Source organism: Labeo rohita, chromosome 13 (genome assembly GCF_022985175.1).
Source record: "Labeo rohita strain BAU-BD-2019 chromosome 13, IGBB_LRoh.1.0, whole genome shotgun sequence".
Lineage (NCBI taxonomy): Eukaryota > Metazoa > Chordata > Actinopteri > Cypriniformes > Cyprinidae > Labeo > Labeo rohita.
In genome coordinates, this window is record NC_066881.1 from 19173039 (window position 1) to 19317217 (window position 144179).

Below are 144179 nucleotides of genomic sequence, written 5' to 3' on the forward strand. Positions count from 1 at the left end.
CAGTTACAATAACTAATGTATTCTAGTGTATTTTATTAGTATATTATTTTTAATATATATATTTTATTTAATGTATTTTAATTTATTCTAGTGGTAAAAATCATACTCCAGTTTTTAGTATCATATTATCCTTCATAAATCATTCTAATATGCTGATTTGGTGGTCAACAAACTGTGATACTTTTTCAGTATTCAGGTTTTTATTTAAAACAGATTTTTCTAAGAATGTAAGCATTTTTTACTGCGAATTGTGGTAAGTTTAATGCATCCTTTCTGAATAAAAGTATACATTTATTTAAATAAATAAAATTAAACAGTAAATTTTTTTTTATGTTTTTTTAAAGAAGTCTCTTCTGCTTACCAAGCATGCATTCATGTGATCCAAAGTACAGCAAAAACTATAACATTTTGAAATATTTTTACTATATAAAATAACTGCTTTCTATGTTAATATATTTTTAAAATGTAATTTATTCCTGTGATTTCAAAGCTGAATTTTTAGCATCATTACTCTAGTCTCATTATCCTTCAGAAATCATTCTAATATTCTGATTTGCTGCTCAGAAAACACTTATTATTATGTTGAAAACAGATGAGTAGAATTTTTTCTGGTTTCTTTAATGAATAGAAAGTTCAGAAGAACAGCATTTATCTGAAACATTATATATGTCTTTATCATCACTTTTGATAAATTTAAAGCATCCTTGCTAAATAAAAGTATCAATTTCTATTAATTCTTTCTCAAAAAAAAAAAAAAAGTACTGGCTCCAAGCTTTTGAACAGTGTAGTGTATAATGTTACAAAAGCTTTTTATTTCAGATAAATGCTGATCTTTGGATATTTGTGTTTATCAAAAAATCCTGAAAAAATGTACTCAACTGTTATTAAATATTGATAATAATAATAATAATAATAAAAAATAATAATAAATGTTTCTTGAACAGCAAATCAGCATCTTAGAATTCTTTCTGAAAGATCATGTGACAGAAGATTAGAGTAATGCTGCTGAAAATTCAGCTTTGAACACAGGAATAAATTACATTGTAAAATATATTCAAATAGAAAGCAGTTATTTTAAATAGTAAACATATATCACAATATTACTGCTTTTGCTGTATTTTGGATCAAATAAATGCAGGCTTGGTGAGCAAAATACTGTATGAGATTAAAAGAAATGAATACTGTTTTAATTAGTTTGTTTGATTGCTTGTGATTTTGGGGTAAAATATGACCAGAACATTTTCACAACATCCTTTTTGACATCATGTACTCTTGCACTCTCCGTCTACCTTTGACCTCCTGTTCCCTATCCATCACGTCTCTCCTTTCATTCCCTCACCATGACTCTCCTTGTTCACCCCGTCTTTTATTTCAGGGTTACAGTAATAATTTTCCCATTACTTTCAGGGTGGCTCAGCACTCCACATGACTTTGGCACCCATCTTAGTACACTGCAGTGACGCAAACGTTCACCTTCCCAAGCCAAGGCGAACTCTATTTCTGGCTCTACGGTCCAATCAGAATCGCAGAGTGTCTGTGCAGGAGATGATGTCATAAAGTTATTGACAGCAGGGATGAATGAGTTCCGTTGACTCCCCACCAGCTTTCAGCATCTTTGTGTTCTGTTGGCCTAAAGCCCAGTCCTGTCCTCAGCCTCTCACTGGCCCAGCTGGGTGCCCTGTGCTGCGGGCACAGGATGGGAGACACAAGGCCACAGGTGCTCCAGGCCTCATCAATGCCATTCCAGTGGGCCTTCCGAATATAGTGCAGAGCGCTCATGCCTACACACACACACACTCTCCCCTGTGGTGTAGCCTTATTCAGAAAGTGCTCAGCTGTTTGCGTAGTTCACGTGACTAGCTTGTGTGGAAGTGAATCATGTAGTTCAGATTTCAACTTGAGCCTCTCTAATGTGCTTTGTTAAATCGGATCTGTGGTCATTGTTTAGGGTTCAGGAATAAGATTGTGTCCAGCCGCTGTTTTATCACATTCTGTTAGCCTTTTAATCCTAAACCTCTCAGTCCTTTAAGGTTCAGGGTTTTCTCATCCCTCCAATCTGCTGACAGGAAGTATGAAGATGTTCACTTGTTCGATGCTAAATGCCTGTGAGCATGACCATCTATATTCTGTGGAGAGCCGTGATGAGAGTCGTAACATCTCTCAGTTCTGTTATTATCATTCCTGGGTAATTACAGTGACTTGTGCTTGCTGATTGCTTCTGTCAAGCAGTTAATCTGAAAATGAGGAGGTAATGAGAGTCTGGGCTAATATGCCGCATATCTCTATCTGTCTGTCCAGAGGGAGACACAAAAAATAGAAGATAAATTACAGTTTGGATACAGATAGCAGAAAACATTAGGATAGCAGAATGCGAAGAGAGATTCATGAGCAAATAAATATAGAAAATACGTTTTTGAACACTCCCTGTTGTCGTTTGAACAAATAGAGAGGTCTGCACATCATTAGTTTAGTAGTTTTTAAGTTAGACTGAGTGAGATGCTTTAACAACATTGTTTTAATGTATCTGAAACCTTGTTTAGTCAGGTTGATTCAGTCAAGTTTAGTAGTAAAACTTACATATAACCAGAGTTAAAGGAGTCAAATCCCTGTGATACTGTGTTCCCTCATTTAGCGTAAAAGTGTGGACAAAAATTTCTGAAAATTTTCATTGTTTGTTGTCATAAGTGTTGTGATGTAGGAAGCACAGCTCACATAGAAGTAATTTTCAAACTAAGAAGCTTTCTATTGGTCAACACAGGAAATTCACATGACCAACTCGAAACCAATGAGAAATTTGCATTAGGAAATCTTAAATTAAATTCATGATTGTGTGAATTCCTTGGATTTCGACTGCAAACATGTCTATCTGATCTCATGATGAAAACGTACCTGTGGGAACTTTTTCACAAGATGCAAAATACGTACCAATAAGCACATATCACTGCAGTTTCCAACAGAAATGAACACTAGAGGTGGTAAAACAGCAAGCACTTGTAATCATTTTTGTACACAGATATGACTACAGCTCCATATGTTTCGCTTTCCATACGTGCTAAGCTTGCTCGGTAGCTCAGCCGGCACAGAAGTGGACTTAGGATGCGGAATCCTTGGGTACGAATCCTGTGAAAAACATGATTCACAATGAAATAGCAAAAAGATGAGAGATTGAAAAATAGTCTGAATTTGTACGGCATAGTCGTGTTTGTTCATATTATTGGGTAGGTTTAGGTGTAGTGCAGATGGTACGTTATTTTAAAACGTTACGGCCACTCAGTGGACATTTCAGGTCAGTACTGCGGTGACACATATGTCACGAAATGTAATATGTTCTAATCAGCTTCTCATTTGACATCTCAAAATTTCACATTTTTCAAAATGTGAAATTCTTATGTGTAATACAAATGTGTAGGAAGAGTTATGCACTGAAAGTGGAAGTGAAGCAGTCAGTCAAGTTTACATTATTTAGTAAAGTGATTTCCACTTTAATAAAAAATGCAGTTGTCCTCAAAATTATTCATACCCTTGGTAAATATGATCAGAGAAGGCTGTGAAAATAAGTTTATTTTTCTGCCAGAGATCCTGGATATCTTGTTCAGATAGATGGCATCATGGATTCTAACAAATACTAACAGATAAAAAATTAAAAACTGACTGTCCCTGCTAGAAATTTTATAATGGGCCATGGTTGGATCCTCCAACAGGACGATGATCCACAAACAAACATAAAAATCAAAACAAAAATGGGTCACTGAGAACAAAACCAAGCTTCTGCCATGGCCAACCCAATTCCCTGACCTGAACCCTATAGAAAATGAGTGGGGTGAACTGAAGTGGAGGCGCACCAACATAGACCTTGAAATCTTAAAGGAACACTTCACTTTTTTTGAAAATAGGCTCATTGCCCAACTCCCCTAGAGTTAAACAGTTGAGTTTTACTGTTTTTGAATCTGGGTCTGGCGGTAACACTTTTAGCATAGCTTAGCATAGATAATTGAATCTGATTAGACTGATAGCATCTCACTCAAAAATGACCATATATAATGACGATATTTTTCCTATTTAAAACTTGAATCTTCTGTAGTTACATCATGTACTAAGACTGACAGAAAATGAAAAGTTGTGATTTTCTGGAGTCAAGGTTTCCACTTGATTAAAATGTGTTCCGTGCCCTCTGTTCCTGTTCTTGTGTTTGAGTGGCTTAAAACACTTTAACATCCATGTTTTCAAAAAGTAAAGAAATGCTTATGTTACTTATCTGGCCAATGGAGCAAACCAACCGGTGATGTCAAATGCTGTGGTATGGTATGGTTGCTTGCTCCAAAAGTGATATCATAACATAGTTTTTTCTCTAAAGGGGTCATCGGATGCAGAATTCACTTTTACATGTTATTTGAACATAAATGTGTGTTGGCAGTATGTGTACACATCCACCTTATAATGATTAATGTTTTTTTGTAGTCCCTATTTCGAATCAAGCCATTCTCAGCTTCTTGGCTGTGACATCACACATACCAAGGCCACACCCACGATTGTCGATTGACATGACATTTTACCTTAGACCCACCCTGAGTGAGATGTGAACAGTCCACCATTGTTTCAGTGTCGGAGCAAGAGTAGACAAGAATGTCTCCTAAGCGACTGAGGTGTTCTGTTGTATGTAACAACGAACATAGCAGTCGGCATTTACTCCAGACATCTGAGAAGCTGAAGACGCAATGGATTATGTTTGTTTTTGAAGGGAATGCACCTCCCAATCTACCTAAATGTGTCTATCTTTGTGCAAATCATTCATGATCCAGCTTCACCTAAAAAAGAAGTGAGTATAAGGTTCTCTTATGAATTTTGGCAAAGCGCCTTTCCTAATAATGTGCTAGTTAGCAAGTTCCGCATCTAAATGCGGCTAAAGTAAACAGTATGGCTCGTCACCCCACGGAAGAGAGGGGCGGGGTGAGCAGAGCTCATTAGCATTTACAGGGGTATGCAACAGGTTGCTGTGAACAGAGCTGATTCTGACAAGGTAAAAGGATGTTGTTTTACACTACCATTGAGAAACTTTAACCAAAGCATGTTTCATTAAGACCCTAAAGAATCATATCAGCTTATGGAAAATGGGCATCTGATGACCCCTTTAAAATTGTTACATTAATCGTGTTTATGTTTTTTAATTAAAGTGGAAATCAGTTTAGTAAATAATGTAAACTTGACTGACTGCTTCACTTCCACTTTAATGCTTGCTTAAATCCCTAACTAATAACAATAGTGATGCTTGCCTGAGCAAGCACCGCTAATGATGTAGGCATATTGCTTTTGAGTTTTAAGGATGCTATTAAAGGAAATTTGATTTAAGAACATGGAAAACAGATGTGACGTTCCATATCCAGGGGTTTTGTGAAGCTGAGGGATATTAAAAGGTGTTGAGACAGGAAATCTACGACCGTCCCTGTGAAATCTCTGAAAATCTCACCTCCCAAATCATGCTGTGTCTATCCCATTCAAAAATCTGTCTCACACATTTGTATAAAGGATTATGACTTGACTCCCATGATGTGCTGCATCTTCAGTGTTTGGCCAGTTGAACGAGAGCCAGCATGATGAATAATATTTGAGTCATTTTGAAGTAGTCATGACTTTTCACGTGTATAAGCTTTTAAATCTCTTTTGTGTCTGCTGTGGCTTAGCACCACTATGGAATAAGTCTATTAAACATCCTGAAGAAAGAACCACCCTATTATCATTTCCTAATTTTATGAATGAGCTTAGGAATTAAACACATTTCCATTTCTGTGTGTTCCATTTCCATCTCTGTGTGACTTACTCATATTAAAAGGTGTGGTGAGAAGCACTTCGCTGTAGTATGCCATTGTGCACCAGGATTATGTTTTGGATTTATGAATTACTACTTTTTAAAATGACTCAGTGAATTCTAATCCCTTATAGTAGGTCAGAATCGGAATCTTTCTGCAGAATTCAATAGATTACAATATTTAAAAAATTGAAATCGATTATGATTGTGTATGATTGTGTTCGATTATGAGTGGAGACAGTGAGGTAAACATTTAAGGTTCTGTTTCAGGATGTTAAACGTGGACGGTTGTCTTTGATATTCGAATAGAATTGACGGTTCACATGTGTCACCATGGAGACAAGTCTTTGAGGAGCCATGACTGTCCCCCTGTTTGAGTCCCTCTCCTTTTCACACTCACTGTGTCTGTACCCATAATGCCTAGTGACAGTCAGCACCTGACGCACACACATACATGCAGATACTGTACATACCTATGCATATATCATTATATAGCATTTTTATTCTCGAGAGCATTAAATTGGATGAATATTTATGGTGCAAGAGGTCACTGATATTTGCATTTTTAATATAAAATTTCTGAATTTCACACATTTTTTGAATTCTGCAGAGTTGTGGCATCGTTAAATAACAGCCAAAACTATTTTCTTTTGCCTCATTCTGCAAGAAATCCCTCTGGCAGAGCTCACTTTTAGCCATAAGCAGAATGCAAGCACAGAATTGCTGCATTTCTCCAGCTCAGCATTTCATAACTATTTATTTGTCTTTGAACAGCACTGCATTTTTAAGTCTTCATTTTCCATCAGCTCATTCTACTGTAGGTCTGAGGGGGGCCACCATGAAACATTATTGTATTGATTGGAATAAATATGAAGATGCAGTTTTTAATATAAATATATGTGTGTGTGTTAGAGAGAGAGAGAGAGAAAGAGAGAAGAGAGCGAGGCAGAAGAGTATTTATAGGGCCTCTGGTTCTTCTTGGTCTGATGTTTGTGTTGATGGATTGGGTGTTTTTTGGTCAGGTAGGCATTTGGGCCGTTCTCAGCAGGATCCCAATGTGTGCTGCATTGCAGTGAAAAGCAAAGAGCAGACATTAGGACTCAGTGTTTGTGTGTGAGAGAGAGTGTGTCGTGCTCCCTTGACAATAATACATCTTAATCAGGGCACACAGTGCTGCTCTTTGCCCCTTACCTTCTGGCTGATATACTTCCCTACTTACCATAGCAGAGTAGGGCACACATATTTCTTTTTATAGTATTTACTGTAGTTAAACATGCACAGTGGCATACAGTTAAAGACAAAAGACAAAGAAAAACAGTGTTGATAATAGATTTGAGTAATGCTTTTTAGCAAACATCCAGTATTTTCTTAAGAAGAGAGTATTTAAAATACTAATACACTTATCAGATATTTCTTGATACTTGGTGTTAAAGTGATCATTGGATGCCCAAAGTTGATATGATTCTTTATCGTCCTAATGAGAAGCCTATAACATACTTTGGTTAAAATTTCTCAGTGGTAGTGTAAAAACACCCTTTTTACCTTGTCAAAATCAGCCCTTTTTAGAGCGAGCCATTCTGTTTCATGTTTCTTTATATGCTAATGAGCTCTGCTCACCCCGCCCCTCTCTTCTGTGGGGTGACAAGCTGTACTGTTTACTTTAGCTGCACTTAGCTGCGAAACTTGCTAATTTGCACATTATTAAGATAGGCGACTTGCAAAGACGCATGTAAAAAACACTTTTACTAATTTCTGCTGTAGGTGAAGCTGGATCACAAATGATTCGCACGAACATAGACACATTTATGTAGATCTCCGGGCGCATTTCGTTCAAAAACGAAAGTAACGTTAATCCTCTGCATCTTCAGCGGCTCAGATGACGGGAGTAAATGATGACTGCTATGTTCCAACAACAACACACCTCAATCGCTCAGTCTGAGACATTCTTGTCTTCCCGTGCAATGGAGTCAACACAATGGTGGTCGGACTGCTCTCAGCTTACTCAGGTCATTTAGGGCAGATCTAAGGTAAGACGGCAGTCTCAGTCAACTATCGTGGGAGCAGCCTTGCTCTGTGTGACGTCACACCGACAAGAAGCTGAGAATGTCCTGATTTTAAAAAGGGGATATTACTTATAAAGATTAAAAAAATACTATGGGTGGATTTTTATCATTATAGAGTGGTTGTGTACACACACTGCCAACACATATTTGACACAACACATTTCAAACAACATGTAAAAGTGAGTTTTGCATCCGATGACCCCTTTAAATGGACCATTCACTTAGAAATGAAGATTCTCTTATCTTTCACTCATTCTCATGATATTCTAAACCTGTATGACTGCCTTTCTTCTGATACAAAAGAAGATATTCTTAAAAAATAGCTGGTTTTGTCCATACAATGAAAGTTACTGAGGACAAACAGGGTCAGTAAGATTTTTCTCTTTAGAAATTAATACTGTTATTCAGCAAGAATGCATTAATTTGTGTAAAGAATAAAGTAAACTATGCATGAAAATTAAGATATTAAGAAATTAAGATATTTTTGATGAAATCCGAGAGCTTTCTGACCCTGCATAGACAGCAACACAACTACCATGTTCAAGGCCCAGAAAGGTAGTAAGGACATCATAAAAATAGTCCAAGTGACATCAGTGGTTCAACTATAATTTTATGAAGCTACGAGAACCTTGTCCTTATTACCATTCTCGGTGGGATTTCAAAAATATCTTAATTTGTGTTCTGAAAATGACCAAAGGTGAAAATGTCCTACAGGTTTGGAACGACATGAGTTGAGTAATTAATGACAGAATTTCATTTTTGGGTGAACTATCTCTTTAAAGGGGTCATCGGATGCAAAGTTCACGTTTTCATGCTGTTTGAACATTAATGTGTGTTGGCAGTGTATGTACAAATCTACCCTATAATGATAAATATCCATGCAGTGGTTTTTTATTAGTCTGTAAAAATAATATCCCCTTTTTCAAATCTGTCGGTGTGTGGCGTCACACCGACAGAGGCCGTTCCCACGATAGTTGATTGACATGAGCGTCTTACCTCAGATCAGCTGTCACAGTCCAACCTCCATTGTTTCGATGCCGGAGCAGGGATGTAAGTTAGACAAGAATATCTCCGACTGAGCGATTGCAGTGTTGTGTTTCTGGATGTAATAAAGAACATAGTGGTCGTCATTTACTCCTGACATCTGAGCTGCTGAAGATGCAGTGGATTACGTTTGTTTGTAAAGGGAATGCGCCTCCCAATCTACATAAATGCATCTATGTTCGCGCAAATCATTCATGATCCAGCTTCACCTACAGCAGAAGTGAGTATAAGGGTTTTTTAAATGAATCTCTGCAATCACCTTTCCTAATAATGTGCTAGTTAGCAAGTTCAGCAGCTAAAGTAAACATGCTCGTCACTCCACAGAGAGAAGAGAGGGGTGGGGTGAGCAGAGCTCATTAACATTTAAAGCAGCCTCGACCAGAACAGGATGATTTTTGCAGAGCTGATTTTGGCAAGGTAAAAAGGGTTGTGTTTTACACTACCATTGAGAATTTTTAACATTTAACTTTTAATTTTTAACTTTTCATTAAGACCCTAATGGGTCATATCAACTTATGGAAAATGGGCATCCGATGACCCCTTTAAGTTACATTTCAAAATCAACATCAAGAATTCAGTTTCTGGTTTCCAGACATTAAACACTTAATTTGAACAAATCAGTCAAAATAAGAAAACCAATGAAAAGTGTTTTACATAAAGAAGACTTTATTGTTTTTACATACATCTCTTAGTATAATATTTATAGATTCCATAATACCAGTACGTCAAAAATAATAATTATAGTTATCATATATAAAAAACTAAGCCTTAAACTACTCTTTACTTTTTAAAAACATAAAGGTTTTTATATATTAATATTTGTTCTGTTTCATAATCTGTCAACAAAAATAAAAAAATCACAGGTTAATGAGCTTATCAAGTAACTTTTGCTGTTTTTAATACTGACGGTATACAGAAGGATTGATGGTTTGCGAGATGTGCGTTACGTTCAGTCAGGGAACAAATATAAACTATGAAGACCTCTCAAGTGAAACGCAACAGTACCTGGAACAAATAAGTACTGAAAGCCAGAATAGATTCAGTTAAATACCTGGTACGAAGAGAGGCATGATGGTCAATGTAGTCCAGTGGGATGACAAGTCTCTGAGTTTTACCTCTCAGTTAAGGTCCAAAAACAGTGAACACTGAGGGCAAGCACATCTAGACTCTAACAGAGCCATAGAGCCACCTCTTCCTTTTGAATCCACAGACAGACGGAGAAAAAAATCCCATTTTAGTGGTGAACCATAAAATGGGTTTGGCAATTTCACAAAGCATTGAAATGGTCAAGATATCTGAGCTTTGTGATTGGGCCGCTTGATTTCAGCAGCAGTGAGGGCAGAAACACCAGACGCAAGAGGACTCGACACAATGGAAGCCTAAAGCGTCTGGCTACACAAGTCTCGGGTGCAGCAGCAGCTTTCTATGTGCTTCTTTTACATCACAACACTGCATCTACGAACAGATCAGTAATGGGATATTGAGAGACAGGAGGGGTGTTTTAGGACGCCTCCCACTTTGACTTTCAGCTTTAGCGACTATAGATAGTTAAGTGTTTAACTACCGTACTTTACACATGGCCATATAGTCAACATAGTAAATTAACTGTTTTCACACAGGTCCTAATGAAAGCCAGGCAGTGATTGATACGACTTCGTCATTATCATTCAGATTTAAGATAAAATTTGATACTCGTGAGCCACTGACATTCAGTATTGCTCAACAGCTTAAGAAATGCCCTTGTTCTTAGAGGCAAAAGGTTTGGTAATAGGTATCTGCCTGTGTGTGCAAAATGTTGTCACACTGCAAAAAAAATAAATAATAATAATAATAATAAATACATAAAATTATATATATACACTACCAGTCAATTTTTTTTTAAGAGGCATCTCTTCTGCTCACCAAGCCTGTAGTTATTTGATCCAAAGTACAGCAAGAACAGTACAATTTAAAAATATTTGTACTATTTAACATAACTTTTTTATTTGAATATATTATAAAATGTAATTTACTCCTTTGATTTCAAAGCTGATTTTTTTTTGCATTATTACTCCAGTCACATGATCCTTCAGAAATCATTCTAATATTCTGATTTGCTGCTCAAAAAAACATTTATCATTATTATGTTAAAAAAAAAACAGCTGAGTAGAATTTTTCAGGTTTCTTTGATGAATAAAAATTTCAGAAGAACAGCATTTATCTGAAATAGAAATATTTTGTAACATTATAAATGCATGTTATTTCGGATAAATGTTGATCTTTGGATTTCTCTATTCATCAAAGAATCCTGAAAAAAATGTACTCAACTGATTTAAAAATTGATGATAATAATAATAATAACAATAAATGTTTCTTCAACAGCATATCAACCTATTAGAATGATTTCTAAAGGATCATATGACACTGACTGGACTAATGATGCTGAAAATTTAGCTTATAAATTTCAGCAATAAATTTCATTTTAAAATATATTCAAAAGGAACGCAGTTATTTTAAATAGTAAAAAAAAATCAAAATATTACTGCTTTTGCTGTATACTGCTTCAAATAAATGCAAGCTTGGTGAGCGGAAGAGACTTCTTTAAAAAAAAAAAATTGTACTGTTCAAAAACTTTTGACTGGTCGTGTATATATATATAAATTTATTTTTATTTTTATTTTTATTTTTTGCAGTGTGAACTGATTGTGTGGTTTGTGGCGACTGTAAACAAAAACCTTTCAGTCCCATTTCAAACTTTTTTGTTTCGTCTGCTTCCGTTCAAAGGAGGTAGGTCTATTTTGTTGGCAAAAGAGAGATGATTAAATCTCCCATTTGAAAAAATCCTTTTGGCAATCGTGTTATTTCCAGCTGTTTAAATCCTAAACGATCCCTCCTCCAGGCCTCGGTTGTTTTGCAGGGCTGTAAGTTGTATTGGGAGACCAGCAGAAACCAGCGTGGTTAGGGAGGGGGACGAGAGACACTGGCTGCTGCAAAAACATTTTTGTCCTTCACTCAGGTTTTTCATCCTCATCTTCCATTTCTGTCAGTGCAAGATAAATGAAAGCAACAGGGATCCTCTTTCATAGCCAGGGCTCCACCACTGGATCCAGTCAAGGCAATGGTCAGGAGGTATCAAAACTGAGGGGTGAAAAAAGCATTTGATTAGGACTGAATATAAAATGTATGTAGATATTTGTACTGAAACTGTAGATTTAAGTCTAGTTTATGCATGCATAAACATGCACAAACACATATATAACCGTATGAAATATTGGCATGCTATAACATGCATACTGTACAGACGTGTGAGCCTTACCTGTCCCAAAGCTTGACACTTCTACAGGAGCTGGTGCAACAGCCAGCCGATATCAGAGCTGCAGAAGAAAAGAATATATTTTAGATGGTTAATTTAATATTGATGGTACTATTAGCTAAATAACAGCTCCTCTAAAAACAATATATAAATATAGTGCTTTCCCAGCTACACTGAGTTCCTCTGAAAAGTAGTGGGCTGACTCACTGACTCAGAGATTATGGTAATTATTCACTTGTTTATAGAGCAGCTGATTAACCCAAAGAACTGTTTCACACTGCCTTTTTTGTGAAAAAGGAGTGAGACAACCAGTAATTTATAGTTATAACTTCTGTTTGGCAAATGGACAGCACCAAGACATTTATTGTAAAAGGGAAAATACAATGCTTCAATGTGGCAAATGAGGTTAGCAGCACTGTCACAGCTCTGCACAGTAAACCTGAATGAGTAATAGTGATCATTCTTTTGAATCTTTTTGATGAATCGTTTGAACCATTTCACAAAAACTAGTTTTAACGTTTCATTAAAGGGATAGTTCACCCAAAAATGTAAATTCTGTCATTAATTACTCACCCTGATGTAGAATACTTTTTGTGCATAAAGATAATAATAATGATTTTATTCAACTATTTCTTCTCTTCCGTGTCAGTTGACGTGACGAGTACCCCGGAGCATTACTTACATTGCTATCTATGGAGGGTCAGAAAGCTCTCAGATTTCTTAATCTTAATTTGTGTTAATTTGCAGATGAACGAAGGTCTTACGGGTTTGGAACAACATGAGGGTGAGTAATTAATGACAGGATTCTCATTTTTGGGTGAAGTATACCTTTTAATAAATCAGACTAAAACTGAATCAATCTGGGATGTTATTTAAAGCTTTGTTTTAGAAATAAAATGTGTGGGAAGTTCATATAGTCCAGATTTGCATCAAGTTTTATAGTGTGAGGGTCATTCCACAAAGTCTTTTCCGCAAAAAAAATAAAATACATATAATCAATATTTTTTAAATATCCATGAAATGAAGACAGATAAAATGACAAGAAATTGTATTGTGCCATCTCAGGCTATATAATTTATTATGACTATTTTTCCTCCTCATTTTTCCTCCTTTCCTCCTGTTACCGACAGAAGCGTTACTAGATACTATAGTTTAATTAGAACTCATTTGCCACTGAATGATATAGGCATTAGCTCAAGGTGACCCTTAAAATGTTTGAATTTTACACAATCTTTAAAAACAGGGTCAAACCTAATCAATGTCATCCCTGTTACTCACATGTCAAAACCTGTTACTCTAAAAAGTAACAGGTTGACAGTAACAGGTCTGACAATTTCAGACAAATTTGCTAAATGCTAGCTAATAGTCAAGTTCACAAAAGTACATGACAAGAAATTGTATTGTGCCCTCTCAGGCTATGTATTTTATTATTTTTGTCAACGCTGTTACCGACACAAACGTTACTAGATACTATAGTTTAATTAGAACTAACATGCTACTAACTGATATAGGCATTAGCTCAATAATATACTGAAGGTAACCTTTAAAATGTTTGAATTTTACACAGACAATCTTTAAAAACAGGATCAAACCTAATCAATGTCATCCTTGTTACCCATGTCAAAACCTGTTACTCTTAAAAGTAAGTTGACAGTAACAGGTTTGACGATATTAAACAAATTTGCTAATTGCTAGCTAATATTCAAGTTCATAAAGGCACACATTATACACTTTGAAAGGATTTTACTTGTAGATATTGATTGTATTAAATGTAAGAAATACTTGTCTAAATTTACATTTTAAAAATGGTAACAGGATTGACACTGCACGATGGCCCATCCCTCAGTCAAGCCTCATAAATCAACAAAAATAGAACATAATAGAGCAGTGAGAGAAAGATGCTTGTGTTTTAAGTGTTGGAATCCTGGTTGAGAGATGATGTAACCTCCTAGAAGTGATGTCACTTGAATGTACATTATTTTACAAGGGTTTTTTGATGAGGGTAACAGGGCTGACATGAAATCATAATTTATATTTTATAAAAAAAAAAAAAAAAATATATATATATATATATATATATATATAGATATAGGTACAGCCAAAAACCTTAACTTTACCAGCATAAATGCTATATAAATTAAAAATATTCTTTAATTGATTTTTGATGCAATATTGATTAAAGCATACATACTATTATGTGTTTAAATTACAGATTTATTTGTTGTTATATTAAATCTATGTTTGATTATTTCTTAGGAACACAAAAAGGCACCAATTTCGTAGAGTCTATCTCTGTCCTGTCTTTGCGTAAATTCCATTATGTGTAGTGTAATTTTAGTGTTTTTATTCACTATTGTAGTATTTATGAATATTTTAAATAATCTTTTAGTTTTGCATTTTCAGTTTTTAATTTAATTGTAAAATGTACTGATTTTGTTATGTACTTTTGTCATTTTCTATTCATTTTTGTTTGATGTTTTTAGCTTTTTTATTTCGTTTTTGCTTTTAGAACTTTAGATTTTCATATAATAGTAGTATTTTATTTTACTTCAGTTTAATTTCAAACATTATAAATAGTTTTCGTTATCAGTAACAAAACTGGTTAGATGTCAAATAAATGAACACTTAAAAAGGAAGTGAATGTGCTAAAACAATGAGGTTAATCATAAATTACTATTGCTATTGACATTTAATTATTGAATGCTTTGACAGCCCCAGTTTCCTTGAATCATTTGACAGAGGCTGTTTATTTGTTCCCTAAGATATTGATTTAATATTGATGCTAAGGTTTCAGAGGCTGGTATCTAACCAAAGCCCAGGTTTGATATTGATCCACTCCTTGCTGCAAGTCACTTTGAATAAAAGTATTAGCTGGATGCATAGCTGTATACATACAGCCACATTAATTGTGAAAGTTTTAGATATGTGTGCGTTTGATTGCCATATTTTTGAAGAATAAATAAGGATGTAAAGTGATAGGCTTGGCAAGATAACATGTATGTTTTTGTCTTGCTAACACTGCTGTTTACAAGCGTATATGCACACACCAAGAGAGAGGATATAAATAAAGGGCGGAGAGAAAGAGAAGCGGCGTGAGAGAGAGAAAAGCCTGCTCTAATCCATGTTACGTACAGTGTGATTGCACCAGCAGGAGGTATGACCCTGAGTGTCTGCTGATGAAAAGTACCTTCTGTCTAAGTCAAGTGTCACTTCTGCAGTGACTTGGTAGTGAAAGAACTCTCTCTGTCCCTCATGTGCTCATTCACACACACACACACACATATATAAAGCTTTAAAGGAGAAGTTCACTTCCAGAACCAAAATTTACAGATAATTTACTCACCCCCTTGTCATCCAAGATATTTATGTCTTTCTTTCTTCTCTCGTAATGAAATTATGTTTTTTAAGGAAAATATTTCAGGATTTCTCTCCATATAGTGGACTATATGGTGCACCTGAGTTTCAACTTCCTAAATGCATTTTAAAATGCAGCTTCAAAGGGCTCTAAATTCCAGCGGAGGAAGAAAGGTCTTAACTAGCGAAACTTATCTTGAGATGGGAGTTTTTCTACCTACTCTAACTGTCATGAACCGGAATACACAGAATTCAAGCAGAGCTAGACAAGACGAGCGTTTGAGGTAAAAAGTATATAAATTGTATTATTTTTTTTATTTTTTTTAGAAAATAACCAATTGTTTTGCTAGGGAAGACCCTTCTTCCTCAGCTGGGATCGTTTAGAGCCCTTTAAAGCTGCATTTTGAAAGTTCAAACTAGGGGGCACCATAGAAGTCCACTATATGGAGAAAAATCCTGAAATTTTTTCCTCAAAAAAACATAATTTCTTTACGACTGAAGAAAGATGTATCATGTCTGTGGAAATATGCAAAAACATACATTGACAGGCAGGTAGGATAGCCTATCGTAGTCCTTGGACCGAGGAATATGATTAGACAAACATTTTGTCATCCTGCGCCTTCCACAGTTGATATAAATACATAGAATATATTTAAACCACTTAACTTAGTGATTACTATTGGGATATGAAGAGACTTTCAACCAGCATAGCAAAAAATGTTTTGGAACCAAATCATCTACCTTGCCTTGAGTAAATGTCTAAATTAATTTTTTTTTAGGTAAAATACTGTGTACTACACTACACATTGTGACTACACACATAGAAATAGGTCAAGAGCTTCTTCAGAGCCAAACCAAAAGCAATTTGTTTCTCTATTGATTTATTTCGCTTAAGGCTTATTACAGTAATACTTCACTTAAGCCCAGGAGACATCCGTCCAGGGAGACACTGCACACACCTCAATCTCATCTATCTATCCATTGTTCTATGTAGTGTTCTATCGTTCTGTCATTCATTCAATTTATCATTCTGTTGTTCATTTTAACTACCATTCTGTTATTCTATCTATCTATCTATCTATCTATCTATCTATCTCTCTAGCTATCTATCTATCTATATGTTTGTCTGTCCCTATAACATCCAAGATGTTCATGTCTTTCTTTCTTCAGTCGAAAAAAATTAAGGTTTTTGAGGAAAACATTCCAGGATTTTTCTCCATTTGGTGGACTTCAGTGGTGCCCAACGAGCTGAAGGTCCAAACTGCAGTTTAAATGCAGCTTCAAAGGGCTCGAGATGTTTCCAGTCAAGTATCGGTCTTATATCGGCAAAACGATCGGTCATCATCTAAAAAAATATATAAATTGATATACTTTTTAACCACAAATGCTCATCTTGCACTAGCTCAGCAATTCATGCACTGCGTAATCACGCTGAAAAGGTCACATGCGATCTGTGACTCAGAAATGTAGGGTAGGGCGAAAAACTCCATCTCATTTTCTTTTCCAACTTCAAAATTATCCAACATTGTTGTTTTTCCTTCTTTTGTAAAGGGCGTTTGATTTTCTTTGCCAGTTTGCTTTGTACAGCAGGTTAGTAGTTCCGCCTACGTCATACGTGCGTGATTACGTAATGCGTGAGGTCAAGCTAGTGCAAGATGAGCATTTGTGGTTAAAAAGTATATAAATGTCAATTTTTTTTTAAATTACTGATCGTTTTGCTAGATAAGACCCTTATTCTGTGTAGAGCCTTTTGAAGCTGCATTGAAACTACAATTACCAAAAAAATCCTGGAATGTTTTCCTCAAAAACCTTACATTTGTTTCGACTGAAGAAAGAAACGCATGAAAATCTTGATGACATAGGGGTGAGTAAATTATCATGAAATTTTTATTCTGGAAATGAGCTAATCCTTTAAAACTGTGTTTTATACAGTATGCTTTGCTGGGAAGCCATAATCATAATCATTAAATCATTTTTAAGCCTGCAGTGAGAATTAGCAAGCATAATCAAATCAGTGAGCCACCACTGCCTCAAAAATACAGCTTTAAGTTCAATAAAATGTGTTAGACCTTATTTTAAAAATTTACAAATGACCAAAATAAGCATGTATTTGGGAACAAGCTTGGAAAATGAATTATTTTACAACAGAAAGATGCTGTTATGTGCCCAAATTGTACCTCAGCTGAGTACCGCTAGTCAAAAACTCTCATTTGATGAAAATACCTGATCTTTTTAAAGCCTAATAGTTTGTGGAGCTCCATTAGAGTAAAGTAATAACGTTATAATGATGCGGAAAGGAGCAGAACAATGGTACAGGAGATGAATGAAGGTGCTTAAACCTCTGACCCGCTTCTCTACATGTTGCATTTGTCAATATCTTTAATAAACACCCCTGAGTTCAAACTGTCTCTGCCCTCTGCAGCTTCAAATGACTGCAATAAATTGTACACTCACAAACACATAAACCTACCCTGCCCTGAGAGAGAGAGAGACACACACACACACACACAAATACTGGTGATAAGTAGGGATGTTTTATGGTGCAAATGTTATTTGTGAATGTAAAACATTATGTCTATAATAAGCACAGTGGCCTGAAGCTGTTAAAGGTCTCAAGAAAGGAAAAAAGTCCATAAAACATGTACGCGCTGCAGTTCAATGTGTTTGGAGTAGGAACTTTTCCTCAGGCACCAATGAGTTTCTTTTTATTGACAGAACTGCCTTTTTTAGCTTGTTTGTGACCTTGTTTTTCATTTAAGGCGTTAAGATGTAAACATAAACTAAAATGTGTTCTCCGGCATGGTGCTTGCATATTAAATAAATTTACTAGTGCTTTCAATACACCGAAAACAAAAAAATAGTTTTTAAGGTTAGCTTAAGTTTAAGGCTTGGATTCTGCATAAATTAAATGGCACATCAGAGCATCTTAAAATTCAGCCAATGTCATGATGTATTTTCTGTCAGCTCTGTGAGAATCAACACATCTGTGACAAGAATCAAATTCAGGTAGACAGCCTAAATCAAGAAGAAATGTGAGCTGTTCTTCTGGATTAAGTCTGTCTCAGTTTTTTCTGTTTCTTTAAGTCATTCTAGACAGAGAGGACAGACAGATGGTGAGATCTGATCTCTGTGGAGCATGATGGCTGTTGTCAGATTCTTTGAGCATACAAAAATATCACTGAATTTTACAATTAAAGGGGTCCTATTATGCTCTTTTACAAAGTCTTGCTTTTGTTTTGGGGGTGTACTAGAACATGCTTTCATGCTTGGTGGTTCGGAAAAAGCATTATTTTTCACATAATTCACATTATTACAATACCTTTCTCCCCAGCCTGGCACAAATGGCTCGATTAGTTCCAGGTTTAATGAAGGCCCGCCTTCCGAAAAATGAAATGTGTTGTGATTGGTTAGCTCTCCCACTGCGTTGACTGGCGAACACCTTAGACAGTGTTTCCATCCTGCTACGCCCCTTGCCAAAGCAGTTAACGCAAGCTAGATTAAAGTGATTCTTATGTTTTAAATATGTATATTTTTCTTACAAAAATGCATCAATTCGCTACAGGAGGCCTTTATTGACCCCCTGGAGCTGTTTGGGGCATTTTTTTTATTATGAATGGATGCACTTTATTGGACTTGTTTTGGACTGATGAAATGCCCATCTATGCCGTTCTAAAGCTTGGGAGTGCCAGGATAATTTGTAATATAACTCCAAATGTATTCGTCAGAAGAAGGAAGTCATATACACCTAGGATGCATGGAGGGTGAGTAAATAATCTGCTACAGTAGTGCTGGGTCCTATTCTTAGCATCCCAGATCGGCGATACATGATATTATCGTGCTAATTTATTTAATTATTGTGCATACTTAGTTTCATTGCCCGAAACCAGCTCCAGCATAAGGCTAAAAGCAGCCTAACATTTTCAAAGAACATCATCACTGATTCGCCTAGCCTAGTCTAGTGCAAGTTATGCATTTTAAAAAACACTTGTGTTATAAGTGAAGCTATCTACACTGTATGATGAACAAATCTCTTACCACACACGGCACACGTCTGTGGCACGTTACTGCTCTGACGCAGCCACTCTAGTCAATGCTTGTGTTTATACCCGCCGCGCTGTGGCTCATTGAAGCGGCTCTCCACGCTGCTTCGCTAAAGTTAGACTAATCCCCCACCCCACAACAATTCAAATTTCCGCAGGCGGGATTTATTTTAATGATATTCTAATGGCCCGCTTTGTGAGATCATAGCTTCCGGAAAACAAAAGCTGTAGTCCAAAGGAGCCGTTCGTTGTAGTTCTTGAAAAGAGATTTTTTAAAAACAAAGTATCTCCCTTTGGAGTGGACTTTGAGATTTGTAACTATGTAGATCTTTTTTATGACCAAACATACACACTGACTAAAATTCAAAAAGTGAAAAGGCATGATAGGACCCCTAGCAAAAGGAATGTTTGGAAATGTAAACTGATTTGTCAAACAAATTGACAAATTACAGAATAAGATATAAATAAATGGCTTAAATCCGTTTTGCTAGTGAAAATACTAATAGCCTAAGACTTTTGCACAGCACTGTATTTCCAAAAGTATAAAGTTTACAACAATCAAAAATAGAAAGTCTAAAAATGTAGATACTGTATAGAGTAAACAAGGGCCACCTTTTATGTATTAAAAACTGAGTGTTCCATTTCAGAGACATTAAAATAATCTTTACTCAAGTACACAGTTAAAGGAAAGGCTTACCCAAAATGAAAATGTGCTGAAAATGTATTCAGCCTACGGCAATCCAAGATGAGTTTGGATCATCTTGGCTATCCAAGATAAGTTATTTTAGATTATACCCATATTTTTGCTAGAAGCTACGGTATGGTTTAAATTTTAAATGCCTGATGATGGATTTGTTTTATACAGACATACAACGTTTAGCTTCACAAGATGTTAATTCATGTACTGGAGTTGTGTGGATTACTTGTGGATTGTTGTGATGTTTTTTATCAGTTGTTTGAACTCTAGTGATGTGCAACATAGACTCACTGTAAATACATGCCTCTATACACAGTTCTGCAAAACTGAAAAAAAAAACATGCCTATACAGTATGTACGAATCACTACAGTTTCCAGTTGAACACTAGAGGCAGTACAACTGACAACTTTTATTCCTTTTCACACAAAGTATGATATACAAGTACAGTTTTAATTAATAAAGCCTAATCATCACTTGCAGAATATTATGTTATGACTTAAAAACAATTTTAACATCCTGCGCGATTTGAAAACTGATACTTTTGAACACTGTCATCACATATACAGCTTCATATGCATGAGTTTTCCAATTTAATAGGTTAGCTCATGTGATACGAGTACACCCCGTAAAACTACGGTTTGACAAAACAACTCCGCATAAGGAAGTTAAAATAGAACGGCTGCATCAACAAATGCATTTTTATATCACTTTTGCATTTGTTAACACTACCGGAGTATTGGAGTATAGAGCATTAACCTTAAGCGACACTACCCAGATATTTGAATTCTGAACAGCTGCAATACGTACCTCAAGCAGCATAATAAAAACGCAGCAATACATGCTTGTACCAATGTAATCTAGCAACGTGTTGTGCTGAATTAGTTGCAGAAAATAATAGAGAAGATAAAGTAGAATACACAGGAATACGAGAATTTCAATACAATGGCTCCTCGTAGGTGCAGTAATGAGCAGTGCAGTATTGTTCTGGGAATGTATTGGAAGTGTCCGAGCAGCACTGCGGTAGAATCCTTATTACCATGGGAGGAGCCGGTGAGCTCCAGCAGGAGATTCAAACAGGACACTGATACTTTTTTCAGGCTGTATGTGGCCTTTTGCATTTGTGTGCATCTGCTGTACATGCATGTTAAAGTAAAGAGGAGATAAGAGGCTGATTCAGCGATGTATGTTATCATCTTTCTCTCATAACCATCATAACCAACCCACGTATCTGACTCTGCTTCTTTCTTTTTCCTCCTTATTTGTTTTCCCCCTCATCTCTGCTGTAATCAGTCAGTATAGGGCTTCCCTGCAGTCCTTCACAAGGTCAGCTGCTGGGCCTCTCATTAAACAGTCCCATCAGCCATCTCTCCAACTCTCTCATCATCTACGCTAGTTCACACCGCTGTCTGGCCTTTCAGTTTAAAATGAGAACGGAATGAATATTCCTGCGAGAAGCAGTGTAGCAAACACAAATCAATAACTCACAGTCTCTTAGAAAGAAGCATGAGACATGCTTGCTCCAGTTTCAGGCCGAAATGTATATACAGTTGTGGTAAAAAAGTTTACATACACCTTGCAGAATCTGCAAAATGCTAATTATTTGACCAAATTAAGAGGGATCATACAAAATACATGTTTTTTTTTTAGTACTGACCTGAATAAGATATTTCACATAAAAGATGTTTACATGTAGTCTACAAGAGAAAGTTGAATTTATAAAAATTACCTCGTTTTAAAATTTTACATTGTTACCTGAATGATCCACGGCTGTTTTTTTTTGTTCAGTGATAGTTGTTCCTGAGTCCCTTGTTTGTCCTGAACAGTTAAACTGCCCGCTATTCTTCAGAAAATTCCTTCAGGACCCACAAATTCGTTTTTCAGCATTTTTGTGTATTTGAACCCTTTTCAACAATGACTGTATGATTTTGAGATCCATCTTTTTTACACTGAGGACAACTGAGGGACTCATATGCAACTATTACAGAAGATTCAAACACTCACTGATGCTCCAGAAGGAAATACAATGCATTAAGAGCCGGGGGATGAAAACTTTTTGAATTTGAAGATCAGTGTAAATTTAACTTGTTTTGTCTTCTGGGAAACATGTAGCTTCTGAAGGGCAGTACTAAATTAAACAAATATGATATTAAGGCAAAATAAGTAGTCTGTTCAAAAGTTTTCACCCCCTTAATGTATTGTTTTTTTTCTTCTGGAGCATCAATAAGCATTTGAACCTTTTGTAATAATTGCATATGAGTACCTCAGTGTGAAAAGATGGATCTCAAAGTCACACAGTCATTGTTGGAAAGGGTTCAAATACACAAAAATGCTGAAAAAACAAAGAATTTGTGGGACTAACAAGTGACTCACGAACAACTATCACTAAACAACAACAACAAAAAAAAAAAAACACACACAGCTGTGGAAAATTCAGTTAACAAAGAGTCAAGCATATGTAAACTTTTGAACGCGGTCATTTTTCAACTATTCAATCAACTATTATTGTCTCTTGTGGACTATATGTAAACATCTTTTATGTGAAATATCCTACTCAGGTCAGTACTAAATAAAAAATAACATGCATTTTGTATAATCCCTCTTATTTTGGTAAAATAATGAAAATTTTGCAGATTCTGCAAGGTGCATGTAAACTTTTGACTTCAACTGTATTTTCTCACATTTCCATTTTGACAGCTAGAGGCTTGAAGTGTAAGATTTCTTTTCATAATTATTATCCAATACATTTTTTTCCCCCAGTGTCATACTGGTTAGACTCCAGGCTTATGCTCTCTGTTACCATAGAAAAGCCTAAATCTTTTAGATCAGTGTATGAAGGCAGAGCGGAGAGTGTCAGAATAGATAAAGTAGCCTTGTGAGTCAATAAGCATACAGGAACAATATGTTTCGCATCAGTCCACTGGACCTTTGGCCTGTTTGTTAGTGGTTGAATGAAGACATGATAAAACGGAAGCGAAAAGAGAAGCGACTGTCTTTGATGTCCTCTGAGCAAACATGCTATTCTGTTGTTCAAAGAACTCGCTCTTTCTTTCATACACACACACACGGTTGGCACTTTTTTTTATAGAGACCATTCAGCAATTACAAGGAGACAGCTCAGACAATACGACTACATCTCAATCTATCAACACACACACTCAGTTCTCTGCATATTATGTGCAGTATCGTTATCGAGCAGAGAAACTGTAATCCAAAAAATAGCCCAAGGTGACTTTCAGGATACATTTATCAATATATTAAGGGCCGTCACTTGAATTTGAGAGGCCCAGGGCCAAATTTCATGGATGAAGAGCGATGAAATGATAAAACACTCATGATTCAGTTATTCCTAGTACTTTTATGTTTGAAGTGCATATTCAGATTATTGATGCATTAATAAGTGCATCACAAAGCTATTCGTAAGAAGTGAAATCTGCATTTTAGTGATCTGATGTTCCAGGTTAGAGATTTAATATGCTAATAATTACAGTTTAATGTGATTTGCAGAGAATATTATTCATTTTTAAAGGTCCCAAAATATCAAATATTTCACATTTATTTCATTTGTATTCTCATTGTTATTTAAATTTCTACAGACTATGGATGGGCGATATGATCAAAATATTATGAATAATTTTCACGGTAATGATATACATATACACATATAATATATAATACATATGATACACAATATTAGTTGTTTTTGCTTTTTAAATAAGGTCTTTATGATATCAAAATATTTCACACCATAGAATTTTTATAATTCTTGGCACCAGTGTCAATTTCACAAAAAAACTGGAAACTAATTACAAGCAATAAGATGAAAAACTACAGTAGAACAAATAATAAGAAATGCTACATTGTATATAAAGTAATCAAATGTATAAAAACACTGCATATTATTCACAGTGTAAATTAAATAAAGTTAAAAAAGTGTTTTAGTCAAGAGCAGTGAGAGATTTTCTCCTTTATTGTTTAGTTAACATGAATGACAGACAGCAGGAATATTAGACTGCTGTCACTTTAAGAGCCGCCCAGATGAAATATAGTGTTACACAGGTGCATTTCAGTGACTTAAAATCACTTGTTTTTAAACCACAATGCTTAAAAATGTGTGCAAACAAGTTTTTGTGACCATGTAGTGCAGCAATGTCATATGAGCGTGTAACCGCGTCAAAAATCGTCAAAAAACTCATGTCTACCAGTATATCGCCCACCCCTACTACAGACCATATCTGATCATTTTGAGCCAATAAAAGAGTTTTACTTAGTTTAAAAACATCTGCAAAATCGTAGACTATACAGTACCACAGTAGGTACTCTGTGGACAAGGCTCTTTTTTATGCAAGCTGCAAAAGACAGTCAGGAGTTCAATTTCAGGTTTGAGGAGCACATAAATATTAATGCTTTAAACGCTCTAAAACAAAACATAATGGGAGGGGATTGACTTCAAAGTGAAAAGCTAATGAGACGAGGAGGAATAGCCCATTGGCCTACTTAACGGGATGTTCTAGGAGAAAACCTGACCGCTATCTTAAATGCACTATGCTCCCTGTTGCCCTTACGAGGAATGAATGACAATGAGCCACTAACTTCCCACCTCTACCGGGATCCTCCGGTCAACCTATATTCCCCACTGGACAAGGTCAACCCTTAATGAGCTTCTTTGCAAATAAATCTGAAATCCGGACCAAGCTGACCTCACCGATTTCCTACAGGCAATAGAGGACTATTTTTATAAGCACATCTGCGTGACTGTTTTTTAATATCGTGATGCCCTCCACATCGTCATGGAGTATGAAACAATGGCAGGCCATCAAGGAAATCAGGTCAGTTAAGAGATTAAATCACAATTTGAAAAAAACAAAAAAAAAAAAACGGGAGCTCAAATAGTTTACGCAATGTACTTTCCCTCAGGGTAAATTATACAATAATCACTATTCAGAGTGAAGACAGTCTGTCTCTGCAGTACACAGGAACACACTCTCCTAACAAGCACAGGAGAGAGTCTTCCCTGAGGAGAACCTTTTCATAGGTGTGCAAAACCCTTATTACAAAGGAGATAAGCCATAGAATTCCCCTATAGATGGGTAACAGTTGCTGAAATGCATGTCCTAATAGGAGAATGAACTTTTATTGTGACATATACACGCTCACACACTGGTGGAGGGTGGGCTGCTCTACTGACCCAGCTTCTAGAAGCAATTTCCCTGAAGCACCAGTGTTCATCCCAAAACACAGCAGTGCTTCAGATTTTCCATAAATGCTGTGTGTCCCCAATAGAGCTTAAGCACATACTGTACTTCAAAAAATGACACCTCAGGTAACTGAAAACCTGAGTCTCTTCGTCATTTGAGACCATCTGCACAAACTAAAAACACACAAGATGACATCTTTCTCCATACATATTAAAGTGCTACAATGGCTTTTATGGTTATTTAAAAAAGCTTCTCATGGCGTTTGTGGGGGAATTTTGAAAGTGTATTAGCTAATCTGATCTGTTAAGCAAAGATGGATAATAGCAATATTAAATGGATTGTTCACTCAAAATTATGTCATTATTTAGTCATCAGTCAAAAATGTTTATTTAGACCATTTTGTGATCTGCTTCAACTCTGACTCAAAAAATGTTTCTGAAGACAGTAGTACACAAGTCATAAGGATCACTTTTTTATATCGCTGGTGTTGCTTGAATGCTATATTCACTAGCTCAATTCACTCTTTCACGGGGAGTTTGACTAACAGGTGATCTGACCAATCATAATGCAGAATCTTGTGTGACAAACCATTTTGTGTGACAAACAAACCAGACAAGATTAACATCAGTGGACTTGAACTTGAAAAATGGTGTGTACTGACATCTTTCCGCGGTTGAAACAATGCCTTATGATGTTCATTCGTGTTTATTTTGTGCTATAACTAGTAAAGTGGAAGAGGTGATTGGTTTACATCCCACTTGAACTGAGGTGCTACAGTGATCTGTCATGCGACATGCATGAAAGAGACATAAGAGTGAGTAAATGATAGCAAAAAAATGTAGTTGAAGTCAAAAGTTTGCATACACCTTGCAGAATCTGCACAATGTTAATTGTTTTACCAAAATAAGAGGGATCATACAAAATGCATGTCATTTTTTATTTAGTACTGACCTGAATAAGATATTTCATATAAAAGACGTTTACATATAGTCCTCAAGAGACAATAATAGTTGAAGAATAGTTTGTCCTGAACAGTTAAACTGCCTGCTGTTCTTCAGAAAAATCATTCAGGTCCCACAAATTCTTTCAGCATTTTTGTGTATTTAATTGCTTTCCAACAATGACTGTATGATTTTGAGATCCATCTTTTACACTGAGGACAACTGAGGGACTCATATGCAACTATTACAGAAGGTTCAAACACTGATGCACCAGAAGGAAACACGATGCATTAAGATCTGGGGGGTAAAAACTTTTTGAATTTGATCAGGGTGTGACACCATTAGTTGTCCACAATGTGAAAAGATGGATCTTATCATACAGTCATTGTTGGAAAGAGTTCAAATACACCAAAATGGTGAAAAGCCATAGAATTTGTGGAATCTTTTTCAGAATTTTTCTGAAGAACAGCAGGCAGTTCAACTGTTCAGGACAAACAAGGGACTCATGAACTATTACTAAACAAAACAAAAAAAAAACACAAACAGCTGTGGATCATTCAGGTAACAACACTGTATTAAGAATCAAGTGTATGTAAACTTTTGAACGAGGTCATTTTTATAAATTCTTTATAGTTTTTTTTTAAAACTTTTATTTTCCTTTGTGGACCATATGTAAATGTCTTTTATGTGAAATATCTTATTCACGTCAGTACTAAATAAAAAATAACGTGTTTTGTATGATCCCTCTTATTTGGGTAAAATTAACATTTTGCAGATTCAGCAAGGTGTATGTAAACTTTTGACTTCAATTGTATTTATTAAGCACTAGCCTGTGTGTATGAATTATGCCGAGAGTGAGAGAGGAAGGCAGATGAGCAGCTTGTGTTGTGACCTTGGGTGTTCTGGCGTGTCTGTTTTAACTTAAAGATCTAAAGGTTGTGTGACTGACGTGTGCCGCTGGATTCAGCTGTACAGATGACATCATGTCCTCCATGTGACGACTCTGTGAGTAGCTTCCACACACACTCCTGTCAGCCCTATAAATAACCACAAACAGCCTGAGTCTCTTGCCTCAGAGAAATGTGCCTTTTTCCAACTCGCATGTAAAATGAGCAAGATGTCCAAATTATTAGTATTCAGGATACAGTAGGAAAACAATACATGGATGACTAACTACATCTGCTGTGAGTGTTCAAATAGCAGTTTGCTGGTTTCCTAGCTTGTCTAAGCTGGTCTGTTAAATGGTTTTAGAGAAGTTCTGCACGTTTCAGCCTGGATAGGCTAAAAGACCGTCCTTGCACACTAAATATTCATATACGTTTTTTTTATATTTGTCAAAATTTGTCATGCACAGAACATCACGATGGCTCAGAGTTATCAAAACACCTCTCAAAATGCTTGTTACAGATGTGAAAAACAGAATATTTAACCCGTTCCCATTTTGTTATAACTGATAAAAGTTTCAGTGGCAGTGTGTAAACATGATTGCCACAATGTAAGGTCGTATTTATTTTTTAATGTGCGACTTAGTGTGCAAGGACCTTAAGACCAGCAAACTGATTTGATTTGTGACCCTGGAACACAAAACCAGTCATAAGGGTAATTTTTTTAAATTGACATTTATACATAATGAATAAATAAGCTTTCTATTGATGTATGGTTTGTTAGGATAGGACAATATTTGGCTAAGATGCAACTATTTGAAAATCTGGAATCTGAGGGTGCAAAAAAATCTAAATATTGAGAAAAATGCCTTTAAAGTTGTCCAAATGAAGTTCTTAGCAATGCATATTACTAATCAACAATTAAGTTCTGAAATATTTACGGTAGGAAATTTACAAAATATCTTGCTGGAACATGATTTTTACTTAATATCCTAATAATTTTTGGCATAAAAGAAAAATCGATAAGTTTAACCCATACAATGTACTGTTGGCTAGTGCTACAAATATACCCATGTGACTTTTGACTGGTTTTGTGGTTCAGGGTCACCTTTAAGTAGCTTTTTCAGCACAGTCAGGGAGTGAAGAGCCATTGGATTTGAAAAGTTGAATTTTTTTTTGTCAGTAATGGTGTCCAAGGTCAAGTTCTGGATTTAATTTATTATACTCAAGAAATTCTAAGAATTTAGACATATCCTTGTTCTTTTTTTTTTCAAACGTAATGAGTCGCTTACTGCCTCTTAATCAGCGATAAACCTAGTTAGTGACCGATTTGGAAAGTATAGGCAGCAACATTGGCATTAGCTTATTGCTAAGATAACAAATAGTTTAAAATAATCAGTTCTTAATTACAGTAAACTATTTTCATTATTTCTCAGAAATTAATGAAATATAAGATCAAGTTCTCCTTCGTCATCAACCCTATTGGATTTTTTTTTCTCCTGTGAGCCTATCGCAGTGCATTCTGGGATTCCACTGATGACGCCTTATAATGCAGCGTCGGTAGGCACCTCACTAGGTTTTGAAATTGAGTCTAAATTACCCTTCAATACTTCTCACACAGCACTGTTTTGTATGTATATCTCCATCCATCCATCCTTTGCTCTGGTTCTGAAGATTGTAATTCCCTGATATGATGAAATATTTATGAGCATATATTGAAAAAGGGGTCATTTAGTGTGGCTGTATTTTCCAAACTCCGTCAGCACATTATGAATTTCAAAATGCATGTCAGGTCATGCATTCAGATGATTTATAAAGAGCGCAATAGCACTGTTTATGCTGAAGGGAGTCCATAAATACCCACAGTTAGCTGCCTGCACACTGCCCTCCTCCCACAGAGAGCACTGCATGGTTTGAGGTTCCTCCCCGAGTATTACCTCTCTCATCTGCATAGAAATTTCATTAATTTTAATGGCCTTACCAATTACCTGGCTCTGCTGGCCAATTTCATTTTGGCTAAAGCTTCTTTTATTGTCTATGTGTAGATGGGGAGATGGAAAGCATGGTCTGCCTCTGAGCTGTGTGTTTCTGTGCTAGCCAGCCTTTTCTAGCTTCCGTTGCTTCTATTACTGTTAACTGCATGTGTGTGCACTTGTGTAAATAGCTGTCCACTCGAAAAAGTAGTTGAATCACAATGATTGATTTCATCTGAGTGGGTTTTCTAAAGATTGGAAACAAAGTGTAGCCTTGCCACACTGCAATGTGCCAAGAGGAGAAGCGAATATAAAATACAGTATACTAATATTGCACACATAATGCAGGATGGTTGCGTAATATGACTCACAAGCTGAGCTAGACTGCTGCTTGTGCGTCACAATGAGCACAGAGACCTTAAATAAGATGGAAGGATGGAAGGTTCAGTATTTTATTGCACTAAAATCACACATTGGCGTCATTGCTGTGAAATATCCCTTATATAGTTTTCTACATTCATATGAGCAAATAATGAGAGAGATTTAGCACCAAAGTTGGTCTTCTTTCACCACTGAAAGCGTACACAGCATACTGCTTTCTGAAGCTGATACATGAGCGTCCTACAGTCTTTTTCTGCCTATGCCTAGAAATGTGACCCGGCTGTACGAGCCAAGAGCAAAAGTGCAGTGCTTTCACCATGAAAAAGAGTTTCACCTCACTCCCTGTCCCGCTGTCTCTGTTTCTCTCTCTTAGTCCATCTCTCACTTTTCACTTGTATAGCACAGCAGTCTATTCCTGCCCATACCACAGTACACAAAACCTCCAGTCAGCAATAAACATAAACATGCATACTAAAACACACGCTACATCACTGTGATAAAGTCCATATATTTCCTAAACTGACAGTAACTTCTTAAAAATACAGTGTGCAGTATTTCTACAAAATAAGGTTTAAAGGGACAGTTCACCCAAAAATGAAAATTCTGTCATTAATTACTCACCCTCATGTCGTTCCAAACCTGTAAGACCTTTGTTCATCTTCGGAACACAAATTAAGATATTTTTGATGAAATCCGAGAGCTCTCTGACCCTGCATTGTGAGCAATGCAACTACCACGTTCAAGGCCCAGAAAGGTAGTAAAGACATCGTTAAATTAGTCCATGTGACATCAGTGGTTCAACTGTAATGTAATGGAGCTACGAAAATACTTTTTGTGCACCAAGAAAACAAAAAACAATGATTTTTTCTCTCGCATGTGAGTGGTGCTTAGGGCTGCAACGATAAATCAATGCATCACGATTCATGAATCGATTCCAAATGCATTCCGATTGTCTCTGGAATTGATTCTAAGCTTAGTTTTAACAGCAGATGGCGGTTTAATCTAGTTTTTAACTTCACACTTGAATGTTCACACAGAAGAGCACTGAAAAGCGATTATGCGTTCGGACGAGGATGTAATCGCATCTTGGCTCAGGATGCTTTTATGACGCAAAATTAATGTAAACACAGCCCACTGTGAACACCCTTGTAATTTGCTTCAATCTCTTCAAACTTAATGAATGATTATTTTAGGTTTAAGTGTCTGTAATGAATTGGAAGCAAGCAGAGCACTGCTGTTTTTAAAGCATTCAGTGCCATCTGCTGCTAAAAACTAAGCTCCACACTAACCATTCATTCGGAAAATATCAGAATCAATGCAGAATTTTTCAATTTGCGGTGCATTGATTTATTTTCCCAGCCTTAGTGGTGCTGTTGACGCAGGAGCCAGTGTTATAACGTAGATAGTCCAAGAGCGTCGAAGACTGACATGGAAGAGAAGAAATTGTTGAATAAAGTTGTTATTGTTGTTTCCTTTGCACAAAAAAGGTATTCTCGTAGCTTTATAACATTAAAGGAGTTAAAAATTTACAGATAATGTACTCACCCCGTTGTCATCCAAGATGTTCATTCTTTCTTTAGTCGTAAAGAAATTATGTTTTTTGAGGTAAATTATTTTGAGGAATTGAGTTGAGGAATTATTAAATTGAGGAATTATCTTGGAATTATTGGTCATCTTCTAAAAAAAATTTAAATTTATAGATTTTTTAACCTCAAATGCTCGTCTAGCTCTGTCATGCGCATGCATACTCTGTGTAATCCAGATCAGTACACTTAGGGTATGTCGAAAAAGTCCCATCTCATTTTCTCCTCCAACTTTAAAATCGTCCAATATCGCTACAGAAGTACCGACCCAGTGTTTACAAAGTGACCATGCAAAGAAGGTCAAATGCCTTTTATAAAAAAAGAGATGTAGGACAAGATTATGAGACTGGAGTTTTCCGACCAACCCTTACTGTTTTGACCCAGATTACACAGAGTATGCATGCATATCTCAGAGCTAGACAAGACGAGCATTTGAGGTTAAAACATATATTCATTTCTTTACGAGTGAAGAAAGATAGACATGAACATCTTGGATGGCAATGGGATAAGTTCATTATCTGTACATTTTTGTTCTGGAAGTGAATTACGCCTTTAAGAATGGACCACAGATGTCATGTCACATGGACTACAGTATTTTAACAATGTCCTTACTACCATTCTGTGCCTTAAACATGTCAGTTGCGTTACTGTCTATGTAAGGTCAGAAAGCTCTTGGATTTCATCAAAAATATCTTAATTTGTGTTTTAAAGTTGAACGAAGGTCTTCCAGGTTTGGAACGACATGAGGGTGAGTAATTAATGACACAATTTTCAATATCCCTTTAACCAACAAACCTAGCTGCTACAAATGCTAGTGTTGGCATGCCTACTATAAAGAATTATTACTTCTGGTTAGTTTAATGCTGAATAGCTTAAACTGGTTAGCCAAAGGTAGCCTTCCACATTTTAAGACTCAAAAAGCATATTTCCCTCATGACTGATTTTCAAAAGTAGGCCTGTATTCAGACAGAATACATTTTCTCAATATAAGCTTTCACATAACAGCTCTGGATAGTCACTAGCAGAGCTGCATTAATGCACACTTTTACCTGGGCTTAAGCCCAGATCCCCAGGCTAAAGAAAGGCCCAGTGCTGTAGGAGATATGTATGACATATTAAAATTGATCACCAGAATTTACAATGTGTTGCTGTACATTCGCTGTTATCTCTAAGCTTTGAGTGTATGTCTGTGAGATGGTAGGGGTTTGTGAAGTTGAGCACAGAACGCTCTTTCCTGACCGCACTATTGTCACAGTTCCTGACCATCAGCGTGAGCAGAGAGCTGCCGACACAGTGACACAGCCAGATACAATGAATGAGATTTAATAAGAGTAGAGTGGAACGGAGATAATATACAGCTACACACATAGTGGATATTCAGCTCGTATGGGGCCATTAAAGTAAATTATTTAAGACAATTATTACTATATATTACAATCCTTGAGTATTCATGCTAACACTGAAACCTGAAAAGGTTCTATCTATGAGCAGGTCATCATATATAAAGCAGTTGTGAGTTGACAGTAGTTAGTCTTTCCTAGATTGCTAATCCTACTTTATTTTATATATCCCATGGCCTCCTAGACTCCCCTTTCTGAGCAATTTTTCCTGTCTTGTTTTCCAATAAAAACATCACTATACTGTCAGAATGCTTTTTGGGGAGAGTGTACTATACCTTTAAACTGAAATAGCAATACTTGCAGTTAGAGGTCGACCGATGTATCGGTTTTGCCGATTAATCGGCACCGATAGTTGATTGGCGGAACTATTGGCTATCATTCTTCATACTATCAGATATCATAGTTCAAAGGTGGATTTAAAACATTGACAACGAAACGGTGTGTACAGTATACTGTAGTGCATGTTTTCATGTCATTACTAAGCGATGAATTTGTTGACTAAATGCTGCATTAGTGGAGAAAGGACAGCAGTATACTTTTGCCTGTTTGGTGATTTAATTAATTAATTGAATGCAATGCGTCCAGTGTGTGTGATACCAGATAGCTGCGAGTTCTTCTAGACGTGGCGCTGCACTTTTGCCTGTTGTGTGACTAACATCTTTTTATATTTTGATTAGATGACCACAAATGTTCTAGAATAGAAGCAGTTAAATTGTGAAAGTACACAATATCCATATGTATGCAATTTCAATACTGTGGCCTTTGTGTAGATATTTAAAGATGGCCATCTTTAGCTTGACTGTTGATGTAATGGTAACACTTTACAATAAGAGTCCATTTGTAACATTAAGATTGATAAAAGCTGTCGAATAGAAGTATTGTTCCTTGTTAGAGTGTGTTCATTTCAGCATTTACTGATATATTTTAAAAAGTGTAATTGCTTTTGTTAACATTAATGAACAATGAACTAACTGTAATGATCAATATATAATTAATATTGCTATTTTTATTCATTTACAAAGTATGGTTCAGTAGGCTACTTTTTTTTTTTGCATTCAGTATCCATTTTAAAAACTATCTGTCGATTAATCGATATCAGCCAGTGTGGTCCAACCTAGTTATCGGTATCTGTAAAATCCAATATCAGTCGACCTCTACTTGCAGTGACTTGAACCACTAATTCACAACAACACATAAACACCAGCCACTATTACACACTTGTCACTGGCAAAGGTCAGCAGACTTTTATGAAGACGTGTGTGAACACCTTCTTATTAACTGGACATTGATTTTTCCTAGAATGAGATCCCATTTTCACAACATTACTAATGAAAGTAAACCTCTTAATGGTCATATGTATTTTCTTCTGCTTTTATAGAACAAACATAATGTTAGGTTAAATGTGGCCCTTTAGGCTATGGGCCCATGAAAGAGATCTGTAGATTGGGTAACTGCTCTGCAGGGACCCTGACCACTCCAAGCCCTCATGTTCCCTCTTTCTGAGGTAGCAATCAATGGTTTCTACCTTACGCCTTGAGCCAGCAGGAAGATAAACAGGGGTTCTAGGTAGAGAGCAGGCTGGCTGTGGCCCTCTCAGCATGACTTCGTAATATCTTACATAATCCCTCCATGTTGCCGGACAGCACAGAGGCTAGTATTGGTAGAGATGGCACTGGGTTTCATTAGGAACACAAGGCTTTTGTTGGCACACTTGAATATCTTCCAGGGAACGGGAGAGATCAAGGGCTAAATTTGAGTTGAATAATATCATTTTCCCTGAGATTAATTAAACTATCATTGTAAAATATGAGCTCCAGCAGCTAATAATTGGGGTTGACAAAGCATCCTGAACAAAGATGCTGACTGTCTTATATGGACAACAACAAAGCATGCTATGTAAAACTGCACTGAGTTTAGATTTCATTACTGGTTTACATTGGTTACACATGGTTTATAATTTCATTATGAGAAGGCATCTTGTTTTTTCCTTTTCGGATCTGCACAAGTGAGCTTATTCTTGGGGGGAAAGTACAAAAAGAAAGTCTGAAGGACACTGTGGAAGTGCATAATACTCTACTGATAAAAAATGAAAAATGTCAGAGTGATTCATCTAGCAGCAAATACCTAACTATTAGAAACCGAGAAGTTATTTTAAACTGTAGGCGGTAACGAATGCTGCATGCATTGCTCTGTGAACTGTAGTTTATGATAAGGAGTAGTTCAATGCTTATTTTGGTTTCATTTATGCATTCAGCAGACACCTAAAGCAAGCTACGTTGCATTCAAGGTATACATTTGACTAGTTTATGTATTACTTTAGAATCAAACTCATGAACTTGTATTGTTAGCATCATGCTCTACTAGCTCTACTAATCTGAATGTGGATTGTGTATGATTGTGTATGAACATAGGGATGTTTACGGACACAGTCCATGTCAGAACAAGCTGTTGCTAAGGATGACAGATTGTAATATTTTCACATTTTTTAGCTCCCATGAATTATTCATAATTTTCAGGCCAAGGGGTATGATATTTCAAGCATTATGATTGCTATCCACAAATACAATTTCGCTTTACTTTTCACATCAGTGGGAAAAATGTATTTCCAAATGGTTCAAATACTTTTGGGAAAAATATTGTCATATCATATACAAATAGAAACCTAATGGTCTTCACAGAAATCCATCAAAATAAAAGTTTAAATTTAACTTGAAGAAACTCTGACAGAAATATATTACTTAATGTAATAATGGTACTACTACTAATAAAATTATTAGTAAAACATTATTTTTTAAGGAATATTGACCAGAAGAAAATATGTAGCATAATTTATTTCTCAGAAAAATGTAAATATACAACAAAGTATTTCTGACAAAAAAAGAAATTATTACAAATACTTTTTTATATAAAATGAATTAATTAGAAATGCTTTTGATTATTAAATATTTAATAAAACTGATAAAATGGAATACAGAAAAGTAAATGAAAAAACAGAATTTGGTAAAAAATAAAGCTGAATTTGAGGGGAAAAACATTCATAGGGCCTTACAAAATGTAAATTTTGTTACACAATTTAACAGCAATTTATTAAAAGTTTAAGTTTGATGATTTCAATTAATTAGACATGTTTTTTGATTCATGTTTTTAATTTAACCATTACAAGAGAATCCCCTTGTATTATTAATTATTTTTCTGTACACAATTTTATTTATATATCATCATATATTATATATTAATATAAAAATAATGATATTATATATCATTATTTTTCTGTATACACAATAGTACTTCTACTAAAAATAAAACTATTTTGAAAACATTTGTTTTTATGGAATATTTTCCATAAAATGTATTTGCCAATAAAATGTATATACACAACACATTTTTTTTTTTTTTGATAAAATAAATTAATTAGAGATGCTTTTGATTATTAAAAGTTAATGAAACCATTAAGAAAATTAATGCAAAACAAAGAATTTGGTAAAAATAAAACTGGATTTGAAAATAATAATAATAATAATAATAATAATTTGTAGTTCAAAGGGCCTTAAAATGTAATTTTTGTTAAACTTTTAATAAATTGCTGGTAAATTGTGTAAGGTTCATAATGTCAATTAATCAGACATTTATTATTATTATTATTATTATTAATTTAACCATTAAAAGACAGTCAGAAAAAAAAAAACAGAATCCAGAAAAATTAAGATGAAAAAAAAGGGAATTTGGAATAAATTAAAACAGAATTTGGGAAAAAAATTTCATGGTGCCCTAGCTTAACACCACCTGTACTACTTCTCTTTAAACTAAAATGATGTAGCAATCAATGCTTCATTTATCTCTCATACTAACTTCTTTTCCACAATCTATTCTGCATATCTTAAATTCAAGATTTCTTCTCTCCGTCGCAGTAGCAGAAAGCCTGAATCAATTGCTCACTTGTGCGCTAATGAGAGATCAATAAACATTGTAGCTCTCCACTTCTACTAGTGCGTTCACCTATTTACCCCAGAAACCGTCTCATCAGCTTCGTTTTCTACACCACACGCAGCACTTTGGAATTGCTGCGTGCCGAAGTCCGCATGACAACGAATAGATTATGGAATTAGCAACCGCACACGCCGATCACAGGGGGGATAAATTGCTGTCTGTTTAGGACACAGCTTAGCAGGATTAGTATTTTTCATTAAACCATAAAACAAGCAGACAGTCATTAATTATGGCTGAGCATTCAAGATCAGTCATTGGCCAGGTCACAAAGAGCTGAGTAGATTTAATTTAGTACCAGGCTTCTGAGAACTGTTTCCTAACTGTTACACAACCCCTGGCTCCCCAGCAAGAGAGCAAAAAAACAGCCGTCTGATGCCAGCCGCGATCGCCAGGGCCTTTATCTCTTGAGAAATGAAAGGAAAAGAAATTAAATTCCACTTAAATGTCAAGGCAAGCAATTAGAAATGTATTCCACAGATTGCAAATTAAATTACTGCAAAGGGCCACAGACTTGTACCGCCACATCAGCCTGGAACTACGACGAAAGCCCACAAAGCGTGAAGCGTGAACAGCCAGCAGTGCTTGTTCTGTGTCACATTACCAATGCAAATGCAGCTGAGCTACAGCATTATTCATTATTTACACAACGCACTGACAGACGGACTGATTGATAGACGGTATGATTTCTCAACACCGGGCCCTAAGGAACACTTAGGTGGAGACCCAGTTTAAAGCTGATTTACAGGACAGCTATAGGCTATACAGCTATATTTAGGGAGAGGTCGGTCAAGGTCAAACGCAAGGTCTTCTGTGGGTCGAGTCAGGTCATGTCAAGATGTTTTAGAATGCATTTCATTGCTCTGAGCTCAACAAACTGCATAGAAAAGAAGCATCTGGAGTAAAAAATTCTCAAAAAAACAAAGTTAAAGTGATAGTTTACCCACAAATGAAAATTCTGTAATCATTTATTCATGTCGGTCCAAACCAGCCTTTCTTCAGTGGAAAATCATTTTTTTCTGTACATTCAATGAAAGTCATAAAGGTTTGGAACAACACAAGTAGTGTTAATTTTGTCAGCCATTTTTTAAATTTAGTCTTAGTCTTTTAAATTAGTCTTAGTCTTGTGTCAAATGTTTTTATTTTAGTTATCATATGTGACCCTGAACCACAAAACCAGTCTTAAGTCGCTGGGGTATATTTGTAGCAATAGCCAAAAATACACTGTATGGGTTAAAATTATTGATTTTTCTTTTATGCCAAAAATCATTAGGAAATTACCTAAAGATCATGTTTCATGAAGATATTTTTAAAAATGTATCAAAATTTAATTTTTGATTAGTAATATGCATTAGTAAGAACTTCATTTGGACAAATTTAAAGGTGATTTTCTCAATATTTTGATTTTTTTTTTGCCCCCTCAGACTCCATATATTCAAATAGTTGTATTTCGGCCAAATATTGTCTCATCCTAACAAACCGTACATCAATGGAAAGCTTATTTATTCAGCTTTCAGATGATGTATAATGCTCAGTTTCCAAAAATTGACCCTTATGACTGGTTTTGTGGTCCAGGGTCACATATTTAGTCAACCTTGTCCTGTTTTTGTTTAGTCAAGTTTTAGTCGACTAAATTTCTGAGCATTTTAGTCTAGTTTTAGTCAATGAAAACTTTCTGTCATGCTGTATGTATATATAGATATAGATATAAATATATATTTAAAAAAATATTTGTGTATATATTTATAATTGTATATAATTTATATTATTTTATATATAAATCCAGCATGTTTTTTCTTAATATATGCATGTATGTGTGTGTATTTATATATACATAATAAATATTTTTTATTTATTTTCTCTTTTTTTGCTCAAAATTATAATCACAATGATTGTTGTCATTTGAGAAATTTATTTTTACATTTCAGCTATTGCACTTTCACCAGTAAGCACAAACCATCGGAATGTGAACACATGCACATGGTTTATTTTACCTTATCTAATGACTGATTTATTATAGACTATTTAATATATAAATTAACATCAAAGACTTAGATATGCAAAAATTCTAATTCCAATAATTCCAAATTTCTATTTCTATTACTATTTCTCTGTTAAAACAGTTGAGTAAGTGCATTTATTCAGCAACCACACTTGCAAACAAAATGGTCAAGATCTCATGACAGAAAACAGACAGATTTGTCAGCAGGCAGACAGGTTTGTCTTTGTTTTCAAACTGTTGCCGGCATTTCTGCAATGAAGAGTGTGCACCTGGTTGCCAGATTGCAAAAATTAAGCAAAACACTGGGCAGAAAATGTATCCATCTAACAGAGAAACTCTGATTTGGGGATATGAACTCTCGATATCTGGGAACCTCAGTTTTGTATAGGTTTTATTTTTTTTTAAATACATTTTAGTCTTGTCTTATTGTCAATGATATTGCATGTTGATATGGTTATCATTCATTGACTTTATTGTTGTTTCATCATCGTCTCGTTTTAGTCATAGGGGAAAAAGTCTGTCAACGAACATTTTTCATCATAGTTTTCATTAACGAAATTAACACTGGACTCAAGGTTGAGTCAATGATGGTAGAAGTTTTCATTTTTGGGTAAACTAACCTTTAAACCTTGTTCATAAGTTTTACTAAACTCAAAGTTCGTTCTGTAATCCAATTAAGTTTATAAAAAGGCAATTATGGCTCTTATGAAATGGTTCTTATGAGATTTTATTACTTAACTGTGAACGTGCTTGCTGCTGCATGCAAGTGTTAAGTCCCAAATACTTTGCTTGACACAAAGTTTTTAAATTTTTAGACATCTTTAAAAGCAAATAACTTCTGAAGTCCTTCACAGAAGACTTTTCTTTAAACTATTAAATCAGACTGCTTGGAGCGTGTTACTGATATAAGTTTATTATGTCTACTAATCAAAAAATCATTAGAAAAGTGACAAAAGGGAAATAACATTCATTCATTTTTGCTATCAACTTTTGACAGAAAGACAAACCAAGCTTTGCATATAAAGAGTTTCTTTGAAACTCTGGAAATCTGGAAAATAAAAATTGTTTTATGTAGCTGTTGGTTAGAATTGCACCAGAAGAAATAAAAACAGCTTTTTAAACATTCACAAACCTCTTCTGAATTAGATTTGTTAATTCATTGAATATGAATCTGCCAACAAGTAGCCTACACTAGAACCTCTCTGAACATAGATTCGGACCACCTCTAGTCAACTACAGAGGAGCTTGTTCAGTCAAAACCAAAAACATCAGAGCTACTGTGCATTGCAGGACACACCCCAGGAAGGGAGGAGAAAAAGTGAAATCCGACTGTCAAAACCTTCTTAAGGGATAATCCAGGCTGGGTAGCCACGGCCAACAGGGATAAACTGTAATTCCCTGCTCAGAATGTGAGCATGTGGTTCCATGAAGAGTGTAAATTATTTTTTTTACTGATTAACCAAAATTTTTTTTTTTTTAAATGTGTATTTACGACTAATTAGACACACTGGGGATTGTTAGTCTCTACTGGAATGCCTGTTCTGAGGGATATGGAGCAGTAAGCAGATTGGAAAGTGAGGATATGCACCAACCCAGAGCATCAGTGGAAAAATTTAATTGGATCTGCACTATTAGGAAAAGACAGTTTTAGTCTGGAGAAAAAATGAAAGAACACAAATGTGTATCTCAAGAAAAGCGAATGATTGAAAGAAGGGAGAAAGAAAAAGAGAGAGTACAATAGCTTATTCTCTCTTTGTTAGCTTGTGTTGTCAAAAGACACAAATCAACAGCAGGATGGATCTCGGTACAGGCCGTCTGGTACCAAGCTAGCATGCAAGGCCTTTGTGAACTCAAAGAAGAAACAAACCACAGGACATAATATAAAAGCAGCTTCTAAATCAACTATCCATCTGCCCAGGAAGGATACTTCCATACCTCTACCATTTCATAATCATGTTTTTGTACAATCTATAAATCAAAATGTGACATTTAGAACCATCCTTCATCAGAATAGCAGCACAATTTCTAGTTTGAGATCTGCAGAGCATCCATTTAGGTCAGTGAACTCAGGTGTTAATTAGCAGCTGTTATTTTCCTATTAAATGCAGCGCAAGGTAAACAGCCCACAGCTTCAGGAAGAATCCCACAGCCTTGGCAGGCCACACAACTCAGCACTTTTCTCCTCTAAGAAATCATTAGCACAAAATAGTTGGAGAGAATGCTACACATCAGGAGGAGAGTTGGATATTCCTCCCTATTGTTCTGCACACATTCACATGGTTTGTCCTCCAGTAATGTTCACTGCAGCTTTTTTGATATGTCAGCATCTGTTCATAAAGCTACAGCATGAAGTATTTCAAAAGTGCAGTTCTGACGGGACACAATAATTTAGATTAGTATTTGGTAGCTCAAACAGTGGAGCATGAGCAGCATCAAAGCCATGGGTTTGAACTCGAAAAAGAAAAACCCCACAGAAACTACTAGCAGGATCACCAAGTTGATGCTACAAAAATGAACAAGCGTGACAAGACCCAGCTGAGATCTGTACCAGCACCTTGTGGTGTATGTGTGTGTGAATGTTTTTACCACTGCTGAGGTGTTTATGAGCCTTATGCTGGGTGTATCTAAGTGAATGAAGCTTGCTGTAGGAGTTGAAACTATTCTGGGTGATGTGTGCATATGCACAGCATATATTTGTGCGCATACGTGTGTAATTCAGGAGCATTTATGGGTTGTAACATGCAGCTTATGCACCAGGGTGGGCACCATTCACAGATGAATTAAGAATGCCTTTAAAATTCCAATTCAAATCCTGAATTTGAAATAACATAGCAAACAGGATGCAGAATTGCAATTGTAATTTGATTCAACTAGAATTTCAAGAAAATGTTATAGGTAAAGTAGAAAAGCAAAGTTTGGAAATAAGGAAGTACTTTGTTTGAAAGTTTGTAGGGACACAAGAAAAAGGGGGTAGGTAGATAAATAGAATTAATGGCCCTTTTTTTAAAGGGGTCATGAACTAAGAAATCAAAATTCTCTTGTTAGTCTAAAAACAGCTTATATTGAAGCCAGTCTGTCTAAATGGCAGGTTGTGGAATGTGCCACTTTATGATGTAATAGTGTGGCTAATCACCGCCTCCACAGAAGAACATAAAGCCTGTTTGTACATCACTGCCTGTTTAGCCCCGCCCACCAATTCACACATGTAGTGTAAATAATGAGAGTGGCAAACGCAGGTCTACGCTGAAACCAATCAATAAAGATGGCTTTTAATACAAGAAGATTCTTTGCAGTGCCAAATTGTGGAAAAACACAGTCTTTGCATTGCCTTCCTTCTGATCCTAACATTAGGAAAGACTGAATAAAACTATGGACCAGTTTTACTAAACGGAAATTTCTGCGGGTGATTTGCCAACAATCTGCAAATTAAAGAACACAGAAGCAACATCTCATTTACATATCAACCAACGCAACATATTGTGTAGTCGCAAATAAAGAATAAAGAAGCCATAGTACGATGAAAAGAACCGGAGGCCAAAAAATTAAGCTTTGCTTAAAGTTTTGATAGACCTGGTATTGCGTGACTCCTAGTTGAGGGTTCAAAGTCGTCTTTTATTTCCTGAAGCAAATTAAAAATAACGTGGATTGGCAAATGATATGGGTAATGTGTTCTTCTAGCATTCCAAATAAAATTATACATGTGGAAAAAATCATCTCCCTTCTACCATGTGCCCTCTGTTCTCTGCGGTGGCTCCTCCTAGCAACAATAATTGCAGCCATTTAAAGCGCAAAACAGTTTAAGAGATGCTTTTTTGGGCGATAAATAATGGCGCAAATGCCAGTAATTTGACAAGAACAAACATTAGTAAAAACATGCTGCATGATACATTTTAATACTCTCCTCCCATAAATTTTGCGTCTGAGAGGGAAACTCCTACAAATGCACATTCAATAAGGTCAGGTGCAAAAATAACTGCGTCCACACCTTTTCAGTGCTAATTCTTCACTGACAGTACAATTTTAACGCCAAAAGACGGTTTGCGCTGGCGCAACCTGTTAGTAAAACTTGCCCTACATTGAATCCAACAGTAATGTTGTAACACACAAGTGTGAGTAACTGTTTTTATTAAGTTGTCACTATTGCTTTATCTGTTATTGCAAATTGTTTAATATGTACTGAGGATTCATGCATTTTTTACCTAAATCACTGCAGCATCCATCTGAGTCTACACTCCGCCATGCCTATTCAAACAGAGTGTTCTGATGAGGAGGTCACAACAGGACATAAAATAGCCTATTACTTGTAAATTATGTTTTTTTTATGTAGAAATCTTGATAACATTATACGTAGACTTTAGAGAACAGTACAAAATAAAAAACAAAGGCAGTTCATGACCCCTTTAACACTGTTCCTTCTTAAGTGCTGCTGACTCATACTTTGCCACTCCACTCACCTGCGTGCATATGGCAAATACAATGGTGTCCACTCCTGGTCCTCCTGGGCAGCACTGTCTTCTGGCTTTTGTTGGGCCTCTGAGCATTTTGGTCTTTCATTGATTGACAGATTACAGTGTTCCCTCAGCTGGGTTCCAGAGCATATAAAAATGGCTTCGGAGGCACAGGTACAGAGGCTGATTGATAGGAGGCAGCTAAAGCCTGCTAAAATCATGGCCCGAGAGGACCAAGACTGGACACCACCGACCTTTACCAGAGATGAGATGTTGTGCTCTAGCCAGACACTAAAGCCCCTGCTCTATATGGCCATTGCCTCTCCTGAACTGAGCAAAGCAAAACTAGACTAAATGCAGATCATGGCTGGCTGAATGGGATGGTTTAGTGCCTGGCTGGGAATTGGGGCTTTGCTGGCTCCAGGATGAAGGATGACCATCCCCTCTGCGTGTGGTGTACTCAAATGGGACTCCGTGTATCTCATTGTGGGTGCTACAGCAGGCTCCAATCGGACCCACCATTCATACCGCTATAGATGCTCCGGTGATGAGGGGACATCTCCTCTACGCCCGGCCTCTTCTGTGCCACCTCTCGGCCGGGGCTGCCAAACTTGCCATGCTGATGCCTCAACAACTCAGGGCTCCCAGATATGACACGGCCCTTCTGTAGGTGCTCCGGTGTCCCTGATAGAATCTGTTTGGGTTCTAGGCTCCCACACACGCTACCCATGCTACCCCTGTGCTTCTGGAAAAGATCAGGGCTGCCAGGTGGCTGAGAGGACACCAGCAAGTGTTTTGAGAACTGCTCTGGGCTGCCTCTCTTGCCAAGTTTGTCTGGACTGAGACCCCGCAGGCCCTTATGATCCGGACTGGAGAAGGACCCACAGCGTGACCGGCACACCTGGGGAAAGGTATGCGCTCCGTACTCCTGGCTGGTGCTATGTCTGCGGCTTGCTTGCTCAGGACCCGTTGCCTCCTCCCCTGAGCCTGGCTTATGTAGGTGATCAGGACTGCCTCCAACCGGGCCACCCAACAGCTGCTGCTTATGTGTGAGATGGTCAGGGCTGTCGGTGCTGCCCGCGCTGGAGGTACTGCTCCCGTCACCCACATCCCTTAGTAGGCCAGGCCCAGGGCCGCTAGCGTGAGACAGGCTGCTCTGGCTATCGATTGAATTCCTGCAGCCGGCTGGTCCCCCGGTACCCGCTGACCCGCCGGTACCTCCAGAGCCCTTCTCCTCATCCAGCATGAGGCACAGCTCTCTCAGTTCAAGGTTCTCCCTCACCACTTCCTCCTGCCTCTGCTCCAGCTCTTTTAGCTTTTGCAGGTAAAGCGTCACCTCCTTACGCATGATCCCTGCACTGTAGCGGCCCAGGCGCTGCCACTCCCTCGACACCTTTTTCCCTTTCTGCCGGTCATCATCCAGAAAGCAGCAGAGGTCCCGCAGCTCCTGGTTGTCCTCTTGCAGCTTCTGATTCACGTCCTGGAACAATAAAATCTATGACTCAACACTGTTGTCTAAGCAAAGCCAGTTTGACTGATGAAAGTGAAGTTAAACAAATGCTGCACAACGGAGAAAGACAGGAGGTATTCTAGTAGAATATTCTAGAGTTTTGTAACAAAAATGTGTAAAAAAAGAAAAATATATGTGCGTGTTAGTACTAATAATAACTTCTTATTTAGAATAATAATGTTATAAAAAGAAAATTTTAAAAATCATTAAACTACAATTAAAATTATATTTAAAAATCCAATATTAAAAAATAATAAAAGAATATATTATTGCATATGTTTTAATATTGTAAATTACCATTGTAACAGGATTTGCCGGTATGGGCCTACTTTACACATCTGGTTACAACATTTTTTTATTTATTTTTTTATTTTGTTTTCTTGTTTTACATAAGACACGTGTTGACATGCACTCTTCATATAAAATGACATTTAAGAAGCACTCTGGGGAACCTTTAGCCCCATTATACCTCATCATTAAAGATAAATATGGACACAAAAAGAAAAAATACTTATAAAAAGCTAGAAAAAAAGTGAAACGCTTTAAATGCTACTTCTGTAAAGGCCACAGGACGCTTTAAAAAGTTTTATACAAACACTTAAAAGCATTTATACATTTTATACAAGCATTTAATTTTTGTTTGTTTGTTTGTTTGTTTGTTTGTTTGTTTGGTACCAAAAGCGATGTACTATTTCTAACCAAAAATGACCTAAGAAGGATTAATGCAATCGCTATTCCATTTCGCCCACACCCTGTCACCTGAACACAGGCTCGCCTTACCTTCAGCCCCCGTATTTCGGTGAGATGCTGCTGAAGCCTGCGGTTCACCTCTCGGATGAGATTGCTGTGGTCCACTATGACGCTCATCTTCTCCGCTTCGGCTCTGCGGAGCCGGCGAACCAGCTCCTCCTTGCTCCATTTCAGAAGCTCCTCATCCGTAAGTTTGGAGAGGTCCTCTGAGGGACCTTCTGCGCTCTTGGATATGCTCGACTGCAGCTGAGGCTGGGTGGGCTTTTCCATTCTCCCGAGCAACTTATCGAAGTGCTAGGCTATAAAACAAATCGCAGACAAGCCGGTAAAATCCTTCGTTCGCACTTTCCCGCAAATTCCCTCTTGTTAGGATCGAATTTGTGAGACTATCATTTTAACGGTAACTGTTATGTCCATGCTGTCCCCTCTGAAGACAGGGATGCAGCCCTAGAGTGCCGGCGAATACTTCTCCCCCTTACGCACTTGCTGTACGGGTGGACCCTCTGTTCTATGGCAGAGACTGTGTCTGTTTCCATCTGTCCGTCAGCATCCTGTCCAGCTCAGTGCAGTGTTGAACCCGTGCCCGCTGTCCGCGCTCATGAAGAAGGCGCACGGCTGGTCGCTTCTGTGCGCAGGGTGCGTGACAGCAGCCTCTCAAATTGCTCGACTGGCTGAGTTGTGATTTTTCTCTCTCTCCGTCTCTCTTTCGCTGTTCCGTCACACGCCCCCTTCTCTTGGAAACAGCTGACTTTTTGATATTGGACGCCATCTGGCGGTAATAAAGAAAGCCTACATCACTTGGTCATATAAGTAATCTGCCAGTTAAGCATAGTATTTATTTATTTATTATTACATTTAAAATAAATAGCAGACTGGATTAGTCCTGGAGATGGCTATTTATTTATTTGTTTGTTTAAAGTAAATGTCAGACTGGATTAGTCCTGAAGGTATTTATTTAAAATAAATGTCAGACTGGAGGTCTTATATTTAAAATAAATTAGTCGTGAAGGTATATATATATGTATGTATGTATGTATGTATGTATGTATTTATTTATTGTTATTATTATTATTATTATTATTATTATTATTATTATTATTATTATTATAAGATTAGTCCTGAAGGTGGTTATTTATTTATTTATTTATTACATTTTAAATACATTTCAGACTGGAGGACTTGTATTTAAAGTAAATATCAGACTGGATTAGTCCTGAAGGTGAAAATTTGTTTGTTTGTTTGTTATTATTATTATTATTATTATTATTATTATTATTATTATTATTACATTAAAATATCAGACTGGATTAATCCTGAGGGTAGTTGGTTATTTATTTACTTACTTACATTTAAAATAAATATCGGACTGGAGGTCTGATATTTAAAATAAATATCAGACTGGATTAGTCCTGAAGGTGTTTGTTTGTTTGTTTATTTCATGTATTATTATTATTATTATTATTATATTTAAAATACATATCAGACTGGAGGAATAGTCCAGCTATTTATTTATGTATTTATTTAATGTTATTATTATTATTATAGAGACTGGAGCGATAGTCCTGAAGGTGGTTATTTATTTATTTTGTATTATTATTTATTGATTTCATAATTGTATTATTATTATTATTATTATTATCAGACTGGAGGGACGATCCTGAAGGATGGCTATTGATGTATTTATATATTATAGGTCATAGTTAAATGTATTATTATTATTTTTATTAATTAAAAATAATCTCGTAACTCTAGTATTCTTTAATGTAGTGCAAACTGGCACTGGACTCATTGTTTGTGTTCACTACAGGAAAAAGCCATTTAAGGGATATGAAATGACAATATTCATCTATGCGTTGGTGGGTCTGTCAAGCGAGTGTCACAACACAGAGGTCAGTTTACAGAACATAACACTGTTTTGGAAAATGAGTTGCTAATTTAAACAGGTATTGTCTAAGATGTAGGACAGAGGATAGGCTGTCATCTCAAATTGTTCAGATTAACTGGTTCTGGAAGCAAAGACATCTTTGTAAAGACAATTTGTGTTCTCTAATACCTCACTCAAACTTTCCTTACCTGTTAATAAATTACATTTGTGCACATCTATTTCTTTTAAAACTTCTTCTAAAAGTGAAAATAAAAGCAATTTAGACATCCCACCTTAGCCACAGGCAACATTCAAAAGTCATGAAAGCATATGATTTGTGAAGGGTGATTGTGCTAAGCTCCTTCCATTAGAATTTTGCTTTGTTTTATGATTAGTTCTGGAAAAACTGGATCACTTTCAAGGGAATTATAGGTTCGTACCAGTTGAGCTCCTGTTCAGCCTACCAGTTTTATTTTGAATTAAAGAGACAAATTATTTATGAGGAAATGTTCCACTTTTTTTCCTTCATTTATATAACTCCGGTGATTCCAGCTGACACCAGACATTAAGCAAGCCCTAACTTTGCCAGTTTAGTCAATTTAATAATGATTCATTAGTCATATAACTGACACTTTTATTCAAAGCAATTTACAGTACACTTACTAATGATGAAACGCAATGCTGATAGATTAATAACCCACTGCTGGGTTCAAACACACAAATGTAAGTCACTATTCATTAAATATCTATCATAGTACTTTATAATGTGAGTTTACACTATCCTTTTTTGTTTTAAGTACATGGAAAAGATCTACTCTTCTTTCACATTTACCTTTATGTGTTTTAAGGAAGAAAAGAAAACCTGTACTGTATTGTAGCAGGTTAATTGTTTCCCTGGTGTTATGCTAGACGGTAGTTTAGTGGCGGTGGGAGGGAGAGTTGTGTAAAGTTGTGTCAAGGGGTGTGTCTACAGGATGACAAGAACACCGTACACAACCTGTAACAACATTTTTCACCTCACAGCGCAATGGCGAGGACTGTGCTTTCTGTTTTGTGTCTCCTTGTTGGATTTGTATGTTTCCCAAGTACAGAATCTTGGGAAGCACCCTGGTTCTGTCATAACCGTAAGTGTCCAGAGTACACTGTGGTACAAAAATATGAGGTAGGCCTATGACTTTTGTTTTGTAGTTTGGGTTATTTCAAACATGGTCTATTCTTTTTTAAATATTTATATCACTGTGTTACACAAAAAGGGATTTGAGGAGCGCAAATACGAAGTAAGCCATTGGATTACAACCGATATTGCGGGAACCAGCGAGAGTGATTTAAAGGATGGATTTTGGAAACTGTATTATTTCGATCAAGGTGAAAACAGTGAGGGTAAGTAAGCTACACTGGTAACACTGGTCAGGTCTCGTTTGTTAACATTAGATAATGCATTAAAAACAAAGGTTCTTTATTGGCATCTGTGAAGAACTTAGAACATTCATGGAACTTTTCAAATCCAGAAAAGGTTCTTTAGATTTTTTTAAATGTTCTTAAAATTGGTTCTTTTAGGAAATGTTCACTGAAAGGTTCTTTGGGGAACCGAAAATTGCTCTTCTATGCAAAAACACCCTTTTGGAATCTTTATTTTTAAGAGTGTACTGGAAATTATTAGAGAATTTATTAGCCTTTCTTAATGTTAGGTTACAAATGAACATGAACTAATATTAATAAATGCTGTAGACGTATTATTCATTGTTTGTTCATGTGAAAATGTATTACTGCTCCTTCAAATTCATGCTTTTGATTGGATTTTTTAATAAACATTCCAGTAACAGTGTACCTTAATTTAACTTCTCAGAAAAGGAGATTGATATGACTAGGCCTGTTGTGGTGTCAGTCAAGGAAGCTGATGGTACGGGTGAGCAAAAGGTGTCCCTTTCCTTCTTTCAATCTAACGCAGACATCCCTGAGCCCAACGATAAAACCATCAGAAAAACAGTCATACCAGGCGGTACTGTCTACGTCAGGTTAGTTATTTTAGTAAAGGATGATGGTCAAAAACTGTTTGACTTTTTCTCATTTAAACATTCTCTCTTTGCTGGTCATTACAGGTCATTTGGTGGTATTGCATCTGATAAAGACGCCTTAGAGAATGTGAAGCAGCTTAGGAATGACCTCAGAACTGCAGGGAAGGAGTTTGTTAAAAACAAGTTTGATGCAGCTGGATACGATGCACCATGGGAATTGCTCTACAGGCACAATGAAGTTTGGGTTCGTGCACCCTGAGGACTTGCAGATCTCATTCCTGTGTAGCCTCTTTTTAGTTCAAAGTTACTATTGGAGATTTCCATATGTATCGTAATGATAATATGGTGTTCAAGTCTTAATCATTGTATTGTAAAATGTTTAGTTTTGAGCAATACATTTACGTAAGCACTTTGGAGTTGTTTGACAGCAATTATAAACTGGTTTTAGGAATGTGATGGTTATCTTCTACCTCTGTAGGTTCAGATTAATTCAAACTGAAAAACAAGTAAAGTTTTACTGAAATCTAATGCTAATAGCTTTGATAATAAAACTTTTGACCTCTTTACTCAAAACATTTTTGTACTTTTTTTTTATTATACATTCTATGTGAGCGCTTCTATTTTTCAGTTTAATTCACCCACTTTTATGGACTAAATAAAATAATTGAAAACTGCGTAAAAAGCATTCCCAAAAGAAGATAATAAATATTAAGTCCTAGAAAAGACACGGAAACCCAATACACAAAATACCGAAAGATTCTAAAATACAGAGTAGAAACGGGTTGAGGAATGATCTGAATGTGAATAATGTGATTTTAGGTTATCAAGTGTTATCAGCTTTTTGTTCATATTGCAAGAAACCCCTCCCACTTAAACTGGTCTAACTAGTGATCTGGAACTTCCCTTAAGCTGTTACTGGAACTATTTTATTAAAATAGCACAACACTCAATAATAGACACTAAAGGAATGTGAAGTTGAACAAGAATCTTCCAAGCTTGTTGTGAGTTATTATGTAACTTCTCATTCCAGTTTGAATCTGTAAGAAAGTGAGTGACTTTGGACAATGTTTTTATCATCTGCAGCTTATTCAGTGATCTTAAAATACATAAATAGTGAGTTGATTTACAGCATGGCTATATGGTCCTGGATTCATAGGCCGGAGGCACTGTTTGTGTGATTGTTTGTTGATGGGGGTTTCCCTCTTGTGTATAATATGGGAGTGTACAAGCTGAAAGGAAAACTGGGTCAGCCCATCTGAGACGTTTCGTCATGGTGACTGATCTGGAGTCAGTTTAATTAGTCGCATCTTTTCTAGCGGAGCCAGGAAATGTGATGAGGCTGCATTTTCTCACTTCTGCAGTTCCACGCTACAATTCTTCCACAAAATGGGCCAGCACCTCACCTGAAAGAGAGAGAGAGCAAACTTTATAGTAACTCACTCTCCCTGGCAGGTTAATAGCATACAGACGTTAGCATACTAACAAAAACAATAGAAACCATCACAGAAGTTCTAATGGTTTTCACTACAAATACCATTACAAACCATCAAACTTTAACCGATAAAACCATAAAAAATGGATTTTAGTGAGTCCATTAGTGAGTAATTAGCTTTCAGTGGTTTTAACTGGCTTGCGACCAGTTACTCGTAGAAATCCACAGGGTCCATTACAGTTTACATTAATACCAATATAAGTGTAATTATAACCAGTAAACGCATTGCCAATTTTGTGATGTTTGTATTGTTTGTTTTAGTTTCAGCTAATATTAAAAGAATAGTTTACTTTAATCAAAACCCTGGTGAAAAAACCAGCATATGCTGGTAGGCATGTTTTGATGCTGGGATGCTGGTTAGGTATGTTTTGGTGCTGGTTTTGGTGCTGGTTTATGCTGGTCCTTTGTTGGCTTATGCTGGTCCTTGACCAGCAACATGGCCAGCATAAACCAGCTAAGGACCAGCTCAAACCAGCATCAAAACATACCTAACCAGCATCCCAGCATCAAAACATACCTACCAACATATGCTGTTTTTTTCACCAGGGAATTCGTTTCATTTCCAAAACAGACTCACTTGCTAATTTAGTCATCAAGAAACGTAAAATTTACCACATATGATAAAATACAGACTCGCTCGTCATTGAAAGCAAATACACCATCTTGTGTTATAATAGCTATTAAATGCTAAGATTACAACGGTTAGGTTGTTGTACACTAGGTGGCAGCACCGACTTGTGATGTTTTTCTGTTCTCTTCTACATCACATATGGCATCATTAGTCTATTCGGTTTGTGCATCTCCAGTTTTCATAAAAAATGTCCTCACCCATTTGCTAAATATGCTAAATATGCTGTTGTATCTAGCAAAACTTTGAGCTAGAAGAGCATGTGGGCAGTTCCTCACTGGCAATGTCGGAACAAAACCCGCTACCCAGCATGCCTCAGCACTCACCATGGGAAGCTGGACACTCAGTGCCCCTCAACACACATTCACACAGTTTCCATGGTTACATTTCTATAGCAAGAAGCCAGCCATGTTCGTCAAAAACATAATTATGCTTCAATGAAGTCAGATCTGTAATAACCCTAGATGTGTTTTTATGAGTCATAGAGAACTTGCCGTGACTACTTACTTATATAGCGGTATTTTCATCAGCAGGCCTCAGGATTGTTGTGTTCTGCAGTTCATTTGACATGGGGAGCTTATTCGGGTATTAGGCTGTTCGGTTGGAAATCAGTGCGGGACGAGAGATGTTCAGCCATTCACAAGAACTGTGTATTTGTGATATTACAGCGTAATTATCTAATTTATCTGCACATTTTTTTTCATTTTGAAATTCTGTCTGGGCTCGTATGTGCCACCATGGTGTCCAATAAAAGCCTGTCTGACTTGGCAGGTTATGTCAGCATATGTTTGCAGGCTTGTGAATTTTAATCTGCCCTGTTTTGGACGATGTTCTTGGTTTGGAAGCCCTAGCCAAGAGCCTGTTTGGACTGGCTCATGGGAATTAATCTTATCAGAGTCGGGCCAGTTTCCTGAGAATATAGCTGGAGCTCTATGCTGTCAGATAAGGCAATGTAGCAATGCAAAAGCGGTTGTACATTTTGAGAGAGTTTTAACCATGCCGTGTGATATGTGTGTCCATCTGGTACATGATCTGGTACACATTTTTTCACCCGTCTGCTTTCACTCTGTTTTGAAGTCCAGAACACCTTGTCATCTACTCTCTGTTTCTCCCATGAGTTGGTTTCATCTTTTTACATAACACACGATTAAAAATACAGCAACTGCTGGCCAAGAACAAACTTTTTTTTCTTTTTTGAATGCTGTTTCGTATTAAAATGTCCCTCATGATTACCCCACGCTGTTTATAATTGATGATGTGCAAAACACGAGGACACCAAACCACAGAGAGAGCTGAAACTCATGGCTGTCACTGAAGCTCAGATGCTGAGAGCAGCAAATTTCGACTTAAGTTTGGTCCCAACAGATTTGCAATTAATTATTTTTTTAATAGTCACTGCAGCAAGGCTACATATTGTTTGGCTTGTGATTAATGGAGTATGCATATACATGTGAATATGGAGTATGTGTAAATGCAATGACGTCCAAAAAAAAGTCTAAGACCAAGTTTGAAATCCTATTTAAATATGGGTATAAAAATTTAAAGTAATAGTTCACCCAAAAACAAACATTCGCCCAAAATTTGCTGAAGATATAGATGAGTTTGATTCTTAATCTAAACAGATTTGGAGAAATATAGTATTACATACAGTATCTTGCTCACCAGTGGATCCTCTGCAGTGAATGGGTGCCATCAGAATGAGAGGTCAAACATCACAATAATCCACATAAGTCCAGTCCATCAATGAATTAATGTAAAGCAAAAAGCTAATTGCTTTATGTGCATATAATGCACATTTTTATTTGTTCCAGTGAACAAAAACTCATCTACATCCTGGATGGCCTGAAGGTGAGTAAAGTTCTAGCAAACTTTCATATTTGGGTTACCTTTTCCTTTAAGAATTTGAAAAACCTTGAAAACATAATGTAAATAAATATTTACATATAAAAATGGCACTAATTCTGGGTCACTAATCAATTAAACATGTTTGTGACACTGATGTGAACTGTTTAAATGGTTTCATGTTCTTTCTTGCGAGTGGTGTCAGACATTTGTGATATCGTGATCACTAGACTCACACTTCCTCCATTACAGTGTTTAAGAGGAAGTGCTGTTATGTCTGTTGTACTCCTGCAGCATAATGCACGTTATCATGTAGGACAGTAGAGCTCATTGCAGCCCTTGGATCTCCAGAGGTCCAGCTTTAACTCTCACTGTCTCTGTGTTTCCTCCCCTACCTTGATCACTCAGCAAGTTTGGAAGCCTCTCACTGTTTAGAATCTCAGAGTTTAGGGTAATGAATTATAGATTTGAATTTTTCCAAAAGCGATGTTGGGGGTTTTATCGTAACTTCTTTTTTTTTTTTTTTTTTTTTTTTTTTTTTGGTTCGTAAGCATTCACTCAGCTTTCATTAAAATTTAAGGATAATGTCTTTTTTTGACTTGAACCTAAAATGTTCAGAGGTTTTAGTCACAATACAAAAAAAAAGTTTTGAAATCCCACTCACTATCAAAGTTTGGAGTGTCTGGAGTGCCAATGTACTGCAGATTTTAGCTCCAATGAATCCTAATCAAACACTCCTGAACAAGCTAATTAAGGTCTTCAGAATTACTAGGGCTACAGGCAGGTGAGGGTTTTTTCAGGGTTGGAACTAAACTCTGCAGGACATCAGCACTCCAGGACTGACGTTGCCTATCCTTGCACTACAGTGTTTGATACACTTGGAATAACTATAATAAGATTGGCTTAACCTTTCCCTCCCTCGAATATCTGTTAAAAAAAAAAATGGTAGGTCCATAAAAAAGTATATAAGATGAAAAGCAAGTCTGAGTAAGATTGCAAATGCATTAGGTCTCTTATATCAGTAATGCCTGAATAAAAGATGTACAGGGACTGTACTTTACCTATTTTTTTTCTTTTTCACAGTCATTTTTGCTTTATTTGCTTTATTAGTTTTGCCTTTTTCTACTTTCAAAGTTTCTATTGTAGTTTGTAAAGATTTAATCTTTAAATTTTATTAAAAGTATAGTTCACAAAAAAATGAAAATTAGCCCATTATTTACTCTTATATGTTTATGACTTTGTTCTTTCAGACGAATCCAATCAGAGCTGTATTAAAATTATCCTGGCACAATGGGTAGGTGTTTTTATTCATCAGTCTATAACAAGTCCAATAAAGTGCATCCATCCATAATAAAAATTGCCTCACATGGCTCCGGGGGGTAAGTAAAGGCTTCCTGTAGTGAATCAATGCTTTTTTATAAGAAAAAATATCCATATTCAAAACATAAGAATCACATTAATCTAGCTTGCGCCAACTAATCGTACACGGAAGCCTTTCCGGGGCGGTGGAGATAGGTAAACACAGCACCGTCACAAATTAGAATTTGTAAAGAAAAATATGGGAGGATTTCTATATAAACCAAGAGGAAAGAAAGTAAGTACAGTAAAGTAAGGAAACTTTGCTTCCTTTGCTCCTGTAAACAAACGTTGGTTTGTGCGAGACTCACCAGCGCATGTGCAACACTGACGCCCTATGTAATCCGCCCGGAAAGGCTTCCGTGTACTACTAGCTGGCGCAAGCTAGATTAGTGATTCTTACATTTTGAAAACGTTTTTCTTACTGCATCGATTCATTACAGGAGGCCTTTATTTACCTTTGGAGCCATGTGAGGCACTTTTTATTATGGATGGATGCACTTTATTGGACTGATGAGGAGAAAACTCGCCTATTGTCAAGATAAATCTAGGAAGAGCCAGGATCATTTTTAATATAACTCCAATTGGATTCATCTGAAAGGAGGAAATCATATACACCTAGGATGTCTGGGGGGTGAGTAAAAAATTACAAATCATAACACAGTATAATATTATAGGGGAAAAAACAATCATTATTTCATTTACAATAATACAAATATGAAGTAAAAGAGAGTAACATGTTTAACCCCAAAATAATTCGCTAAAATCTAATTTGAAACATTGCCATTTCAGTTGCAGGTGGGTACTATATACTTATTATATTTGTATATTTTAAATTCTTTTGTGAAATCACCTGCATTGGAAGCAGTTAAGAAGAGATTGTTTCCACAAATCATGAATCCTCTGTGATTTTTGGACTACAAGTCCCTCTTTGTCATCTGGAGAACAGATAGAGATTCTTTGTCTTATGACATTCTGAATCAGTTTGGCTGTTGTTCTGTTATTCAGACACCACCATCTGCATGCAGCTGAAAAACCCCAGATCACTTAGAGGAAAAAATATATTTAACTGCAGATCATCTCTGAATTGTTCTTCAATGTCTTACCCTAAGCTAAACTGAATGTTTTCTGTCTTTTAAAGGAGTCATCAGATGCCCATTTTCCACAAGTTAATATGATTCTTTAGAGTCTTAATGAAAAGCCTATAATATACTTTGGTTGAAAATTCTCAATGGTAGTGTAAAACAACACCCTTTTTACCTTGTCAAAATGAGCTCTGCAAAAATCATTCTATTCTGATGGATTGTTCCTTTAAATGCAAATGAGCTCTGCTCACCCCGCCCCTCTCTTCTCTCTATGGAGTGACAAGCCTGTTTACTTTAGCCGCTTTTAGCGCGTTTAGCCACAAAACTTGTTAACTAGCATGTTTAGGAAAGGTGATTGCAGAGATTAATCAAAAAAAAAACTTGTACTCATTTCTGCTGTAGGTGAATGTGGATCACGAATGATTTGCGCGAACATAGACGCATTTATGTAGATCGGGAGGCGCATTCCCTTCACAAACAAATAAACATAATCCACTGCATCTTCAGTGGCTCAGATGTCGGGAGTAAATGACGACCACTATGTTCATTATTACATTCAGCAACACAACACCTCAATCACTCAGTCGGAGATATTCTTGTCTATATTACATCCCTGCTCCGGCATTGAAACAATGGAGGTCGGACTGTTAAAGCTGATTTAGGGCGGGTCTGAGGTAAGACGCTCATGTCAATCAACTATTGTGGGAGCGGCCTCTGTCGATGTGACGCCACATCTGAGAATGGCTCGATTTGAAAAAGGTGATATTATTTTTACGGATTAATTAAAAACCACTGCATAGATTTTTATCATTATAGGGTAGATTTGTACATACACTGCCAACACACATTAATGTTCAAACAACATGTAAAAGTGAACTTTGTATCCGATGACCCCTTTAAGTAAAAACTACATTTTGAATGCCCCCTCAGTAGGTCTGTGCAATAAAAATAGTGTTTACATAGTGTTTACTGTTACATCACATTATTATCTGTGACTGCACACTCAGTTTGTGTGCATTACAAACAGACCTTGTATGATGGCGCATTTCTCTCTCTCTCTCTCTTTTTCTTTCCACCCATTGCGACACCAGAGTACAGTGATTTTCTTAGAGGACAGAGGACTGTCCAAACACATAAAAACTCATTGTCTGCCTGCAGGGCCTCAACTTGTCCAGTCAGGTTTGGTGTGTAGAGGAAAGTGGCAGTGGTGGAAGAGAGGTATTATTTGGATTTATCAGCACTCAGCTTTTTGTGTCCTTCTGATTGGTTGGACTGGGCTGTATCTAAGACCAGGGTGAGAAATCCACAACCAATTTAAAGTGCATTTATTAAAGTGAAATTGCATTTTATTATATTGTACTGATGCACTGGAGCATGTCTTGAATTTCAAGTTTATGGCAAATTGTGGCTGATGCATGCATGTTTTTAAGGATTAGAATTCAGTTTTAGATCTTCAAATTGCACAGGCTCCTCAAAGCTTGTTCAAGATTCTTAATTCAGTAACTAATGTTAATGAATTTAATCTTATTGTAAAGTGTTACCAAAGAATAAAGTTTGAAATGTGCAATAAGTTCTGTATTTTATCCTTAGAGATGCAGCCACTATTGAAAACCATCATCATATGTTTTTGCCAGATAATGCAAGGTTCTGCAGTGAGGTCCCAGTTATTTCCAGAAGCAGGGATTAAATGATGAGTTTTCTCATAGTGTGACTTGGTTGAGGATTAGAGAGACTTTGGGACAAATGTCAGAAGACTCCAGACTCCGCTTTCAGTATCCACCTGGCTCCATCATCACTAACAGTGACGCTGAGGCTGTGAAAGCTGCACTCCAGTGTGCCACTTTTATTAAAGACTTATGATAGATTGGATTGGGTAATACTGGGATTTGAGATTTGTAGCAGAGTAAACAAAACACGGTAAACCTGTGTCGTGGGAACAGGAGGCGTGCTATGATTCAAAGCACCCCCTGACAGCTGTCAATCATTTTTCAATGGCACGCCTGTATAGATGAAACATATATAAATATATATATGTATGGGTGATTGAATATGAATATTTAATAGACAGATTATTAGTAAGTATCATATTGTGTGCAATTAACTGATAGCACTGTATGAATTGTAAATACATCAGATGGATGTGATTAGTGTGCATGTTTCACTGTTTGAGCATATGATTGTAACATTAGGCAATACAATATTACATATTCACTGCTTACTCTTTTTTTACATAGCAAAATAAGAGATTTACAATTCTCAGAAAATTCTGACTAGATCAGCCCAAATGTTACGTATGGATCGGTTCATCCCTCTCTGTTTCTCTGAACTATTAGTTTGACGTGAGCAGGATGCTGGCCAAACATGCATTAATATAAACAGATTGTGCAGATTGAATATTGCAGGCATATTAAGATTGTCATTCATTACTTCCTCCAGGATATTAGAACAGTTATTGTAATATTTAAACATAGTGTTTCTGTGAATGTTTATTTCTGTTTCAGGAATTCTCCTTAAGCGAGTGCTTTGTGTTTTTTAAGAGCATGTGAAAATGAATAATAGAGATATTGGTTTGTGCGATAGACTGAAAACACTGTTGCATAACATTTTCATTTTTCAAAGATCATACATTGTTATTTTGATAAATGGACCATTATTTGTTCCTACAAGATCCTGTGATGATACAATCTTTTATGGTTTAATCTGACAAAAAAAATTAATGTATACTTTATTTTAGTATATATAGTAATTTATTGTAATTTTAGTATTAATTTACACCTACACTCTAAAAAACAATGGGTTAAAAACACCCCAACTTGGGTTATTTGGCAACCCAGTGCTGGGTAAATACTGGACAGAACACATGCTGGGTAATTTTGACCCAGCTGGTTGGGTTAAATGTTTTTTACCAAACATGCTGGGTTATTTTATTTAAGTCAAATAATGTTTAAAAATGATAATATTGCTGGTTTAAAATGGACTGGAACTTATAAAAGCATACATAGAATTATCTAGAATTAAGCAAGAACACATGGGCAATACACAAGACAAATTGAATTTATTTGGGTGAATAGCACAGTTTACAATATTACATACATTTAAACTCATTTAACAAAGCATTTTAAACATAAAAATGTAACATTTAAAAGTAGAATTTTAATTTTAGTGTATTCAACTGTTCTCTGTAATTGCTTTTTACCGAAGTAGCACTAATTCTCATGCTGGTGTGTCGCCGAAATCTGAGCTGATGAAGGGCTGCTGTTCACCGGGTTAACTGCGAACTTCAGACCACGGCCTCGCATTTCACTCGTAGCTGAAAGATGCCGTGACTGACTCCAACACCTGCCCACAAGCAAACAGTACTGACATTAGAGAACCTATTTCAAGATTAAACTCAGTACAATAACAAATAAAATCCATTTATTTTATGCAAGGCAAAAAGTGTTTCCATCCTCCAAAAAAAACACTGCTCAAGCAGCTGACTGACATCTCATCCTTATGTTGCGTAATATAATACAATTTATAGCACAGTACAAAATTAAATGAAATAAAATGTATACAAACCTTTATTTCACTGAAGAAGTGCAAATCGGCAGAGATGAGAACCGGTCTGTCCTGTAGAGGACTCAAAAACCCCTGACTAAATCTAACTCAGCAGTCGGCATCGATAGCCTTGTGGGCAGTGCGCCGACATATAGCGTCGTTGGGCTCTGGGCATCTCATGTTCAAATCCTGATTTGAGGACCTTTCCTGATACCTCTCTCCCACATCTCTTCTTGTTAATTCTGATTTGTCCTATGGTAAAAAATGGGAAAATAGATCTTTAAAAAAACAACAACAACAACAAAAAAACAACTGTAACTCAGCAGCTAGGTTGTTTCATCAGAGACAGGCTTAACCCAGGTTGAGTAGTAGAAACAAATAACCCAGCATTAAAAATGACCCAGCAACTCAGTTACAGAAAAACTACCCAGCACCTGGGTTAAAGTATTAAAAATAACCCAATAAAATCACCCAGCAAGTTGAACCCAACATATGGGTTAAAAAAATAAGACAGCACCTGGGTAAAAATATTAAAAATAACCCAATAAAATTACCCAACAAGCTGAACCCAGCATATGGGTTAAAAAATAACCCAGCATTTTTTAAAGCGTATGTAATTTTATATTGCGCCTCATTTTTTCATTTCTTAGATCATTCTACATTGTGGTCTCTCTTGCAGTTTCTATGAAGCCCCTGCTGAAAAAAACAATAGACACCATCACAAAATTTGTAATCGTTTTACTGGTTATAATGGGACTTGAAAAGTGTAATTAACCCCGTTCTCTACTGGTAATTGGTAACCTTCATTGGTGGCTTGTTAAAACCAATAAATCCTAATGGAATATGTCCCAAAACACACTACAGATTTTTTAAAATGGTTTTAATGGTTAAAAGTTGTTTTGTAATGTTTGCAATGGTATTTATAATGGAAACCGTTAGAATTTTCTGTGATGGTTCTATTGTTTTTTTCAGCAGGGGTAAATGGTTTAAATAATGCCATAATATAAATGTAAAAAGCTAAAAGGTTACTACAAGGGTTAAATTTACTAATGTAAAAATATCATTTGCTCAGTATACAAAAATGTGTGTTTGCAACTAAGACTTCTTGTAATGTTCGTCGTTCTGGTAAAAAGCATGGAAACACTGCATCGGGCTCTTCATTTATTAATCATATCCTTTTTGAGGTGCTATATTTAAATCTAAGTGCTTGCTGAACAATGTACCTCACTGTAATTTATTATGCTGGACTTGTTCTTCTCTGGCATCCTCTCCTTCAGGGCTGTTTGTCCTCTATTTGAACCTAGGGCAAAGTTTAAGTGGCCACAAGTGTCTCAATCTGCCTGCTACAAGATATAATGATCAAAATATAGACTAACGTACACTTTTAAAGATCAATGTGGCACAGGTCTGTGTGTAAAGAAAGCAGAAGTCACATGAGATTAGTATCACCAGCCTATTAACTGAACCTTCTGTGAAGAGTAAAAAAAACCTTTTTAGTTGCAAAGGTCACATTTGAATTTAGATACTTAAAATGATTCACTCAACATTATCTGGAGTATTTTTAGAGATATGTCGTCATAAAATGTGGTTGTGAAATTGATTTTGTTCTCAGTGCTCTATAGAAACCTTCACATGCCGGTCAGTGTTGTATTTCCCTGAAACAGGTCACCTATTCGACTCTAGCAAGTGACATCACCCCTGTGCATTTCCCTTACCTTTCTATTTCCATCTGTCTGTCCTACTTGTCTTTCCTCCAGGTGAACTGTCTAATTGAGTGCTGTCAAGGGGCAGCTCCCCCACCATCCCTTTCTTGTCTGGGGGGCAAATGCTGGTTTCTGTTCCTGTTAGTCCTCTGCCACCCGCTGTCTGTCCTTGGCTTGACTTTAGTCAGAGGTAATGTATCCTTTCCTAATATAGAGAAACCAAAGACAATAAGACACTCTTAGAATAGAGCCTGAATTGTGGAGTCCCCGCGGACAAGTGTCTGTGCTGGTTTGTGGAAAAGCACTTCAGTAGCAGTAGTGTACTCTACTCCTCTCCAAATCAATATCCCACTAACTCTTGTGTGTGACTTTGTCTATGTTCTCATAAAATGTGTGGTTTCCATGTATATGGATTAGAGGTGTAAAGTGAAGCTATTATATGTATTGTTTGTGGGTCATTCTATAATTGTGGGTACATCTCATGTCTGCAATATAAAGCCCTGATGCTTAATTTTCTAGTACATTATATTATATTTTTCCCAATCACACTACTATATGTTGAAAAAGCCATATCTTTTGTTCAAAAATGATGTTGATAAACATCCAGCCCTGGTATTCAGCTATCCGATTTTGTAAAGTTGCTCATTCTACTCTGAATTTAAGCATTAATTTACCTCAAATATAAATTAATTTCATAGTTTTGCTTTCAGTTACATTGGGTTATCAAGACATTTTGGTGTGCGCTTCAAAAATAATTTGTTTATTGTGATATAACTTGTTTTATTTGTGTCCGAAAAACCATTGTCAACTAAGTTACCCACTAGAAAACCCCCCTCAAAAAGGAATGCTTTGTCCCGGATGACAGTGTAACTAAAACTTATGTTTTGTTTATGAAAATATATTTCTGAACATAGCATATGCTCAGTAGTTCTAGGCTTCCATGTTGAGTATAGGCTTAAAACACTAAAAATGTCAACTAAGTTACCTGTCAACTGTGTTACCCAGTAAAGGTAACATGATGGACAGTAGCAAACATAGATGGTATTTTATGCACATATTCCTACAGATGACCTTTATTTATATAGCACTTTATACAATGTAGATTGTTTCAAAGCAGCCATGTAAGGTCATGTTTGCGTTTTTGGGAAACAGGAAATTTTTTTTTCTTCACATTGTCAAATTCTAAATGTAACCCTTATTATAGAATGACCCTTGTATCTGTTGCAAAGACAAGTTGCTGATATAACTTTACAAAAAAAAATTACAAAAGAAAGAGAAACAAAAAAAAAGAAAGAAAAAGAAATTCATTCATTCATTAATCAGGTTGACAGGCACAGAGGTTTTCATTAGAGCTGGCTGTGTTTTGTATTGTTTTAAGAAAAAAAATGTGGATTTATTAGCTAGAAGCTTCACCAATCCCTCACCGCAAATGATTAAAAAAAGCTTTCAAGAAGCTTTTGCTTTACTCATTGATTTCATAACCACTGCATATGTGCTTAGATAAATGAGCCTAACAAATATTTTCTTATTATTATTTTTTAATAAAAGAAGTTCATTTTTTAAAAATCCCACCAAATCCATTCAGTTTTCCATTACGCTCCATCTTGCGCTCTGTTTGAATAGTCTCTAAGGCTATGTTTACACTGTCAGTTTTTGGGATTGACAACCTTATTTACAGGTGTGAGTCTCGAAATGTCCTGTACAGTCGATTTTCCAATACTGTCTATATTAACGTGCAACAGGAGTCAAGCCCAGATTCTTTATAAGTAACCATAGCAACACAGACCAAATCAATATCAAAGTATTCGGTATTCAGTTTCTGACACGACATAAGTCCAATCTAGCCACGAGTTCATTCATCAACTGACAGGAGCTTTTACATTTAAGTGGAGAGCAGAGCATTTGAGACGCGCAAAGAACGCAAAACTGACGGGAGGGAACGACTCTGGTGGAGACTGGCTATAAAACTTTCAGATGACAAACAGCTCCGTCACAGTAAGTTACCGAAACCACACATTAAAGCACGCAGCACACGGTAGACGTGCGTTTGTGCGGCAGAGCGGGTCTCTCACACTGAATGACGTGACAGACAACTAGTTGTCCAGTCCTGTTCTGTTCACACACTGTGTGTGTTCCAAGAATGCGGTTGTGAGTCCTGAAAATTTACAGGTGTGAGTTCGGTTGTAGAATACAGTTGTCACACCCGTAAATAACCATACTGTGTGTGAATGTAACTGTATTAAGGACTCAAATACGGTATTGACAACTGTATTCTGCTGCTGTGTGAACTTGGCCTAATACACCACAAACTGGCCTCAAATAATACATGCCAAACTGTATTTTTACTGACTGACTTGTTGAGTCATTTATTCAATCGATTAATTCAAAACAGATTCATTGGAGGAACGAGTTAAGATTAATTCAGGAATGAAGTAAGAAACTTTTTATGAATGGGTCAGTGAATCAGTGATTCAAAGCGCTCAAAAAAGGTAAATTATTTCATTAATGAAACAGTGCTGTGGCTTTGTTTAGAACCGTTTTTGTGAAATAGAGCAAAAAGACAATATTTTCTATGATTTAAATGGCTTAATATTAACTTCTTGTTTATTGAATTTTGTTGCCCTGACACTTAGTAAAGTCTGCAACAGACCATGCTAAATGCTAACCAATCTGTTCATATAATCGTTAAACAATGCCCCTGAACCGAACAAAACTCGCATATTTTGCTGATTATTGCTGCTGAAAATGTCAATTATTGTCATGTTTTGGACTTTACTAATCAATCGGACCTGGAGAAACATCTGGAGTACTATAGACTGCCAAAAGTTATAACGAATAAAGGAGAAGAGTGCAAAAAACTGTCTGAGGAACAAAAGGTGTTTGTGGTTGGCCAAACTGAACCAGGATTTCCAGGGCAAGAATCTGGACAACTCTCGTGTTTGTTCTTATCATTTATGGTCAGGAAGGTGAAATATTAGGCTAATGTTTTAATTAATACTGCTCATATGTATATTTTCCACCTATTAACTTTAGTTTGTCAAAATATTACGCCCTTTCCTGCTTACTAAGTCCTTCTCTATATGATTTAGCAGCTTCCACATGTTTTTCCTGTGGTTTAGACAGCATAAATTAGCAGAACAACATATTCAGTAGTACATTAACCATGCTGTTGTTTACATCCGAGTATCTCAAATATGGCCATGTATCCGTGTAACTGACCAAACTGTGACGCAAGTACAAACCCTCTTTACCTAGAAAATACAATGCCTTAAACCATACTTGTACTCTTCTTAGTTGACATACATACATAATTTTACACACATTAAACCAATAAATACAAACATTTACTTAGCAAATTTGTAGATTAAGAAAATGTAAAAACTTTGTGGAGACCCTCTTCCATCTGCACAGTCTTCACGAGTTCTCGCAATAATGTTGAGAACGTGATATTGTTACTGAATTGATTCAGCACTATTTTTAATTTGAGGTGGCAAATACTGTTGTTCAGTCAACTTACAAACTAGTTGAGACAGTGAAAACTTGAATTGTTTAGTTGAATGAACAAATTCAGAAACTGCAAAAATGAATTGCAACAACTATACTGCGGGAAAAAAAATACACTGTAATAATAACAATTACTGACCCAAAACATTTAAATGTACTGTATATTTTAATGTTAAGGACACTTATAAAATACTAGTACAATATGAAATTCATGATTTATTGTTTTCTTTCTTTCTATCTTTTTTCAGAAGTTCAATAACAGGGCTTCTCTGGTAGCACTAGCCATCCATATTGACATTGTGAATGATGTGTGTGTCAATAGGTGTCTTTTGCCCCCCACTGGGGAGAGAGGCATGAGTTACAGTAATCACCACAGATCTTTGACGTGACGAGGGAATTGATAACTTGCCGGTGGAAAATGGAGGCTTGTTTAAAAGAAAAGACGGGCTCTTTTTCAGAAACAGAATACTTTAATGCACTCTTGAAGAAAAAGAATTGTAAATAAACTTGACAGTGAAAACTTGAAGTGGTTTGGCAGATGATGAGAGGATTTAGATGACAGCATGTGAGATTGAACCGGGGTGAATAGGACTGAAACAGGATTCTCGATTAGAGCTATTAAGCTCAAGTTTAACAGAGATGAAAGCTGTTTTAAGAGCGCGGTGTGGATTGGGTAATATTGATCATTTTGGAAACGTCGAAATGAATCACTGGCTAATTGCTAAAGCTTTGATTGTGTCTGTGTTTGAGTCTGTGAATGGGGATTTTTATAGTTAATTTACAGAAAAATGGGATACATATATATAATGCTTGCATGTTTTGAATGAATCTTCTGAAGTGAGAGAACGGAAGAATGAATATGCTATATAACAGCAGGATAGAGAAAGCGTCAGAGAGAGAAAAAGAGAGAATAATCCCTCAAAGCCCAGGAGGATTAAGCATCCAGAGAGCATCACACCATATTACAGAGAGATGTTTTTAACCTCAGGTCAACTACCCAGAAACCACCTCTCACTAATTTCAGTGCAGTAGGAGGAAGGGAAAAGGTGTCAATTTCTGAACAAGTGCAAATAGCTGCAGAAGATTAGCTTTAAGAAATAAGAAACAGATACAGGCGGAAACGTCGTGCGTATGGGACAATAATCCTGGCTGTTCATTAAGAATGATTTCCTCAGATTCATTTTCATTCACAATTTCCCCTTGTTGCAGCACTATTTGTCTGTATTCTTTTGACTTTGTGCTTATATTTTTGATATATTATATATTAGAAAACCTTGACAGCCAAACATCCATAGCTGAACAACTGCCATTAATTTATTGGAATAGCTAATGTATAGGTTTCTCCACATATTGTATAGCTTTCTTTGTTGATTCCTTCTCAGCCATGATAATATTGCACACCTGGTCCTCAACTGTGCACACCTGGTTCTGTTCTAGTCCCCTGGTCTAGTTAGTTCCTCATTAACCGTGTATATGTATACCCCTGTGTTTACCTCTTGTTTTTGATGGTTGTTGTTATAAGGTATTGCTTGGTGGATGTTCCATATTAAAGGAGTTCATTTCCATAACAAAAATTTACAGATAATATACTCCGTTTTCATCCAAGATGTTCATGCCTTTCTTTCTTCAGTCAAAAAGAAATCATGTTTTTTGAGGAAAACATTTCAGGAATTATCTCCATATAGTAGACTTCAATGGTACACGCGAGTTTAAACATCCAAAATGCAGTTTAAACGCAGCTTCAAAGGGCTCTAAATGATCCCAGCCGAGGATTTAGGGTCTTATCTGGCAAAACGATTGGTTATTTTCTACAAAAAAATAAAAATGTATATACTTTTTAACCTCAAATGCTTGTCTTGTCTAGCTTTGCCATGCACATGCATGCTCTGCGCAGTCCGGGTCGAAACAGTTAGGGTATGTTGAAAAACTCCCATCTCGTTTTCTCCTCCAACTTCAAAATTATCCTACATCGCTGCAGAAGTACTAAGTTTACAAAGTGAACATGCAAAGAAGGTCAAACGCCCTTTACAAAAAAAGGTAAAACAGCAATGTAGGACGATTTTAAACGAGGAGAAAATTAGATGGGAGTTTTTTGACATGTGTTGTACTGACCCAGATTACACAAAGTACACATGCGCATCACAGAGCTAGACAAGATGAGCATTTGAGATTAAAAAGTATATAAATTTTTATTTTTTTAAGAAAATGACTGATCGGTCCACTAGATAAGACCTTTATTTCTTAGCTGGGATCGTTTAGAGACCTTTTAGGCTGCATTGAAACTGCATTTTGGACGTTCAAACTCGTGGGCACCATAGAAGTCCACTATATGGAGATAATTCCTGAAAAGTTTTCATCAAAAAAACATCATTTCTTTACAACTGCAAAAAGAAAGGCATGAACTTCTTGGATGACAACGGGGTGAGTACATTATCTGTACATTTTTGTGAACTTCTCCTTTAAGCTATGCAATAAGATGCATTTGAGACATGAGTTACCTTTTTTATATAAGCTATGTTTGAGCAATAATTATAAATGTAAAAGAAATGATTGGATAAGCAAAGCAGCTAAGCTGAATATTAGTGAGAATATCATAGCAGTTATCACTGTTCCTGTTTTCTTTCATGAACCACCAGTCAATTCCTCCACTGGGCATCAGATCAGAGGCAGGTGCTTCCTGAAACCTTTGCAGGCAACTTTCATCTTTCTCAATGAGAAACATCTGCCATTAAGTTTAAGACAGAATTTAAAATGACTGTGATTGTGATGTATCACAGGTAGAAGAAGTTTATTACGTAATGTGAATTGTAAAGACACAGATGAACAATTGTGTAACTGGTTATATCAAAGGATGGGTCATCAAACAACATCAAAGACAAACAGAAATGGACACTTTCTGGGGAGATCATAGTAAAAATCAATAAAATTGATTTGAACTATTTGTTCTTCTAAATGCCAAAGAAAAAACTTAGAAGACTGAACATCAAGGAGCGATATTCACACAGTTGCTTGATTCTCTAGTCTTTGCATGTATTTGAGTTAACATGTGAATTAACTGGAAACATTGTTAGATGGTGGAATTATAATATATGAGAGAATGGCACATAGACTATCTTCCATTTAGATACATTGCTAATTCATCTATGACCTTTTTTCCAGTGTCCTTGATGGCGAATCAGAGCACCTCTGTGCGTCCTTGAGTAAAACGCCCTGCTCTCAGCCAAAGCCTTTGTTTGAGTGTATCTATATCCAGCAGCAGAGAGCAGAGAGCAGAGAGCAAGGTGCAATACAAATTAGAAATTTGCCTATCCAGCTGGAAAAGTATGTTAATAATCATCTCTTTGTTTGCAATTATGTGGATGCCACATACTTTATAAATCAAACCTTTTAAATTATGCCTCTCTAAATCCCAGTGTTTCTCTTTGGGCTTGATCAATCGTGTGTGGTACCTTTTCAACCAGATCGCTTTTAACAAGAAACATACTTCCTGTGGGACTTCTTCACTCGGTGCTGAAGAACATCTGTATATGTGTGGAAGACCACTAAAAAAATCATATTCATATGTTTTCAGTTCAGGTATGTGGGCTAAATGAGTCAGCTTCTCTTTTTTTAGCTGTTAATGAGCATAACATCATGGAATGACAGCTGTGAGATGCCACAGGTGAAATAATAGGTCTGTCACTCATATGTTTTATATATTAAATTCTTATTCATAAAGATAGTCTTGTTTTATTGATAGAAATATGTCAGGTTGTTTTTGTTACGTCTATAAATTGATTGAATTTTGCTGCTAGGCTCTAAACAGACTTTATTACTGTGAAGCAAACTGTTAAAGCCCAAATCCTGACCTGAAGCATGTGAATGAACTGTAAAATGGATTTATAACATCACACAGTTTGATATATTTTGCCAAATTGAGAGCAGAGAAATGATTAAATGCATTAATAATGTTGACTCCCATTTCTGGATGTTACCATCTGACTGTGAAGACAGAGATGGAGAGTAATTAAAAAACTTTTGGGAACGGGGAAAACATTTAGGATTGTCGTTGAAATGATTTAAGCATTTTAGTAAACTTAGTAAAAAATAAAGTAGGTGAGAGAAAAAGAAAGAGATGATGAATCACCTGATGAATGCATGACAAGATGGATGAGTGAAAACTTAAAACCATTCATATCAGCCACCTGACTGTGTTGCCACTTTAAAAATTCAGAAAGCAACATTCACAACAGTTTGCATAATTCAGTATGTGTCCTGTTTCTATTCTTCCATCACATTGTAGATATGCCATTAAGTGCGTGTCTGTGTTTGAGGCACTGCACAAAACATCTGCACTCATCTGTTTCCTGTTCTAACCTCATTTCACCAGGCCTACTTTGTTCTTCTTTGACTCTCTATTTCAGACAATATTCATATTTTAACATCCTCTGTAACTTTCTTTACATGTTTTTTTCTTCCCATTCTCTTTGAAATGAAAACTGCTATTAACCACTTATTTAATTATTGCTGGAATATTTTTAAGAGGTATTGATGCAGAAACTTAAAGAATGGTTCACCCAGAAATGAAAATTTTACTTAATTTTTTTTCTCACCCTCAGGCTTTCCAAAATGTAGATTTTTAGAGAAAATTTCTTTTTAGAGAAATTTAGCATCACATGCTCATCAGTGCACTGTAAAAAATTTCCCTTTAAAAAAACGGTAATCTACTGGCAGCTGTGGTTGCCAGCATTATACTGTAAAAATATAGTGTGCTACTGTTTTTGAAATTAACAGCAAAATGCCGTTTTGTCATATACAGTATACAACTGTAATTTAGCAGCATATATCTGTTAAATTACATATTGGATCCACTGCAGTGAATGGGTGCCGTCAAGTGAAGTAAGAGTGAAAACAGCTGACAGCAGCATTTTGCTTGTAGTAACAAATTCATCAAAACATTTTTAACTTCTCTATCCATAATATTGATTTCTTCAGTGATTTCTTCAGTTATCAGGAGAGAAATATGCACAGATCAAGCACTGTTTACATGTGAAAATGGTCCAAAACAGTTCTAAACAAATATGATGGCTGATTTAGATGGGAGAGAACAGCAGAGGATGGACTTTTTCACTGGAAGCAGCATTATTATGACTTGTGTACTCCTTTTTGGGGGGGTCAGAAGCAACCATTTAAAGTTAAAATGCCTTGATGGATTTGTATCTTACAGACAAACAGCTTTTCACTCTACAAGACATTGATTGATGAACTGGAGTTGTGTTGATTACTTGTAGATTATTGTGATGTTTTTAACAGATGTTTAAACTCTCATTCTGATGGCACCCATTACTCCATTGTTGAGCAAGTGATGTTAAATTTCTCAAATTTATTTATTTATTTATTATTATTTTTTTTTTTATTGTGGGTGAACTATTCCAGGGAACTGACCATTTCTGTGACTTGGCAGCATGAATAAATACAAATCTAATAACTGTGAATCTGTTTTAGGTATAGCTCTGACACCAGACTGTAAAAAACATTTAAGTGTATGACCATCGATCAAGGGGTTTTCCACCAGACATTATAGTCAGGTTAACAAGAGCAGATGACTTAAAACGTATCGTCATGGTGAGTCACTCATGTCATTATGGAAATTCACCTAAGGCATCTAACGTTCCACATGAAACACATGTGATATTTACATAGTGATTCTGCCTCTGTATTCAGACCTTTTTAAATGCATATTAAAGAACCGACCGTGGTGATCAAAGGCGTGGAAAAACATCTTTTATTGGTAAACAATTACTACACAGATGGATATGGAACATCAAGACAATATGAGGCTAATAGCACATCAAAAGACAAACTGAATTACACACAGATTCATACCAGAGAGAAAGAGAGAGGGGGAGAGATACAGGTGAAGCACAGATCACAAGCTATAGATGAAAGCAGAAGGGGGGCTAGAAAAGGACCGATGTCACATGGGCTGGGTAAACAGTGGCTAAAGAGCTTACACTGCCTTGTTTTAATCTACCATCCTGTGTAAATGTTATAGGTAAAATAACCAAACAATATTTTCACTCTCCATCTATCTGACTCAGGGCTTTTTGCTGATGTAAGCAAATTGAAAAACCCCACAGCTATCATTCAGCATGTCCCACTGGAGAACCTAAGACTCTAAAGTCTTCTGGTTCTGGACAGAGATTACACCCAATCTGTCAGTATGCGCCCGCTGCAAAGCGGTCCAGTTTAATCCAATAGGCTCATCGCCCACTCTTTGCTTCTCTCCATAAAAAGTGCATTGTTGTCCTAGCAGTGGCATTAGGAACGCAAGCCATGCGGTCAGTGGGAGCCGACCCAGCTGCTGACACAGTGCTGGCTGGAACAGAGCTCAGTATTTGACGAAGGGAACACAGAGCACCGAGCAGCTCTATCCCTGCAGTGTTTTACATATTACAGGGAGGGGAGAAAAAAGATTTCTGCTATTCGAACCTGTAAAGTATTTAAAAAGGAATAGCTACAATATCTGCAGCTGTGTGGTTTTGTGACAAACTCAGTAAGCATGTATTATGGTGCATGATGGAAAAAATACTGATCAGGAACTGTGGTGACTCTGTAGCTGGTGAGATAGTTCAGAATGATAGAAGGGGGACTGAGGCAAGTTGCCACACCTTTTACAGTGAATATTTCATCATTTATATAACATTCCATCATATAACTTCTTTTCCTTGTGTGTGTGACACATACTGTACCTTAAAGTTTAGGCTACAAAAATCCGTTAAACATTTCCACTGATATTGATTATTGTATTATAAATGTATAACATTAAATCAAAAATGACAGATGAAAAATATGTGAAAACTTGCCCCAACCTGACATTTATGAAAACACTGTTGTCCTAAGAGCACAGTTCAACCTTTTAGGTTAAAATGAACTTTATTATAAAGCTAACCGAATAACTTAAATATGTTTACTTCCAGAATGAAAATTACCTGCTAATTTACTCACCCACGTCATCCAAGATGTTCATGTCTTTCTTTCTTCAGTCTAATATAAATTAAAATTTAGAGTAAAACATTCCAGGATTTTTCTCCATATAGTGGACTTCAGTGGCGGCCAATGGGTTGAAGATCAAAATTGCAGTTTCAATACAGCTTCAAATGGGCTTATCTAGCAAAACGATTGGCCATTTTCTAAAAAAATACAAATTTATGTACTTTTTAACCACAAATGCTCGTCTTGCACTAGCTTTGTAGGGTTTTTTTTTTACTGGCGATACTTGGATTTAAACAACAGCATGGATTGCACGGTTAATGTACTACTGAATATGTTGTTTTGTTAATTTATAATTTATATCTAAACCACAGAAAAAACGCACATAAGCTGCTAAATCATATAAAGAGAGTATGTAGGAAAGAGCACAATATTTTGACAAATTAAAGTTAATAGGAGGTAAAGATGCATACAAGCAGTATTGATTAAGATATTAGCTAAATATTTCAGCTACCTCAGCGGAAATTATAAGAACAAACACAAATTGTCACGATTCTTGCCCTGGAAATCCTGGTTCACCACAAACGCCTTTTGTTCCAGTTTTTGCACTCTTCACCTTGATTTGTTTTAACTTTTGCCAGTATATAGTAGCTACTCAAAATGTTTTTCCTAGTTCGATCGATAAGTACAGCCCAAAACATGTTCAAATTGACCATTTTCAGCAGAAATAATCAGCAAAATATGAAAGTTTCGTTGGGTTCTGTGGCATTGTTTACATTAAGTGCCGCCAATATTGCCGATTGATACCGCGTCGTGAAAACACTCTATATTGAGGAAAATTCTACAATGTTGTCCTCAAAAAACCTAATTTCGTTGCGACTAAAGAAAAAAAGACATGAAGATCTTGGACGACATGGGGTGAGTACATTGGCAGGATTGTTCATCCTCATTCAAGTGATTTTTTTCTTTAAGGCAAGTCTGAATGTATGCTGTGGTTTCATTTTACTTTATCTTTACCCAACAGCTGTAGCAAAAACATTTCTATAATATTTAAATTTTGATTTATTTTAATTTATATCGAGACATATGATATCAACATTTTAATTGATTTAATTATTTTTAAAAACAGAATTCACAAAAATATTTGAATCTAAGTTAATATATTCTTTAATTAATGTGAATCGCACGTGTCAGCTAATAAACCAGCAAAATGCTACCAATAGAGGGTGGCGATGAGTAGAGGGTTTTGTTTGCGTTAAATCAGACTATGGCTCCTCCTTTTAAACCCACCAACAACTGCCCCTCATTCCAGCCCACCTCTCTCTCTCTCTCTCTCTCTCTTTCTGTCTTTCTCTCTCAGTGCATGGACTTCATCCTAGGTAGTGCACCATTAGAACAGCTGCGTTCCAGTTTCTCCGTGCCTCTCTCTCCCTGCGTTCACTTCCTTACTTTCACCCCTCCCTCTCGTGCTCTCTCCTCCTCTACATCCTCAATCTCTCAGCAGCAGCAGTTTGTGTCCTGAGAGAACTGGCACCAAACTGACGCATCCATGGGGCGAGCGCAGCATCTTTATTTCACCACATTACAATTTGAAGTCATATAGAGGGAACATTCACGTGAACGCAGCAAACACACTAGAGTCGTTCGGCGTTTCATCTTCCGGCTTAAAACTCTCAGTCGCACCATATCTGTCTGTATTTGTGACATTTGTAGCTGTGCTGAGCTGTGGTGATGGATGGGGATGCGTGTGTTCGCGTGTGGACTCGACCGCTGCAAGTGATGCTCCAGCAGAAGAAGATCAAAGCGCGGAGGAAAAAGCGCAAGGAGTTGTTCGGAGGACAGATGTGCTTCGTGGGGCTGCTGCTGCTGGCGGTGTCCGGCTTGTCCAGTTTGGCCGAGAATTCCGGTGAGTTTCGGTTCAGGATTTGTCAGGAATGTGTGTTTGTGAAGGCGGAGGGGGGTAATGGAAAGTTTTACGGGAGAATCATACTCGCACTCTGAACTGTTTTAGTTAGAGGACCGCACTCGCATTACTGCACTGAGTTAAAGGGAAACATGCACAATCACACTCTGAGCTCTTCAGTAATATACCTTTCTCTAAAACTGCTTAAGTTTACAGAATTACACGGCTGTTTTAGATAAACATGTTCGCACTGTTTAAAGAGTCCGCTACTGAAAACTGTTAACAATTTAAAGAATCGTAATCACACAATTAACGGTTTCAGAGAACTAGCACTATAAACTGTTTACAGAGCAAAACTTAACTGTTAGAGAACTGTAAACCACACGATGAAGTTTACACAGAGACTGCTAGCACCATAAAATGTTTTAGAAACATACAATATTAACTGCTTAGGGGAATGGTAATAGCGATAGAGAACTTAACTGTTTAAGTCAATAATAGGTACTCTACAATTAACCATTGTGGAGAATTGTACTCAAATTGTTAACCACATTAACACTGTCGCACCATTTTAGAGAGGTGTACTTAACACTGTTAGCTGTATTAACGAACTATACTTACAATATTAACCACTTCAGTGAGCTGTAGCACTAGAGAGCTTAACTGTTTAAGTGAACCATACTCTACAATTCACTGTTGTAGACAGATGTGCTTATATTATTAACCATAACACAGGTATACTTATGACTGTTAACTAAAGAGGTATACTCACAATATAAACTATTACAGAGAACCACTCTGTCACTATAAACAGTTGAAGACAGACATACTGTCACAGTTAATTCAGAGACATCCATGTACTTACATTGTTTCATGTTTTAGAGAATCATACACTAAAAGCTGTTTTAGAAAGCAATCATACTCATACTGTTAACGGTTTAATTTCACGGTTATTTAGATTCATTTTCATTAAGATTATAATCTTGTTAGTGTTAGTCATGGTGATGATGTATTGAGTGGATTGCTCTGAACTTCTGTCTTGATTTGTTGCAAGGCAGTTTTTTTCCTGCGAGTTTATGGTTTACTCACTTATTCACAAGCAATGAGAGTTAATTAGAACTGAACATAAATGTATTGTTAACTACAGGGATCCCTGATGATCAAAATCAACGTAGATTATAACATTATGTGCGTCATTAATTTGTTAAAACTTGTGCCAGCTGTGGCAGCCACTCTCAGAGACGGTAGCAGTGTCTGTACCTATTGTCTCAGGCTAACATGTTAAAAGCATGTATGTTTACATTATAGCGGCCAGGACTTGCATGAAGGTTTTTTCTTAAAAGTTGGCAAATATTAGCGTAAAGGCTTTTCTTATCAGCTTGTCTAGATTTGTCCGCTCTCTCATCTACGATACTATGCAATCTGAATCCATCCACATACAATACACTCCATCTGGCTGTTCACATCTTTGATACTCAGCACAAAAATAATGACTTTTTATAATAATCTTGCTATGAAATGTATCTCTCTAAAAGCTGTTCAGTGTTTGTGCATCTGTCGTAGTACCCTGACATCATACAAAACAAAAGATGTTTTTGTATAATGCTCTGCATGTTCACTTAAGGCCACCGTATTTGTAGATAATCTTGTTGTGTAACATAATTTCGACAACTGTGTATATTAAATACAGTGGGTATTTCATTTACATATACAGTGTTTTAATATATAGGAAGCTGTACTTTTGCAAATGCCAGGAGGGAAAGCGAAGAGGTGGATGTGGAGGGAGGAATAGGGAATGATGAAGGCAGGGAGAGCTGTGGCGAGTGGCCTGCCAGCCAGCACAGACACTGATATGAAGTGACTGCTCTGTCAGTTGCTGACTGGGTCTGACAGACATGCTGCCTGCATCTGGGCCAGCAAGTCAGGCCTCTGAGCTTCTTTATTGTTTTCTGAGGTTATTTATTTATTTGTCCTTTCTTTTCATCATTTCTCATGTCCCCCATTTTGTCTCTCGCTCTGTTTCTCACTACACTTATCTCTCTTTTGCACTATTTGGACAGGATTAGTTTTTCAAACGGCTTGAGTCAAATTATTAACAGAGGACATCTGTGATGTCATGTACTGATTCGGACGGGATTTGGATCTTTGTAGTTTGGATTTCTTTCACTTCATCCGGAGAAATCTGAATAAAAAAGGTAAATCCATAGTGAAGATGTGCCAGGTAGTGATGTAGCTCTATTTACGATATTATAAGTCATTAGTAAGTGTAAATACATGAAAAGAAGCCCAAAAATAATATATACAGCAATAAAAACATTGCAGATCTCCAGATCCAGATCTCCTCCAAGTTAGCAAAAAACAGTAGGCACCACATTTTTACTGAGAAACGTTTTTTTAAACAAACTAATCCCTCTGAAACTGGGTTTTTGATGTCAAATAATGTTCCTTGTGAGCCCAGATTCTTCCAGGTACCTCATGTTCATGCACGGCGTGCTCTCATCTGAAAGATGGACAGAGAAAAAAGAGTGAAAGAAAAAGAAATATGGACAATGTGTTAGATCTTCCTATTGTCTTAGATCATTTTGGACTTTACTAGAAAGTGGTTTGGCATGTTTGGCCTCAAATTTCGCAACACTTTCTCTAACAGGTTTAGGAAATGCACAGCACTGGAGAAACCTGATGTCTTTAAGATCGATAGATTTCTTCAGTAAGTGTCCCAGTTTCTGGTTGTTGTGTAATGCTTGTGAGCCCTTATTAATTTAAGCTGTTTTTGGAGATATATTTATCAAACCTAGAAATTTCTACTTTTGTCCCTTTATTTTCTATTGGAATTTTTTGCTGTTTATTTAAAGAAATGCAGCACAAGTTTAAATGTTTCACAAAAATAAATTTTAAAGGGGTCATCAGATGCCTATTTTCCACAAGTTGAAAACCAGACCCGGTCCTGGAGGGCCGGTGTGCCTGCAGCGTTTAGCTCCAACCTTAATCAAACACACCTGAACCAGCTAATCAAGGTCTTACTAGGTATACTTGAAACTTCCAGGCAGGTGTGTTGAGGAAAGTTGGAGCTAAACTCTGCAGGACACCGGCCCTTCAGGAACAAGTTTGGTGACCCCTGCGTTAGGGTCTTAATGAGAATTCTATAACGTACTTTGGTTAAAGTTTCTCAGTGGTAGTGTAAAAAACACCCTTTTACCTTGTCAAATCAGCCCTTTTCAGAGCATGCCATTTTGTTGCATTTGCCTTTAAATGCTAATGAGCTCTGCTCACCCCACCCCTCTTTTCTGTGAGGTGATGAGCTGTTCTGTTTACTTTAGCCACGTTTAACTGTGAAACTTGCTAACTAGCACTTTATTATGACAGGCAATTTGCAAAGATGCATAAAAAACCCTCATATTCACTTCTGTAGGTGAAGCTGCATCACGAATGATTTGCGTGAACATAAATGCATTTATGTAGATCGCCGGCCAGATCTCAGATGTCAGGAGTATATGACGACTGCTATGTTCATTATTACATCCAACAACAAAACACCTCAGTCGGGGACACTCTTGTCTTCCTCTGAGTCGAAACAGTGGTGCTCGGAGTGTTTACAGCTCACTCAGCTCACTCAGAGTAGGTCTAAGGTAAGATGGCAGTCAATTATCATGGGAGCGGCCTTGGTCTGTGTTATGTCACACAGACAAGATGCTGAGAATGGCTTGATTTGAAAAAGGGGATATTACTTATAAAGATTAAAAAATACCACTGGGTGGATTTTTATCATGATAGGGTGGTTGTGTACACACACCACCAACAAACATTCATGTTCAAACAACATGTAAAAGTGAGTTTTGCATCCGATGACCCCTTTAAAACAATAAAACTGCTGTAAAAAGTATTGTGACAGTTCCTGGTTGTCAAACGTTAAATGCATGGATGTTAAATTAAGATAAAGGCCTTGTCCACAATAATAAATTTTTTAAAAGACTCTCCAAAGTGGATACATTTGAAAATGCTGTTTTCACATTTTGCAGTTTGGACTGTGACAACGTAGGTTTTTAAAAACGAAGACGCAAGTTTAGTCATGTGACGCATATTGTACCAGTTGATATCTATGTTTATATCAGTACTGTGCCTGATATGTGCTATTCACACTTTTGCAACAGATATGTTTATTTGTGCACTCTTTATATCATAGTCCTGCAAAGATGACTGAAAAATGCTTGCGATTGCTGTTTGCGACAAAACAGTTGCATTTTAAATCAAACATATAGTGAGTGCGGCCTGGACGTGTCAGGAATGGTGAGATATTTTCATAAAGAAAATGATCCTGGCAGAAGAATTGCGTTTAAACTTATGTCTGTTCCATCTGTATCATCTCAGTGAACTTTTATGAGCTTTTACGCATGTGCAGTAAAGCAACTTTAACGTTTTCTGACATTTCAGTGTGGATGAGAAACTTTTGGAAAACACTTGATAGTGCTAGTGTGGATGAAGAGCCTTTTAAAATAAAAACACCGTTTTCAGATGTAGACGTAGCCATAGTCTGCACTTTTCTCAATATTTTATGTCCTTGACACTTCTGTCACTTGTGAACATGAAACAATAGACAACAGAACACCTGACTGTGGTCCTCAGACTGTGGTCCTCAGCAGAATGAATGAATTGTGTTTCAAATGAATGAAAGTCATTGCAGCGTGATAGACTGACCACAGGTGTCTTTACATGTATAGAAACCATAGGGCTTCATTTTGAAACAGTATCACACTGATCTGTGCTCAGAAGGTCATCTCTTTGTCCTTCTTTCTCTTTGTTACTATTTCATGTGTGAATAAGAGCTCAGTTAAACTTTCTAGTGGCCCTATCAAGCCAGGGCTGTATTGTCCGAAATCTTGCAATCATTGATAATGTACTTTTCAAACATAAAGGGATAGTTAACCCAAAAATTAAAATTCTGTCATTAATTTCTCACCCCTGTTTTACAAAGCTATGAGAATACTTTTTGAGTGCAAGAAAACAAAAATAAGACTTTATTGAACAATTCTTCTCCTCCAAATCACGTCTTCTGCCATTATCGGAAAAATTATGTGCAATTACGGTTGAACCACTGATGTCACATCGACTGTTTTACCAATGTCCTTACTATGTTTCTACGCCTGGGAACATTTCAGCTGCATTGCCGTCTATGCATATAAAATATCTTAATTTGTGTTCTGAGGATGAACGAAGGTCTTACGAGTTTGGAACAACATGAGGGTGAGTAATTAATGGCAGAATTTTCATTTTTGGGTGAACTATCTCTTTAAACATTAGTTTTTCTGTGGTGTATTGAATGATGTTGGTGCAAATTCTGTGTCAGCTGGTTGATAAACTGCAAGAATGACTTGTTGGATGCATCAGTTAGAATGAGTTGAAAATCACATTTAAACAACACATTAAATGTTCTTATGAAATTAGATGTGTTATAGAGTTACTATGATTTTTAGATATTTATTTATTTTAGATTTTTTTAAGGTAAATATTTTTTTTTTTATACATGCTTAAAAGTAAAAATAAAAATTAATTTAAATAAATTACAAAAATAACTTTTTATGGTGGGGTTATGAAACCCATGAAAATATTGGTAAGTCAGATACAAATTGGAACTACTGTCCAACCAAATAATCAGAAAAATCTTTCTTGTTTACCCCTATGAATGGAACTGATGCTGCCATAAATATATCATATATCACTGCAGTTTCTCGCAATAACTCTAACATTATAGGCATGACATGCAGGCTTTCCCCAATAACATTAATTCTCACGAAAGCTCCAAAATGTGGAGATAATGTCTCCATTCTATAGGTTACCTGGCTGCTTAATTGATTTTGCTTTCCAAGTAGGGTTACTTCTTGTTGCTCTTTACTCTCTTTCTTTCTCTCTCTCTCACATTCTCTTCTGACCAGCTCATTTATCATCCACTCTGGCCCACACCTTGCCTATAGTCTCGCTTTGGAGCGGCGCAGTTCATTATTTTAGCTGGTTTTACACCACGCTGGGCCACAAGCCTGACAGCAAGCTAGTCCCAGATGGATGACTTGAGATGGATCAGTGCCGTAAACGTAATTCTATACTGCGCAGACAAATTGAAGGTTTAGAATATGTGTGAAATGCCAGAGGTCTAACAGTGTTCAGGTTACAGATTTGTGGCCACTAAAACCCATGCACAGGTTATTAGGTGTCACTGTAACAAAGGTGTAAATTAAGTCTTCAAGGGATATTAGGACCATATCGGTTGTCAGGTGGTTTTTGATTTATTGGTATTAGTCAGTAATGGATATATTTATCATCTGGTAACAGATATTTAATTTTGAATGCTCCTTTTCACTTGTTTTTGGATCTTAGGTTACTTTTGCCATCATCTGTAGCACTGATTTAAAGAGATAGCACTGCATTACAACAAAAATGTATAATACATTTTTAATATTATAATTAATAGGTCTTCTGATAAAATGTTCTGTAAGCAAACAAAATATACTGACTCTGCGGTTTAGCTTTTACTTGAGCTGGTAAATGCAGCCTGTGATGTTGTTGTCTGGTGCACCGTTACCTACAAAAGCCATGCTTGCGCATCAAACCAGCCTCTCTCTACATGCCTTTGACAGCTAATCATTCACAATTCTGTTTGAAACATGGCTTTACGCATTAAGGCACAGTCTCGGCGCTAAATATACGCAGCACAGGCTGTCGTTTCTGCAGAATTTCTGAGATGTATTCACGGTGAATAAAAATCGTCATCCAGTCATTTGATCAAGTGTGAAGAGCAAATAATGGCTCATCTTTCAGTACATCACAGTTGGCAATTAAGCTCCTCGTTCAAGCACTGATTACAAAAATCATCTCAACACAGTCTAAATGTACAGCGGGAGACTCAGTAAAGTGAATCTTAAAGCTTAAAGAGAAAGCACTGTGCATATATTGAAGACTAAAATATATATTTTTTTAGCTTTCTCATTTCTAACATGATAGAGAAATGCAAACTTTAGTTCTTTTTTTATTTCTCAATAGTCTGTTTACATCATGAGGAGATTCTTGTCTATCAGTATCATGCAAAATCAACACTATAACCCAGATGTTTTGTACAGGAGTAGCAAAGTAAACAATATACACCATAACCTTAGTATTTGCACATGGAAGCCACAGTTAAAAATGTGTGAATGTCATTTCATTATATAACAAAATGTCAAAACAAATGTGGCATTTACTTCTTAAAGAAAGATAGCATGAGCTCACTTCACTAGCGAAATACTTAAAAAGGAAAACTCTAGCATCATTTGTTTGCAGATGACACCTGGTTTGATATTTTGAGTCTTATTTAATGAAGTTCCAACATTAAGTGTGCTCTACATATCCAAATATGTCCATATATGGCAAATGTATGTTACAGCATTAGAATGAAGTGACATTGTTATTAACTGTGCTGAGTTGTTTACAGAAGTTAACATAAACCTTGAGCATGATGTCAGTGATGGGTTCTAGCACAAGACTCATCTTGAGCTAGAATGTTTGATTACTAAACATATAATCAGAATGAATAGAAATAAAGGTGGAGTTGAAGTGGTGCAAGGATGACAGAAGAATTGTCACAAGAATGTGGTCGGCAGTTGTTTATATCAAACTTGTGTTGTGATTGGCAGGATTAGATAAACATGCTCTGAAATTTCATAGAAAGAAAATATCATCCTGTTCATCATCAGCTCTATTCATAGGGCACTGTTCACTACTGAATTAAAATTTCCTGATAATTTACTTACCCCATTTCATCCAAGATGTTCATGTCTTCCTTCTTCAGTCGAAAAGAAATTAAGGTTTTTGAGTAAAATATTCCAGGATTTTTGTCTATATTGTGGACATCAAAGGGGAACAGGGAGTTGAAGGTCCAAACTGCCGTTTCAGTGCAGCTTCAAAGGGCTCTACATGATCCCAGGAGAGGAATAAGGGTCCTATCCAGCATAACGATCTGACATTTTATAAAAAATTAAAAAAATTATGTCCATTTTAACCACAAATGCTTATCTTGTACTAGCTCTGCAATGCGCGTCTGCGACTTCACCATTACGTACTCACGTTGTAAAGGCCACAAGCAGTTATTTCTTCATCTGTGTACTTTGGTTCAAAAAGGGTAGGGCAAAAAACTCCATCTCATTTTCTCATCCAACTTCAAAATTTTTTTTTGTAAAGGACATTTGACTTTCTTTGAACGTTCGCTTTGTAAACATTGGGTCGGTATTTCCATGTGCTGTACGTCACACATGCAAATAAATGTCTCTATGATCTGCTTTTGGAGAAATATCGTAGTATGGTGCTATTCTATCAGTTGCAGTTCTGGTGCCTCCGTCTCAATATATTGTACAACGTGACATACACTACCGTTCAAAAATTTGGGGTCAGTACATTTTTATTGTTTCTTTTTTTTTTTTAAGAAATTAATACTTTTATTCACCAAGGATGTATTAAGTTAATAATTAAAAGTTTATTAAAAGTTAATAATAAATAATTTACATTGTTATAAAATATTTATATTTTGAATAAACACTGTACTTTTTAAACTTGTTATTCATGAAAGAATCCTGAAAAAAAAAAATCACAGGTTCCAAAAAATATTTGGCAGCACAACTGTTGATATTATCCAACATTGATCATTCTAATAAATATCCACATATTAGAATGATTTCTGAAGGATCATGTGACACTTAAGACTGGAGTAACAGCTGATAAAAATTCAGCTTTTCATCACAGGAATAAATTCTATTTTAAAGTATGTTAAAATAAAAAACATTATTTTATATTGTAGAAACATTTTGCAATATTACTGTTTTTTTTCTATATTTTTAATCAAATAAATGCAGCCTTGATGAGCATAAGAGACTTCTTTAAAGACTATTACAAGTCTTACTGACCCCAAACTTTTGAACGGTAGTGTACATTCACGTCAGTGTTAACTCAGTGGTAGAGTTACACTCACAGGACACTGCACTGCAATCACAAAAGTAGATTATTTGCCTTAAAGCCTTGCCGGTTAAACATTTCATATGCGCGCTGTTCCAGTCCGAGTACACCTGAAGCGCACGTACACTATAGTAGTGCCTGTTTACTGAACCAAGTTATGTATCGCACCTGATTGCGCTAACACTGTCAAAACATACAAGGTTTACATATAAAAACAGTTGTTTACGTCTAAAGTGAAAGTAAACAATTGAGAGAAAAACGGATGCGTGTCTGTATATTAGATGCGTGCAGTTCTTAAAGGAGAAGTCCACTTTCAGAACAAAGATTTACAGATAATGTACTCACCCCCTTGTCATCCAAGATGTTCATGTCTTTCTTTCTTCAGTCGTAAAGAAATTATGTTTTTTGAGGAAAACTTTTTTTATGGATTCTTCTCCATATAATGGACTGATATGGTGCCCTGAGTTTGAACTTCCAAAATGCATTTTATATGCGATAAGACCCTTCTTTCTCGGCTGGGATCGTTTACAACCGCATTTGGGATCGTTTGAAGCTGCATTTAAACTGCATTTTGGAAGTTCAAACATGGGACACCATAGCAGTCCATTATATGGAGAAAAATGCTGAAATGTTTTCCTCAAAAAAACATAATTTCTTTACGACTGAAGAAAAAAAGACATGAACATCTTGGATGAGAAGGGGTACATTATCTGTAAATCTTTGTTCTGGAAGTGGAATTCTCCTTTAAAGTGACAGCAGACTGATTGTACTAAACATGCCGCTTGTCATTAAAGTTGATAGTTCACCCAAAAATGATAATTCTGTCATTATTTACTCACTTACGTGTTGTCCCAAACCTGTATCAATTTCTTTCTTGTGCTAATCGCAAAATAAGATATTTTGAAGAATGCAGGTAACCAAACAGTAGCTGGTCCCCATTGAATTTAATAATAGAAATGATCAAATAGATTGTTTAACAGAAAAAAGAAACTCATTCAGGTTTAAAACAACCTGATAATGGATCCTGGAAAAAAAATCCTGGAATGTTTTACTAAAAAAAACTTTTTTTGACTGAAGAAAGAAAGACATGAACATCTTGGATGACATAGGGTTGAGTAAATTATTGGGAAATTTTTAATTCTGGAGTGAACTAATCCTTTAAAATGAAGGAATTTTCACTATTGATGAATAGAGTCAGACCTGAATGTGAGATAAAATAATGGCTAAATAACTAGTTTGATTAGCATTATCCAATAGTGTTTGCAGCGTCAAGGACATTAGCAGAAAGTTATTTCATTTTATGATAATCTTTTTTAAATAAAATTTAATTTTTAATACATTTAATTAAATGTTATAAGGATAATTATCTTATTTGTAATAATCACAAAGCCCTCTTCCTAGGCCTGATTTAAAATCCAATTAGCAACCTATTTTACTCCTGTAATATTTTTAGAAAGTAAATATAGTTGTTTTTGATTTCATTTGGACAGTTTGTCAATTTCTTGAATAACCTGAGAGAAAAATTCTCTGTAGTTTCTCAGTAATTAACAAAAGGTATTGAATCCCCCAATAGAACGTCCCTAATTAATACAGTGGTTTTATTTTAGGCTAGCAGTCTATTTTGGAATACACAAGACAATTTAGTCAGGACGTAGGCAGCTGCCGCCCTGGAGCGCATGACGAGGTGAAAAGGCGATGGAAAGAGAGAGAAACAGCAAGGGGTTTTCTATCTGCTGGCTCCTCCCGGATCCCTCCACATGCCTCTCCTGCAGCCGCCCTCACGTGTAGCGCAGGTCATTAATTCAGGGAGGAGGGGGCGCCCTACATACCTTTTCTCTCACTATATATATAGCATGCTCTAAATGTCCTCATTAGAGGTGTGATTTATGATGCCCCTACACTCCACCTTCTTTATGTTTGTGCTGCGGTAAGAGCAGCTCAGGCCCTGCATTGCATCTGTTTATGGAGTTTGCAAAAGCCAAAACCGCTCTGACCGAGTAAATCAAATGCAACGCACAGTTCAGCAGAACACAGCAAGACCACTGAACATCTCCTAGAGAGGCTCTGGCCAGCCAGTGAGCGAGCGAACGGATTGCACACAGATGTTTGAAATATTTTAGACGTATGGAGATGAAAACCAGCCACACACTGAAACGTAGCAAGGACAAGCACGTTGTACGGGCACTCTGTATACCGAGATGACCTGCCAGAAATGTTATGCGCTGAAAACAACATGTTCTCAAGTTCACTTTACAGACATTAGTATGCTGATGTTTTTCAGTGTGGGAGATATTAAACATGAGCTTGGTAACTTTAAATCTGATGGCCTGTGTCCGGCAGCTTCTATTTGTGAGATGAGGTTCCATCTGTTTCAAAGCCAGACTGAAGTTGTCCCCATGTTTACTGCCTTTATCTGTATTTATTGCAAGTGTTATGCAATAGAGAACCATTTGTACATTTGCTTAAGTAACTAAGTCCCTAGTTCTTAGATGTTAATGTTGTGTTACTGTTTAAACTGTAGTAGCCTGCTTTTTAATGGACATTTTTGATTTTGGGTTCATCTAATAAGGTCTCAGACATCAGACTGAAAAAAAACAATAATAAGATTTCATAAAATATATCAGCGGCAAATTCCAGAAGATCTGGCCGAGGTAAGGCTGCTCTGGGTGGGTTCATCAGCACTGAACGCCCTTGGAGCTCACATCTCTGAAAATATTGAAGCAGATTTTCAAATACACAATGTTTATTAACAAACCTCATATTTGAAGTTTAAACAAGTACATTCTCACCCAAAAAAATCTTAAAACTACATTCCGTGACACAAAAACAGTGTTATTTATGAAATTATAGTGGATTTGGACATTGACACTCACTGAAGTACTGAAAGCGGAGTGATACAAATGATGAAATGGTTGAAGTTCCGAATATCACTAGAATATCACACTTCTCTCAGCCAATCAGATTTGAGGACCAGAAAATATAACTGTTTTCTGTTTGAATATATTTTAAAATGTAATTTATTCCTGTGATGGCAAAGCTGAATTTTTAGCATCATTACTCCAGGCTTCAGTGTCACATGATCTTTCACAAATAATTTTAATGTGCTGATTTGGTGCTCAAGAAACATTTCTTCTCATTATTTTTTATTATTATTTCCAAACATCCTTAAAAGCTTGTACATTTTTTCTGAAGAGGATGTATGTTCAATTACATTTGTTTTGTGCTAAAATTGTGCTTACATTTGTTTTGTGTTGAAAATGTGTCTTGTTGTCTTACACAATTTTCTATAATAATTTCTCGAAACGAATTAAGGGTTATTCCACGAAATCGGTGCCTTTTCCACTTGGAAAAATTGAAAAATAAAAAAGTTGAATCAATATTTTTTAAATATCCATAATATTAGGACACCTTAAAATGACAAGAAATTGTATTGTGCCATTTCAGGCTATGCAATTTATTATTTTATGACTATTTTTCTACCTCATGTTTTAGTCACTTTAAACTCTGTTACCAACACAAGTGTTACTAGATAATATAGCTGAATTAAAACTCATATGCCACTGAATGATATAGGCACTAGCTCAATAATATACCAAGGGTGAGCTTTAAAATGTTTGAATTTTACACAGACAATCTTTAAAGACAGGGTCAAACCTAATCAATATCATCCCTGTTACCCACGTGAAAACCTGTTACTCTTAAAAGTAACAGATTGATAGTAACATATTAAATAATATCAAATATCCTTTACAAATACAATTATCCTTTATGTATTTTTAATCCCATTTTATTAATGGGATTTAATGGGATTTCAACCACACTAATAGGCAAAAATTACATTTGTTGTTCTTTTTTTTTTTTTTTAATTGCTAAAGAGTGTTGAACTTTCTTCTCATGTGTTCTACTGTATACATGTGAATTTACTTTACCTTTATGTTTTTGGTGTGTTCAAAAATATAACTTTTTATATTAAAAAAAAGCCCTGCCCAGATTTAAAAAGTAACGCAAAAGTAACATGACGCATTACTTTCCACAAAAAAGTAACTATGTAATGTAATTAGTTACTTTTTTAGGGAGTAACGCAATATTGAAATGCATTACTTTTAATAGTAACTTTCCCCAACACTGTTTGTTATTATATTAAATCTATGTTTGATTTTTCCTTAGGGATGCAAAAGGCATTGATTTCGTGGAATGACCCTTAAATGTCTTTCTGAGTATTCGATTGCATTTGTTGACATAGCAGTCTGTATTATGCTACTTTTCATATCTGTCAAAATATTTCTCATTATGATAGTTAAACAATGACTTGTCATTGATTTCAACAAAGTGTTGGTGTAATCTAAGTTCTAAGTGTCCTGAGTGATGATACAGTACATTTCAAATAGCTAAACCGCTCCGCTGTCAGCAATTAGCATGGAACCCCAGCACACGCTGTGTGTGCTAGCACATTCAGATAGCCTTTCACCTGTGCTAAGAGGGGAAGAAGAACTGATTAGCTTTTTAATTGTCTGATTCAGATCAAACGTGAGCTGACTACCATGCAGTGTAGTGCAAATTACGAGTAAGGATATGAGAAAGTAGCTCATTACTTTTCACACAGGATTACCTTTCATTCAAATAAGCATTTTTTCTCTGTAAAAAAAGACAAATATGCTTAAGATATTAAAATCCACTATGAAAGAATAATGAGTTCTGAGCCTTTAATCTTTTGACTGCTTTGAATTTATATAAGCCCTTGTTTGATATTCTGTCTGATTACATAAAGCCACAGTTGAAACATATTTGAAGGTGGTATGTTGGTTTGCAATGTAACCTGCTGAGGAAGAAAATACTGACTCAAGATATTTTGGTGGAGTTGATGATGTTGTGACTGTCCCAAGGTGCCTGTATGGGAGAGTGGCCAAAAGAACCCATTACTCCAAAAAGAACAATGAGTTGGATAAAACAGAGGAATCAGACTCTATGATGCAGGATGAGATTTTGTGGTCCAGTGCCACCAAGACACATTTTGGAAGCCAAAATGCAATGTCATTTTGTGTGGCACAAATGTAACACCTCAAAAACACAGTGAAATATGGTGTTAGCGTTAGTGGGACTGTTTTCATCATCAGGGACCGGACATCTTGTTAAAACAGAAGGAAGAATGTGTTATCTAAATAACCTCAACAACCTTTAGTAAATCTCTAAGATGATGGGGGGAAAATGGTGTGCAAAAACACTGGTAAATACTTTGTATTGCTTTACAATGTGACACTTGAAATATATTGACGTGGGGGTTGAAGATAAAATTACATGGTTAAAAAAAAGAGGATGGATATGGTGATATGGTGCAAATTGTCCTTTGGAGTATGATTGACAGTCTAACTGTGGCAGTTTATTAACACTATTTGTGATCTGAGTAATTTTAAATGATAGTGATTAGTGAAGTGATTATTGTATTTGCAAAAAATGACATTTTAAACAATGAATGTAAGTATGACTTTGTTCATTGAACTGAAAAACTGTTTTCAAATTATTATTCAAACTGTATAAAGGGATAGTTCATCCAAAAATGAAATTATGTCGTGAATTACTCACCCTCATGTCATTCCAAACCCGTAAGACCTTTGTTCATCTTCAGAACACAGATATTTTTTGATGAATCCGAGCGCTTTCTGACTTTGCATAGACAGCAATGCAGCTGACATGTTTAATGCCCATAAATGTAGTAAGGACATCGTTAAAATAATCCATGTGACATCAGTGGTTCAACCTTATTGTTATGTAGGTACAAGAATACTTTTTGTGCGGAAAGAAAATAAATATAACAACTTTATTAAACAATTTATTCTCCTCCCTGAACATGCATTGAAGACTGACAGAGAGAAGATGAAATTGTTGAATAGTCATTATATTTGTTTTCTTTGCACACAGAAATATTCTCTAGCTTTATAAAATTACAGTTGAACCACTGATGTCACTATTTTCCCGATGTCCTTACTACCTTTCTGGGTGTTGAACATGTCAGTTGCGTTGCTGTCTATGCAGGGTCAGAAGGGTCTCGGAGTTCATAAAAAATATCTTAATTTATGTTCCAAAAATGAACAGTCTTATGGGTTTTGGTACAAATTTTTCCATTTTTGGGGTGAACTATCCCTTTAAAGGAGAAGTCCACTTCCGAAAGATTCACATATGTGACCCTGGACCACAAAAACAGTCATAAGGGTCATTTTTTTCCAAATTAAGATTTATAAATCATCTGAAAGCTGAATAAATAAGCTTTCCATTGATGTATGGTTTGCTATGATAGAACAATATTTGTTTAAGATACAGCTATTTGAAATCTGGAATCTGAGGGTGCCAAAAAAAATTTATATTGAGAAATCCCCTTTAAAGTTATCCAAATTTAAGTTTTGATATATTTACATTAAGAATTTTATAAAATATCTTCATGGAACATGATCTTTACTTAATATCCTAATGATTTTTGGTATAAAACAAAAATCAATCATTTTGACCCATACAATGTATTTTTGCTATTTCTACAAATATACCCCAGCGACTTAAGACTGGTTTTGTGGTCCAGGGTCACATATAACTCACCCCCTTGTCATCCAAGATGTTCATGTATTTCTTTCTCAGTCATAAAGAAATTGTTTTTTTAGGAAAACATTTCTGTATTTTTCTCCATATAATGGACTGATAAGGTGCCCTGATTTTGAACTTCCAAAATGCAAATTAAACGCGGCTTCAAACGATCCCAAATGTGGTTGTAAACGATCCCAGTCGAGGAAGAAGGGTCTTATCTAGTGAAACGATCTGTAATTTTCATATGTGATTTCAATACTTTTTCATCTCAAACGCTCGTCTTGCCTTTCTCTCAGTTAGGGTAGACAGTTAGACAGTTAGGGTATGTCGAAAAACTCCAATCGTATTTTCTCCGTCAACTTAAAAAATCATTTCAAAATCATCCTACATCACTGCAGAAGTACCGACCCAGTCTTTGCAACATAAACATGCAAAGAAGATCAAACACCCTTAACAAAAAAGATAAACCAGCGATATAGGACAATTTCAAAGTTGAGTGAGAACATGAGATGGGAATTTTTCAACATACCCTAACTGTCATGAACCAGAACAAAAACAGTCCAAGCAGAGTAAGACAAGATGAGCGTTTGGCATTAAAAAGTGCATTTTTAAAAATGAAAATAACTAATCGTTTTGCTAGATAAGACCCTTCTTCCTCGGCTGGGATCATTTACAACCACATTTGGGATCGTTTGTAGCCACATTTAAACTGCATTTTGGAAGTTCAAAATCGTCCATTGTATGAAGAAAAATGCTGAAATGTTTTCCTCAAAAAACATAATTTCTTTAGGACTGAAGAAAGAAAGATATGAACATCTTGGATGACAAGGGGGTGAGTACATTATTTGTAAATCTTTGTTCTGGAAGTGGCCTTCTCCTTTCATTGTTCAAAACTGTGTAATTATACAGGTTTTGGGTTTACCTGGCTCTAATTGGATATAAAAACATCAAAAATATTAAAATGGGGCTAAATCAGTAGACCTCATTACTCAACTAGTTAACCTTTGAGAACTTCTACTACTGTAGTCATTTTCTATCTCCATATTTGTAATTTAGTATGCATTTAGTATGATATAGTAGTGATGCTACGCTGAGCGACGCCCCAGAAACCATCTCTCTCACTGCTTTAGCCAGAGCCTCAATTCTTTCTGACTGCCCCTCCAGTCCTTTGAAGATTGATCGGTGGAGATGAGGCTCTTGTCCAGCTCTTCTGGCTGACAGCAGACATGCACAGCAGGAGCCGCACCGCCAGCAGTCACTAATGAGACTATTAATGGCCTGTCACATCCATAAACGACCCATTACTGATAGCCAATCACTGACTTTATATATAACCACGATAGATTCACTCCTGATGGTTTGTTTAATCATTTACCCCGTAGTCTGATCATTAACTATACTGTACAATTCTTAGACAGGTCATTCCCATGCTTTTCCTGAGACCCTCCAATATAACCAGCACTCATGAAATCCCATATAATTTAATACACTTGTGTATATATATATATTTTTTTTCATTTTTAGTTTGTTTCACAGTAAATATTGGTCTAAAGCCGCACTTATGTATTTATTTATTAATTTTACACTTTTTTTGATATTTACTCCCTAATGGTCCCTTGGGTTCCCTGTTTCCTATCCAAGCAGATGTTTTCCTTCTGTTACGTCACTAATGTAAGACAGTGTTTCCACAACACCTTAAATTCTACCTTGCTTTTCTCTTCTGATTTGTTTGTACCTCTCCTCTCTCCCTAACTTTGTTTGACTAGTACTGTCCCATATTCAAGTTTTGGCCTAATGAAGATAAACTAGGTAATTACGGTTTTGGCAGAGTGGAAGTATGCAGTGTTATATTTATCCACTTTGACAGTATGGGGTCGGATGTGTAAGGGCACTTTGAATCTATAGGATAGAATTTCCCGGGTAGTTCCTCTTCGCAACAGCTGCTATCTGGGACAGTCTTCTGTGGGACAGGTCCTCAGGTGATGTGCTGCAGATGTGGCCAGATAGAGCAATCTATTTTCTCTTTGACAGTGTTTAAAGTATATAGCACAAGCATCTGCAAGCTTTCTTCATAGAAATAGCACTGTTAGTGACAGGCTTTCTTTGTAGACCATTACCATTAAACTTAGTTATATAAACACCTGCTTTTAAAATTCATTTTATTTGATAAAGGCAAATAGTTTTGTCATATATCCTTATGGTTAAAGGTGAAGCATGTGATTTCTCCACCACTAGTGGCACCAAAAGGAACTTCAATTAACAGGTCCTAAATTAGTGTGGTATTGCAGGTAGATAGCTTTTGATATGTGGCAAATAACTAATGGAGGACTCTTGGGAATGATGATCTGTACTTTCTGTGGCTCTCTTTGGGGCATATGCACCTAGAGGCCTTATTATTTATTACTTAGAAGTGACTAAAATACTACTGAGAAGTAAATAAGACCCTTTCCATTAATGATGCTGCCTGTTACAGTATCATATTTGAGTAAATCTTTAATGAGCATTATTGTTGGTTGACAAGTGCATCCAGTGACACTAAAGTCGCCCTACTTTTCCGTTAATTTATAGATTATTCTGTAATTTGACCTCATTCAAGATAATTTTGCATCTGCAAACAGCGTCCCCGAAATAGCACTGCAGTAAAAAGAGTAAAGTTGCATAATCTGTCTTAGTCATGTTTGCTCTCTGTGAAATTACTTGAACATCAGGACAAGCACCTACGGCTCTTTCTTTGTAAAGGGAGGTCCTTTGCCATAATGCGTCCTTGTCTTTCAGCTATATTTTTTTTATGCTGTATTATTGTAAAACACTAAGTATTTAATGCATGCATGTTTATCTCTAGGGTTTGGGCATTTAACATGCTAGAGGGTTTTTGCTTTATGACATACACCATGTTGTCTTTGTAGATATAACAAAGAAGGGGATGAAGAACCTGGTTATGTAATATATTATGTTTTTGGAAATGGTCACTGGTTTCATAATAAAGGTGATATAAGTGATGCTGCAGACATGCTCTGGGCTGGTGCAATAGCACATAGAAACCATATATATACAGTATATACACATATACATATATATACACACATACATATGTGACCCTAGACCACAAAACCAGTCATAAGGGTCAAATTTGTATGAAATTTTTTAAAATAAGATTTATGGTTTGTTAGGATAGAACAAAATTTGGCCAAGGTACAACTATTTTTGAAAATCTGGAATCTGAGGGTGCAAAAAAAATCCAAATATTGAGAAAATCGCCTTTAAAATTATACAAATTAAATTTTAGCAATGCATATTACTAAACAAAAAATACGTGTTGATATATTTATGGTAGGAATTTTAGAAAAATATCTTCATAGAGCATGATCTTTCCTTAATATCCTAATGATTTTTGGCATAAAAGAAAAATTGATCATTTTGACTCGTTCAGTGTATTTTTGGCTATTGCAACAAATATACCTGTGCTACTTAAGACTAGTTTTGTGGTCCAAGGTCACATATATAAATCCTTATAGTTATCACAAACTCAAATGGCTCGAAGTCATGAAAGTTAACTTTGGTCAAAAGGTGTGTGAAACTTCATTGTTACATAATGTATTTTTATACAGCTAGAAAAATAATCCACAAGTCACCACATGTGCATTTTCAATCTCAGTGAGGGACTGTCTCTTTAATGGGGTCTCTTGCAGAGGTGCCTTAGGCTCTCTGGTGCAGCTGCATGCTGAGACTTTCACATTTGTTACTTCTGTGGAGTATCTCAGACTTCTTCTTGTGTTAATATAAATGTTTAAGGAAAATGACAGTTATTTGCATGCACTTCATGTAAAATGTAATGCAAAAGCAATGTTCTTTTTTTTTAAGAGATAGAGCTTATGCCTTATTCTTTATTTCATGCATTTTGGGGTTTTGACTCTGCACGTGTACTGCTGTGTTTTCTGTGTGTGATTAGCCGTGTTCATCTGAGCGTGATGTCGTCACTGTTCTCCTCTGGTCTCTGCGGTTACGTCACATCTCCATAGTAACTTCCTGCCTCCCCCCGCATGAGTGTGTGCAGTGTGCATTCTGGCTCGCTGCACAGGTAATGCCATTTCTGTGCAGCATGTCAGAGAGAAACACAATATTTCCAATGAAGCTGGCACAATGAGCCAGAGCTCTGCTCACTCTAATGGAGCTGCTACATTCCTCTTTATCACGCGTTTGAGGTTAGAACCTACATGGTTAATTACTTAGACAATTAGTTACATTTTAGCACTGTAGAGTGAGAAATGAATCACTAATTCACTAATTCAACAGTTGCAATAACAGCATACACCTTATTTACTAACCACCCATAGTGCAGTTTAACGAGGCTCCATATTTGACATTTAAAGACATAAAAAGACAATAAAATTCTATCATTAATTACTCACCCTTGTGTCGTTCCAAACCTGTAAGATCTTCGTTCAACACAATTTAAGATGTTTTTGATGAAATCCGAGAGCTTTCTGACCTTTTATGGACAGCAAGGCAACTACTACTACTAAAAAGGTAGGAAGGATATCAATAAAATAGTGACATCAGTGGTTCAACCATGATGTTATGAAGCTACAAGAATACTTATAGCTTGTAAAACTGTAAAACAAAAATAACAACTTTATTCACAATTTCTTCTCCTACATGTCAGTCTCCTTCAAAGCACGCATGTTGTGCCGCTGACGCAGGAGCCGTCGTTCTAAAACCTGGATGCACTGTGACTACCTTTCACGACCTGTACTGTTTTTAGTCCTTGAACGTTGTAGTTGTGTTGCTGTCTATGCAGGGTCAGAAAGCTCTCAAGTTTCATCAAAAATATCTTAATTTGTGTTCTGAAGATGAACAAAGGTGTTATGGGTTTGGAATGACATGAGGGTGAGTAATCAATGACAGAATTTTCATTTTTGGATGAACTAACCCTTCATCCACTGGCTTTCTTTTCTGCACCTTATTCACAAAACTCGATGCTATTTGCTTTCTGAAATCAACATTGAATTTTATTTAAAAGAGGTAAATATATTAGAATCAAATGATGAACAAATGATGGAGAAGAGTGTTTATACAGACGTATAAAGCACACTTTTACCAATCATTCAGCATTATACATTTCAGCATTTAGATTCATTTATGGTACTATTTTATTGCTGATTTGAAATATTGAAACCACACCTTTTCCCCATTCAGTTTGATAAATACAGGTAAAGACCATGTATTTACCAAGATTTACTCATATTACCAGTAATGGGAAAAAGTGTGTAATATCAGAATAAGTCCCACCTTCTAAAAAAAAAGAGGCAGTCGCCAACTGGCAAAGTCATTGCGTCACTGCAGCTGCCATTAGAAATTCCAGTTCCCATAGAAACAGCTAGTGTCCTGAGACACATGCTTGGGACTGCACATGTGCATTGGTTGGACCAACTTGAAATAGGCATTTTTAAAGGTTGTTTGAGCATTAGAAAAAAAATAAAATTCATGCCAAGTGTTGTAGCTGATTTGAAATCCATTATGTGTAATTATCAAGTTTTTAAAATTTCGATATTTCGCTATTCAAGTAGCTACCTGATCTCATGACAAAAATGTACCTGTGGGAATAATTTTTTGCGAGACGCGGAATACATACCAATAGGTACATATGATTGCAGGCGGTAAAACAGCAAGCACTTGTAGTTGTTTTCGTATACAGTAATAATTATTGTAGGGCTGTCGCAATTCGTTGATTCTAGTTAACTATTCGATTTTTTAAAAAATCCTCAATTTAATTTTGCCCGCATTGAGCAACCGGCAAAATACCGGAAGTTGCATAATTGTGAATTCACAAATGCTGTGATTCAGTTAAATATATAAATATATGCGATGCAGGTTTAGTTTATGTGCTTTAATTACTTACATGCGCGTAGGTTACATACTTGCCCGATCGCGCAGTAAAGTGTAGAAAGTATTATAAGGCCGTATGCGTCCTCTACAGGCCTTTGTTGTAATGCGTAATGTACATTAGCTCCATTGTTTATAATACATTATGTTTTAACAGTTTTGTTAAATAAAACCAAATGATTTCTTGCTTTGATACTTTAAACTAATTATTATTGCATCATTGATATTATTTATGTATTTTTAAGTCATTCTAAAGGCTACTGTTCACTTATATCTAGTTTTATTACCACAAAAAAAAAAAAAAAAATTAGAATTATAGGGCCCTATAAAATCCTTTTCATTTCCAAATGTTTTTTTCCATTTTAATTTTTGTATACAATGTTTTAATGGTTAAATTACATTTTATTACTCAAAAAGCCTGTCTAATTAATTGTGTTTTATACTTTTATTTTGATCAAAATCTGTTTTTTTTTTCAATACTTTTCTGGATTCCATTTTAATGGTTCCATTAAATTTAATAATCCCTAGATTACAGCTTGATATGTTTCGCTATCTGGACGTAACAAGCTTGCTTGGTAGTGCAGCCACTTGAATTTAAAATGTCAAATCCTTGTGTATGAATCCTGTGAAAAACATGACTCACTTATGACAAAAGAGCTGAAAGATGAGAGATCGAAAAACAAGCTAAAACTACATGCTTGCGATTGCGTTTTTAACATCACGTTCACTTTTGTTCATCGGGTAGGTTTCGGTGTAGTGCAGATGGTACGATATTTTAAATCGTCATGGAACATTAGAATTGTAGCGGCACTCAACAACATTTCAAGACAGAACTGCGGTGACACATACAAAACCAACGTCAGATAAAACATACCATATATACATGCACTCTTTTAGCGTCACTCAGTGGACATTTCTGTTGGAAACTGCAGTGATATGTAGTTATTGGTACGTATTCCACGTCTCGCGACAATGTTCCCACAGGTACGTTTTCGTCATGAGACCAGGTTCTCAAGTCTTGCATGCCTGAAATAACTGCTCAGAGGCATTCCAAATATGGCCGCCGAGTGAAATGACTTTCCTCGAAAAGGACTTTGACTGTTGTCTGTTGCATCCTCTAAGAACTGACCTGCAAAATCAAGAATTGCAGCATGCAAAATGCATTCAGCATAGATTTTGTGAGCACATTTGTGCCGCTACCTAATTTACATAATGCCTTTAGTGAATCAGGCGCTAAAACAACAGAGACAGCGTGTTCAAATAAGCGACGCGATGAATTCCCCTTTGAAATACGGAGGGATCATATACTGATGAAGCGTCTGTGTGGCTCAGTTTTGTGCTTCGCTTGCTCGTCTCTCATGTCCTGGACAGATCGCTGCTGTCTCTTTACTATGAGGAAGACGCAAAGGTGTCACATTTTCCAAAAGTGTCACAACCGTCTTCACTTCACTACATGATTCTTTTGACATCTCAGGGGGCGATGAATTATTAAACAGTTTCCACTAGGAATGTCAGTGCCTGGATCAGTTTTTTCCTTTTTTTGTCTTTTTGTTGATGAAGACAAACTCAAGTTTCCTATCAGTGCCGAAGAAGAAGAACAAGGTGTTCTGAGGCTCTCCTTACAATCGTATCCCAGTTTTGTATCGCCGTTCACGTCACATCACAATGTCAAAATGCGTCACGTCATAATGCACCACACAGCCCCGAAACCCCATCGTGAGTGCTGTTTTTTGATAAATATAGAGGTTTTATTTATAGCGACTGCAGCGGTAAGTGGGGGCCAGCGCTCTGAAAAGAGTCGCGCAGGAAGACGTTTGAGCGGAGTGGAGTAAGGGCAGAGGCGCTTGAGGACAGAGCGACCCAGATGACAGCGCTGCCAGAATAATCACCCCCTCCCAGCCCAGACAAGCCCGGACCGAGGCGCTGCCGCAGGAGCGTTCGCCGCGTGATGTCACTTTTATTACGCCTCGGCTTCACTCCGCACCACAGACGGCCCTCATGAATATTCGCCAGCTGACTTCCGGGGCTCTGCTGCTCACAGTAACGCAAATGAGAAGTGGAGCCTGTGAGAGTTTAACAGTATGTAACACATTCTGGCTCACTGTGTCCCTGTGAATGCAGTGTGAATAGGAGATATCACACAGTAATACTGGGCTGGACCGGTCAAACCTGCCCAAAACAACACTGCCATGAGCCCAACTTAGAACTGTGACTGTGAGACTCAGCTGTGTTGGGGATTTTAATTTGTATTATAACTCTGGATAATAATAGATTGGAAAGAAGTTTGTAATTCTCACTTTGAGATTCAAGGCCCATGTATTTCCAGCAGCCATCAGTCATTTTTATATGTTCAAAAAGGCAGATGTTTCATTAGCCTAATCATCTCAACTCAGTTTTGGTTGCGAGTGTCACACCTACACACATCAAGTGTGTCTGTCGGAGGTCTGTGGATAAAAGCGAGTACTTAATAAATGTAAATGACTGTCACACTCACAGAATAAGAAAGGAAGAGGGGTGACTTACTGAAATACTCTCTTTTCCATATGTAATTTGAACTGTTCAAATTCAATGCTTTGTTACACAACCAGCATGGATATCACTCATTCAGAAGGCACAGGATGTTAGTATCACATCAGGTTGACGTTGGACAGACGTTACATTTTGGTTGAGAATGAAAATTGGGTTGATGTCAGTATTTGACGCCCATTTTACGTTAACTTAAAGTTGGATTTTGGTTACACAACCTAAAAACAACAAATATCAATGTCAGCTGGTGTTGGTATTGGACGTCAAATTAACGTTGACATTAAACGTTGAATTGACATAGAATTTTGGTAACCTGACATCACAACCGAAATTTAACCAAATATAAACTTAGGACGTTTTGTGCCTGCTGGGAATTGATGGAAATAACAGCTTTACTAATGGCGGCATTTTTTTTTTAAGTAATGAGTAATCAAAGAAATTACTGTTTGCCTCGTTACATCGCCGTTACAATTACTGATAATAAATTGTGACGTTACAATAATTTATTATAATATTATTATAATTCTGGCGCTCACCTATTATCGTCCCTGTTTTAATTTCAGCAAATCAGTTTGAGTGAACGCAAACAAGATGATTAATATTCATGAACCCAGCAGCTCATTAATCCTTAGTGCGTTTTATATTGTTATTAGTAGTAGAATTGTTATCAGTATTATTTTCATTTTTTTCCCCTTTTTTCTAGAAACACTAAATTACAAACTATATCTTTAGCACGACCACCAGTCTTAAGTTCAGTTAACATGACAAATATGCATTCATTCATGGTTATTCTAATTACTGAAGTTCTCATTACTAAAGTTTAATGCTAAATTAGTCTGCTGGTGAGTTAACTAAAAAAATCTTTTTAAAATTTAAATTTCATTCAACATATTTAATATTGGGGGGGATCCAAGTTATTTTGAGGGCTTGTGTCAAATATTACAATTTGTCATGTCTTTTGCAACCCAAATAAGTTGGTAAATCTCGCCATCATTAATGACAATATTTTTTCTATGTGTTTCACAGGTTATGGCATCTCCAGTTTCTCAGCTGAAGATAGCGAGAGGTGGGAGAGTCGCAGGCTGCTGCAGGACTTTGACATTGACAGCAACTACACTGATGAGGTGCAGGTTGGGCCCAATGCTGAAAAGAACTGCACACCACCTGGTAAGAAGTTTAGCACAACACACACATAAAATACCTCATACAGTCTGCCAGCTCTTTTTGGTTCAATAGCACAGATGAAACAGGAATGCTATTGTTTTTTTTTTAAGGAACTTAGTATGACAGATGACTAATGTCACATTGGAAACAACACCTCGATATGATTGAGCAAAAAGTTTCACTTCCGTGTTTTTTTTTTGTTTTGTGTTTTTTTTAAGGGTAAAATTTTCATACTGGAATGTGAATTAGATTCTGTGAATCTTAATATCAAGTATTTTCTAAAATGAATAATATTCTCATGTCTTTTGTTCTCCTCTGGTTTGTGAGTCCACAGAGGTGTTAGTTCTGTATCAGGACTATCCTGTCATCAGTAAGTCAGACACTGACTCTTTTGTTGCGTATGAGTGAGTAATCTCGCTGACACAGACTTTGCTATTGTTTCTCTTGGGACGCGCTGGCTAGAGAACATAATGTCTATTTCAAACCATAGAGACCCGTGAGCAGTGATCAGTTCAAAGGTCAACAGTGGGTTTTTGTCCAAGGTGAAGACCAGACACGTCACCTTATGAAGACATTAAGGCTAATGAAAGAGTTCTTGAACACAGAACACAATTCTGTCAACTGCAATGGATGAGTTTGATTTGAAATTTGGTTAATGTCTGTACAAGATCTCATGGTAAACACATTCACACCCACTTTTAATTTGTGACTGAATTAGTATAAACAATTTGACGTTTCCAATCTGTTCCTCATTATATTTTCTCATTGTTATTCATTGTTTATTTGCACGGTTGGTGTAGATCTTCTGTGTAATTCGATGCACTAGGCTACATTGTGCGCCACGCTCTTGGATGATATGAAGAGGCCAATTAGAACAGGTCTGTGGGAGAGGCGAGGATGAACAAAGGGGTCATCGATACTGTGTGGGTCTATTGATTGACCGTCTCCCTCTTCTTTCAAAGCTCTCCTCTTTCCCCCCTGCAATGCGTTTGCCGTAGACGGGATCTACTACAGCACACTGTTAGTATCTGATTCCACTTCTCTGCTCAGTTAGTTTGTTGCTCTGGAACTTCATACAAATTCATACAGCTGGGTTTTGGTTGATTGATTGTATACATGTTTTTATATAGTGGCGCCAAAAAGTTTTTGGACAATGTTGAAACTGTAACAATGTACAAATTCATTTGTATTAAAAGGGACCTTGAGTATTTAGAGTTGTATGGCTAAATATAATGATGTTTCTCACTGAAATACATGGTAGAATACCCATGAATTATTTAAAAAATCTATATTATACATACATATTTTGGAATATGATATTTCGATGGTATGAAATGGTGGCACTTGGTGAGCTACTGGCACTTCTTGTTGCTATTTTTACCACAACACAACTCACAAAATAAATACAATGACCACAGCTACTGAAAGGCAACAGATGATGATAGATATAAGCATAGGTTTAAACCAAATGCTATACCATTGCTTTTCCCCCACAAGGAGTCAAAATGCTTCTGGATATCTTGTGAAATCCACATTGAGAAGCTCCCTCAGTGGCTGAGACGTAATGACAAGCATCTGTATGTTTACATCCTGCCAGGATGGCATCTAGCGTTTCTTGTCTCATCCATTTGTAAGCTCTTTCAGTAGCTGTGGTCTACTAAAAGCCTCAAAGGCATCAGGGCTAAAGTGGAGAGAACAAAGACATGGGTCTTTAGGAAGTTTTATTCATCCACAAGCATCTTCCCATTCTTTTTTCTCTTCTTATCACTAGTAAAGCAGTGAAGACTTACATAGCTTCACTTGTTGCCCTTCCACAGAAAATTACAACCCAAAGTATTTTATTTTCTGAGTTGTGTTGTGGTAAAATTGCGCGATATGACTTTCCTCGATGAACGGTAACAAGAATTTGATAAATGTTCGATATAATATTTATGCGGCAAAGGCAGAACAAAAGAGCGCTAGTCAAAGCGCGCCACTCGGACCGTTTATCCCCTCGGATCAAAGTTCAAATTGCGGTACGGCGCAAACTTACGTAGAGCAGATGCATTCACTCGCTGAGTCTCGGTCTCTAAACAGTGGCAATGTGAAGCGCTTGAATTCAGTAAAGAACACAAATGATTCATTTATAGCCAGATGAAACAGCGCTGACAAACAGGAGAAACACTGTGCACAACGATACAGTCAGAAGGCTTTTTAATCTACAAATCGCCATCATTTACCATGGATTTACTGTAGTAACACTAACTGCACAGTGGTATTGTTTCAGAAATGTGGGTATATTTGCACTGAATTTTATTACATTATTAATGTAGACATGTATTAATATGTATTAATGTACTGACAGAGGATTAATGGAATATAATTACAGTATTTTTTGTGATTAAATAGCGGTTATGCATTTATACTAAATGTATTTCAACTACTGTTTTTCATGCAAATAAGTTACATAGGAACCATATTACATTTTTACTATGGTATTGAGGTGCTATATTTGTGGTTTTAACTGTTATTATCATGATCTATGGATGATACTATGAAAGAGCAATGGTTAAAAAAAAAAAACCCAAACAGTCAGAATAATTAAATTTCACCATATAAAAATAAGGTTGCTACAGTTTTTACAGATATTACTGATTTTGCTAATGAACATAAATCTACATCTGTATCCTCCAGCTACTATCAAATGTGTATTTCTAAGAGACAACATTTTTTTTATTTTATTATTAATATTGTCAAGTAACACAAACCTGTTTCTTGATTTGAAACAATATTACTCATTAAAACATGCAAAATTAAAAATTATTTTTTTCAGTGAAGATATTTATTTTGTTAAGGAAAAATGACTGGAAAAGTGTGAAGAATTAAAAAAAATATGAAGTGTTTGTCATGTTCTGACCATAAAGAATATTTTAAAGCCACATTTAACCATCTGGTTTTTGACAGCTTTCACATTGTAGATTTATGTAATAGTTTCTTAAGGTCATTGTTGAATAAAACTATTAATTTCTTTTTAAAAAAATCTTGCTGACCTCAAACTTTTGAACATTAGTGTATATTCAAATTTAAGATACAAAATTGTTTAAAATAAGGCAAAAATGGCTCAAAGAGTGAAGTTAATTGTGGAAATGACTTGATTGTTATTTGTTTGCAGAAGCCACTTAGTTTGATATTTGGGTTCTATTGCACTGAAATAATACGTATATTTTTAAATGAGGCTTGAGCATCCAAATACTTTGGGGCCACTGTATGTCATAAATACTGTTATTTTATATGTGTTGGCATGGCTTTTATTTTTTATTTGTGGTTAAAGTAGAAAAAGGGAGTGTTTTAGGCTTGAGGGAAACACTTAATCTGCAGTGAACACAGAGGAATGTCAAGTCTTATGCATGGTGAGATAGAGCAAAACTTATGATTTGACATCTGTCCAGAAATAAAACAGAGCAGGAGGTCATTTTCCATGGGGAGCCATTGTGTTTGCAGTGAGCTCAGTGTGTAACGGCCCGGCTCTGCTGTTATGAGGTGTAAAGGGAGCAGCTTTGCGTCCGTAACACAGCGTGGCCTGCCTGCTTTTGTTTGTGTTTTTTTCTGTGGGCGGATTTGGGTGAATGTTTCCAAGTGGGGTCCTGGTGTTTTAGGAGGCTGTGTTTCTTGCCAAGCATCTCCTTGATCTCGCCGTTAAAGAGTGAGCTGTGCTCTTAAGCTCTCGCTCGTGTCCAGATGCCCGCTCCCCCACCCGTCTCCAACACCAGCCTGGCGCCTTGGCACAGGTTGAGGGTTTCCTTACTCTGCTGTTCAAAACGATTCTTTCTTTAATACAGCTGTAGAGGTCTACACATTACACCAGAGAATAAGTCTTGCTCATATCCTGATATTCAAACCTGGTTTTTACAACTACTTGGGAATGACAACACTGTTTAAATGTATGAATGAATGCCCTAAGTTATCATTACAGACCACAAGAGTCTTTCCTGAACTTGTGATGATTGACAAAATGACGTCTCATGGCTGCAAGAAACTTGTACATCAAGAGTTTAGGCTATTTTTGACAAAGTGATATTAGACTGGAGACAAAATAACCTTGTTTTGTCTTTAATATTAATACTTTATTTACCCGAAGTTGCATTGAATTAATTAAAAGTGATAGTAAAGACATTCATACTTATAGCATTTATTTTAAACATGTATTCAAACTAATGTTCATCAGAGAATCCTGATCCTGGTTTCTACAAAAAGAATTGAGAGTACAATTGTTTTCAACATTAATAATAATAAGAAATGTTTAATGTGCCAGGTCAGCGTATTTGAATGATTTCTGAAGGATCATGTGACCCTAACAACTGTAAAACTGCAAATTCAGCTTTGCCGTAACAAGAAATATGTATTGTGTAATGTATTTTAAAGAGCAGGCCATACACTAAAAAACAATTTGGGTCAACTTAGAATAATTTGTTACCTGGCTGCCTTAAAAGTTTAGGTTCACACAACTCAAAAAAAGTTTATTCAACTTAAAATGTTAAATTATACTAAGTGACAACTTAGATATTTGAGTTGATTCAACTTACCCATCTGTTAAGTTTAACAAACACAAATATCTAAGTTTTTACTTAGTACAACTTAACATTTCAAGTTGACTAAACTTATTTGAGTTGACTGAACTTAATTTTTTATGGCAGCAGGGTAACAAATTATTTTAAGTTCACTCAACAAATTGTGTTTTTGTTTTTTTACAGTGTATGGGTTTTCTAAAAATATATTTTTTGCAGTTTGTAACGTAGCTATCCTTCACTGTAAACAGTCTGTGAAGTTGATAATCAAAAAAGTGCATGATAAACAAAGATATTGTCTCTCGAAAGAAAGAGTCAACTCAGAGCCACCTTAACAAATTTTTATATTTTCGAATCTTCTGCCTGTTACCGATTTACATCACTAGGTAAAATATTTGCATAATCCACGCCTGGAAATACGAACACTCTGACCTGCCCACAAAAACTTCCGCTAGTTATTGTGTTTACATCATGTCAAGAAGACGCTGTGTTCTGTGCTGTGAAAGCAAGTTTGTTTTGTTTTCATTGCCGAAAGATGATAATGTAAAGAATCAGTGGTTCAAATTAATTTTTTCCACAATACCACAGGAATACAATTCGAAATGGGCTTTTATCTTCATTGGCTTCTGCTTTTCTTTATTTGGAGCAACAAGCGTCTCTGAACCACAACCTGTAAGTACGATTGATATGTTATGTGTACATTTTCAACTGAGTGCTCAAAATAGTAAGTTTTTTGTGCTAATATGTGATGTATACCTGCAGTAGTGCAGCTTTAGGTTTCTAGGTAAGCCACAATATTACTGTCTTGCTGAAATTGTTCTGATAATTCACTGTGAACCCACTTCTTCCTAAGAATGTGTTGATTAATGTAGACTGCCGTTGTGTAATAATAAAGAATGTAGACATATTTTGGTTTACAAACTGTGTTGTTTCATCAGTTCATCAGTCATGTTAGCACTCGGCTAACGTATTCACCGTTATTGTTTTGTTAAGTGTTTACAGTTCAGCAGCTAAACTTTAACTGTGGGCACGATTCGATTGCATAAGTGTTCAAATGTTTTTGTCTTTATTTTAAGAACAGATTGGAGCACTATATTATTGTTTTGGTGCATGCTTTGTCAATGGTAGCCAGGGTTGCCAGGTTTTCACAACAAAACCTGCCCAATTGCTACTTAAAACTAGCCCTAAACTAGTTCAGTCTGTTAAAAACTGCATTCCGGGGTGTAAAATACCATTTTTTGTCAGAGCTTCCTGGGTATATTTACATTCCAGGGGCTAAATATGGCGTTATTGGGGTCGCTTCAACTCGTGGACATCAAAAACAACCGCAGACTTGGCAACATTGAGGGCAGCGCTTGCTAACTTGCTCAAGTACCCTTTCTGTACCAATCACAACAGGCTTGGCCAGCTGACCAATCAGAGCAGAGTAGGCTTATGGAAGGGAGGGTTTTACAGACATTACGTTCAGAACTGATTGAACAAATCGTTTTGAAATCATTGAGAAATGACTTTATGTATAAATGTACGTTCTGAGAAAATGACACTGTTTTCTGAGACGCATTTAAACCTCTTGTAGAGGACTCCAACGCAATATTAGGACAGTTTAAAATACCATATGACTTGCTCTTTAAAATAGAAAGAACTGATTAAATTGTATTTTTCTTTGTTTTTACTGTATTTGTCATCAAATAAATACAAATTTAACAAGTGTTATAATTATATTTAATAATTATTTAATAAATGATTATAATTTTATTCCTGACAATGTATGCTCTCTCTTTCTCTCCTTTTATTGGGCTTTGCAGGCAGAATCTCCCTCTCTCAGCATTCTTTCATCCTTAGCGTACGTGTAGTCATTTAATTTTTTATGCGTTCTCCCGTGTATCTTCAGGATCCTGTGCACAGATCCTCCTCAGCGCTTCCTGAATATTCACAAATGCATCATAACAATCAGACAACCCGTCATTAGCTTGATTACTGAAGCTAATGAGCTGTTAATTATCTCTTCATCCATCAACTCCTATTGTCTGTCACATAGCATTTGTTGCTCAAGCAATAACAGTGATTGACTGGAAGCCATGATAATAGATTATGACCTTTGAACCAATATCAGAAATTAACTTTACCCAAAAATTTACTCACTGGATTTGATTTTCAGAGACTGCTTGTTTGACGATTTCATCGATTTGTGTTAAATACTTCAATATAGTCATTTAATGAAAGTAAATTATTGATCTGAACAATTACGGCTTATGCTATTAAAGTGTTTGCATTTGCCATCCTGCTGTGATAGAGTTGCTCTGCCATCGTTTTCTTATTGTGTTTTCTTCCTCTAACTGAAGTGTGCTCCTGTTTTTGTATTTCTATGTACGCAGTTGGACATTTGGCTAGCAGATGAGTCATGTGACCTGACCTTTGAGAGCAGTGCTGACATTAGGCTTACGGCAGAGAGAGTGTGTAGGACTGCTCAGCTGAAATGTGACTACACATAAAGGCTCGGGCAGATGATTAAAATGCCTGCTCTCGCCTTTTTTCACCTGTCTATTTTCTCTTTATTTCCTCTTTGCAGTTGCCATGCTTTTGTCAGGTGGTCTTCAATATGGTTTTTATCATTTTAGTGCTAAGCCAAAACATTTTCTTGTCACATGAAAGGTTTATGAGTCATCTAATTTATTTAGTGCTATTAAAGGCAAAATTCACCCAAGGGTTATTTAACTAAAACCATTAAAAAATAAAAAAATTAAGTTAAATTAAATTAAATTTAAAAATACAAATATTTGTAACATTATTAATAGGGCTGCCCCCTAATAGTTGACTAACCGTTAGTCGACGATAGGGTTGGGTATCAAGAACTGGTTCTAAATTTCCAAGAACCGGGTATTCGATAAGACACCTGCATTTCGGTTCTGCCTAATAATTCCTGCGTTTGCATTTTAATTCAATTTTAAAGTTTAAAATCAGATGATTTAAGCACAGGAAGGGAAAAAACTTGCGCACTGTTTGTGTGCACCACACACATTTGAAGCACGAGCACTTTGAACAACGGTCCAGGTGCGGTCCAGTGTTTGTTCTCAAACCGTTCCCTTCATTTCTACTGCAGGAAAAGTGGCCGGATCTAACTTCTCTTTTACCTTTTTTACATCTACCGCCCAATATGCACAAAATACAACAGTATATCATCATAAACACAGCCGTTTATGTCGAAAGTGAAAGTAAACAGATGAGAAAGAAAACGCATGTGTAACTGTATTTTTAGATCCATGTGCATTCAGTGTTAAAGAGACAGCAGCCTAATAAACATGCTGCTTGTCATTAATGTTAATGTAGGAACAAAAAAATCTTCCACTGATCTTGACTGAATATCTTTCTAAACTTTAATGAGTTAATCTATATTATATTTATAAAAAAAAAGAAAACTATGCAGAGTTTTTAAGCTTTTGATTTTAATTTCTGTACCTGTAATTAGTTAATTTATTTGCTTGTTCCTATTTTATTACTGACTGTTTACTTGCCTTAACAATTTAAAAACAAAATTAAGTTAAAACAAGTCTTGTAGGCTGCTGATTTTTGCTCATGTTATTCAGCTGCAACATAAAGCTTTGTAAAAATACAGAATAAAAATGTTTGACCTCATTTTTTGTTAACTTTTTAATGTTATTGGAATCAAAACTAGGAATTGTTGTAACACGGTAGTCAAGACAACTGAGGTGTGATCGTAACAATCGTTAAGAATCGGAATCAATAAGCAGAATCGGAATCAATAAAATTCAAATGATACCCAACCCTAGTCGACGAGAAGAGGCTTGGTCGACCAAAGTTGTATTAGTCGCTTAGTCGGAGGGGGAAAATCCACAGAAAGTGCCAAAGTCCTGCAGTTTGTGATGGACAAAATGTTAACGGCTGGTCTATGTGGTAATACAGTACATTGGGCAGGACATCCAAAAGCTCGCCTGTCATGCACTGATGTCAAATATGGCTTATCATCTAAAATATGGAAGTAGTAGGAACTTGCTATTCAGGTGTGCTATTCAAGTGTCTGTGCGGAGTGTGGAAACTGAATAGTAGCACGCTCACTGCATGACAGATGGAGGCACCAGTACGGTCACTTGGACTTAAAACACTGTCATTTTTGGTCATACAGATAAAAGTAATACATCTTTAGAATCTGTAAGGACTGTACATTTATTTGTGTGCACTCAGAATACCAACAAAACACTGTGCTTTTGTAAAATAATGAAAGCAAAAAAACGTTATAAATACAGACATGAAAAATATAGCTATAGAGTGTGAAATGTCTACTTTCAAATGAAGCTATTCAAATGGAAAACAAGTATCTTCAGGTGCCTCACTACTGCGGAGATGACAAGTCATTGTGGCCCACTTTATCTCTTAAGCCCCAATTGTACAGTTTTACAATATTTAACAATAATTATCAGTCTGCAAGATTTTTTTTTAAACTACGTTCCACAGATAAACCACACAATTTTCATGTTAGCTTTGTGGGTTTAATTATAAATGTACAAAGTCTCATTACGCAAGTCTAAACGTGCCCGAAAAGAGGATACAAAGACAACAGCACAGAATACAGTCACACAAAAGCCAAAAGACACAGAAGGGACACCGGAAATGAATAGAGATGTCCAGAAAGAACAAGAAACAGCGATTAATCAGTGGGATGCCCATGTTGCGATTCTGCGTGGGTAGATAGGCAGGCGGCTATCCTGTACACACATTCACAAAACACACACACACGTAGAAAGCAAGCACGGCACATTATGAAAGATGAACATTCGGCATGCCGCTCACAGCTTGGTCATTTAACCACTTTCTACCACTTGAACTTTCTACAGCTGTTCATGGAAAGCTGCAAAGTGAACTAACTTGCCCTTTTTGGTTCTGGACAAATAATAGCCTTTATCCTCTGTTTTGTGGTTTGAGAGAGAGCTTTTTCCTCTTGTGTCAGTCATATTCATGTTCCCCTAATAAAGCAGAACTGCTTACTTGTCAGACCTCTACATTCATCCTATAGTGTTCACTGAACACACATGGAAGCGGTCAGTGTTCTCATAGGAACTCCTGATTTGGACCGTGTCTTCTGAAAAACAAGTTGTATGCTCTTAAATGGCCTTTGTTTACAGTTTACACCTCCCGCGCCTCAAAGGCTCAGTTTCAGATCTCTTTCTCTGGCTATTTGAGCTGCATTTGCACAATCAGAGTAGAGAAAGCACTGAAAATGTGCTGGCCGTGCGCTTTACTGAAACGCCAATATTGCAGTTATAAACACAGCTTGTCTCTCTCTTTTGCACTGTCACTCACTCATTCATGCTTTGTTTCTGTGTTTGCCTCTCTGTTTCTCCATTTTAGTCCTCGCTCCTACAGACATACACACTATGAATGCACCATATAGCGTGTTAGTTATTGGCCATTATTAGGCATTTTTTAATTAACACTGCTGTTTAAAAGTTTGGTTAGATTTTTGGTCAGAAAAATAGCATTTATTACAAATATATTTTGTAACATTAATGTGCTTACTGTTACTTTTGATCAATTAAATGTGTACTTGCTGAATAAAAAATATTATTATTTTTTTTAAATATCTTGCTGGCAGCACTATACCTAGTTTATCAGTCAAAATTGGATCTTTAATTATGCATGTTCAATTCTGTTTTTACCTTTAGTTTACTTTTGCCATCTAACATTTAAAACACTAATAATTTAATAACCTAATAATCATTTAAAACACTAATAATTTAACAACACTGTAATATTAAGATAATATGTGACCCTGGACCACAAAACCAGTCAACAGCAATTTTTTGGAAAACTGAATCGTAAGCTTTCCATTGATGTATGGTTTGTTAGGATATGACAACATTTGGCTGAGATACAACTATTTAAAAAATCTGGAATCTGAGGGTGCTAAATATATATATATATATATATAAATATTGAGAAAATCGCCTTTAAAGTTGTCCAAATGAAGTTCTTAGCATTGCATATTACTAATCAAAAATGTAGTTTTGATATATTTATGGTAGGAAATTTAGAAAATATCTTCATGGAACATGATCATTATTTAATATCAATAATTTCAACCCATACAATGTATTTTTGGCTAATGTTACAAATATACCCGTGCTATGTAGTACTGGTTTTGTGGTCCAGGGTCACATATCAACATTTACATACTGCACATTTGAATGTTGTAATGCATAAATTCATTTTTAGCATTTAAAATGATTGATTTTAGTTGTAAGTGCTTTATTTTTTGTATTTATTTAGACAACAGTGTAAAATTTTACAATATTTAACAATAATTATAAGTCTGCAAGACTGTGTAGATTTTTAAATAAACAGTGCTATTAGTGTATGTAGTTCGTTTGTGTTTTTGTTTATTTATTTATATATTTATTGTTTTTTTTTTTAATCCTATACTGGTTAGTACATGAGAACATCTCCATGGAGACCCACAGATCTACTTCCACTTTGCTTCAAAGCCATATGCTTTGGTCCAGCCTCCCTCCTGCCACAAATACAAAGCAGAGAAAGAGAACCCTTAAGGTGCTTTTTTGTTTCCATGTTTTACCTTAGCCCCGCTCTTTCTCGCTGACTCGGAGCAACCATCAGACAAACAAGTAACTCAAAGTAAAAGCGCATCACTCAGAATAAACAGAGGCTTTCTCAGGAGACGTTCCCTGGTGGCTCAACCTGGATCTTTTAGACACGCTCAAACAGATATTTGTTGTCCTCTTCACTGTGACTAACCAGGTTTTTCCTGTGACTCCGGTCCCTTTGAGGAGAGATTTCTGAGAAATGCTGAGGCACAGGATATGAAAAAAAGAGAAATGCTTCATGTAAGCACGATTCCCAGAGGGGATATTGTTTCTTTAAGTCCAGGCAGGCTGGAGTTTCTAAGTTGTTACTTAGTACAACTTAACATTTCAAGTTGAATAAACCTATTTTAGTTGACTGAACTTAAAATTTTAAGGCAGCAGGGTAACAAATTATTTTAAGCTGGCTCAACAAATTGTGTTTTTTATTTTTTACAGTGTACCAGGCAAATATCATAAATTCCACTTACCGTATCGCCTCAAATATGGGATGATTTATGGGGCAAAATTTAATGTGACATATGATACCATGTTTATGGGGTAGGATTTTCTAGTTTTTCTACTGTGAAATATTATTACAATTTAAAGCTATTTTTGTTTGAATATATTTTAAAATTCAATTTATTCCTATGATGGCAAAGCTGAATTTTCAGTAGCCATTAATCCAGTCTTCTGTGTCACATGATCTTTACGTAATCTTTATTTTTTCTCCTTCAGAAATCATTGCAATATGCTGATTTGGTGCTCAAGTATGTTTATTTTATTTTATTTCGTTTTTTTTATTTTTTATTTTATTATTAGTATTTTTTTATTTATTTCATTTTTAAAATCTTACTTACCCCTGTCTTTTTAACAGTAGTTTATTACTTTTATACTTGCATTACTGTTCCATTTGGAAAGAGTCTTATCATTCCATTACAGTGCTTTACATCACATTACCAGCATGTGCGTTTGGAGTTCAATAAAGCATGCAAGTTGAATGTGTGTATATATAGTGTGTGTTTGATTGTGGCGTTGTGATGTAACTCTAACTAAAGAATAGCCTGCGGACAGTATGACAGACTGAGGACAGTGCTAATGTGGATTCAGGAGGATGCACTGGCCCGAGGAGCTCTGTCACATGTAGAAGAGAAGGTCAGAATGTGCAAGACTGTGTGTGCGTATTTGTATGGAAAATAGATATTAAAAATGAGAATTGAGGATGATGCACATACAGGCACAGCATTTTAAAGCAAATAATGCAAATATAGTTTTATGCTATGTTGCAGATACTGTATCTATAATTTAAATTTATGTTATGAATTATTATAAAAGGAAATAATAGTTAAGTGCTGAAGTATATATTTAAAAAAAAATAGGCTTTGCAGAAAATATATTTTATTCAGGTTATTAAAATGATGTTGGGTGACACACATTTGAATTTTTTTAATTTAGCAGATGCTTTTATACAAATGTTGTGGCATTTTTTGGCATGGCTAAATCTGAGTTACTTGCTTTACTTGGAACTGTCTGATATATTTTGGCAAGACTGACATGAAAGTTGCTTGTAAATTATTTCCCGCTATCTGAGCAATTTGATGTGCAAATGCATTGGTTTAGCACTGAAAATGACAGGATGGCTAAATGCACACAAACATATTGTTCACACATGTGAACTAGCTTAAAAAAATGCAGATGGATTTTCTAAGTTTATGAATGTGTACAATCTAACAAGACTTCTCAGTAAAATTTAACAACGCAGGAAGAAAGACGACGGTAAGAAAAGGTTATTGTATAGAGTCCAAAAATGTTCATCCCTTTATTAGAACACCTTTTATACCTTAATGACTGAAATTACACATTATATTATACATTGTCAGTGCATTGAAGCTGGAGGTATGGGCTTTGCACTGTGTATTGTAGGGGGGATGTGAGGTGGGAGGCGTGTGAGGGGGGGGCTAAATGTCAAATTACTCAGCGCAATGACGACAAAGCTTGCTACACGCGATGTGTCGCTGCGAATCAGCATCTTTTGCTCTCTAAGGGTATATCTGTTTTTGTGTATGTGGGCTTGTATACACATTTAAGCTTTGCTATAAATGGACATGGAGATGATGTTGCACAATGTTGCAAATTCCCCCAGTTCCTGGAATAGTTTGAGAAGGCCAACATCAAAACATGGCAAACATTGTAATCACTCATGCAAACCCACAGTCATGATCTAAAGACGCAGCCAGAAGGACATCCGATAATGCATGTGTGTTTTTGTGCATACGAGAGGCACCATTACTCTTTGCCTTTCAGGCATTTAGATGACATCCACACCTGCATGAAATCAGGGTTTGCATCATCTTTGATGATGAAATGTTGGGTCAGGCTTAGGCTTGATTTACTGTAGCTGTAATCTCATCTCACAAATATTTGCTTCTAGCTGTCAGAATCATTCTTCAAAGGAAGCAAGTTTCTAAGGAAAAGCAAGCCGTGTATTGGAAAAATGTACATTGTGAGTACAAAATACTATTGTACTTTTGGCGTATGTACTACTGTAATTTTAATTATCTTCTCGGTTTACTTGTAAGTTTACTGTATAGCATAAGGTATAGCCTAAAGAGTTTAGAGTAATGTGGTAGCATTTATTCAGCAAGTGTAGAATATAATGGGTCTAGTGTATAATTTGTAGCATATAGATTGCAACAGTGCAGACCCATTTTTCAGTGGCCTTGGTTCTGGAAGTAGAACCAAGAAAAAAAAAAGAAAACAAAGTTACAAGACTATGTATTTGACTTTAATGAGGAAAGAACTCCAATCTTATGAAGCATTGTGAATTGCATAGTTAAAAAGAATGGAGAAATATAAAACTATTCATTTAAAGGGAGAGCGTATGGAGACTGACTCTATTACATCATTTGCAGTGCTTCATCAGAGTAGTGTGGAAGCTAAAGTGTTCTTTTGGTGCAATTTGCTTGTCGCAGTTCTCTGATTGGTGGAGATTTCTTTGCAGAATCATGGGTAATGTAGTTTTCCACTTGGAATACTGTTGTTAAAGTCCCCATGAAATCACAATTTAAGATTTTTGGCTTTTAGTATGAATATATTAGCCTTAAGGTTATCTAAGTGGGGCTGTATGAAATCTGTTTTATTTTTTCCCAAATTCTGTTTTATTTTTTTCCAAATTCCATTTTTTCATTTTAATTTTTAATTCCATTTTTTTTTTTTCCTTTTTAAGGTTTCTGGACTCCTTTTTAATGGTTAAATGACATTTATTAATCAAAAGCATGTCTAATTAATTCAAATCAAACTTAAACAATTTATCAGTTTATTGTGATTTTATCAAAAATTATTGTTTAGGATCCTATGAAATGTTTTATTTTTGCCTACCTTATGTTTTATTGTTACCAAATTCTGTGTTCTAAAATGTCTAATTAGTTGAATGCATAAAAACAAGTTTCATTTATTCTTAAAATAGCCTTTGTTTTTTTTTTTTTGTTGTTTTTTTTTTTGACATTCTATGTTGTTTATCTGATTATAAAAATGAAGGCATAAAGCATTAATTTCATTTTTCTTTTAATTATTGAAAATTAAACAATTTTTTTGGCAAATAAAGGGGATTTACTATTACAGTTAAAACACTGAAGAAATTATTAAAGTATTAGTTATTCCTTAAAAATAAGGGTTTAATAATTTTAGTAGTAGTAGTATATACATTCAATAATAGTAATGTATTTCTACCACAGTGACTTCACATTAAACCAAACTTTTATTTTTACGGGTTGCCGTGACTACCTTTACATTTCTGTGTGTATATGACGATAGTTTTACTCAAATGAAACGGTAAAATGTTCACAAAGTGACTCTCAGAGCAGTTCTGGAGATGTTGTTCATGTATTTATGTCCTCATTTAGTGAGACGGCAGACGCTAATATCACCGCCAGTGTCACGCGCGCTTCAGTATGAGTAGTAAACAAAACCGTGCATGTGCGCCATTCACTAACACGCAGAATTCATATATAAATAGTCGTTTTTCATAACAAGGACAAGTCAGGGGAAAAAACGTGATAAAACATGAAACCGTCAGAATCGCAGCTCTAATGCAGACTGATGGCTTCAACAAAAGTATGTATCATCCCTTAACAACCTTGTAGCCCACAGCAGGTCTGTCCTAAAAGGTTTATAAATTATGGTTAAAATCAATTCTCTTTTGGAGAGAATGAAAGGAATTTTTACTTCCACAACTGTACACGACTAATATAGTTTTCACAGTGTAGGATGTAGAAATTGGCATATAGTGTAAGATGTAGCATATCATGTAAGGTACTGCACAGTGTGTTGTGTGTAGCTCACAGGTTGTAGCATGTAGTAGATGTAGCATACTGTATATTGTGTAACATGCAGTGTGCATTGTGAAGTGTGTAGGGTCACTAGGGTGTAGCATATACGGTTTCTATCAGAAATTGCTGTGTAGTGAACGCATGTGCAGCTAAATTCAGATTTGTCAATTTTTTCTGACAACAGACCAGTCGATATCTTCTATGAAGAAAGAAAAAACACTACATAGCATGTATACTCAGACAAACAGCAACGACACACACCACTGCTTTAAGCATACACATGTGAACACACACGTCCACCCGCCCACCCCCACTCCCGCAGATGTTGTGTGGCAGTGGTGTGAGGTTTTCTTGTCCTTGCGTGGGTCTGTGTTCTGACTCATATAGTGTACCTGTGAGTCGAACCCAACTACAGCTTTTTCACAAACCACAATAATGAAGCAACTTTCTGCATAGCAGCCTAGGGCACGTCACTCTCGTAGTATCGGTACTTCCAGGTACAGTAACGGCGTAATTAGATATTCTCATAAAATGTTGCTGCAATCGTTAGCATACACATTAACAATGTTACATTATGAGGTGTGTACGTATAATAGCAGGTAACAGTGAGAATTAGCGCTTTTTCATCTCAGTGCAATTCTCTGTGATCTCAGGACTCAGGAAACACCACCGCTGTTGAACCTTGTGACATCTGCGGGGACGTTCTCATCAGTGCTTGAGCATCTAATTGGTATTTCTCAGCATGATTTGCTGTGTAACCGGAGCAATAAATCACAGTTAACATAGACATCTTTGCACACCATTAATCTCATTAATGCAGTTTTTCCTTTATAATGAAAATCAATTTTAACAGACTCGGGACATATTTGAGCTGCCTCTCCCAGGGAGACTAAAATGGATAGCCAAGGACAGTACCTCAAGGGAGGCATGTATTTTGATAAATTGAATTCACCTCGAGGTCGCAGAGAAACGTCTTGAGACACTAAACCCACTGAACTTCCTGACCTATCAAACTCCTCCTGTTTTGCAAGGTATTAAATTCACTCAAAAACGTTTTTCCACCCTTGCGTGTTAAAAGGTGTTTCCAGCAGTCCTGTTTTAAAAACAGGCATGAATCTACTGCTATTATAATAGGTACAGATGAAAGGTAAATACTTACTGTTTCAGTTTTGCAGCTTTTGTGTTTGTATCATAAGCATCTGCAGTATTGTTTAAGAGAACAATATGCATTTTTGGACTATGCATGTGTTTTCTGGTTCTGAATGTTAAGGTGTAATGCTTTGTGTTTCAGTATGTTGCTTCTTTGCAACATGCAAGCCACTGGATAACTTGCCATCTTGAAATATCATGAATTTCCTTCTCATTTCGCTTTGCCTAGAGGACAACTTAAAGGAATAGTTCACCCAAAAATTAAAATTACCCCATGATTTACTCATCCCCAAGGCATCCTAGGTGTATATGACTTTTTTCTTTCAGGCAAATCCATTCAGAGTTACATTAAAAAATGTCATGGCTCTTCCAAGCTTTATAATGCCAGTGAATGGGTGTTATTTTTCAGTAGTCCAAAAGAAATCCAATAAAGCGCATTTATCTATCATAAAGTGTCCCATACAGTTCCATGGGGTGAGTAAAGGTGTCCTGAAATGAATCGATGCATTTTTGTAAGAGAAATTTTCATATTTTAAACTTTATAAACAGTAATCTCTAGCTTCTGCTAACTGTCACATGTCATCAGAGAAGAGATGTCATTGTGTAACAGTAACAAAAGTAACGTAATACATTACTTTCCAAAAAAAGTAGCTAAGTAACATAATTGGTTACTTTTTAGAGAGTAGCGCAATCTGGTACTGCTTTACAATATCTTAGTATTGCATAAAATATTTTATTAAATAATACGTTTCATGATATAAGTGGACAGAGTGCAATAAGTGCAGTTCAAAAATATAGCTGCAAGCAGTGATTACCAGGGTTCAATTGCTTCAAGGCATTTAAGAACAGATGAAAAAGACATTACAGATTATTTATCAAACCTGTAACAATCTAAATCAGTGATTTTATAAAAGCATTTTTGGCAAATCCAGGTCATTTACACATAGAAATGTGATGTTTTTTTAACGTTTATGACTATTATAGTGCCAACTGGGGTCCGATCTACCTAAAACTTTGCATACTTGTTTAGAATCACCTGCTGTGTAGGTCTATCATATGATATGAATATTATGCTTATGTGTGAAAAACAGCACAAAATACAATCATTTACAAATTGAAAAATGCGCTATCGCCCCACAGTGGCTGATTTCTTTCAAATTTCTCACAGATCTTTATAGCCGTAAGTCAAACAGGCCCACCGAGTTTCGTTCCGATCAGCTTCCGTTAACCTTGTCTAACAGGTGCTCAAATTTCATGTGCCTATGGCGGCCATGTTTTTTAAGATACGCAAATGTCCTTATAGATGCTTTTGGTACTTTGGACCAAGACAGTGCGTAATGATTTTCATGTTGATAGGACAAATTGTCGCATAGTTATAGTCTTTTTTATGTTTTTACCCTCTTATAGCGTCACCAAGTGACCAAGCTCCACCACTTTTTTCATGAGACCTCAGATTTAGCTCTTGCATAAGCATTGTGAGTTTGACAAAGATATCTCATTCCATTTGAAAGTTATAGCCATTTTAGTAAAGGCGGACTTGCCCCTTCCAAACATGTTGGCGTCCCTAGAGAGACGGAAGTTAAACTTTTTTTTGATAGTTATTGATGTTCACTCTCCAGAGAATCTTCCTGTACTGGTTTGGTTCAGAACGGGTGAAAAACCTAGGACTAGTTTGCAAAAGTATGTTTTTAAAAAATGCAAAATACCCAAAAAATTTCGCCATCACAAGGATTCCAACAATATTAGGAGTTATGAGCGATTGTGTACTTTTGGTCGCTGTAGCACCCCCATGAGGCCATTTGGGGCGAGCCTTGGTGACATTGTAGACAGTGTGAGTTCTACCATCCCTCCAAGTTTCAGGTTTCTACGACTTACGGTTTGGTCTGCACAATCAGTTTTACATGGTGATTAATGATCCTTGGCTATTCTGACAAATTACAATAGGGTTTCAGCGCTACATTCTTGAACCCCTGAATAGCAACATTCACTCAAACCAAAACGGTAAAAATATATTTAATATGATTATGTTCACTTGATTTCCATTGATTTCCATCTTTAAAAATGTAGTTTCACATTTTCTCCAGCTATGACACACATGGAGACATATGACAGTGTACTGCATAACTGGAATGACCCTGTAGTTGCAACCTACAGCGCGTCAGTGTACTAGGTGGGCGGCGTGAGCAGCTGGCTCCTCATTAAAGGGGCGATTGGAGTTTCATGCTGAGGCTCCTTCACCCTGTGCACGTGAGCAGCTGCGGAATTCCACTGTCGTGAGACACTCACATACACGCACGTTCACCAGCTTTTCTCTCATTCCTTACTGAGTCTTCATGTTTTCTTACAGCGCTAGCCAGCGAGAGGCCGTTCTGACCCCTGTGCTGTAATGAAATAAAGAAGTACATGCCTGAGGATAAGTCTATGCTGAAGATGAAGAGCCATCTCAGCTTCACTCTTCTGCCATGTTTCATGCATTTATTTTTAGCTGGCCTGCTGGGATTTTACGCTCCGCTGTTAAACGCTGATACACATATGTAGCGTGTAGAATCTTTTCCCTTCTCTCTCTTTAATCTCTTTCCTCTCTTTATTCCTTCTATTCGTCTCTCTCTCATGCTCTCACACTATCCGGCGTGTGATGGACAGGCTCAGAGTGTGATGTCATCAGTGCTGCAGGGATGCTTGAGCTTCTCTGATTATGTAACACACTCAAACAACGGCTGGGAAAAAGCTGTGACATCACTTTAACTGCAGAAAAGCTAGAATCCAGCCCTTCTAATGCAGGTCAAAGAGAAAAGAACACTTTAGTGTTTAATGTATGATTAGTAGTAGTGCTTAGCCATCTATTTGCTGCACTTCGTGTCTAATCTAACTGCATAGTAATGTAGCAAGCGGAAATGTTATGATTATATATGTTATATGCTAGATATGCTTGGAAATTTTGTATTTCAACATTACTTATTCTAACAATGAACCATCACAGCACATATTGCATGCATGTTTGAATGATCAAGATGACAGAAAACAATAGGAAGAAGAAAGGGAAAGGCTCGAGCCGGACTCGGGTCGCTCGCATGAGCGCTATTGCACATGTCGAAGCATGTGCATTACTTGCCAGTCCATGTCTTTAAAATCTATGCAGATTTATGATACTAGATAGAGATGCACAATATATTGATGGGAAAACTGATGATGAAATACTTTTTTTTTTACCTTTTATTTTTGTTTTACATTTATTTATTTAATTAGAAATATTGCTATATGCTTTTGTCACTTTTTTTTAATATTACTATTTACATTTAATTTATTAAATTAATCTAATTGGTCAATTTAGTTCAATACAGGAAGCAAACAATATAATGGTTGCAAAAACTATAAAATTTTCTATACAACTGTTGCAATTTATATATATTTTAATATATATATTAGTATTTACACTGAATTGGTCGAATTATTCCAATACGGGAAGCAAATAATATTACAAAAGCTGTTGCAATACATATTTTCAGTTTATATATATATATATATATATATATATATATATATATATATATATTATTTCTATACTGTTTACAGTTAATTTATTTATTAAGGTAATCTAATTGGTTTTAATTAGTCCAGGTTACAAAAGGTATTTAATTCTCTATACATATTTATGTATGTTATTGTATTTTCTGTGAAAATTTGTTAATATTTGGAATTAGCTTTTATTTTAATTTATTCAGTTTTGTAATGTGCTTTTTATTTTTTAATAGTTTTTTATGTTTCTGTTTAGCTTTGCTTTGCATTTTACGTTTAGTAATTTAGCAGTTCAACTTATTTTACCTCAGCTGCATGGCAACATTTTTAATTTTTAAGTTTTTCATCCAATATTTTCAAATTAGAAAATTAAAAAATTTAATTAAAATAAAAATACATTGTAATTTATATAAATAGTAAATAGTTCTAAATAGTAATATTAGTGTTGTTTAATATTATAATATTAGTGATACTAGTAAAAAATGAATAAAAAGTGACAAAAAATGTGTAAAAATTAAAATGTAATTAAAAATATAATAAAAGCTATTATAAAATATACATAAACATTATAATATTATGTAAATAATACTAAAATAATATTGCCACAAAAACACACTTAGTTTCAAAATATTAGCAAATTCTCTATACAACTGTTGCAATACATATTTCTTTTGTACATTACATATTTATGTATGTTATTGTATTTTGTGTGAAAAATATAATAAAAGCTATTATAAAATATACATAAAAACTATAATATTATGTAAATAATACTAAAATAATATTGCCACAAAAATACACTTAGTCTCAAGACATTAGTGACTATTAAAACCTTAACCTTTTCAAAAAATCAGCTTGATAAAAATCAAACTAATGTTTTGTTTTATAGGTTTAAGTTTTAGTTAACAATAACATTGGCGCAAAAGCTGATTTTTATTTATGAAAACATTAAGTATTTTAAAGCATTTGTGGCATAAATGAAGAAGCTCTAATCACTTTTGTCTGCCGTAAGCAAACCTAGCAGATCAGCGCTTCCTTCCTTTTAAAATAAATAAATAAATAAATAAATAAAACATCTTGACAATTGAAATCGGAGTGTGCATCCTGGAGAAAGGGAGCAGCCGTGAGGGCCTCCTTTGGCTCTGGAGGGACTGAGAGAGCGAGGCTCCTGTTTGCTTCCGCTGTGGAGAGGCATTTAAGAGAGATGTGACAGTGAAGTGTCATAATCTCTCTGCGTCTCAGCACAAGATCCTCAGATTGAACTGGCAGCAGAGTCGTAGCTGTGAGTTCGAATGTAGATACATCATTTGCAATGAGCTCACTGCTTAATTATTAACAATCTCTGAATAATGCAGGGAGTTCTCTGAGGACAGAGACATTGGCTGCTTTTACACTAGTAGCCGTTAGCATATGCATGTATGCGTGCGTGAGTGTATGTTTGCGTGTCGTGTAAACGTGTTTGTGTGTCTCTTCTTTCTGCTCCCTTCAGAACCCAGCCGCGTCTGTGTCCCACAAGGGCCTCTGATTTCCATCTCGATGAAACCACAGCTGTGCTTTCACCTCTCACAACTCTCCAAAACAAACTTCAGGGTGTTAATCATCGATTCCTCTTAATGGGCTTTAGTGCTGTAAAGTATAAGAGTCAAATTTGGATGAGAGATGATTAAATCATGGTACATCAGATCCTATCCATCAAGGCATTTTGCAGCAGAAATTCTCAGAACTTTTAAACACTTGTCGTGATTTACCTCATTATGGTCTCCCAGCGTGGTCAGGTTGTTTTTTATGGAAGCCGTTTCCACTACTGAATAAAAACTAAAAAATGTTATGTAGAAATGTAGAATTTGCTTGATATGAACTTGCAGTTTTGAGCAGTTGAGTGTGATATAACTCAGAAAAAGTCAGAATTGAGTATATATTTTGCAATTTTGACTTTATAACTTGCAATTGCAAGTTTATATCACACAATTATGACTTAATTTATCAGAATTGCGAGTTTATATCTCACAATTCTGACTTTGCGAGTTTGTCACAATTCTGAGAAAAAATCTCAGAATTGTGAGATGTAAACTCGCAATTGTGAGAAAAAGTCATGATTATGACTTTATATCTCACAATTCTGACTTTATAACTCAGAATTGCAAGATTATCATGCAATTACGACTTAATTTTATCAGAATTGGGAGTTTATATCTCACAATTCTGACTTTGTAACTCACAATTGCAAGATTGTCATGCAATTATGATTTAATTTATCAGAATTGCGAGTTTATATCTCACAATTCTGACTTTATAACTCACAGTTGCAATGGTAATGGTAAGGTATGGTACGGTACGGTACCAGTTACTTTACTCTTTACTCTCTGTACATTTATTTCAGTGAAAAAAATCTCAATTTCAACATTTTGAACAATGGGGCCCTACAATCGTTTTCTTTTCTTTTTTTCAGAAATTCTTGTGTGTTTTAATTTTTCTGATAATTAAATGAAGGCAATAAAAATTTATTTATTTTTAATTAAATGAAAATTAAAACAGTTTTATTTGTTGCCAAAGGTCTATCTTTTAAAATGAATACATGGAAAAAAAATTGTGTGAATATTCTGTTTAAAAAATGTAATAATTGTAGAATTTTTTTCTACAATTAGGTAGTTAATATTGTTGTAATATTTATTTTTTTAGCATTTAATTGTTTTTTGTTTTTTTTAATTAGCCAGAAATAGGAATATATAAACACCTACATTATACTGTACTAAAGTAATACAATACTAACACATTTCTGTTACATGTTAAACATTACTTTTATTTTGACAGGTTGCCGGTTAGTTTTTGTGTGTATACACTATGATATGATGCTAATTTTCTCAAATGAAACAGTAAAATTCACATGAAGTGATTCTCACAGCAGCTCTGGAGATTAAGTTCATGTATTTATGTCATCATATAATGAGACCCAAAGGCCGAAAATCACAGCGAGCCTCACGTCACGTGTGCTTCACTGTTTAGTAAACAAAAGAGCGTCTCCGCCATTCATTCATACAGAGCCAAGCGGAACATGGAGGATTCATATTTAAACCGTCTTTTTGCGTTTTAATATTTACAGACACTAGTCCATATCGCGATTCGAATTAAGTCAGAGACCTACTTTTGATTTATTAAACCAAAAATTGACGAATCCTGTGGCATTCTGTGGAATTCTGTCTTTATAAATCAGAATTACAAGATTATCATTTACGACTTACGCAGTTACAACGTAATTTATCAGAATTGCGAGTTTATATCTCACATTTCTGACTTTATAACTCGCAATTGCAAGATTATCATGCGATTTTGACTTAATCAGAATTGCAAGTTTATATCTCGCAATTCTGACTTTATAACTTGCAATCGCAAGATTATCATGCAGTTTTGACTTAATCAGAATTGCGAGTTTATATCTCACAGTTCTGACTTTATAACTCGCAGTTGTGTTTGTCACAATTCTGAGAAAAAATGTCAGAATTGCGAGATGTCAACTCGCAATTGCGAAAAAAAGTCAGAATTGTGAGTTTCTATCTCGCAATTCTGTCTTTATAACTCAGAATTACAAGATTATCATGCAGTTACGACTTAATTTATCAGAATTGCGAGTTTGTATCTCACATTTCTGACTTTAGAACTCGCAATTGCAAGATTATCATGCGATTTTGACTTAATCAGGATTGAGATTTTATATCTCACAGTTCTGACTTTATGACTCGCAGTTGTGAGTTTGTCACAATTCTGAGAAAAAGGGCCAGAATTGCGAGAAAAAAATCACAAGTACCTTTTAAATTTTTTTACTCAGTGGCGGAAACAGGCTTTAATATTTTTTCGAAAAGGTTAAGGTTTTTAATAATCACTAATGTTTTCAGACTGAGTGTGTTCTTATGATAATGTTATTTTAGTATCATTTATATAATATTATAGTTTTTTGTATATTTTATAATAGATTTTATTTTTAATTTTTAGTAATTTTATTATGTGCATTTGTCACCATTTATTCATTTTTAAAAATTATAATATTACTAATATTACTATTTAGAACTATCAACTAATTATATAAATTAAAATGTATTTTATTTTTAGCTCCGTTTTAGTTTTCCATGACTCGCCAATCAGCTTTGCCATTATATAATTTCTCTTCAGCTCTAGAGTTGTAGCAAATGACTGTTTTGTGTGTGTGTGTATTTTATTTTTAATGCATTTAGACAGAATAGTTTGATGTCAGGCATTAAATTATCTGCCATAAAATACGGGCTTGTACAGCTCAGGTGATTGGCTCAAAACAACCTGATTGCAAAACTGAGAACCTGTGAGCAAAGATGGAAGATTTCAAATAATTTATCTCTATGGGGTCACCATCCAAAACGAGAAACCATCTGATTTTTTTTTTCTTTCCTTCCAATGGTGGTGGATATCAGTCTGCATTGACATGCAGAGAGAGAGAGACAAGGAAATCGAGAGGAGAGTAAGACTAATGATGATATGTGCTATATTTAAACAGCAGAGATTGCAGATGGATAGGCTCTATGGCTGTTCATGAGTCCCCGTGGACCGTGTTGCTTTGCAGCCGTGCTTTTTATCCCTCATCACACTTAAAAATGAATGAGTAGCACTGTGGAGAGGGAGCTTGGACAGGATCGGGCCTGCTGCCTCATAGGGTTCACTCGCACTGGAGTAATGCGCTGTTATGACCTGCCTTACTGTCATCATTTTACTCTTGACTTGTTTTATCGTCTTGGTTGTGCACAAATCAAGGGACACACAGTATATTGGTAGTACATCAGTTACCAGTCAGTTTATTTTATTTTATTGGTATCAGTTAAAATTCACTATATATTAAATTTTGATTACTGTTGCTGTCATCTAATATCTGTTTTCAACTCGTACAAATTCAAATTTGAATCCTTATGCAAATTTAAAAGCTCAAATTAAAATGACTGATTTTACCTTGTAGTGTTTTATTTTTTTAATTATTTAGTTGAATTTATTTAAACATACACTACACACTATTTTTTGCATTTTTTTGCATCCGATACACAAATATTACTTTCGCAATTTTAAAAGCTGAAATTAAAATGACTGTTTTAGCTTGTAGATTTTTTATTTATTTTTTCATTTATTTTTTATTTATTTGAATTTATTTAAAGTATACACTACCTAAGTTTTTTTTGCATTTTTTAAAAAGTCTTTTATGCTCACCAGAGCTGGATTTGTTTGATAATAAATTGATATTAAAATATTGATAATAAATTGATAAAATATTGTTACAATTTACGATAATTGTGTTCTGCTTTAAAATATATTAAAATGTATATTCCTGTGATGAAATGTTGAATTTTTCAGGATTCTTAGATGAATAGAAAGTTCAAAATCACAGCAATTATTTGAAAAATAATTCGCATTTAGTATTTAATGTCCATTTTGATAAATTCTAATGAGTTCTTGATGAATAAAAGTATTAATTTCTTAAAATCTTTTCTGATCCCACCATTGTGAATGGTATAATACTATAATTTTTTATGTCATTCATTTATTGGTTATTGATCAGCTTGAAAATCATTATCAGCTTATCAGTTTTAGCCAGAATTTTTTTTTTTAACTAGTGCATTCCATAATCATCTTTAATATTATCACTATTGGTTCTTAGCTGGTTTTAATTCAGGACACAGATGATTGCTTTACAGTACCAAAGTACTTTATCATACAGTAGTAAAACAATAATAAAATAAAATGAAAGAATAAATATGATCAGTATATATATATATATATATATATATATATATATATTAACAAATATCTTAGTTCCAACAATATGCACAGTTATAAATATGACAGGCTGAATAAGAAAACTTGCATTTTTGTAGATGCAGTAACAACAGAAGTGCAGTTACAGTTTTATTAGTTTACGTATTTGTTTTCTAGCTAAATGTCAAATGAATTTGTACATGACTACTGTAGATAAATTAGTTATAAAAATATAATAAAGTGTAAAAACGGTTTGAGTAAAAATTTGCTGTTGTCGCAGCTCTTAAATGTAGAGATTCATTGAGGCTTTTATGCTTTTAAACAAATGTAGGTTGATGTTACATTAAGTATTCTGGGTTGTTGGTTTTGTGAGTTTTTGTCTGTGGGAGAGTGTATATTATATTTGGAGTTGTCAAAAGTTATATCCAACAGTGAAGAGACCTTCCCTCTCCCCCTTCTCTCTTTGTTTGTTTTCTTCCTTTCGTGACTCCCAGAGGTACAAACAGCTTTAAAAGTTAATAAAACACCTCTGGTTAGTCACTGGGAACACATGTCAGGAGAGAAACAGAGAGAAGACTGGGTTCTGAGGGTTTTTTTGTTTGCTTATTCAACATTGTGAGATGGTGAGGTGTTCACTCATGTCACATTACATTCATCATTGTCTCTGTTGCCTGGTCGTCTCTCTTAACAACACCTCCGCTGAATACACAGACGCGCCGTCGTATTTTTCTGATCCGTTCATTTGCTCTGTCTTGTTTTTTTCCTAGACCTTTCTGGCACAGAAGGTTTTCTTTACAAGCATTCCACCTCAATAAATGTGTTTGTAATTAAACACAGGCCCGGTCATGTGATCAGCCAAACATCATGAGACGGAGCGGGCGGAATGGACGTAGCGTGGCAGGCAGCGGCCTCCCACCGTCTCCATCCCGCCGTGTAAAGCCTTCACGTTCACGTGCTTCACCTCACGCAGTGCCGGATCTGCACGGCTCCTCGTGCTTCCCCAGAGGAAGCTTTAGCTTATCAGAGGCCTTACTCTGGGATCGTGGGACTGAAATATTCACTCATCCGCATAGAATTCCTCTTTATGATCCTGTAGTTTTAGGTCGGCGGTGTGCACGAACAGGCCTTTGTGTTTGCCAGCATGTGTAAGTGTGTGTGTGTGGGTGGGTGGGTGAGACAGAGAGATCAAGCATGTGTTGTTAAATGTTCCCACACTGTGTAATGCAGACCTGAGTGAGAGGAGTATGGAAAGAAGGAAATAAAGTGAGGCACATGGTTCCCATTGTGCAGTTGTTTATGTTCGCTCTGTGTGTGTGTGCTTGTGAGTTTTACCTGACAAACTCTGCTTCTCAGATTTACAGTCACTTCTGTTTATTTCAACTGTATTGTGGCTATAAGTCCTTCTTCTTTTTCTTCTTCATTTGGGAAGGTATTTCATTCATGTCTTCATTAGATGTTGTCAGTGTTAGGCGTGTTACTTTCAAAAAGTAATTAGTTACAGTTACTAGTTACTTCTCACAAATAGTAACTGAGTTACATCATTATAAAAGTAACTAGGTACCAGGGAAAGTAACTACTGTGTTACTTTTTTTTTTTTTTTTTTTTTTTTTTAAAAAAAGCTTAAATATTTAAAATAACTTGGATGCCTCCAATATTAAATATGGTAAATGAATAAAACATTGTACACTAATCTACACTATTTTATTGTTGCTGTGGGACAATGTGAAAGACATCTTCCAGGGGCTAAATATCACGTTATTGGGGTCGCTTTAACCCATGGATATGAAAAACATCCCATGGCAACACTGTTAACCTTCTGGGGTCGAAGAGTGCACTGTCTTGTTTTTTTCTTAATGACCGTGAAAAAAAATACTACGAAGGGTCTACTTTTATTTGTGTATAGTCATAATAACAAGAAAACAATGTGCTTTTGTAAAATAAATAAAATGAACATGGTGCGCTCGCTACCGTTTCGGTCTCTATCACCTCTCTTTACAGACGCGTCATGTTGAAAACAAATATTCTCTGATTAAGTTCGATACCAACGCAAGCTCCAGTTTTTCTTTTCTAAACTTATCTCTAATGTAATCACAAGCCATTCAAATTTTAAACATTCATGTGAGACACGTGGACATGTCTCACATCGGGAGAAGACACGCTGAGAGGAATAAGCCAGAATTTACCTCAGAAGAAGAACGTAACGCAAAAATTATGGTAATGATGCACTTTATTGTCAGTAATGGCATTGTAACGAGGGAAACAGTAATTCGTTTGATTACTCGTTACTGACAAAAGTAATGCCATTAGTAATGCCGTTTATTTATAACGCCATTATCCCATTACCGGATGTTGTAATGTATTGCAAAAGCTTTTATACTCTAATTTAAAGATAGGCCACGATTTTGGGGGGAAAAAATTTAATTGCAATTTTTATGATAAATATTGCAATTGTGATTTCATGTGTTTTATTTATTTATGTATGTATGTATGTATGTATGTATTTATTTATTTATTTATTTTTAAAGAATTCCAGGTTTGCTTTGTTTGTTTGTAGGGCTGTACAATTACAATTAAATAATAATAATAATAATCATCATCATCATCTTCATCATTGGTTATTATTATTATTAATAGTAATTATTTAAAAAACTGCAGGGTTAGAGCTTCTCCATTCCTTCCAGATTTTTAAAATGCACATTATAAGTTATGCTAATATTAAAGTTACGAATAGTCCAATACCAGTAATTATTTTCATATACAGTACATTTTTGTATATGTATATTTTCATGTACAAACATAAAAATTGCTAAAAAAAAAAAAATCACATTCATCAGTGTTTTTAAATTATTAGTGTTTTTTTAGTCTTTTTGTTTATGATTTTTAATTAAACTTTAAAAACTCTTTAAATAAAGCATTCTATGACAGCAAAGTTCGCCTCAATGTAGCCCTAACCATAAATAGAGAAAATTATTATGAACAATTAAATATCAAATAATGGCAGAAATGTGTGCTGTATTCACAGAAACTGATCAGTTAAAAATATTTCTAATTTCAGCTGATAACTAAAATAGACACATAGTACTACGCATACCTAGTAATATCCCTTTAACTAAACAAGCTGGGTCCTTAAAGGGACAGTTCACCCAAAAATGAAAATTCTATCATTAATTACTCACCTTTGCGTCGTTCCAAATCCATAAGACCTTTATTCATCTTCAGAACAGAACATAAATTAAGATATTTTTTATTAAATCTGAGAGCTTTCTGACCCTGCATAGACAACAACGCAACTTTTCTTTGCACACAAAACGTATTCTCATATCTTCATAACATTACAGTGGAACCACTGTCACATTATTTTTTAATGTGTTTATTTTAACAACGTCCTTACTACCTCCTCTGGGCCTTGAACGTGGTAGTTGGGTTGCTGTCTCTGCAGGGTCAGAAAGCTCTTGGATTTCATCAAAAATATCATAACTTGTGTTCCAAATATGAACAAAGGTGAGTAATGAACATTTGGAACAACATGAGAGTGAGTAATTAATGACAGAATTTTCATTTTTGGGTGAACTATCCCTTTAAAGACATTATCCTCCAGGAAGTGACATAATTTTGATGGGAAAACAAACATGATTAATTATCATCTATTTTATGGGTCTAGCTGGTTAGCCTCACATTAAAACATTAAGTCCTGTTTGCTATCTGCTAGGCCACGTGCGCTACTCCAGCTCTCAGGAAAATGCAGTTGTCTAAACGAAAGCGCTTCGTCCTCCTTTAATGATTTGCACTCTGGATCAAACAGATTGTATAATGAGGCAGATGATTATAAACCATCTCTGTTTTTGCCTTGTCGAGTGTGAGTGTGATTTGGTTTTTCTCTCTGGTCACGTTCTATGGCGTCCTGATTAAATGCCAGGATTACCATGTGCCCTTTCTTCAGTCCCACTGGCCTACTTGGGTCTTAAACACAACAGTCCTGTCTTTCCTTCCTTCCCTCCTTCAATCCCTCTTTTAATTCCTCTCCCAGTTTCTCTCTTATATGTTCCTTCCTGCGTCCTGACCTGATCCCTCCACCATATGATTTATGATCCGCGCATAATAGGTATGTTTCCTGAAATATGGCATCTCTGTGGAGAACAGCATGCTCCCAGATAGATCGGGGGAGCCCAGCGTGTGACACAGGGACTGTGTTTTATTCTGGGAGACATGGAGAAGAGCAGGAGGCCTGTCAGCCGTCACTCTGAGGTGACTGATGGATGGATTGATCTCTTGACATTATCACAGAAGCTCTTTAGATCGACATAAGCCTCAGTGCTTGATTTAAACATCAAGTGTGGTGCTTTGAGGTGATATTTAGGTGAGAGAAACAAGAAGTAGTGAAATGTTAAATACACTGGATTAAGAAATAGAAACATCAAATATAAAAATATGCTTTAAAGGAGAAGTTCACTTCCAGAACAAAGATTTACAGATAATTTACTCACCCCCTTGTCATCCAAGATGTTCGTGGCTTTCTTTCTTTAGTCGTAAAGAAATTATGTCTTTTAAGGAAAACATTTCAGGATTTCTCTCCATATAGTGTCCCCGAGTTTAAACTTCCAAAATGCATTTAAAATGCAGCTTCAAAGGGCTTTAAACAATCCCAGCCAAGGAAGAACGGTTCTATCTAGCAAAGCGATATTTTCTTTCAAAAAAATTACGATTTATATACTTTTTAACCTCAAACGCTCATCTTGTCTAGCTCTGCGTGATCTCTGTGTATTCCGGTTCATGACAGTTAGGGTAGGTTAAAAAACTCCCATCTCATTTTCTCTTCCAACTTTAATATCGTCTAACGGTTTTCCCTTTTTTTGTAAAGGGCGTTTGATCTTCTTTGCATGTTCACTGGGTCAGTACTTCTACAGCGATGTAGGACGATTTTGAAGTTGGAGAAGAAAGTGAGATGGGAGTTCAACCGGAATACACAGAGTTCATGTAGAGCTAGACAAGATGAGCATTTATAGGTAAAAAAAAGTGTATAATAAATTGTCAATTTTTTCGTTTCACTAGATAAGACCCTTCTTCCTTGGCTGGGATCATTTAAAGCGGCATTTGAACTGCATTTTGGAAGTTCAAATTCGGGGGCACCATAGAAGTCCACTTTATGGAGAGAAACCCTGAAATATTGTCCTCAAAAAACATAATTTCTTTACGACTGAAAAAAGAAAGACCATCTTGGATGACAAGGGGGTGAGTAATTTATCTGTACATTTTTGTTCTGGAAGTGAACTTCTTCATTAAAGGTGAATTTGGTAGTTTTAGCTAGTGTTAGCATTGCTGTTCTTTGTGTACTTTAAGTGCTAATAAGTCGACAAATAAGCCATCCTGTACCAAACTCACGCCATTGGTTAAGCAAGAAAAAAGATTCCCGGCAGCCATTCCGACCAGCTATTGTATGCAGGCAACAGACATGCAAGCTCATGTCTACTTGAATGAAGAAAAACAGAAATCTCCAAAGATGTTTGTCAAGATTGTTTCAATTCCGTATGTCAAATCAGCAGCATTTTTTTATTAGTTAGTTGATTAGTTCAGGTCTTATAAATCACATCATCCACAGTTATGTCTTGATTTTTCCAGCTGTAGTGTAGACTCTTTAATTACTTCCATTCATGTTTTATATAATAAGGTCTTCTCTCAGACATCTCACTCACGTTCAGGTCAATCTCAATGTGGTGTGATCACGATCAGTCTCAGTGTAATTAGACTGGGCCCATCCAGATGTCTCTGGCCAGCTGGAATAAAGGTCTATCTTTTTCTTCTTTGCTGTCATTCATGCCATGTTGTGGTTGAGATGAGAGGTCTCTTCTTAGCTACACTTGTCATTTTCTTTAGCTTGCTGTGTTTACGAAAAATACCGAGACACACACAATCACCCCATATTTTCTGCTTGACATCATGCACAATTGTCAGTTTCTCCACACTTTTGTACTTATAGGTGAATGACTGTTTGCAAACAGTTTACTCCCCCCAGCTGTCATTGGTCATACAGTATTTCAGTTTCAATATGTAGTACAAATAGTCAACTCTTCCTATCTACTCTCAGTCTCTTATATTAGATGTCCGTCTCATTAGGTAATGTGCCACCCAGCTTTTTAAATACTAGTGGCAAAAAAAACGTTAAATACAACCATATGTGTTTTCATGAACTGGTTTTAAAGGAGCAGCATCAAGCACTCTTAACTGCCATAATGGAGACATCAGACTGATTCATACTTCTTGGAAGCTTGAAGGAAATTTGTCTCAGTTTCAACAAATACACATCTGTTGGACAAGAGTCCTTGAATCTCTCCCTCTCATCTCCCAAATCACATGGTCATTTTAAAGCTTTTTTGCAAATTGTGCACTCCATGGCATAAGGGCAGCCATATTTTAATAATGGAGAAAATGTATTGAATATTATTTTTTAGGCGTCCTGCGCATATCATCGTGCAACAGATTAGGACAGGATTTGTGGAGCTTAGCTGATGGACACATGCTGTCCCCGAACACCCTGCATATACAAACATAGAATCAGCAGAGTGGAGGTACAAAAAGAGATGGATTGAGCGGGAAAGTTTTAATGCCCTTTACATACTACTACATATAAAAGTATCTCATTATACTTAGTGACTATACTAAACCATTAGACCCTTCCAGCATTATTCATGGATAATATATTCCCTCCTCTCAGTCAGCTGTCATTTATAGAGGGATTAGTGGCAGAGGTTGGTGGGCTTGGGTCACTGTCATCACCCTGACCGCACCAGACCACTCCACATAATAATGGATTAGATCATGCATCAGACTTGTCTAAATCATAATGCATGCAAATAAGTTGGATATTATGAATTGATGAATTGGTTTTGTTGACATGCAGTGATATATTTTAGAAGTAATAAAATCAATGGATATATGAACGGAAGTAGCACTGATATCATACATATCTGGTTCATGACATCATCCAACAAGGCACGAGCTGATTGGCTTCTGCTGATTCTGCAGCCAATGGGCTTGCTGCTTAACATATTTTAGTTCTGTGTTTGCTGTAAGCAAACCCTCTGCCACCCCCAGCTCCTCCCATATAGATTGCTACGGATAATTTTTATGTATGTTATATGTGAATTTATACGTCTATTATATAAACATATTATTTATCTTAAATTTGTTTAAACCAACGTTTAAACAATGTTTTTTCTTTAATTTAACTCTTTCCCTGCTAAACACAGAATTTTCCATTAGTTATGAGACAACTCTTACCTGCGAAACTCTGAATTTTCCGTTAAAAATGAGACGCTTCCCCACCAAACATGTAATTTTCAGTTATTTTTGATACAACTCTTCCTCGCCAAACACAGAATTTTCTGTTAATTATGAGACAATGCTTTCCCGCCAAACACAGAATTTTCTGTTAATTATGAGACAATGCTTTCCCGCCAAACACAGAATTTTCTGTTAATTATGAGACAATGCTTTCCCGCCAAACACAGAATTTTCCATTATTTTTGAGACAACTCTTCCCCTTCAAACACGGAATTTTCTGTTAATTATGAGACCACGCTTCCTCGTTGAACACAGAAATTTCCGTTATTTCTGATACAACGCTTCCTCACCAAACACGGAATTTTCCGTTATTTATGAGACATTTCCCCACCAAACACAGAATTTTCCGTTAATTATGAGACAATGCTTTCCCGCCAAACACGGAATTTTCCATTATTTTTGAGACAACTCTTACTCTTCAAACACAGAATTTTCTGTTATTTATGAGATAACGCTTCCCTGTCAAACACTAAATTTTCCGTTAATTATGAGACCACACTTCCCCGCCAAACACAGAAATTTCCATTATTTCTGATACAACGCTTCCTTGCCAAACACAGAATTTTCTGTTAATTGTGAGACGTTTCCCTCGAAAAACAGATTTTTTCTTTAACTATGAGACAGTCCTTCCCTGCCAAACTCTGAATTTTCCATTAATGCGAACTGAAAAGATTCATCAGACTGGTTGGAAAAAAACATGCGCGAATGTTCGTGGTCTATGTGGAAGCATCTATAGGAATCTGTTGTTTTATTCCAGCGTGTCATTGCGTCCGATATTCATTTTGGTTTTTCGCACTCAGTGTGGAAAGGTCTTAACGGAAAATTCTGTGTTTGCCAGTGAAGTGTCGTCTCAAAATTAACAGAAAATTCTGTGCTTGAATTCTGTTATTTTTGAGACAATGCTTCCCTGCCAAACACAGAATTTTCCGTAATTTTTGAGACAACTCTTCCCCTTCAAACACAGAATTTTCTGTTAATTATGAGACAGCGCATCCCAGCCAAACATAGAATTTTCTGTTATTTTTGAGACAACGCTTCCCCGTCAAACATGGTATTTTCCGTTAATTATGAGACAACGCAGAGTGAAATGTCTAACCAGGAAGTGGTAAAGGACTGTGGAAGTTTTGGGGCTGCTAATGGAAGCGATCTACTGCATCTTTGCTTTAATCATTGTACTGAATACAGTCCAGATGTAGTATTTAATAACAATTCATTTTTCTCAGCATTTTGCTCAAAATGTTGTTTTTTTTTATAAAACCTACAATCAAGTGTTGATAAAAAAGAATGCTTGAAGCTAGAATAAAACTGATTTTTTTTTTAAGTAGAGGCTCTGTTTTTTATTTTGTTATATTGCATGTTCATACAACAAAATCTTCTGGCGGCCGTGAAATTTTAGTGAAATGTATCAGAAAAGCTGGTGGTGGCTGGCAACTTTTTTTCAAAAAACGCTGGCGGGGAAGTTAATATTGTATTCAGGTATTTTGACCGTTCAGAGAAAAAAAACATATATATTCAGTTTCCCCTTTTGCTTTTCTACTTTTAACATCTGCTCACTACATAATGTCTTGTAGTGTGCATTTGTGCATTGTTCTTAAAAAGCCTTATCTCCTAAGATCTATTTAATGATGTATAGGATTAGAATGAATCATTTATACAAGTCTGAATTATATAATATTTGTGTGCTTATGTAAGAGGCATGGTCGAGCACTGTTTTTTTCCCCCTGTGAGCCTGGACCCCAGTTGCTACAGTGCAGGTCAATCCTGCTTGATCCTGCATAGATTTAAAAGTCAGGGATTTGAGAAGGACTCTGCGTCTATCATCAAATATGCTTATCCCGGCCCTGTTTCTTCAGCTATATGTGTGTGTGTGTGTGTAAGAGAGATGGAGAGAGAAAATGTTTTAGCTCCAAAACAGTATAATTTGACCATTGCATGCCTTCAAATCTCCTATCACTGTTCTCTTTGCTCAACCTTTTTACATAAGCAGGTACAGAACATTGCGTCTTATTTATCTGTTGACCTGGTTAGAAAAATCAGCTAGTTTACTTGTGTGTTGGAACATTTCGAGTGTATATGCCAGAAAAAGTCCTGTTATTAAGGACTCTTAGGTGACTGTGAATGTTTTATCATGTAAAGAGCCATTAGCAGCACAATGTAGCTGTGATTGGTGTACGAGGTAAGAGAGCTCAGCTGAAACAATTGCACACTGATGTTAGTGCAGCAGAGAGGGGCTTGTGAATAGCTTTAATTGAATCCAGGACTAATTGGTCTCGGTATCTCAGCTGTGTTTGAGGCTGACTGCGGAGAGGACTAGTGTTGTTGGCATGTAAGTCATGTCATTAATTAGCGGTCCTGAGTGTCCCCTCTCAAATGCCGTACCTGAAACACTTGAGCACTGCTACCCATGTTTACAGACAACACTTCAGCCCCTCTCAATCACAGATTTCCCTGCCGAGGTGGAGATAATAAACTGTGTATCTGTAACATGAGAAAAATAGTAAAGCAGTCGAACTGGGTCAAATGCACCTTGTAAGTGAATCATATAAGGACAATTGAAGTCAGTGGATAATGTCCATAGGCCTAAGTTGTTTGAGGACATGCACTGGATTATGCGTTTCCAGCTATGTTTAAGTGCAAATAATAGCATTTACATTGTTAAATGTGGAAGGCAACTTATGTCATCAATGGGAAAACAGGATTTAAGGCTCCACATGACAATTAAAGCAGCTTTATAGGGGAAAATCACTTAAGAGGCAGAACTTTTTCATGGAATCGGTCAACGACTCAGCATCTGTCCCAAAGTTACATCACCAGCAGCAGTCATTATGCTGCATTTTGTATTAAAGTGATCGCAAAATATGCCATGTTTACACTCTATAGGGTTCCGCATTGATTAAACTCCAGGGTCAAATATGGAAATTGGAAAAAAAAAACAAGAGCAGATATCTAGGACAGGAAAGTGAGTGTTACTTCAACAAAGTGATCCTTTGGGATGCTGCATAAATCAAAAAATCAAGGCTGTCATCATGAAGTTTTTATAAAGTTTCTGATTTGGCAGAATGAGAATAAAAAAGAAAATAGAAATGCAGTGTAAACAAGCAAACATACTTAAAGGGGTCATCGGATGCCCATTTTCCACAGGTTGATATGATTCTTTAGGGTCTTAATGAAAAGTCTCTAATATACTTTGATAAAAAAATTTCAATGGTTTTGTAAAACAACACCCTTTTTACCTTGTCAAAATGAGCTCTGCAAAAATCATCTCATTCTAAGGGGTTGTTCATTCATTTTCCTTAAAATGAGCTCTGCTCACCCCGCCCCTCTCTTCTCTGTGTGAAATGACGATCTTGTTTACTTTAGCTGCATTTAGCCGCTAAACTACCACATTATAAGGAAAGATGATCGCAAAGATTCATAAAAAAAACACTTATACACACTTCTGCTGTAAGTGAAGCTGGATCATGAATGATTCGCACGAACATAGACGGATATATGTAGATCGCGCATTCCCTTCACAAACAAATGTAATCCACTGCATTGTCAGCAGCTCAGATGTCGGGAGTAAATGACGACCAGTATGTTCATTATTACATCCAGCAACACAACACCTCAATCGCTCAGTCGGAGATATTCTTGTCTAACTTACATCCGTGCTTCAGCATCGAAACAAGGAAGTTACTGGACTGTGACAGCTGGTCTGAGGTAAGAGCTCATGTCAATCAACTATGGTGGAAGCGGCCTCTGTCAGTGTGATGCCACACCGACAGGCATCTGAGAACGGCTCGATTTGAAAAAGGGGATATTATTTTTACAGATTAATTAAAAACCACTGCATGAATTTTTATCATTGTAGGGCAGATTTGTACAAACACTGCCAACACACATTAATGTTCAAACAACATGAAAAAGTGAAATTTGCATCCGATGCCCCTTTTAAAAAAAGAGCTTCTCATTGAGTATTTAATTTATTTTTTTAAATGAAATTAACTTTGGAAGTTGGTCTTCAGCGCAGCTTCTCATTATGTAAGAAGGCACAAGTGCTTTATATATCATTACGCTCTACTTGTTATCGTAGTCTAGCTTGGTCGCTAAGTGAGTCAGTTGTTTGACTTGCGTCTTTGATGATGGAAAGTGCGATATCTTTAGAGCTCCCTTGGGAAATTTGTTTTAAACCACACAAGCATTATAATGACAGAGACAGCATATCAAATCCTCAGAGGGTTTTCTGTAGTAATCACCAAACATAAGCAATGAAGAGCAAAACAATATGTCTCCACCATGCCATGTTTTTCTGTTAGGAAGTTAAACTGTAATTTTTATGTATTTTCCCCATTTTTTCTAGTTATTATACATACAACATTTATATCACCCTCAAAAAGGTTGCTAATAAAGGAAAATATCTGTCAGGACTCACCTTACTCAAGATTTACTCCAGATTTTCTTCCCATCCGGCTTTCCCAGGCCACAGGGGATGAATTAATTAAAGTTAATTTGATATCTTAAATACTTGTGCTCTTTATTGGTTTAGTTCACAGAGCCGCTCTATCTGTCTATTTATCTATCTATCTATCTATCTATCTATCTATCTATCTATCTATCTATCTACAATACATACATATAGTATTATATAGCAGCATATAGTTTTCATGTGTCTTTGGACATCAATTTACTGTATGAATAGTTGCATCTGTACATTATATGTGTACAAGCCACAGCACAACAACTACCGATATATTCACAGCTCTAAACTGTGGTTCCTTTAGGAAGTAGAAATTCTCCAGTTACTGTTTGTCCTGACGACGGAAGTGCTTAAATTTCATCAATTAGATTTAATTGACAATAGATGCTGCCTTCCTGTTGATTGGAATTACAGAGGTCTGACTCTTAGTTAAGCTGTTATGTCTAACTCTCTCTGTTTGACTGACAGCTACTCCATGGCTGTGTCTATGTCCGAAACCTCAGGCAGCTGCCTTGCTGCCTCACTGTCCAGTCACTCGATGACTAAACAGGCGGTGTTTTGTCTTTTTGTCTCATAGGAAATGTGGCTTTCAAGGCACAGTAACGTCATTTCTGATCATCTAAAACAAATTCCAGTGAGCTTCTGGTACTGGTACTGTTACTTTATTTCAAACATGTAAAAATAATACAGTAAACAGAACAATACAACTCAACACAAAACAGAACAATTGTAACTTGTACATGTCTGAAAAGGCTTACTAATAATAATCAATATTAATAATAGTCAAGTTCATAATTATGTCATCTCAATCTTATCTTATGACATTATTTACAATTTACTATGTGACCCTTGACCACAAAACCAGTCATAAAGGTCAATTCTAAAATGTATATGTCATCTGTATAAACCTAAAATAAGCTTTGATGTATTGTCAAGATATGACAATATTTGACCGAGATACAACTGTTTGAAAATCTGGAATCAAATATACTTGTGCTACTTACGACTGGTTTTGTGGTCTAGGGTCAAATATGCTTATCCCCACACACACACACAAAGAAATACATAAAAACAATAACAAAATAATCTGTATGAACACCTAATGAAATCCTGTCTTCTATATCATATATTTAATACCCTTATGCATGCTTTAGATATATGCGTGCATGTGAATATTAAATGTATGATATACACATAAACACACATTACAAGTTTCTTATGCTGCGCATCAAGGCTGCATTAATTTGATCAGAAATACAGTAATATTGTGAAATATTATTCAAATTTAAAATAACTGTTTTCTATGTTAATACATTTACATTAATAAAAAATATAATTAATTTCTGTAATGGCAAAGCAGAATTTTTATTATTCATCACTGCTGTCTTCAATGTCACATGATCCTTTAGAAATCATTCTAATTTAATGATTATTAATATTATTAAACTGTTGTGCTGTGGAAACTGTAATACAGGATTTTTCAGTGAATAAAAAGTTAAAAAGAACAGCATTTATTTAATGTAGAAATCTGTCTTTTGATCAATTTATTTAATGTGTCCTTGCTTAATAAAAGTTTTCATTTCTTATCAAATCTGTTTGACCCCTTACAAAAGAACCTTAGGTTCCATCAGACAGCATTTTTATTCTTTCCGTTCAAACCAAAAGACATCTTAGTGGGTGTCTTAGAGGATGTTACCTTGTACCTTTTTGTCTTCCTACCTATACTATCTGCAAAGGCAGCATTTTGGTGTACTTTGAAGTCGAAGCATTACATCTTCAGATTTTTAGCCTTTGAAGTAGACTTATTTCAACAGCTCAAAGCTTGCAAAGTGCACTGAAGGGAACTTGGATGCGTACGGCTGTCTCATGTCCTCATGAGGAGTTGAGCAGATCTCAGAGGAGGAGCAGGGGGTCGGCGCTGACAGCGGTTAATGTATGTGGACAGTCTTCATGTCCTTCCTGCTGGCCAATAGTCTCCTGGTACTCTAGAGGAGGAGGTTGTGCAAGGTCCAAATCCTGCTGAGAATCAACCCTGTCCTTCTCTATCCTAGCTTTCCGGGCGATTTTAGTCTTTTCTCACTAGCTTGGAATGTTCTCGTCTAATTCTCGCTAGCAGTCGCTCTGGGAGAGGAAGCGAGGCCTCATCCATTTGTTTTAACTCTGCTGCCAGTGTACAATAAAGAGATTTCGAATTCATTTCTGTTTGTTTGCCTTCTCCATGATTACAAAAGGGACCTTTCCGTAGACCCTTTCAACCCTGCCAAGTTCATGTTTCTGTTGCTGTTGTTTTGTGTTCTTTAATTGATCCGCTCGCAGTAACTGGCTATTGTTTAGCGCTGCTTTATTCATTGGCGCTGTAATTGAAATTAGATTAATCAGAATCTCTTGTGCCAGGGAGCGCTCTGCGAAGGGACCAGAACCGAGAGGCTGTGACTCTCTAATGAAGGACACACCAAAAATGAAACCCATGTGAACCAAGAGCACCAGAGCGGATCTGTTGTTCCTTGGATAAAAATAGGCAGCTGACTCTGGGTCCAACGTTTTATTCATCTGTTTGTCATCAGAAGCCTCTTGTCTTGAGTTAAGCACTGTTTTTGTGGGTGAAGTGAGGAATAGGATCGCACTTGAGACCTAGAGGTTGTAGAGTAAGGGTCAGTCTCTCTTTTTATGAAATATTTGTCAATAAATATACCATACATACAGAAGCACCAGGTGAGAGCCTCTTTTTTGTTGCTAGTGGATGATAAAGCATTGTTTTGTGAGTTCTTTTGGGTTGCTTGAGTTCACCTCTGTGGTGTTTAGGGCATTGGGGGCAGTGTGAAGCCTGCTGACGCATTCAACCTCCCCGGTGATCTGGGAGAGAATGTCACTGCACAATGCGCAGCCATGGACACGCACAAACACCCTTGCAGATATTCCTGTAATGACTGCCGTGTTATACAAATACTGTTATGTTGATCTTTATATGAAACTGAGAACTAGCTTGTAGTTTGTCAACTCTGCTCACAATGTGGCGGCACAAGAGAGTAACATTACATCTGTGCAAAGAGGAAATCACATTGTTTGTATTTGTTGTGCAATTCTGCAGTCAATTGTGAAAATGCTGAATCTGAAAATGTTTCTTAATCTATGAGCACTTTTTAATGATTTCAGGATTCGATTTTTGTTTTGTTTTTTAACAAATTACAACTTTTTGTTTTGTTAACATATGAAGTAGATTTAAAGCAAAAACCAAAAACTGCAAATATACTTTTCACCTGCTTTTCATATTGCTTTTTATGTGTAGTTTAATTTTTTCATTTCTTGTTTTAAACCTAGAATTTAAGTAATAAAATATTATATTTTAAAACTATAAAAAATAATGAAACGATAAATTATTTCAATATTTATAGTGTGAAAATTATTTATATTTGTTTTTGCTTTCCCACATTTGTGATGTCATTTTTATCATAACCACCCATTTTGCCACTAGTAATAGTTTATGAAAAGTTAGTGTACTTAGTTAGCATGCTTGAGATGAAATACACTACCAGTCAAAAGTTTTATGTTTTTCAAAGAAGTCTCTTATGCTCACTAAGCCTGCGTTTATTTGATCCAAAGTATAGCCAAAACAGTAAACTCTAAAATATTTGAAAGTATTGTACAATGTATTTTATTTCTGTGATTTCAAAGCTGAATTTTTAGCATCATTACTCCAGTCACATGATCCTTCAGAAATCATTCTAATATTCTGATTTGCTGCTCAAAAACATTTACTATTATCATTATTATTATTATTATTGTGTTAAAACATAATAGTGTATATATCTTTTAGGGTTTCTTTGATGAATAGAAAGTTCAAAAACCATCCTTGCTAAATAAAAGCATTAATTTCTATAATATATTCTATTCTTTCGCCAAAAGATGCTTCTATTCTTTCGCCAAAAGAAAATTTAGCTTTGATCACAGGAATAAATTACATTTTAAAATATATTCAAATAGAAAATAGTTATTTAAATAGTAAAAATATTTCAAAATTTAGCTGTTTTTGCTGTAATTTGGATCAATTAAGTGCAGCCTTGGTGAGAAGAAGAGACTTCTTTAAAAAACATTAAAAATCTTACTGTTCAAAAACTTTTGACTGGTAGTGTATGAGACGTGATATGTGAAGAAAAATAATTATCATCTGTGAAGAATATTTTGCTCATTATTTCCCATGTCTATAATTATAAAATAATACAAAAAATAAAAAATAAAATTGCTGAATTTTCTGGTAATAATTATTGGATAAATTAAATTAGTGTAGGTGTCAAATTTGTTTTAAGATGATTTATTTTCTAAAAGTCCTTAGGAACAAATCTGTCTAACATAAAATAAAACAAAATAGCATGCAAAATGATTAAATTTGCTTTTACAGACATAAAAAGACTTTCTAACAATATTTAAGAAAATAAAAATAGTGCAAGAGGATGAGACAAGCAATTTATTTTAGCCTCTCTAGATATTGTCTGTCTTTCAATCATAAAACTGTATTTTAAAACTATAATAATCTTACAAAACCATTAAAGAATTATAATATTTATCATGCAAAAATGATTTTAATGAAATATTTATCTTTGTTGACTTACCCCATAGTTGTGATGTAATTTCTATCATAACCAACCATTTTGCCACTAGTAAAGGTTATTGAAAAGTTAGTTAACACATGTGTAAGCACCTGTGTCAGTGAAGAGCATGCTTAAAATGAAATATGAGACATGATATGTGACCCTGGACCACATAACCAGTCATAAGGGTTATTTTTTTAATAAGCTGATTACATTTACATTGATGTATGGTTTGTTAGCATATGACAATATTTGGCTGAGATACAACTGTTTGAAAATCTGGAATCTGAGGAAGCAAAAAAAAAACAAAATATTGAGAAAATTGCCTTTAAATGTGTCCAAATGAAGATTAGCAATGCATATTACTAATCAAAAAATAAGTTTTGATATATTTACGGTAGGAAATTTACAAAATATCTTCATGGAACATGATCTTTATCCTAATGATTTTTGGCATAAAAGAAAAATCAATCATTCTGACTCATGTATTTTTGGCTATTGCTACAAATATAACCGTGGTACTTAAGACTGCTTGTGTGGTCCAAGATCGCAAATGTGAAGAAAATCATTTGTGAAAAATATTTTGTTTGCTCATTATTTCCTATATCTGTAATTATTACACTTGAAAAATAATAACAATTACAGAGTGGACAAATTAAATTAGTGGAGGTGTTAAAATTGTTTTAAGAGAATTTTTTCTAAAAGTCCTTAGGAGCAAATGTGTCTATAGATAAAGAAATAAAACATAAAACAGCATGCAAAATAATTAAATTTGCTTTTACAGACATAAAAAGACTTTATTTCTAACAATATTGAAGAAAAAAACAGAGTGAGAGGATCAGACAAACAATTTATTTTAGTGTCTCTAGATATAGTCTGTCTTTCAGTCATAAAAAGTGACAGGCGTTCAAAGTTACACACAGTTATTTTTCTGTCAGCAATGAAATAAATCAGGTTTCACATTTTGCACGGAGAGATCAGGCTTTTCCCCGAATGGAACAAAGCCAGTCTCTGGGGTCTCAGTGCTTTTCAATCAGGCCTGTAGTATCTTGGATGTTGACGTCATGGCAACGGGCTGTGTAGGAACGAGTACAATTGCAACACTTCAGAGAGCTCACGGCTGACTTTGTCACTCCCACAATCTTACAGCATGTAAAACCGAATCTAGGCAAATAAGTGGCCACTCTCACTGACCCGATTCTGTCTGCAGGCTGCGGGCTTATCAATGGAGCCGGTCGGGTGACACGCTGTGTCAGTGAATAGCTTGTTAACAGAGCAGCGATGGACTGGGAGCAGCAGCAATGCCGTCAGAACCGCAATAACAGCTCCTGAAAATCACGCCAATGCCACAGTCATATAGTTGTCAATTCTCTCTGAAGCTCAGTGAATGACGTCTGATAAAGTAATTTTCTTGTTCCGAGTGATCACAGTAGAAGTGTTTCACTGTATGGGTTCTGTTGATGAATAATGAACTATTTTTGGACTTTTAAACACATAATTCACTAAAAAAATAACTATGTCATCATTTACTCACCCTTATGTGTTTTGAAACCTATAATATTAATGGGAAACAAAAGGAAATGTTAAGTACAATGTCCAAGCTGCTCTTTTCTATATAATGAAAGTGAATGGTGACTATGGCTGTCAAGCAAGATTTTACAGGCAAAATTTTTAGCGAAAAATTGCCTAAATTTTAGTCTGTTCCTTGCATCTTTTAAAGGGTTAGTTCACACAATAAAGAAAATTCTATAATTGATTACTCACCCTCATGTCGTTCCAAACCCGTAAGACCTTCGTTCATCTTCGGAACACAAATTAAGATATTTTGATGAAATCGGAGAGTTTTCTGACCCTGCATAGACAGCAACACAACTACCATGTTCAAGGCCCAAAAAGGTAGTAAGGACATCGATAAAATAGTCCGTGTGACATCAGTGGTTCAACCTTAATTTTATGAAGCTACAAGAATACTTTTTGTGTGCAGAGAAAACAAAAATAACGACTTTGTTCAACAACTTCTTCTGTGTCTTCATTGCCCATTAATATGACTAGAAGACTCAACAATTTATAGCTTTGGTTCCCATTCACTTTCGTTGGATGGAAGAGAGAAGCTTGGACATTTCTGCAAAATATCTCCTTTTTTGTTTCAAAGTGATACAGTTTTCATTTTTGAGTGATCTAGCCCTTTAATGGGGACAAAAGAACATGCCAGCACATTCTGCTTTAATGAGATGAACTTGTGCTGTGTATAATTAGTCTGTGATTGAAAGCATTTACTATTTTTTCCTCTGAAGTGATCCATATGTTTAATTACATGACATGTAATGAGTGGGAAGAATCTCTGAGACATATGTTCGTTGCTCTGTGTGTTATACATTGATTATTCATGTAGCCAAATGTGTGTGTTTTCTGCAGGTATACATGAGTTCCCTGATGATATCTTCACCAACCAGGAGCGAATGGAGGGCGCCGTAGCCTTGCATGTTCTGTGTGTAAGTATCTCTATTATCTGCTTTTCCTTTTCAACATTTGTTACAGAAGTTTGAATGCCTTATTCTTGTTGAAACTTATAAAATTACTAAACAGTTGAAGTTACATGCCTCTGTGTTCCATTCAAGCATCAGGGCAGTGTCTGACTTCACCTGTGCTATTTGTTACAATGGCTACAAAGGATTTTCCAAGTGACTTGCTCATTGGTACGCATGAATGAATTGATCTTGTTAATTTTCAGGTTGTATTACCTTACTCGAATGGAGGTGTTCAAGCAGTGAAGGATTTGTTCAACTTAAATTATGTTGTCAGAGCTTGATGTCCAGTCAGAGTGGCTTTGCCACAGTAACCAGTAGGGCTGGGTATTGTAAAAAAAAAAAAAAATTATGATATTAATACCGTTGACTTCGATACTGGTTCCTAAATGGTACTTTTTTCGATGCCAATTTTAGTAAATCCTTTTTAAAGGGGTCATATGGTGGTGCTAAAATGAACATTCTTTTGTGTATTTGGTGTAATGTGTTTATGCGGTTTGGGGTTCAAAAAACACATTATTTTCCACATACTGTACATTACTGTTGTTCCTGTCTGCACAGCCTTTTTGAAATGCGTTGACTTTTACAAAGCTCATATTCTGAAAAGCACAGTGCATTCTGGTTAACCAGCTATCCAGTTCATTGTGATTGTCTGAATACCTCAAGCGTGTGATGGAATGTTTCGGCCCTTACCACGTTGTGATGCCATGTCCTGGCGCAACGAGACAAAAACAGTAAAACCTTTTATAAATTAGACATTTGTTGCATCCGGTGAGGACATTACAATTACTGATTATAATGACTCATACTGTCTTTTTATGCATTTCGTTGCGTTGCGTCGTGCCGCGTCAACATAACACCATGTATGCATTTGTGGTCGTAGCAATGACAGACAACAAGCACCACTCTACACTGTTCGAAACTCGCATTTGTATAGTCAGTAGCAAATTCTTTAAAAGTAAAAATGTACTTACAGGCTGTGAGTCAGAAGCACCAAACTGTCCTTGCAAAGTTGG

The 144179-nt window shown here is 35.9% G+C and overlaps 3 protein-coding genes across 5 annotated transcripts in view; 2 read left to right on the plus strand and 1 right to left on the minus strand.

Moving 5' to 3' along the window:
* Window positions 1–9601: 9601 nt before the first annotated feature.
* On the minus strand, window positions 9602–46007 carry ccdc85a (coiled-coil domain containing 85A). 3 transcript variants are annotated; one of them, XR_007828995.1, is made up of 4 exons: window positions 45376–46007; window positions 43092–44565; window positions 12206–12263; window positions 9602–12027 (listed from the first exon to the last, which is right to left on the minus strand). XR_007828995.1 is itself a non-coding variant. In XM_051126558.1 (4 exons), the coding sequence occupies exons 1-4, from the start codon at window positions 45613–45615 to the stop codon at window positions 12012–12014; spliced, it is 1266 nt and encodes a 421-aa protein (XP_050982515.1). In that variant the 5' UTR covers window positions 45616–46007; the 3' UTR covers window positions 9602–12011. The 3 variants fall into 3 exon arrangements, 2 of the variants coding, with proteins under 2 accessions (XP_050982515.1, XP_050982514.1); XM_051126558.1 differs by having other exon boundaries at window positions 43614–44565; XM_051126557.1 differs by having other exon boundaries at window positions 43605–44565.
* A 2196-nt stretch (window positions 46008–48203) lies between these two features.
* On the plus strand, window positions 48204–49789 carry soul2 (heme-binding protein soul2). Its single transcript, XM_051126559.1, has 4 exons — window positions 48204–48371; window positions 48463–48589; window positions 49056–49224; window positions 49309–49789. Exons 1-4 carry the CDS (start codon window positions 48237–48239, stop codon window positions 49481–49483), a joined length of 606 nt encoding a protein of 201 aa, XP_050982516.1. The 5' UTR covers window positions 48204–48236; the 3' UTR covers window positions 49484–49789.
* Window positions 49790–72695: 22906 nt separating this feature from the next.
* The window catches only part of slc24a3 (solute carrier family 24 member 3), a 92362-nt gene continuing 20878 nt past the window's right edge, over window positions 72696–144179 (plus strand). Inside the window, exons 1-3 of the mRNA XM_051126044.1 lie at window positions 72696–73252; window positions 98225–98365; window positions 143054–143130. Coding sequence (XP_050982001.1) covers window positions 73078–73252; window positions 98225–98365; window positions 143054–143130 — 393 coding nt within the window. The 5' untranslated portion in view covers window positions 72696–73077. The remainder of the gene's footprint in view (window positions 73253–98224; window positions 98366–143053; window positions 143131–144179) is intronic.

Bases quoted from the DNA above. Each gene is read 5' to 3' on its own strand.
- ccdc85a (XM_051126557.1), bottom strand. From the start codon at position 45,615: ATGGAAAAGCCCACCCAGCCTCAGCTGCAGTCGAGCATATCCAAGAGC. The intron at 44,566-45,375 runs GTAAGGCGAGCC...TTATTGTTCCAG, and splicing joins CCGAAATACGGGGGCTGAAG to GACGTGAATCAGAAGCTGCA. The intron at 12,264-43,604 runs GTGGGTCCGATT...TTTCTTCTGCAG, and splicing joins CATCTATAGCGGTATGAATG to CTCTGATATCGGCTGGCTGT.
- soul2 (XM_051126559.1), top strand. From the start codon at position 48,237: ATGGCGAGGACTGTGCTTTCTGTTTTGTGTCTCCTTGTTGGATTTGTA. The intron at 48,372-48,462 runs GTAGGCCTATGA...TTACACAAAAAG, and splicing joins CTGTGGTACAAAAATATGAG to GGATTTGAGGAGCGCAAATA. The intron at 48,590-49,055 runs GTAAGTAAGCTA...TTAACTTCTCAG, and splicing joins TCAAGGTGAAAACAGTGAGG to AAAAGGAGATTGATATGACT.